General features: G+C 40.3%; 2 protein-coding genes and 1 pseudogene across 15 annotated transcripts; 1 reads left to right on the top strand and 2 right to left on the bottom strand.

The window, feature by feature from the left end:
* Positions 1–24,252: 24,252 nt before the first annotated feature.
* PHLDA1 (pleckstrin homology like domain family A member 1) lies at positions 24,253–30,708 on the bottom strand. Its single transcript, XM_008004060.3, has 2 exons — positions 29,343–30,708; positions 24,253–28,933 (listed from the first exon to the last, which is right to left on the bottom strand). The coding sequence occupies exon 1, from the start codon at positions 30,602–30,604 to the stop codon at positions 29,369–29,371; it is 1,236 nt and encodes a 411-aa protein (XP_008002251.3). The 5' UTR covers positions 30,605–30,708; the 3' UTR covers positions 24,253–28,933; positions 29,343–29,368.
* A 13,371-nt stretch (positions 30,709–44,079) lies between these two features.
* Positions 44,080–81,898, bottom strand: NAP1L1 (nucleosome assembly protein 1 like 1). 14 transcript variants are annotated; one of them, XR_012094540.1, is made up of 16 exons: positions 81,780–81,896; positions 70,893–70,929; positions 65,622–65,707; positions 64,081–64,183; positions 56,808–56,949; positions 56,471–56,551; positions 52,582–52,710; positions 51,553–51,624; positions 50,274–50,413; positions 49,705–49,850; positions 49,591–49,610; positions 46,980–47,102; positions 46,246–46,275; positions 45,690–46,015; positions 44,887–44,958; positions 44,080–44,203 (listed from the first exon to the last, which is right to left on the bottom strand). XR_012094540.1 is itself a non-coding variant. In XM_008004064.3 (16 exons), exons 1-15 carry the CDS (start codon positions 81,844–81,846, stop codon positions 44,923–44,925), a joined length of 1,263 nt encoding a protein of 420 aa, XP_008002255.1. In that variant the 5' UTR covers positions 81,847–81,898; the 3' UTR covers positions 44,080–44,203; positions 44,887–44,922. The 14 variants fall into 14 exon arrangements, 11 of the variants coding, with proteins under 11 accessions (XP_008002255.1, XP_072877059.1, XP_072877058.1 ...); XR_012094541.1 differs by lacking the exon at positions 81,780–81,896 and adding an exon at positions 81,407–81,616; XR_012094542.1 differs by lacking the exon at positions 81,780–81,896 and adding an exon at positions 81,407–81,550 and having other exon boundaries at positions 52,582–52,707.
* LOC103238755 (density-regulated protein pseudogene) lies at positions 54,105–54,607 on the top strand (annotated as a pseudogene).
* Positions 81,899–144,179: the final 62,281 nt, after the last annotated feature.

The following is a 144,179-nucleotide window of genomic DNA, read 5'->3' on the forward strand; positions in this document are numbered from 1 at the left end:
AGAAGATCAATGAAGTCAGGGGTCAGCAAATGTTTTCTGTAAAGGGCCAGACAGTAAATATATTAGGTTTTATAGGTCTAAAGAATTTTAGGCTTTGCAGTCTCTGTCACCAGGACCAGTTATATAATTTGTAAGGCCCAATGCAAAATAAAAATGCAGAGTCCCCTTTTTAGAAATGATTAATATCTGCAAGATAGTTGCAGCTGAGCATTAAACCAAGCAGGAGATCATTCTAAAGGCTGGGGCTTTCTATGACCATACAGGTCTCACACCTGTGAAGCCAGCCCAGTCTATTACAACTGTTTGCCCCTGGCATTGTAGTGCAGAAGAATCCATAGACAAGCAAATGAATGGGCAGGGGGCAACAGGATTTGGTTCAGGGCTGTTGTCTGCCAACCCCAGAAGTAGACCATCTTTTAGCATGTCAGCATGCTCATAACATTCACAAAGTTTATGAAATGCTAACATAAAAAATAGAAAATAGGCCAGGCGTGGTGTCTCGTGTCTGTAATCCCAGGACTTAGGGAGGCTGAGGCGGGTAGATCACTTGAGGTCAGGCGTTTAAGACCAGCCTGGCCAACATGGCGAAACCCCAGAGACCACCCTGGCCAACATGATGAAACCCATCACTACTAAAAAATACAAAAATTAGCCGGGGTGGGGTGGTATGCACCTGTAATCCCAGCTACTTGGGAGGCTGAAGCAGGAGAATTGCTTGAACCCAGGAGGTGAAGGTTGCAGTGAGCCAAGATTGTGCCACTGCACTCCAGCCTAGGCAATAGAGCTAGACTGCATCAAAAAAAAAAAAAAGAAAGAAAAAAAAAAGAAAAAGAAAGAAAAGAAAAGAAAAAAAAAGGAAAGGAAAGGAAAGAAAGAAAATAAAAAATAATAACAATAAAATTGTTTATTATTTACTGAATAAATAAAAATTCATACAGGAGTTAATTTAGCTAGGTAAATCTTCAAATGAATTTTATTTATACTGATATTTTTACCAAATGCAAGAGAATGAAAAAGTTGCATTGCATGGAGAAAGAAACAGGGATGCTTAGATACCAAAAGGACATCGTGGTTCAGGATTTCTCTGATGCAAGCCTTGTTCTGGGTTTATCTCCCTCAGTTCAAACTCTTCAAAGAAATATATAATCTGTTCTTTCTACAAGATTATTCAAAAAGTAAAGACAGTTTTTGTGTTTGACTCAGAAATCAGATTATGGCAATAAGGAATTTTCTATCAGAGTAATCTAAGAATGATTTAGAATTCAATTGAAATTGGGAAAAAAAATAGCAACTTCCAACCAGCAATATCTAATCAGCTTTTTCCCTGATATAACATTCCAGCTATAACACTGTATGTTCTACTGTGTCTGACATGGTATTGCTGTCTCCTACCAAAAGGCCTTAGCTGCTCTCTCCACTAATAAAATTAAACCATTAAAAAAAAAAAAAAATCCAAGATAGTATATTTAAATGTAATAACATTTATGAAAAGCAACTAGCTCAGACACATAGCAGGTGTGCAAAAAATGTTTGCTTTACTCTCTTTAATGATAAAACCATACAAAACAGGAATTAAAAGAAAGACATTATCAGTTTATCAGAGGAAGAAAAAAATGCTTCCTGGCATTTTTTCCAGTCTTAATTGTTCTGGTGCCCATGGCCACGACTGTTTTAGAAAAACATATGCTGCACAGCTGCAAATGCAAACCTGATTACCTCTAAATTAACAACATGTAGGAGGCAACACTTGCAGCTGTGAGAGAGAACCCCGGTGCAACACAATCTCCCTAACATTTGTAACTATTTATTTTATTGTAAATGACTTTAAATAATCAAAAATCCCTAAAAAGAGATGAAACACAAAAAAAGCAATAAAACTCACCATTGCCACTTCTTTGTTCTTGACCAGCCACTTGGGGTCATTATCATCTGAGGCCAAGTTGTTTTTCTTTGTTGATCCTCTGGCACTAAAGACATGGTATCTATCAGCAGCTGCAAGAATCACAAAGGAGAGACTGCAGAGTCTCTCCTTCAGCAGCCAGGGAGCTGGCATTTCCAGCCTATACACCTCACATCAAACACGGGAAGTTGGAGAAGAGAAATCACAGCTGGGTATCTCTGCTTAAGTTTCCTTTTTGAGAGCCAACTAACACGCCATGTAATGAGAGGTCAGAAATCAGTCTGGGGGTGTGGGGGGTCATTTCCTCAAGAAGTAGCATTTCTTTCAACATGCACCAAAAGGAAGAAAAAGAAAGAAGGTTGTAGGTGACTTAGGGTCTGAACCATTTTTGGTTTGGCCTGAATGAAGACTAACACCTGAGTTGTGAAGAACAATTAGTAAATTCATCAATCAGAATTTTGCTGAGCTCAGCTGGGCATGGTGGTTCACACCTGTAATCCCAGCACTTTGGGAGGCCAAGGCAGGTGGATCACAAGGTCAAGAATTCAAGACCAGTCTGGCCAATATGGTGAAACCCCGTCTCTACTAAAAATACAAAAATTAGCTGGGCGTGGTGGCAGGCACCTGTAGTCCCAGCTACTCAGGAGGTTGAGGCAGGAGAATCGCTTGAACTTGGGAGGCAGAGGTTGCAGAGAGCCAAGATCACGCCACTGCACTCCAGCCTGGGTGACAGAGCAGGACTCCGTCTCAAAAAAAAAAAAAAAAAAAAAAAGAATTTTGCTGAGCTAATGTTCAGTGAATCTCATGTATCAATGGTGTCCTCCATACCATGTAAGAATCTTCAAGAGACCCAAAAAACTACAGACATACACCGAATAACAGACATTTTGGTCAATGACAGAAAGATGATAATACCATGTTTTTATTATAGCTTTTTGTTTGTTTGTTTAGAGACACCAGTATATACCATTGTGTTCCAATTGCCTGTACTATTCAGTGCAGTCACATGCTGTACAGGTTTGTAGCCTGGGAGCAATAGGCTATACCATCTAGCCTAAGTGTGTAGTAGGCCATGCCATCTAGGTTTGTGTGAGTACATTCTGTGATGTTTGCATGATGAAATCTCCCAATGGAGCATTTCTCAGAACATATCTCCATCATTAAGTGATGCATAACTCTCTATATAAAGGCTCTATGCTTGACCTAGAAGCTTTAACTCTATTGTTGTTGAGGAGGTAGGACATATTCTTACAAAACCATGGAGGACTGAGTACTAACTGATTTGGTAAAGATTCTAAGTGCTATGGAATTGGAAGATAGAGGAGAGTAGCGGGCAAGTTATGACTGTAAGTAAATTCCTTAACCTCTCTGAGTTCAGATTCCTCATCCATAAGATGAGTATTATGATGTGCACCTCATAGATTGTTGTGAAGATTACATGGGATTATGGAAGTGACTGGCACATAGTAGGCCTGCAAATTTTAGCTGACTCTGAATCTGAAGCAAATGTCTGGAGAATCCAGCAGGGGAAAACATGAGTCTGTGAACATGGCATTTTTATTTGGCAGCAAGGAGACTGGGCCAATAGGAGCAAAGGATTTGTGTTGGCCTGTACCATGAGGTCCAAGGGCAGCAGCAGTTGTACAGCCAGGTATAGTGATAGACTGTTGATCATGAAGGCAGGAGAACTTACTGCTGGTGTGTGACTTAATAAGGCAGAGGCTGCCAGCTTTTCTTCAAACATCATGGTCTCGTCGTGTACCTGGGCATGGGTGGATCACGTGCTGAGACTTCCTTGCAGTTAAGCATGGTCATGTGATTGTGAACCAGGCAACAAACATGGGTAGAAATAATGTGTTCCAGCCAGGCACAGTGGCTCACGCCTGTAATCCCAGCAATCTGGGAGTCCGAGGTGGGCAGATCACCTGAGGTCAGGAGTTTGAGACCAGCCTGGCCAATATGGTGAGACCCCCGTCTCTACTAAAAATACAAAATTAGCTGGTGTTGGTGGTGCACGCCTGTAATCCCAGCTACTCAGGAAGCTGAGGCAGGAGAATTGCTTGAACCCAAGAGACAGAGGTTGCAGTGAGCCAGGATCACACCATTGTACTCCAGCCTGGGCAAAAAGAGTGAGCCTCCATCTCAAAAGAAAAAAAAAAAAGAAAGAGAAAGAAAGAAAAGAAAAGAAATAATGTGTTCTGCTTCAGGACTAAGCCCATAATAGCCTCTTCTACAGGTTCTCCTTCCCTCTTTTCCTCTTCCAGCTGACATAGACAGAACTTCCAGCAGGACCTCGAATGTTAACATGTTACAGATGCCAGAACCTCTGTCTACCTAAGACCCTCAGTGACTTTGTGAATCAGAGTCTCACCTCCAACCTGGAAGCATCCTGGACTGTTACATGAACAGGAAATAAACTTCATTGTGCTGCTACTTGTAGTAGTCTTATTATTACTGTGATGTAACATAACAATTCTAGCTGATGGTGCCAGGGATCTGCATGACGGAAGCAGTGCTTTAACAAAATGGCGTACCTGGGATTAAAGAAGGAATAATAAAATCACTGGCATTTATCAAGTACCTATTGAATGTTTTAAATAATAATAACTTACATAATTCTTACTATGTGCCAGCAACTGTTGCATGCACTTTATGAATATTAACTTATGTTCTCCGAACTCTATTAGGTGGGTGCTATCGTTGTTCACATTTCACAGATGGGTAAAGAGAGGTATAAAGTGTTGAAATAACTTGCCCAGGATCACATAGCTATATATATAAAACCTCGTTTGGTTCTTCCAACAACTAACAACTCTATGAAGTAGAAGTTACCATCCCTATTCTGAAGATGAGAAAACCAAGACTAAGAAGCCTTGAGTACACTTAAGGACATACCGCAAAGAAGTTGTAGTCACTGTGCTTGGATCCCAGGAACTCCAGAGCCTGTGTCCTCTCACCCTGCCACGCTCCCTCAGGGTCTGCAGGTCAGGAGTTCAACCTGGAGGCTTCTTGGGAACTAAAGAGGCAGAGGGAAAATGTTATTTACCCTTTATTGGCAGAGCTAATTATTCAGTGGGTTAATCTACCTCCCCATCTTTCATTAGATTTATTGCCGCTTTCCAGTAGAATAAATAATAGGCTTGAATTTCACCAATCTGTGAGAACATCTTACGTTTCCTGGGGGGATTCAAGGCTTTTTTTCAGCGTTATCCTATGAGAGTGGCTCAAACCTAGACAGGGGGCCTCTGAAGGCATCGAATTAATAGAGAGATGGGTTCATTAACAAATCTTTTAGAAGCTACTTTATAATAAATTGCCTTTTCTTCTATTTTAAAGAAAATCAGCAGCAATAACACAGAAAGACACTGCAGGCAGGCCCCCAACAGCTGTCCTTTGTTGAGGGTAGAAGAGCGGTTACTGGGTGCAGCTGGCAGGCTTGTCTTCTGTTCTGGCCTTGTCTCCACACCTGTGCCTCCTCCCCGGCAGCTGTCACTCTCCACCTGGTCCCCGCCTCTGGTCCCATCCAAATCAGGATACATTTAAATAAGTAATTTTCAGCCACACTGTTTGATTATACAGTAACATGAACGCATTTTAATCCATTACTTCAACAGTATTTGTATTTTAAGGCTTTTATCTGTGTCTGATTTGGGGGCAAAATCCATAATTCCCTATTAACTGAGATTTATGTTGTCCCCTGACAGGTAGAGAGCTAACTATCTGAAAAGCCTGTACTAGACCCGTCAAATCACATTGATTGATTGATTGATTGATTTGCTGGTAATTTCATTCAGAGCAGAGATTGTATCTTACTCAAGTTTTATCATAGACCTTATCAAAGTTCCTGGCAAGGAAATATGCAATAAATGTTTATCAAAGGAAATTAATAAAAGAGTGAGTGATGATGAACTAGAACGACACAACAGTGGTTTTCTGCCCCTCAAATACTCTCTCACACACACATGCACACACACACAAGTATGTGCACATACAGGCATTACACACACATACATATCACACACAACACACACATGAACACACAAGTGCATACACACACACAGATACCATACACATCACACCATTGACATACAAGTGCATGCATATACAGCCACCACACATACACACATACACATCACAAATACACAAGTCCATATATACAGGCACCACGCATACACATCACAAACATACAAGTGCATACATACAGGCACCACACATACACATGCACACACATGTGAACACACATACAAGTACATGCATACACACAGACACTACATTTACATACACATCACACAGACATCACACACATACCATAAATGTATGATACACACAGACGCCATATACATCACATACACATATACAGAACACACACATCACCAAGACACACATATGCCCACACACAAGTGCATGCAAACACAGACATCACACACACATGCATATCACCCACACATATACACACATGCACACACCACACACACGTAGTTTTCTAAGGACTGGCTCAGGAATAGCTGCAAGGGACCCCTGCTTGGAATAGGAGGTAACAAACAATGCTAGCCCTTGTCACAAAATTCCTTCAGAATAGGAATCCTCCACTCTCCTCCCCTTCATGGGCAGGAGTACCGCAGGGCTCCGTCCTACATCTCCCCGAACAACAGGTCAGTCCAACCCTCCTGTTGCTCAAGACACTCAGGTATATATTTTGTGCTTCTACAGCACGTAAATTCCTTCCAGTCAGTACGGAGTGTTTTGCTAGCCCTTACTCTGTCATTCTCAGTTAAATACTGTTACCTCTTCTCTTATCTTCACCTCTGGTAATGGAGTCTCTAACAAGATGTTATGAAAAATCACTGTGTAATTAACAGAGGCATTATGATATCCTTGACCATAAATCTAGCGATGTACCAGGTAAATAAAAGTAGAATGGCAACAGCTGATATATTTTAAGACTTTACTATGCCAGTACGCTACCCTCACTTCCTTGTTTAATCCTCCCAACAATTCATTAAGGTATGTGTTATTATTGTTGTTCTTTTTTATAGATGAGTCTTGGAGACATTAAATTGCCCACACTCACACAATGGGCAAGCTGGAACTAAAATTCATAAAACCTGACAACAAAGTAAATGTTCTTACTACCAGTATACCAGCTATTCTGAATATACCAGTTATCTAGTACAGCGGAGACAATATCGGCTTGGAGTCCAAAGACCATGGTTTAAATCCTGATTTTGCCACAGGCTATTTTGGGCAAGTTCCTTAACCTCTTTATTTCCTCATCTATAAAGTTCAGATAACAATAATTAATTTATAGGTTTATTGTAGGAATTACAAGAGGTAACACATGAGCTGGGTGTAGTGGCATGCACCTATAGTCAGCTTCTTGGGAGGCTGAGGGGGGAAGATCACTTGAGCCCAGGAGTTCAAGTCAAGCCTGGGTAACCCAGCAACACCCTGTCTCTTAAAACAAAACAAAACAAAAAAAGAGATTCAAGCACTTTGGGAGGCTGAGGTGGGCAGATCACTTGAGGTTGGGAGTCCGAGTCCAGCCTGGTCAACATGGCAAAACCCCATCTCTACTAAAAATACAAAAAATTAGCCAGGCATTGTGGCATATTCCTATAATCCCAGCTGCTTGGGAGGCTGAGGCACAAGAATCACTTGAATCTGGGAGGTGGAGATTGCAGTGAGCCAAAATTGTGCCATTGCATTCCAGCCTGGGTAACAGAGTGAGGCTCTGTCTCAAAAACAAAAAAAAAAAGAAAAAAAAAACCAAGAGGTAACATACACAAAGCATCTTATTACCATAGTGTTTGACACCTGGAAGGGGGTAGTTACAGTTAAAGCCTCCTTCATTTTTCCCACCCCACTGTTTGTAGCTCTCATCCATTGACCAGATGTGAGAGAAAAATGTATTCAGTTCTCTGTGTCCCCAAAATACTAGATCACCTCAACCTGTTGACCAGGTTGAACCATTTTAAAACAAAAGCAATATTTCTATCTCACAGGAAACACAGGGCAGATAGTCTTCACCAGACACTGCAGGAAAACAGGGATAGAGAGGTGGTATTTGTCCTGCACAGACCTACCCCTCCTTACTGGTTGGTGACGCCTCATCTAGAGAATTTCATGCAGCCAGTCACTTTTCTTCTCAGTTAGATTTGAGGCACTCTTCATGAGAATCATCAAAGCTACTAATTCCTCCAGTTATTGGCACATGATGTGTTGAAAGCTAATGATTCTTGACTTCTTACAGATATGGTCGAGAACAGCAAATGTTTCCTTTCTGCTTATTAAGAGCGCAGAAATTTTGGATAAATGTAAAGCGGCATAAGAAAGTTGTATCTATACAGAAGCAGAGTCAAGAATGATTGTATCATATGGTAAAATAATTAAAACAGTTGATACCTATACATGGGTTTCAATTACCTGAGTGTTTACTTAAAAGCAGGTTTTTCGTCTAGCTGATAGAGCTAACTGTCCCAATTATTAATATTCATTTAGAATTTAGACACAGTCAGGATTAACACCTGCTGAAATATGATATTGTATCTTGGCTCAAGAATAGATTGCTTGTGAAATATAATGACTGGATTTCAGGTAAGCAAATGCAAACAGAAATGTTGGTCTATTCAAACTTCCTTTCCCTGGCTTGAGATTTGTTAATTTAATTGATATAAAGCAATACTCTGTTGTATTAAAAATCATGTTTTTATAAAAAACAAGATAGTTTTATAATAGAAGTAGAGACCATAAAATGTGTTTATGCACAGTGTTTAAACCAATACCCAACATACAGTAAGCAGTCACTAGCCAGAAGCTATTTACAATACTTGCAGAAGTACTAGAAATGATAATAGTTGTATCTATCACTTATGTGCCAGGCACTAAATATATTTATTTATATACATTTATAATTTCAAAACAAGGCCTATCCACAGATCAAGATTATCATTACCATTTTACAAATGAGCAAACAGGTTCAATAAAATATTAAGTCCACTAAGCAGTAGAGCTGAGACGTGGAGTCTAGGACTAATTCCACAGCTCGCCCAGGCCTTGCTCTGCAACACCAGGCTGTGCTGAACAGGATTAACTGGTCAATGAGCAAGGTTGTCTCAGGACCTTACCCACCGGAAACCCACCCTGTTTGGACATCGAAGGAGACCCAGTACCCTGGCCATCTTGGCCTCTCCATCCCCTTTCCTCGCGTCCCTGCCACCTCCCTTCTTTTCCACCCTGGGAAAATCGGGCTGAGAGATGGAGAACGCTGGGGCTGAGGAGAGGGGGCTTGGAGGCTGGAGGTGGGTTCGGACATGGCTCTGGGTAAAAGCACATGTGTGTTTCTTGGTTAAAGTTAGAATGCTCTGGCAGAAGGGGTGCTGTGAGTTGCCAAAAGCCAGGAGGGCATTTTCCTCTTTGCTGAGCGGCTGATGCGAGTAGACAGATCCCTATTCTTTGAAGCTGGTCTGCTTTGTTTACAATTATGCCCTAGTCATTAGCCAACGGGGACTTTGGGAGTAGCTTGTTCTGGGAATACTTCCTGTCAGGTTTTTCCCAGCCTGTCTTTGGAATGCCTCTTCAATCCACTTCATGACTCCAGGGGTGGTCCAATGTGCCCAAAGGGACTCTGCCTTTGTGCTTAAAAGGATTCCCAGCACTCAACTTCAAAAATAGCTTGGGGCTTACTAAAACCTCATTGAAAGAGTCCCTGCTTTTGCTTAAAAACACAAGTCTGGCCTGGTCTCTACAAGTGACTCATAAAGAATTATTTTGCTACTTGCTTTTTAAATTATATGTCACTGTCAGGTACTAATCTGTATGCTTATTTTGGAAACCCTGAGAAATGGCTACTAGAGTTCCTCTGTCTGTGTGAGGAACCTTCAAGCTTCCAAGGAGAAACAGCAACGGGACTTTGGTTTTGACAGTCAGACACCCAGGAGACTGGGCTTAGCACTCCTGAGCTAAGAGGAGACTCAAGGCTGCCCTGCTTTCCTGAAAGAGCAGAGGAGGAGGAAAGAAAGAAGACACACTGGTTATCAGGAACCACCCTGAGGGAAAGGCAGCCAAGGACAGGGCCTGTAGGGGGATCCAAACTGATGGACACTTGTGAATAAATATCACACACGATGGAGCCTCAAATGGCACCTGGCCCAGGCCCAGGGAAGCCTTTCTAAATTCCTCAGGGGATGACACTGTAAACTGGAAAAGCCAGACTCACCTACGATGGAGGCCACAGCAGCAGCCACGGTTGATAGTAGCTTGTTACATTAAGGGTTAACACCAGGTATTCAATGAGCTGCCTAGACCCTGTGGGTAAGGAGATGAGGAGATAACACTGAGAGGGTGGGGAGATCCAACGAAATACTATTGTCACTGTTGCCCAAGCCACAGTGATTTCCATGGTCAAGGGCTGGGATCTGGGACATTCCAATTTCTTACTATGCTGTCAGTGAGGACTAGGTCAGCTCCTTTTCCCTTCCTGCCACCTGTGCTTACCCCTACTGAGCTCCCCACGAGGCCTCCATCTTTTCTCAGTCGTGAGTCTGACTCTCCACTGAACTCCATTTTCATCTCCAAGTTCATTCCTTTGCTGGTGATGTGACATCACATGCTCCAACTGTACTTGCCACCAGGGAGATTGGAGCTGCCCCATTCCTGGAGTCCTAGTGCTCTTAAGCCCCAGGCATTCCATGAGAGAAGCCTCCTTCTGCGAAGTCCCATGAGCACCGCATGCTGGGTGGTCAGATGTGCACCAAGAACTGATTGTGTGAAGTGGTGTGGGCGGGGGAGGCACAGACCCTGGGCAGGAATCAAACATAAAGGTTCTATCCACATAACAGGCAGATTGTCCAGATGTCCCATGCAAGGGCCTCGAAGAGATGAGGTTGCAGGCAGACCAAGGAGAAGGCGGAGGAGGGGAGGGGAGGAAGTACTGAAACAGAGCTCTTAGAAAGATGCTCGCTGCTAGGCAACAACCATCACCTCCTCTAGAAGGCATGGACAGAACCAAGTAAAAGTGTAAGAGCTTTGCCATTACCCTTCCAGGCGATTTGCTTTTAGTGTCTTTGTAACACTTGGAGTTCGCATCTTACTCAAAATCTCTCCCGTGTCTGCTTCCCTGGCGAAGTCTGTCTTGCTTTTTGCATCTGTGCCCCCTCTATAACTCCTACATCCCTTAGGAACCTGGTCTTCCTGGGAAAGTGTCTTTCACACATACCCCCACCTCCGCCTGCCATCTCACCCACTGCACACACTCAAAAATTCCCCAGCCCCCCAAACAGTGGGTAAGACGAATCCCTTAGGACAAAAAGGTGCCTCACCTACCTGAAGAGCAACCTGGATTCTGCAGACTGAGGGAGGCAGCTCTGTTTCAGGGCTCTGCAGTCCCTGAAGTAAGATGAGATGCAAAGCTGGGAGGAGAAGGGTCAGGGTCAGCTGCCCCTTCCACACTCCCACGCTGAGCCTCAGCATCTCTGCTGCCTGAGTGGTAGCCCTATCTGAATGCCTAGGGCCTGGGTCCTTGAGGATTAGGCCCAAACCCAATAATCACCAAGGAGCTGCAGAAAGCCGACTTGGTGAGTCTCCTGGTGATATCATTGCAGCCAGAGAGCACACACAGGGTGCAAGCAGTCAGATGAGACAGCCAGGACAGGAGGGGCTTCAGCACTTCCACAACACCACAAAGACCCTCACATGCTCATTTTGGCAGGGCACAGTGGCTCACACATGTAATCCCAACACTTTGGGTGGCTGAGGTGGAGGATCACTTGAGCCCAGGAGTTTGAGACCAGCCTGGGCAACATAGTGAGACCCCATCTTTACAAAATATAAAGTTAAAAACATTCTCTGGGAATGGTGGCATGCTCCTGTAGTTCCAGCTACTTGAGAGGCTAAGGTGGGAGAATCGTTTGAGCCCAGGAGTTTGAGGCTGCAGTGAGCTATGATCGCGCCACTGCACCACTCCAGCATGAGCAACTGAGTGAGATCTTGTCTAATAACAAAGCAAAACAAAAAGCTCATTTTTTAATTGTTTTGTTTTTTGTTTTAAATAGAGATGAGTTGCCCATGCTGGCCTTGAACTCTTGAGTGTGAGTGATCCTCCTGCCTTGGCCTCTCAAAGTGCTAGGATTACAGATGTGAGCCACCACATCCAGCCAGAAAGTTCTTTTTAAAAGGGGAGAAACAACAGTTCCAGAAGGGGCTTTGATAAATTATTTTATTTTTAAAAAATCAGATTAAAGCAAGGAACGTCAAGAGCTGGGTGAAAGCGAGCTGGATGAAGAGCTTGCGTGTCCATCCCCTTGCTGAAATGTGGTAAGCCTGCCCTCATCCCATCAGTTGGACAACTCTCCACTGAGCCTACCCATTCTCCATGATTCTTGCTTTTCCTCAGCTAAGGCCCTGGGTGCAGGCCTAGCACTGTGGGGGGCCTCTGGGATGATGACATGTTCTCATTAATTCCTCAGGAAGCAGTGTTTGCAGTTGGGAGACATGACTTCCATCCCGCTCCTTATAAAGTCATATGTTTTTCTTGAATAAATGCTAAATCAAACTAGTCTTTCTGTTTTTTCCCCTCAATTCATAACCTCATCATTCCACAAATAAAATGATGCCTTCAAAGCCTACAGACTGCTTTGCAGGGTGGTCTAGGAGAGATGCTGCCTGAGCTGGCCTGTGGCTCCAAACTCATCGCTGGAAAATCACAGCTGCCCTCTCCCCAGCCACTCTCTTCTCATGAGGAAAGGTAAGTCCCGCTGCCCTTCGTCTCCCCCAGGCCTGCTTACATTAAAGGGTTGGGAGTCAGCCTCCTGCTGTGAAAGGAATAGGGGTTCTGGAGTATCTCAGATCCGTATCAAATCACAGCTTTGCCGCATAATTGCCCTCTGATCTTGGGAACTTTCTCAACTTCTGTAAGCTTCTGTTTTCTTATCAGTAAAAGGGAGATAACAATACCTATCTCGAGGCACTGTTATGATAAAAGACCTGTCATAAAATAAATGCTTAGAAAATGGGAACTATTATTGTTCAAGTTTTATTGTATTTCCTCAATCGTTATTCTCTCCATTTACATAATTGTTTACCTAATTGAAGTAAAACACCGCTCATTATAGTGTGCAGGTAATAGAGGATTTGGCTTAAATAAATTTTCTGCCTAAATTAAGTCTTTTAGAACCACCGATTTTCACTTTCAGGTCATGCTGTAGAAAATAATTCTAGATCAAGTTAGAATATGTTCCAACCTTAGCAAGCAACCATGTACTTTCATTATTTAGCATCCTTCATTATTCTAAGTAGTTCTTATTATATAAGTGGGTTGAAGGCACACTGTGTGTCAAAAGAACCAAAACCAAAATAAAATCTTATAAAATAGCAGATCTTATAGTTTCCTTCTTTTTCCTAAAGGAAGGAAGGGGAAGATCACAGGTAAAACCAGATGCTTTTGTAAATTGATGAAGATGTTTGCTGCATGTGGCTCCAAGAGACTGAAATTAAAAGGGCAGGCTGGGTGCAGTGGCTCACGCCTGTAATCCCAGCACTTTGGGTGGCCGAGGCAGGTGGATCACAAGGTCAGTAGTTCAAGACCAGCCTGGCCAATATGGTAAAACCCCATCTCTACTAAAAATATTAAAAAAATTAGCCGGGTGTGGTGGCAAGCGCCTGTAATCCCAGTTACTTGGGAGGCTGAAGCAGAGAATTGCTTGAACCCGGGAGGTGGAGGTTGCAGTGAGCCGAGATTGCGCCATTGCACTCCAGCCTGGGTGACAGAACGAGACTCCGTCTCAAAACAAAACAAAACAAAACAAACAAAACAAAAACAAAAACAAAAACAAAAAAACAAAAAGAAAGAAAAAGAAATTAAAAGGGCAGGGTGAGGTGTCTTATGTCTGTAATCTCAGCACTTTGGATAGCCGAAGCAAGATGATTACTTGAGTCCAAGAGTTTGAGACCAGCCTAGGCAACATAGACCTCATCTCTACAAAACATTTAAACAATTAGCTGGGCATGTTAGTACATGCCTGTTATCCCAGCTACTAGGGAGGCTGAGGCAGGAGAATCACTTGAGCCCAGGAAGTTAAGGTTGCAGTGAGCCATGTTCGTGCCACTGTACCCCAGTAAGAACCTGAAGAAAGAAGAAAGAAAGAGAGAGAGAGAGAGAAAGAAAAAGAAAGAAAGAAAGAAAGAAAGAAAAGAAAGAAAGAAAGAAAGAAAGAAAGAAAGAAAGAAAGAAAAGAAAGAAAGAAAGAGAAAGAAAGAAAGAAAGAAAGAAAGAAAGAAAGAAAGAAAGAAAGAAAGAAAGAAAGAAAGAAAGAAAGAAAGAAAGAAAGAGAAAGAAGAAGAAGGAAGGAGGGAGGGAGGGAGGGAAGGAAGGAAGGAGGGAGGGAGGAAGGAAGGAAGGAAGGAAGGAAGGAAGGAAGGAAGGAAGGAAGGAAGGAAGGGTGGGTCATGAAATGCAGATGCTCTTTAGAGACAGTGGAGACAAGCATTTTCTAGATGTTTTGCCTGAATGGAGACAAGCAAAAGCTTCCCAGAAGGGAAAGAGGTCTTTAGTGCTGTCTCTAAACTCACTAGATGAACTGAAGAGACTGTTTTTTGATTTATGGGGAAAAGTTACTATTGTAAACCCATTCCTTTCTCATCTCTCCCAATGCAGAGAGAGATTACAAAAACAAAACAAACAAAAAAACAAAAAATCCTCTCTTATTTGGGTATAAAGTAGATACTAAGCATTAAGTACTAAAAAAGAAAGTGCTAGAATGGGTTAATAGCATATTTATTGCTCACCTATACTATACAAAGTGCTCTCACATCTCATTATTTATTTTAATCCTCACACTAGCTCTATGAGACAGGATTTATTATTCCTATTTTACAGGTAAGAAAACTAAGATTCAAAAATGTTAGGTGACTTGTGCAAAGTTACACAGCTTATGAGAGTCCGCGCTAAGATTCACATCCAGGTCCTTCAAATTCAAAGTCGTAGTCTTTCCAAAGAAAGGCAAATGAGTACAGAAATAACTAATTAGTAAACTATTACAATTGAAATGGGGCAAGTGAAGAATATCTTTACTCTAAAGACAAAGAAACTAAAGTCCAGAGATGCAAAATCATGTGCTTAGGGTCACACAACTTGTTAACGGCAAAGCCAAGTTTAGAATCTAGGACTCTTTTTACTACTCTTTGTTGACCCTTGAGGAATCTCCGGGGACAGTGTAAAAGCATGCTCCTCTTGTTCAGCATGAATGAAAAGACTGGGTTTCTTCTCCTGTTTTCTTGACTTGGATCTTGTGATAGAGTCTGTGACTGGTGCTGGACATGAGTCTCTAAGGGAGCTAACTTCTGTAAAACCAGCAAGCACCACTGATGGTGTCTTTGGCTTTATTGTTCCAGTTTCTGCTAAGAACCTTCGATCTTTCTTATATCTTTACCATGTCAATATGACTCTGATAGGAAGGCACTGAAAGCAACTACTATTTCTGTTTTGAAATTTAGTTTTGTTCTATTTAAATTGTTCAGATGTAATGAAGGACCAACTGAAAATCATTACAACCGTAACATATTAGAAAGGAACATGTAAACCTTAGTAAGAATTATAAGAATACCTAAAACAGCCGGGCGTGGTAGCTCATGCCTGTAATCCCAGCACTTTGGGAGGCCGAGGTGAGCAGATCACGAGGTCAGGAGATCGAGACCATCCTGGCTAACATGGCGAAACCCCGTCTATACTAAAAATACAAAAAATAAATAAATAAATAACCAGGCGTGGTGGCGGGCACCTGGAGTCCCAGCTACTCGGGAGGCTGAGGCAGGAGAATGGCGTGAACCCGGGAGGCAGAGCTTGCAGTGAGCGGAGATCGCGCCACTGCACTCCATCCTTGGCAACTGAGCAAGACTCCGTCTCGAAAAAAAATAAAATAAGAAAGAATACCTAAAGTAGTCTACATTAATGTCTTTAAGAGCATTCCCATCTCTGAGAGAGGTCTGCATCGTATTTTAGTGCTAGCACACAGCCACAGTTTGCATAGCTTTTAAGCAGAAAGGCAGTGGAGTTAAATGCCCAGATAACAATTCTCATCCTGCCGTTTGTTTGGCAAGTTTCTTCAGTTCCCTAATCCTCAATTTCTTATCTATTAAGTAGAGGCTAATAAGAACTATAATAGAGGCTGCTAGTTTCCTTTCCAATAACCATTCTCCCCTCCTTCTTTGCTAACTGAACCCTAATTTTATTTGGGATGGCAATTTGTCCAGTACATTTCTAGCCCTCCTTTGCAAACTCTGGATAGCAAATGAGGTGTTAAGTGGAAGTCTCCATATTGGGATTCCAAAATTTTTCTAGGCTGAATGTGGTGGCTCAAACCTGTAAAAAAAAAACCTCCCAGCACTATGGGAGGCCAAGTTGAGAGAATCACTTAAGTCCACGAGTTCAAGACAAGTCTGGGCAACATAGGGAGACCTTGTCTCTAAAAATAATTTAAAAATTAGTTGAGTGTGGTGGTGAGTGCCTGTGATCCCAGCTACTCAGGAGGCTGAGGAAGGGGGATCACCTGAGCCCAGGAGGTTGAGGCTGCCGTGAGCTGCTGTTTCCCTAATTTTCTTTCTTCCTGTCTAGAACTCGAATATGGTAGCTGAAACTCCAGCAGCCTTCTTGAATCATGAGGCGAGAAGTCCTGTACCAAGGGTGGTAGAAGAGAAAAGAAAGAAGGAACCCAGATCTGTGACAAACTGAAGTCACCGTACCTGCCCTGGGCCACCCACATCTAGATTTCTTTTACGTAAAAAAGAAGTAAATCTTTATCTTAATACACTTATTTTGATTTATCTGTAACAACAAGGTTTTTTGGGGTTTTTGTTTGTTTGTTTGTTTGTTTTTGAGACAGAGTCTCACTCTCATTGCCCAGGCTAGAGTGCAATGGCGTGATCTCGGCTCACTGCAGTCTCTGCCTCCTGGGTTCAAGCAATTCTCCTGCCTCAGCTGCCCGAGTAGCTGGGATTACGGGCACACGCCACCACGCCCAGCTAATGTTTTGTATTTTTAGTAGAGAAGGGGTTTCACCGTGTTGGTCAGGCTGGGCTTGAACTCCTCACTTCAGGTGATCTGCCTGCCTTGGCCTCCCAAAGTGCTGGGATTACAGGCATGAGCCACTGCTCCTGGCCCTCCCTGTGGTCCTATTTTACACAGTCATTTGGTTCAGCTGAATATCATTTTTTAAAGCCACATTGAAATCAAAGTGTTTTCCCAGGCTCTTAGAGTGCCCGGGTCAAGAATGCTGACAATCTGCTGTCAGAGAGAGAGGCTGTCCGCGTTACCCCCTATCAGCCCTCCCAGTCATCACTTGCATAAGAACCAGCAGGCAATCCGCTGCCTTGTGACAAGCACTGTGACTCCGGGAGGGAGCCAAGTGCTATGAATGAAACCCCGTAAAAGGTCACTTTATATAAGAGGAAATGTTGGCGTCACCCAGAGCACATACACAATTTTGAATTAAAAGCCGGTTTGCTGGATGCAGAAGTACATCTACTTATTAGAGATCCCACTCTTTTTTCTCCCCATCCTTTCATTAAAAGTTATTACAAGTTCTGAAATCTTTTCCAAGTTAAATCCTTAAGTAAAAGAAGCACACAAGAAAACATTGTGTGGTTTGAAGTTCTTAATATCTTAGGTAGGTCAAAAACTGTTATTTATGGTTTAATTTGGAGCTATGTGAATTGCATTCACCTAGTTCCCCAGGAGGGCATCAACAAATGTTATCACCCCATGTATTAGGATCTCACCAGTGCCCGTAGATCCACTACCCTCAACAAACCTTTTTCAGAAAATATTTCTCCCAACACCTACACAGGCTACAAAAGCTAGGCAGCTACCTCCTCAAGTAACTGTATAAACATTCAAATCACTTCAACATTTTTCAACTCCACAGATAATTTCAGTACCTGAGGGTGACTAGCAACAGGAAACATTCCATGAATATTTTAGGAGTCATAAGATAAAATCAATTCCAAATGGCTTTTTTAAAAGAATATATTCTAATAATCACATTTTAAAATAAGTCCATTTCAAAATATACTTCTGGAGGAGAAGGAGGAAGAAGAGGAAAAAAAACAAAAGAAAAAAGAAAAAAGAAAATGTGTGTGTCTGTATATATGTACCCACACACACATACACATACTCTGGTTTCTGCTGTGAATGTGCCTATTTCCTGAAGTTTTGTTAATCCATGTGGATTCTATTTGAAAAGGCTAAAACGTGATTAACTTTGGGTTTTGTTTTTTTTTTCCCCCGAGACAAGGTCTCACTCTGTTTTCTAGGCTGGAGTGTAGTGGTGCAATCAGAGCTCCCTGCATCCTCAAACTCCTGGACTCAGGCGGTCCTCCTGCCTCAGCCTCCCAGGTAGCTGGGACCATAGGTATGTGCCATCACATCGGACTATGTTTTTTATATTTTGTAGAGACGGGTTCTCACTTTGTTGCCCAGGCTGGTCTTGAACTCCTGACCTCAAGTGATCCTCCTGCCTCTGTCTCCCAAAGGGCTGATATTACAGGCATGCGCCATTGAGCCTGGCCATGATTCCGTTTTTAAAACTATAGAATTAAACAGTTTACTTTCAATCTCATTTATACTAATTTTCAATCTCATTTCAATCTAATGTTTCTGGGGAAAAGATGTGATGAATCTTTTCATCTAAATGCTGAAAAGACTATAAATGATGTCCGAATGCTTTGAGGGATTATTTGCAAGAATAACAACACCTTGGATTTATGTAAACTGTCTTTCAGGCTTTACAAAGCAGTGGTACAGTATTGAAAGAGCATTAATTAAGAATCATGGAAACTGGAATTGGGTTCTAATCATGTCTTTAACTGCCTGTGTGACCTTGGGTGGCTAACTGACACCTCCTCACTTCATTTTTTTTCACTGTAAAATGGGGAAGAATGGATGCTACATCATCTAAACTTCCAAAATGCCATGATCAACTCTGATTTCAAACTCAGTATTTCTGCAGGTAGGAGAGAGATGATTGCCTAACATTTTTTAGAACACAAACTCAAACCAGGGTCCACCAGCTGTTAAGACAGCCATGAAGCTCAGGTCTTCCAGCAGCTACCTGGCACTACTTACAGGCATCAGGGATTTCGTTTGAACCTCTGGCAATAATTACAATTATTCCGTAGTGAGCCAGCACATCGTGGCAAGGATTACATGCTTTCTCACGCCTGCAAATGCAACCCATATACAAATGCAATCCACCTGAGGAGTCTCCTTTTCTGTCAGAAACTAAAAAAGTAAGTCACTGAATTGTTCTCCCACTGAGACCAGAGTCATCCCCTCCAGCGGTGGTGTTGAAATGTAGCAACAGGAAATTACAAAGGGACCTGGCACTGTCACAGACCACTACTTTGTCATAGGTGTTCGGGCAGGACAGGCCTCACCCTCAAAGCAGGGCACTCAAAGCTCTAAGGAAGCCACTCTGCCCAGGGCTGCTTCAAACTCTTAGAGATCAGGTTCCGCACCAAAAAACTGACAAGCCCGCCTTCACATGCCATGAAAAGTTACCAGCGAGAAGAGTAAAAACAGTAATTATAATACACACACACAATGTATATATTTGAGGGTTCCTTGGAAGGATCATTAAAGGCAGGTGTTTACCAACTACAGCCAACCAACTGCAGCCAAGCTTTGTAGAAACGAACATTTCTTTAACAACTAAAAACCAAAAAAAAAAAAAAAAAAAAAAATGAGGGAATATGCCTAAAATTGCTACAAGTTTGGCTTCTTTGGCTGTGATTAGTCACAAAGCTGGTCTGCAGTTTTGAGGTCGTGAGTCAGCCCTGACGGGGTAAGCCACACTACTGGTTAGAATTTGCTACGGCAAAGTTCAAAATACTTGCAAAATAAGTCAGCTGTATGAACTATCAGCTTCTGGAGAAAGCCAGTTGAGGATAGTAACATAATTAAAACTTTGAAACTCCCCAAGGGTCATTTCCTGTTTCTTTCTCTCCCATACTTGAATACTCATTTATCAGTTGCTTTGGAAGCACAGGATGTCTGGTCTTAAAAGACGGCAGTATGTGTTTGCTCACTCCATTATAAACGACTTTGGCAGGCCTTAAGAGTATACAACATAACCGCGTTGACTATTTTTTCAAGTTTTCATTTCCGGAGCCTAACTAAATATCAAATGCTTCAGGTGAATGCTCTGGCAAAAAGCAAGCCATTCTCACATCGACTGTATCTCCGAAGCAGCTAATTCTGACTCTGTGTCTAGGAGTAACAAAGTGGACCTCTTTATCCTCAGGTCCTTCAAGATAAAATCAGAATCTGAACAATCCTCAAACCAATTGGATTTGCCCACAGCAACAGTCTATCCCATATCATCTAAATTTCCAGTGTTCTGGCCCCCACTGCTGCCATCTTTGATAAACAGACTTACTTTGTAGGCAAGTAAGGCTAGAGCTCTGGAACACTCGCACCATGACATCTGATTATGGCCTTTCTATGTAGCTGATAAGGGCTTCCCACCAGGTCTTTGAGAGAAAAGCAAGTAAGAATATTTTGCTGAATAGATTCATATGGTCAATGAGTTCATTATTCACGTTTTCCTCCGTCAATAAGTTGACATGATTCCTTCCACTTTACCATAAATATAAATTTGGGTCAAATTCTATAAAAAACTAGAAATTACTTGATACTATTTTTTTAGTTACAGTAACATCCTGTTTCCTTTTCTTTTTAAAATTTTTATTTCTCTTTTTTGGAATGGTTTGCATTTTTTAATACCCCTTTGTCAGAATCTTAAAAAAGAAAATTAGAGATGGGGTTCTTGCTATGCTGCCCACGCTGGTCTTGAACTCCTGGCCTCAAATGATCCTCTTGCCTTGGCCTCCCAAAGTGCTGGGATTACAGTCATGAGCCACCATGCCCAGTCCATCCTATTTCTTAAAACCAGATTATTTGGATTGAAATATACATATGTATATGAACATATAATATCTAATTCCTCTTAAAATGCAATCCAGATAATAATGTTTGCAATTTTCATGATGCTTTACTGTAAGTCAAGTGGCTAAGTGGTGCCTCTGGGACTTGAACTCATGCAGATTTTACTGCCACTTCATAGTATCTTCATAATAGCTTCTCTTAGGCAGGGCTATTATTCCCACTTACAAATGAGCAGACTAAGGCTCATAGAGATTTAATGAGCTGCTAATGTCAGAAGACTAAGTCAGAACTAGAATCCCAGTTCATGCTTTTTATTCAATATAATGTATGCATGATGATGTTTATTGCAGCTGTATTGTTAACAGCATAACAACAGAAAATCACCAGATGGCAACAGGCAAATAAGTGAAATAATACACCAACTAAATGGCATATTATGCTGTCATTAACATTATGACTTTAAACAATAATAATAAGGATGATAGTTACCACTTATTGAATGCTTACTTTGTGACAGGAACAGCCACAGTCCTTTATGTGAACTAACTAATTTTGGTTTCACAACTCCATGAGACAGGTACTATCATTTTCTGCATTACACATGCTGAAAACGGAGGCTAAAATAAATTAAATTACTTGCCCAAAGCAACTCAGCTAATAAGAATGAGACTATCTGATTCCAAAGCAGGGTTTCTCAACCTTGGTATGGTTGACATTTTGGGCGGGGTAATTCTTTGTTGTAGGTGGGGCTCTCCTGTGCATAGTAGGATATTTAGCAGCATCCTTGGCCTCTGCTCACCACTTGTGATAACCAAAAATCACTCCAAACGTTGCTAAATGTCTTCTGAGGGGCAAAATTGCTCTAGGTTGAGAGCCACTACCCTAAAGCCTATGCTTCACCATTATGCTGTTTATTCCCCTCCCAACACCACCAGCCTTCCTATAGAACCTGGTGGTGGGAACATACATATATTCACATACAGAAACAGACATGGTCATAGACAGGATTCCCTGAGATACAGGTTCTGAGACTCTGAGATTTGATGGCAGGAGGTTGGGGGAGAGCGAGTGTTCCCACCCCAAGGAGTGTTTTTGGGAACCTCACCTGTGAGGAAGCAAGGGAAACAGAACTGAGCAGAGTGAGAGTTGGACTACAATGCACACTGGTTGTGATAGGCCTCTGCCAATTCCACAGGCAGCTCTGCAGCTGGGATGATCCTTTACAGTTGGCCTGACCTTCATCCACTCCCCATAGACCCATCACTGGATGTGGGCTACCCCCAAGGAGGGGGTATGTTCTAGGACAAGGTGGGTCCCCAGGGAAAGGACTTGCTGCGAACATGATAGTCACCAACACTTCCACATATGGTGACTGAATGCCCTCTCTGTCCTGAAGTGGCAATCTGGGCAAAGCACCACAGCTACATATATGACTTTTTTGATAGACTAATTTGTAAGTAACTTAAAATACATGAGCATGTGGACCAAGACTGGACAGTAATAAGCATATGAAAATTGTCATTAAAATGGTAGTGTTTGCAGGCATGGTGGCTGATGCCTGTAATCCTGGGACTTTGGGAGGTTGAGGTGGGAGGATGCTTGAGCCCAGGAGTTCCAGGCTGCAGTGAGCTATGATCACACCACTGAACTCCAGTCTGGGCAATAGAGCAAGATCATGTCTCTAAATAATAATAAAAATTGGCCAGGTGTGGTGGTTCACACTTGTAAAACCAGCACTTTGGGAGGCTGAGGCAGGCGGATCACCTGAGATCAGGAGTTCAAGATCAGCCTGGCCAATATGGTGAAACCCCGTCTCTACTAAAAATATAAAAATTAGCCAGGCATAGTGGTGCATGCCTGTAATTCCAACTACGCAGGAGGCTGAGGCAGGAGAACAGCTTGAACCCGGGAGGCGGAGGTTGCAGTAAGTCGAGATTGTGCCACTGCATCTCAGAGTCTGGGCTACAGAGAGAAACTCCATTTCCAAAGAAACAATAATAATAATAATAATAACACAATTTTAAATAGTATCTCTATAATGTATTTTTCCCTTTTTTCAAAGTTGAATACAAGGATGTGGTCAACCATACTGTTCTTACGGTTGAAAAAGAAGTGCTGAGCCCAGGCATGGTGGCTCACACCTGTAATCCCAGCACTTTGGGATGCCAAGGCAGCTGGATCACTTGTGGTCAGGAGTTCAAGACCAGATTGGGCGACATGGTGAAACCCTGTCTCTACTATAAATACAAAAATTAGCCATTGTGGTGGCACACGCCTGTAATCCCAGCTACTCAGGAGGCTGATGTGGGAGAATTGAACCCTAGAGGTGGAGACTGCAGTGAGCCAAGATGGCGCTACTGTATTCCAGCCTGGGCAACAAAGCAAGACTCTGTTTTAAATAAATAAGTAAATAAGTGCTGAGATCTCAGAAAATATAATGCCTAGCTTCAGAATACCATATATTATATATTCATATGGCTATAATGATTCCCCGTTTATCTGCCCTAATACAAGGAGCTTCCTTTCACAGTGATGGCAGGCACTGCTCTAAGTACTTTTATGTATCCTATTAAATCTCCTCAACACCCTAAAATAAGTACCTTTATAAACTTCATTTTACAGAAAAGGAAATTGAGTTTCCAAGAGTTTAAGTAATTCAAGATCTACACAGCTAATAATTGTGAAACTGGGACTTGAACCGGTGTACTATGACTCTCAAATCCTGGCTCTTACCAATCCTGGCCTACCACCTACTATATATATTGATTTTGCACAGTGTCCCTGAAGTCCCCTTAGCATGACAGTAATTTGTCTTCTCACATTTTTTCTTTAAAAATACAAACAAACAAAAAAACTACAGTAGTAAAGCTGCCCGTGCAAGACTATGCTAAGGGATTAAAAAAAAAAATACTTCAAGTTTCCTAATTTAAAGTCTTTTGAGATTTAAAGGCCTTTAGATGCCAGTGGAGATTGTAAGAATAAAGTTATGCTGTTTTTCTTTAAAGAATCAAGTCCTTCTGCTTTCAACACAAAATAGGAAGGTTTATGAATACCTGTTTGAAGGATGACTCAGAGACAAAGCTTTACCCTCCCAAGAGACATAAGAGAACTAGACTACCTCTGGGACTCAAGAGGGAATTGCTGTTGAGCTGATTCACTAGGGACTGTTTCTGGTCCTCTGGGAAACTATGGAAAATTCCACTAAGGTTCATTAGCATTCTGAAAGCTAATTTTTTCACCAACAGACCTGAGTGAATTTTCATATTCCAAATTCCCAGTGAATTTTTTAAAAATTGAATTCCCAACCTCAAAAATCGTCTTTTTTTTCCCCTCAGAATGCCCAAGCAATTCAGAATCTGTTTCACAGGAACACACAGTGCATGTGCCAGTTGAACAAGGCCTTCAAAAGGTCCACAGGTCAGTTGTCTCAATAGATACTTTATTTGAAATGGAATGCATTTTGAAAATATGAAAAATAAATCACATCTCCCCAAAATCATCTAAGAGACATATTTACACAAGTTCTGACCATGCTAAAAAATTCACGAATGTGATGGTGTATAAAGCATTTGGTACATGATGACACTTGCTTTCCAGAAGCTGGCATTTGTATACTATAAAACGTTAAGAAGAAGGCTGACCTTGGAATGTGACACAAAATAGTTTTATGTTTCTTCTCAATATACAGTGACCTGGAAGGACTACCTGTTGTTAAAACCTGCTTCCCCACTGCTCAGCCTGCCATCAGCTGACCAGCTGCAGAGCAGTGGAGAGTAGGTCTCACCAGCTTTTGTGCAGATCCTTCTAACCCAGAGTCCTTCTGCTTCCTTCATTGGACAATCTTGCCCTTTCTAAGAAAACCCTGTTAGATCCTGTACTCCATTTAGCAAATGCCCTGCCAGCAAAGTCACAGATCACTTTTTTACCCAATCTTAGGTAAATCTGGATTATCTGCCCAACCGTGCAAGTCAAAAAGCCACCCTTGAAAACTGTGTCAAGAATTGAGGAAACAGGTTTTAAGAACCTATCCAACATGTAATTCCATAACTAATACATCTTGTGTTGTTTTAGGCAAATAGGTGTATCTCTTGAATCACTGATGGATTCAATACCAAGATCTATAATTTTCACATTTAAAATTTATTCTGTTGAGGACATTTTATTGCTAAAGCAAAAGCCAATTAGTTTGACACACAAAAAAAGAAAACAAATGCTCACAGTCCTATCTTCATAGGATTCTGAGCTATAAAATTGCTCCAGGTTCGAGTCTTAGACCACTCTTCTAAGCCTGCTACTGAATATAATATTAACACAGGAGCCAAGCTAAAACCACATGACTTTTCCCCTAGGGACAGAAAACAAGGGATGTGTTTGAACTCATACACTTGCAGCAAACTTTACTGTCAGATTTAAAATTAGGGCTTTCTCTTAAAGAGCTTCTTTAAGAGAAATACAGAGTGTTTGGTATATGAGAGAAAATAATAGTTAAAACAAGACTTTCAACTTAATCCAGACTTCCTAACAGTGTTTACATGTGAGGGAAACTCCTTTAAGTAACGTGTGTTTTTTATTTTTACCATCATTGGAGACAAAAACACAAAACCATAAACATTTGAAGTGAAATTATAAAGATGGTTTGATTTCTACATGATTAGAGAATCCCAGCTTGCTCAATGAGGAAAATGTTCATTTTAAAAGGGCCCCTTATAGACGTTTACTCTGACGTCAGCACTCCCCATAGAGCATACACAGATCTAAATGGATTTCCACTCAGAAAGTCTGTTTAAGAAATTTTGTCATGATGTTTAGCCTGTCCCAGAATTCGTTGTTCTCAGGGAATGACATGAGAGCAAATAAAAGGAACACTCAGCGAGGCAAGAGACAGCATCTCCCAGATGCTGGGGAGTTACACATTTTGTCCTTCCTTCCTTTGTCCCAACAGACAGTTACTGAGCTCACTGTGTATGAGGCTTGGTGCCAACACAAGTTCAAGGATAAAAAGTTCAGTTTCCAGATGGAACATTACTCCTAATTTTCCAACTTTTTACATTTTATGTTTATTTAAGGAGTGGGTCCTCTATTGGATCTGCCCTTTCGGTCATCTTTTCCTTGGGTTGAAAAATGCATTTTTTACCTTTTTCCATGAAGTTGATTTGTCAGGCTTCAAAATACCTTAGGTGGTTTGTATCATTTTCTTACAGGTAGATAGAGCCACTGAGACATTAAATGATGTACATTTATATTTTGTTTTGGTTAGACTTACTGAGCGTGTTTGATTTTTTGCTCTGGAAAAATTACTAATAATAATTTCAAAGGTGTCAAAACAATAAAAGCCATTCTACTTCTCTCTGATTTCTTAGATTTCACATTAAATGCTAAGAGGGGTTCAGAATAGAAAGTGATAAAGGTCAACATAAATATCACAAAAGACTAAGGAACAAGGGCTATGGAAAGTCAAGAAACCATTATTCTGGGGCAGGGCATGGTGGCTCCCGCCTGTAATCCTAGCACTTTGGGAGGCCAAGGCAGGTGGATCACCTGAGGTCAGGAGTTCGAGACCAGCCTGACCAATATGGTGAAACCCCGTCTCTACTAAAAATACAAAAATTAGCCGGACATAGTGGCATGCGCCTGTAGTCCCAGCTATTCAGAAGGCTGAGACAGGAGAATTGCTTGAACCCAGGAGGCAGAGGCTGCAGTGAGCCGAGATCGTGTCACTGCACTCTAGCCTGCGCGACAGAGTGAGACTCCATCTCAAAAAAAAAAAAAAGAAAAGAAAAGAAACCATGATTCTGGTGGCCCTATTAAGAACCATGGCCACCATGGGGGGAAAAAAACGAAATCCAGCCACCAAGAGGGAGCCTGGGCATATTTTTGTAAGCAATGAAATTACCTAGCCCCATATGTAAGCTAACAACATACAAATGCCTTTTTTAAAACGTACACCAATCTTAATTTGTAAAGTATTTGGTATGGATTTTTTAATTTTTAGTACAAGAATTTAAAAGAAAAATCCTCCATTGGGAAAAAAATTGTGGTTCATTTGGAGTTATTATGATTTGCATGCATTAAAAGTATAGTACTATGAGGCACTCCTCAAAAAGTACAGCCGTACTTCTAAGGAAGCTGAACCAAACTTGATTTAAGAAATCTTTAGATCCGGCTCTCATTTCATATACATATATACACACATATACATATATATTCATATATATGCATATATGTGTACATACATGTTCTCATATATGTATATGTACATGCATATTCATATATGTATATACATATATACATATGAAATTAGTTTTTAAGTGTTGGCAGCATATTTTCACAACTGCAACCTAAATAACCACTGGAAATGGGGGTCCACTTAAGTTTTGTTTGCCATTTGCTTAATAGGGGAAAACTATTTAATTTTCCCTGCAACTTTTTGGATAAGAGTTATGATCTCAAAATGTCATTTAACTATTGCACTAAAAAGTACTTTGACCTTGGAACTCCTTTCTAGATGGAAGGAGAATAAAGACATCTGTAGCATGTAATTCTATTTTTATTTCTTGACTACATAACCTAGCAGTGGTCTGATACTGACCGTTTCAATTTAAATGCTGGAAAAATACTGACCAATATCTTTCTGTGAAAAAGATAATGGAAAACAGAAACCAGTTAGTAAAGCCATGCAGATAGGAAGTGATTTTCAGCCCCAAGAGGACTTTGTATCATCTATGGCTCCATTTAAACTTAAGTAGCATCTGCCCTGGTGGATTTTGAACATCCTTTTGATTTAACACAGAAGAAGGTTTGTTCTACCTTTAAAAGCACATCCTCTTTTTCCCCCCCCCAGACTCCTCAACAAGTGGCTTCTAAGACAAGACTGGGGTTGTTTTCTTACTGAAAATCCTGTGTTTATCCAGTCTTTTCCTTTTCAATTTCTGATTTAGCTAACCTAACAACAAAACAGAATCCTCAAATTTCTCACAGAGCAATGAAAAGCAAAACAGTTGGTTTCTCTGATCAACATCATTTTCAGTATGAAAACAAAAAGTTATGACGCCTAGACCTTTGAAATATTTACAAATTGTACTTTAAACAATGAGATTTTTCAGTGTGCTTCTAAAACAAAGTAAAGGGATCAGAAAATGTGGTTCAAGTGTGCAAACCTCTCGGAGAAAGGTCCTGCAGCCTGGACAGGAGCACAAATATTCTCTTACACAAGTTAAATATACTATTTTCCTCCACAACATTTTTGAAATGAAACAGCAAATGCATTTATACTCATAAATCAGTCAAAAGACCTCTTCTCCTTGTTAAGCCCTTTACACACAGATGATAAGAGGTTTTCCTACAGTAGTTGTGGCCCTACCACATATTCAAGATACAATCATCCTACCATCATCAGTTAGGTTATGTTTTAAATATTTTGAAATCAGGTATCCCTACTACTGATTTCCTTTTAGCAACTATCTTGAGCATTAGATATTCATAATTACACCATTTTGAACTTTTAGCTTTTTTAAACTTCTAGACAAACTATATGTCTAAGCAAAAACAAAAACAAAAATCCTCAAAAAAAGTAGTATCGGAGTTTTAATTTCAACCACTTGGCATAACAATGAAAGTGTCATACCTTCTGAAAGTACTCCAGGAATAATGACTAGATTCTTAATGTTTTCCCCTCCACCGCCCTTTTTTATTTTCCAAGACTAGGACTTACTATGGAATAGGTTTTTGAAAATAAAGTTTCCTTTTTGGAAAATGGCCTACATTCAGAAATGTCTTAGAACAAGCATTTAAAAAAACAAAACTAATAAATAATCATAAATCAAAATACATTAGAATAAAATTACAGTACATCATCGCTCCTAGAAAATTCACCATACTAGACGATCCTTTCAACGGTTCATAAATAAAAGTCTTCTTGACTCGAAATCGTTTCCTGCATCGTGATGAAAAGTATGCAGAAAACTAAGACGAATCACAAGTTTTCAGTAGGGTGATGTCCAAACTACTTGATGTGGTGCGGGGCGGAGAGACTGTTTTGCTTTTGATCCAAGTGAAGACAATAGAAATGTGCTCGTCCCACTTCCTCAAGTCCTCAAAACCTGGAAAGAAATGACACCGAGTGAAGTAGGTGGCTAGGAACCCTCCCAGACCAGTTCTGTTCGGGCCAGTCCGGCTGACAAAGCGGGCTCAGAAAGGCACCGCGGTGTTTCCCTCAAGTGCCCAAACACACAGTCAAGTGGGGCTGGGGGGCGCACCACCGGACAAGCACGGTCGTGATGGGCGCGGGCGCGGTCTGCGAGGCCCCCTGCCTGGCCTGGGTCTCCCCAGCCTTCCCTCTCTGCCCAGGCCCTCCTGGCTCCAGTTTGTTTCTGTTCCTTCCATCGCCCCAGAAACTCGGAATGAGTTCTGATTTCTCCATACAGGAGCCGAACCTGTGAGCGAGCTTCCTACTCCTCCCAACACACTCCCGAGACCCACTCCTCTGGAGCGCGAGTGCCGGGACCTTACCTTGTCTGGCCCGGGAGCTGCCCCCTTCAGGCAGAGTTGGAGGTGCTGCGGAGAAGCCGGTGTCCGTGCGGCTGCGAGTGCGGCTGTGGGTGTGGGTGTGGTATTTGGTGCGGGTGCGGGTGCGGGTGAGGGTGTGGGTGCGAGTGCGGATGAGAGTGTGGATGTGGATGTGGATGTGGATGCGGATACGGGTGGAGCTGCTGGGGCTGAGGCTTGGGTTGGGGCTGAGGCTGGGGTTGTGATTGGGGCTGGGGTTGCGGCTGAGGCTGAGGCTGAGGCTGGGATTGGGGTTGGGGTTGGGGCTGGAGCTGCGGCTGCGGCTGCGGCTGCGGCTGCGAGGGGGGCTGCTGCTGGACCAGGTGCTGCTGCTTCTGCCGTGTGGACTTGACCGCCAGGATGGCCTGACGATTCTTGTACTGCACCATCTGCAGCGTGATCTCGGCGTTCCAGCCCTGGTCTTGCGGGCACCGAAAGTCGATTTCCTTGCCCTCTGCCATCACCACAGTGAAGTACATGTACTTGCCCTTGCGCTCTACACAGTCCACGGTCTTCATGTTGGAGAAGTGCAGTTCCTTGAGCTTGACCGGCGGCTCGAGGCTGGCGACAGCGGGGCCACTGGGTAGGGACGGCTCGGCCGGCCCCTGCCCGGGCTGTTGCTGCTGCTGCTGCTGCTGCTGCTGCTGTTGCTGCTGCTGGTGTTGCAGCTGCTTGGGGGGGATGAGCAGCAGCCCCTCCTCGGTGAGGATGCAGCACTTTTTCTTCCAGAGCTGCAACAACCCGTCGCTGCGCTTCTCCAGCACGCCCTCCTTCAGCGCTTTGCAGCCGCTGCTCTCCAGCATCCTCCCAGCATAAGAGGGGCAGCCGCTTGGCTCGGCCTCTCCGTTTCCAGCCGCGCGGGCCGGGGGCAGCAGCAGCAGCCGCGCGCCGTCCTCGCCCCAGCGGCTCCCACGGCCGCCTGCCCGGAGCGCGCAGAGGAGGCTAACACGCAGAAGGCAGAGCGGCGGCGGCGGCTGTGGGTCCCGGCAGAGGGACAGCCGCGTCCTGATGCGCCACAAGGTCCCGGAGCCGCGAGCTGCCGGGCCTCTGCCGTCCTCTTGCGAGCGCTCACTGAAGGGCACTGGCCGGGCCCCCTCGCGGCGCTTTTGAATGGGCCATCTTCCCCACCCCCGAGTGACACCCAGCGGAAAAGGCGGCTCCTGGCGCCCGCACCACGGGGGAAAGCCCAGCTCCGAAAGGCGCTCGGCAGCCGGCGCACGCCTCATTAACTTGGGGCCTTTCCAAAGCCGGCTGCGTCCACGCCCCCCGCGTCCCTCGCTCCGCCTCTCGCCGCCCACTTGCTTCCGTGCCTGTTCCCCTGGAAGGCGACCCGGACCCGAGCCCCGGAAACTCCTCTCCTCCACCCAGGGCGATCGCCCAAGGAGTCCTGGCTGCCTGACGACTAAAGCCGACGCTCACAGGGCGCTGCGAAGCCATCCCCCGCGTCCCGCCTCTCCCCGGCCCACGGGGCTTTCTGTTAACAGCCTCAGAAAGTGAGGACAGGGGCGCGGAGGCGGGGGCAGCCTCCAGGCTGTGCTGTCTCTCCGTTCTTGGGAATTAGCCCTGGGGATTCGCAGAACCAGCGTCGTAGCCTGCGTGAGCCGGGAGGCCGGGGCCGCGTCCCGCGAGTCCCGCGAGTGTGCCTCCCCCGGACGCCTAGGTAAACAAGTGAGCGCACAGAGGCCGAGAGGACATCGTGTCTTCCCAGGCATATTCGCTCACGGTCACTAAGTAGCTCTTCTTGGAAAGAGGGCGATTGTTAAAGCAATGGTGCGACTGTCGGGTTTGCCACGGGTGGAGAAAGGCTGACCCACGTCAGGTCGCATTTCGCCTGCCTTTTCTCTACCCCGACCGGAGGCGCTAACCCGTCTTCGGCTTTCTTCTTGACCCGTCCTTACGGTGTTCATCGTCTCTTAAACAGTAACTCTACAAACCGGGGTAATATCCGGTACTGAGATCCCACACTGCAAGGCACAGTTCTAAACGCCTGGTCGACCTCGGGGGTCCCTCTTTCCAAGCGCCTAGCCAGATGTTGGTTTTGGAATCTCATTTATCTGTGACCTGGGGAATGCAATACCCCCAGCTCCCTCCTAGTCCTTACATTTAAACAATGCCTATAGAAGCCGCTTCCTGGGAATTAAAGCATAACGGAGACCTAGCCTCCCGGTAGGGAAATTCATCCGTTTAGTAAACAGCCCCAACTACGTGCGGACCCTCACGAAGAATTAAACCAGGGCTGGACAAGTCAGAGTGGGCCAAGGTAAGAGGAAGGGCTGCTACTGTGCCCACATTGGAACAGATAGATTAGCTCATCTGCTAGTTGTGTGGCAAGAGCAAAGAATTCAAGAGGGGAAGAGAAAGTGAGAGGAGCTTAGACAGCTAAGCAAGAGTCGAATCCTTTGTGTGTCATGGTAAGAAATTCGAACTTAATACCAACGTAATCAGAACAAAGGATAACTTTTATACACGAGGGCGTCCTGAATCTTCATCTAAGAAACATGGTCTGATCAAACGGGACAATCCAGCCAGCAATCCTGAATCCCACTAAATTATGCTTGGCCAGCTTTCTAGCCTTCACATTGTTAACTGATTAGCCATCTTTCCAGGAGAAAGGCAATTATTAAAATTATGTGGATTTCTAGTAAAATTATGTCTCAAAGATTTACAATTATGTATACCAATAACAAAAAAACTACAAACATGCTTTCTGCCCCCTGCCTTTGTAGGACAAGTGAGCATTCCAGAGAATTTCTACATGACCAGCTGTTCATTCTTTTAAGAGGATGACATTCTTCAGCTCATCTGGAAAGGATACTTCCTTTAAGTCTGTTATTCACAGTCTCCAAGGGCAGGTGTAGTTGGAAAAGACATTTCATATGGAAAAACAAACTTGATAGGGTAAAAAAAAATGAGATGTAATCTGGAGACCCAAATCATTTTCTAAGGAGAAACCCAAATGTATTTGGTGTTATCTAACCTTCTGCAGCTTATCAGTCTGAAACAAATGCGTTCTAGTCTCATTTGAAAATGTCTGAACAGCCACCACAATTTTCAAAATCACCCATTTAATTATAACTGGAGACTTTAAAGCCCAGAATTTCCAGTTACATATTTCACAATGATGTAGTGATTTTGTGAGCAGCTCAGTGGTTAAGTCTACAACGTCTGACTATGGGGCATTATTGAAAATAACAGTAGTGTAAGGATCCTGGAGACTGGTGACAACTGTGCTCTTGTTATTTCAACAGTCATCACCAACAGTTGGTGACTTAACAAATTAAGAGCATAGTTGCCATATGCTAATATTTGGCAAATATGTCAAAATGGCCATATTTGCCAATTTTTTAAGACAATAAATTCACAGAAAATGCATTACAGAACTTAAAAAAAAAAAAAAAAAAAAGCTTTGGGCCAGGCATGGTGGCACATACCTGTAATACACACACTAGAAGACTGAGGCAAGAGGATCCCTTGAGCCCAGAAGTTTGAAACCAACCTGGGCTACATGGCAAGGCCTCCCTCTACAAAAGTAAACAAAAATTAGCCAGGTGTGGTGGTATGCGCCTGTAGTCCCAGCTACTTGGGAGGCTGAGGTGGAGGACTGTTTGAGCCCAGAAGTTCAAGGTTGCAGGAACTAGGATCGCACCACTATAACAAGCCTGGGCGACAGCAAGACCCTGTTTAAAAAAAAAAAAAATTCAGCTGTGTATGCAATGAAAACCTACAAGTCACTTAAAAGTTACTGAAGTTTAGAAAACTAGTCAACAAAATCATTGCTTTGGTAAACAAATTCGAAATGGCTAATTCAAAGTACATTTTACAGTTGGCAATATCAAGTTGTCTATCAGCAACATTGGACAGTTCATTTTCTTCTCTTGGATAAAGTTTATCACTTGGCTTCAAGGACATCACTCTGGTATCTCCTCTACGAGGTTCTTTCTCTTCTCTCCAACCTTTTAATCTTGGGATGCCCCAAGTCTTAGTCTTTGGCTCTCTTCTTTATCTACACTCATTCCCTTGTTGATATCCAGTCTCATCACTTTTAATAACATCCATATGCCAGAGTCCCAAATTTATACCCCCAACTGCTTACTGCTGAAGAATAAACCACTGAAGTTAAAAAATAATAAACATACCAGGCAGGGGAACACTTACTAGTAAAGCCATTTACTGAGTAGTTCACTAGAGGCTTAAGTCTGAGGGGATTTTAGGTCATAGGAAAAAAACAAAACAAAACTGAAAAACAACACTCTGGATAGGTCAGAGGAGTCTATAATTGATACACAATAGGTTATAACAAATTCCTACATGGAACTGCTCCAGTTTATAGGTTAGAATTAACTACAGTGAAAAACAGCCCTCGCTTTTTATATATTCTAGGCCAGTGAGTGCTACTATAAGTTGAAAATTCTCCATTTACACTTCTCTACAGTACTGCCTGTGTAATCTAAGATAAAACGTGTGAATGAGCTCCCAAACTATCTTCCTCACCCTAACCTATTCTACCTGCAGCCCCCTTTCTCGGTTGACAGCAATCCTCTGTACAGATGCTCAAATTAAAAACCCTAAATCAGTACTGCCCTTACACCAGGCCAGGAAAGGCCCCTACCAAGGCCCTGAGCTTTAGGATTGAGCGCTTTAGAGTCAAAATGACATGTCATCTAGAGGGCATACTCATTCTGCACTACACTCTAGGTACTCAGGACCCCAAATACCCTGCCCAGAATAGCCCCGGCTGTTCCAGGAAATGCATTACATCATCATTGCATGCACTGATGTGTTAGGGGGATGGGACGGTTTGAATATACTTGTTATGGCATCCAAGTAAATATGCAGGAGGCCCCTTGCCATACAGTTCAGAGCCGGGGTGGGAAGAAAAGGAAGGTGGGACATGGGCTGAGGGTCAGCTCTATCCCCAAGTTATGTTCTGGCATAAATACAAACCTGGCTTCCCAGTTCTAATGAAAGTTTGTCAAGACAGGTACATTGGGCATATTTTCATTAAACAGAACTTTTAAATATTTAAACATATGGTATCTCCATTGTACTCTTGCCCCAGGCCTTCAAGGGCATAGAAGCATGCCTGCCTTCTGATTTTTTTCTTTCCCAATATTCGATCTACACATTTAGTCAGGAAATCCCACTGGTTATGCCTTCAACTACATCTGGATTCTACTTCCTTAATTACCACCCTGATCCAAATCACCATCATATCCCCCCGCTGGATTACAATGGCCTCCTAACTTGTCTCCCTGATTCTATCCTTATTATCTATTTTCAGCATAGCACCCAGGGTCATCACTTTCTTCAAGTCTTGGCTCAACAGGCCTATCCTGATCACTCTCAAATGGTAGCCACCCAATTCCCCTTAATTTTTCCCATAGCATATATTCTAACATGCTACTCAATAATTTATTGTACCTATTGCTTATTTCTGTTCCCCTTCCTACTAGAATAGTATGCAAGCTATTCAAGAGGGCAAGGACCATTATTTCTGATGTGTCCCAATCACCTAGAAAAAGTACTGATACAAAGTAGATGCTCAACATAGGTAGAAATCTTGACTTGAGTCAGAAGTCCATGCCCATCATTAAAAGAATATCAATTTTTTCAAATGCTTCTGACAGATTTTTCATGATGCATCCTAAAATTTGAAATGTAAGGACTTGAAATGTGCCCTACAAATATATCTGCTATAATTTTTAAATGGATAACTACATGCTAGGCCTCTCTGAATCTTAAATGCTTTCATAGTCCAGACATCATCTAAAATAAATCCCACAAATCTTTTCCCAAGCAACATGCAATTTAATATTGTGAGAAGTGTTTATATAAACTAGCATCCTACTGTTTTCTAGTAAGAGTATTTAGAAGCACGAGAAACACAGTAATGGAACTGAGTTGATAAGTTTCTTACTTGGCAGTTACATAGTCAAACACTTGATTAAAAGTCCATTAATCAATACTAGCTTAAAGACATGTAACAGAACTTGGAAAGTTATGAAGTGTTTAATTCATAATGATTACAAAATTCTGATATGTAAACTAATTTGCAATATACAGTAGAAACTCCTGACAATGATCATTATTAAAGATTTGGATAGTTCAAAAGTCAAACATCTTTCAAAAAATAGTTAAAACCCAGTAAATTATGAACATGTCACATTGCTCTCATCAGTGTATAAAAGATAACCAAGGCTGGGCGTAGTGGCTCACGCCTGCAATCCCAGCACTTTGGGAGGCTGAGGCAGGCAGATTGCCTGAGGTCAGATGTTCGAGACAAGTCTGGCCAACATAGTGAAACCCCGTCTCTGCTAAAAATGCAAAAAAATGTGCCTGTAATCCCAGCTACTCGGGAGGCTGAGGCAAGGGAATTGCTTGAAACAGGGAGGTGAAGGTTACAGTGAGCCGAGATCGTGCCACTGCACTCCAGCCTGGGCAACAGAGCGAGACTCTGTCTCAAAATAAATAATCAAATAATCCCACATTCAGAGTGCAGTTTAGACTTCTTGGCCTTATTTAATCTTTGAAGTACTATTCAGAAGAAATATTCTAGATTCTAGTTTTTAGAAGTCCTTGAGTTGAAAAGGTTAAACATTAACACGGAACTATCCAGACTTCTTCGGTGGGTGTCCAGAGCTGCCTTCCTTTTCGCCTTACTAGTTGATGAACGGATGCCTCCTAGTGATCAATCTGTGTAACAGCTTAAAGTGCTTTATAAGAGTGCTTTGTGCTGTTTTTTTTTTTAACCGTAGTACAACCTACTTGTGGATCCAAGCACTGTCCATCAGCTGTCTCCATCCTTTCTGTTCTGCCAGCAGCCTAATTCAGTTCTCATTTCTCATCTAAGCTTTTGGGTGGCCCAACCACCTGATCCATACTCTCATACACACGGTCTTCAGTTTTACTCCTAAAGTATGACAGAAAACTTCTATTCACCTCCCATTGTATATAACATTCCAATTCCTTACCCTTGCATGGCAAGTCCTCCACAGAATGGGTCCTGCTTGCCTTATTTTGAGTCTCTTTCGGCTCAACCTTGAGTGAGTGCCATGCATATATCTACTTGTCCTCACTGCCTCCAATTTGCTTTCCCGAATCCTCTGTAACCTTTCATTCTTCAAAGCCCAGTTCACCTCCTACCTCTTAGATTTCCTCTGGCTGAGTTAATTCCTTTCTAATCACTTCAAACTCTGATGAGTAGTTACGATTTTCACTTTTTTTTTTTGAGACGGAGTCTCGCTCTGTCGCCCAGGCTGGAGTGCAGTGCTACCATCTTGGCTCACTGCAAGCTCCGCCTCCCGGGTTCACGCCATTCTCCGGCCTCAGCCAGAGTAGCTAGGACTACAGGTACCCACCACCACACCCAGCTAATTTTTTTGTATTTTTACAAAAATTACAAAACGGGGTTTCACCGTGTTAGCCAGGATGGTCTTGATCTCCTAACCTTGTGATCCACCCGCCTCGGCCTCCCAAAGCACATGTCTACTTCCCTAAGTATCTAAGATCCTGGATGAGTGTTTTTACCAATGTACCTAATGGAGAGCTGATTGACAGCACTTATGAGGGGAAATGACTAATGTTTTGTCTGGAAATGTTATTATTCAAAACGGGCAAGCAGGCTATCTTATTGAATATTATTAACAAGTAACCAGGGAGTCTGATGATTTGTAAACTTGTTATGGTAATATTAGCTTTGAAATGACAAATGAAAATATGGAACTGGATGAAGTGGAGCAGAGAGGAAGGTAATCCAATGAAGGAGGCTGAGACCCAGTATTACATTGTCACAAAACTGCAATCACTCAAAAGTGTTGATATTCTGGCTGGTCTTTGGGGTGACAAGATACCCCAGTAACTAACAGTAGAAGCATTGCTCTGGCTGAATAGCAATCCTCTGTCCCCTCTTAAGAGCCCAAGAACACCTATCACCTTTCCTAAGTCTGTTTCTACTCTGAAACTAGGTAAATGCACCCGTTGTTTGCAACTCAAATATCTAACTGACAGTCACTTGGGCAAATACTTTCATTTAAGGAATTAGATTCCAAGGATATTTCCCTCTTTTGCTATCATTTTTCCATTGCCACAGAACACACAGCCTGAGGTCATAGGCTGTTCAATTTGATCACTATTATCTCTAAGAAAAAAATACATATATATCCAGTAATGGGCAAATACCTTTCTTAGGTGATAGAGAACATATAGCAGTGAGTGTAGACACTTCTCCCAAAAAATATGAGAATAAAGAAAAAAGGTGGTAGTGGTGTTACCTTAGAAGAGGAACTCAGGCTTCAGAGAGGGTAGGTTTCATTACAGACAAGGTAATCTAAGAGTAAAAGCGATAAAAGAATTCTGTGGGGTAGCCAGACTCAGAAAGGTGGAATAATACTTTTACAAAAGATAAAACCCAGGAAACGTTTATGGCAAGCTTGTACGTTGCCACTAAACCTACCAGAAAAAGCAAATCCCATTAGAAACCCCTATCACAATTTATAACTATCTGATTTAAGTAAATCGCTGTTGAGTAACAATGAACACCCCTTAAACAGGTCAGAAACCAGAAAACACATAATAGTTTTTATTTCTAATGAGATTTCATTTACTATTAAGGCATTGTCTCAACCTCATTTGTGTATGCATGGTTCTGAGAAAGGTTATCATGCAAAATGAAATAAAAAGGCTTGGGTAAAGTAGGACTCCAATCATAATTAATCCTTTTAGGCCGTATTTAAAGAAAATTACTTTTCTCAGCCCTGTTCACTTATTTCTGAAATGCAGTCATTTGCCTTATGTTCCAGGATATCCTTGATCAAATAATCCTTTTCTAAATCAACTTATTTCAACATATGTGGCCAATGTGGCTGTCATCCTAACCTCTCCTGGCATTCACACCCAGCTCTCCTTTATTTACTACCCTACTTTTGGCACTGTGAGCATAAACCATAGGTTCTTCTTTTTACAGGAGAGGTTGGATGCCAGTAGCCTTTAGCCTCCTTCAGCCCATCTTGTACCTTAAACCTGGACAAGATGTATAGAGCCCCAGCAGTCACTTGATAATAAACCAACTTGCAACAAAAATAATGAAAGTCAGTCTGAGAACCATGAAGCTCCCATCTCAGTCCCAGAGTCTATGTCTAAGCCTAACAGAAAAACCTACATAAGCCACATTGTATTGGGGTTGTGTTATACAACATTATAATAAATACAAACTCTTCAGGGCAGGGGAGAGAAAAAGGAAAAAATATCTGAATGTTTAAATGTAGATTAACTCGGGTCTCTAAAATATTTCATATTCTGAAAGCTCTAGCCTAAAGAACATGCTTATTTAACCACTAGTTGTGTGACAGACATATCTACAAGGCAGTGCAAAGTGTAGGCCCATCCAAATGCTGGCTCCAACACAAATCAATTGTGTCCTTGTTAAAGTTACTTAACTTCTATCCTTACGCATAAAAAGGGAATATCCTCAATCAAGTATGATTAAGGAATTATTTTTATTATCTTAATGTTAAATGAACATTTAGTTCTCCCAAAATTGCTGATTAATGCTGTCAACTGAAATCTCACTAGTTTAAACTATACATGGAATAGCAATGAAGTTTATTTTCTCAAAACCTCTCAGTCTAGTTATATTATACCCAACTTTTGTAAACACATGTATACTTAATGGTCACCTTATACATACCACTTGAGGTTCCTTTACCAATCAAGCTTGACATTTTTGTCTGAGTGAGTTCACTATGTATCTGGAAATCTCAATTGTCCAGCTGTAATTCAAGTAAAAGATTCCAAAATGATGGGAAAAAGTTTGTTTTTTCCCCTAAAGGAGGCATACAATATGTAATTTATTACAATATGCAATAAGTTTTGGAGGTTTTGTTATGCAGTACTAGGTAATTGCAACTATTGATATGCCTTCCCCTGAACAGCTGACTCTTGAATATCAAACTTGAACTAAGAGGGTCCACTTACACACAGGTTTACTTCTGTCTCTACCACCCCTCAGACAGCAAGACTCCCCTCCTCAGCTACTCATGAAGGCAATGAGGATTGAGACCTTTATAATCCAGTTCCACCTGAGAGTAAATACACACACACACACACACACACACACACACACACACACACACAGATACAGATTCTGTTGCCCAGGCTGGAGTGCAGTGGCACCATCTCAGCTCACTGCAACCTCCACCTCCCAAGTTCAGTCAATTCTTGTGCCTCAACCTCCCAAGTATCTCAGAATACAGGCGCGCACCACCACGTACAGCTAAGTTTTGTATTTTCAGTAGAGACAGGGTTTCGTCATGTTGGTCAGGCTGGTCTCGAACTCCTAACCTCAAGTGACTGGCACGCCTCAGCCTCCCTAAGTGTTGGGATTACAGGCATGAGCCACCGCACCTGGCCATGATAACATATTTTCGATTCCTTAACATTTTCTCTAGCTAACTTTTTACAGTATATAATACACATAACATACAAAGTGTGTGTTAAATGTCTTATTGGTAAGGTTTCCACAGTAGGCTATCAATCAAGTTTTTGGGGAAACAGTTTATACACAGATTCAATTGAGGGAAGCTGGGGCCCCTAGTCCCTGCATTATTAAAGGGCCAACTGTATACACAATCCAGCTTTGTTTCATTGGTTTTCTCAATCTGCACGAATGTAACAACTACAAAAGACCTTAGGAGACTGAACTACTGAGAACCAATCATTTGACTTGCTACACAGTCCCATACGGGATTATGGTTGGTACATCGAATAGGTCTAGATAAATCCTAACAGACCTACACATACAAAACTTTACTGTACACTTACCATGTTCCAAGTCCAGTGCTGGAAATTAGGAAACTCATTAATGAGCAAGTATTTCTAGAGTACATTTTGAACTGGTATGGAACAGTTCAGACTTACAGAAACAGAGTAGGTATGAATGAAAAGGAGATTCTATGCTGAACTAGTAAAACACATGCACAAAAAAGTCCAGTGGCAGAAGTAAAAGGTAGCCAAGCAGAGCTGAAACAGTACAAATGCAGGTTAAATATGCTGGGCTGTTGATCTCCAAATTGCTGTCGAACTTCTGGCACTCACATGTTTATCACACGTTCCCAGTTCCTTCTTTTCGGCTTTAAATTTAAAACATGTAAGAAACTGGCTGGGCGTGGTGGCTCACGCTTATAATCAAAGCACTTTGAGAGGCTGAGGTGGGAAGATCACAGGAGGTCAGGAGTTCGAGACCAGCCTGGCCAAAGTGGTGAAACCCCATCTCTACTAAAAATACAAGAATCAGCTGGGCTCAGTGGCGCACGCCTGTAATCCCAACTACTTGGGAGGCTTGAACCCGGGAGGCAGTGGCTGCAGTGAGCCGAGATCATGCCACTGCACTGCAGCCTGGGCAACAGAGCGAGACTCTATCTCAAAAATAAAAATAAATAAAACATGTAAGAAACTAAAAAGCAATGCTTTTATTTTATGCAATATTTTATCCTGAGTTTCAAAATAATAAAACTCAATTTGTTCTAGGATCCACAAAACTTAAAATGCCCAATTTCCCATACAAAAATTAAACAACCAGACTGACTTATTTCCCCTCAGCAATCTATTATTTCTAAATACCCCATTTATTCTTTTATTCAGACTGTTGAGGATGATGTGGTCAGGCCTCAATATACCCACTGTAAGTCAAAAATATCGTAAGTCGAAGATGCGTTTAATATAAAGTCTTAAGTCAAACCATTATAAGTCAGGGACTGTCTGTACTAAGATTTTAGTGAATAGCTTAATTTTTGTAAACTGGAAAACCTGACAATATGAGGTCAAAAGGAAGAAACACAAGATACAAAGCACACTTAATTTTTGAAAATGTAATACATCAATCAAAATTTCTTATGAATAAACACTTGAGTAAAATAATACTTGATCCTTGAGTAAAATAATATCATATACCAACAAGGATGTTTCCATTTATGTAAAGTCATGTAAGTGATCCTCGATCAGTCCAAGAACTTTTTTATCCAGGTTATATTTTAATATCTGGAGTTTTAATCTAGCATACAAAAATCAGCAGTATACATCTATTAAGTTAATTGCAGTATTATTTCACCATCACCATTTACATTTACTTTTCAGGTATCAGAGACTTAGTGCTTTAAGTAGCAAATTACCTAAATTATGAACACTATTTCCAAAAACAAAATTGAGCTCATAATTACCAAGTGTATATGTACAGTGCAGAAGATTAAAAAAAAACTGATTTGGCATATATTTCTCTTTTCTAAAGCTCCTATGAAGAACTTACGCTCTTCTGCACTATCAATCTATTCTGTACATTTAAAATAACATTTGTTTTGATTTAAAGTCAAAAATATAAAGGCTTAAATTTTTATAAGACTAACCCATGAAAAAGGACGCAAATTTTAAACCAATCCCTGAAACCAAAGCATTCAACTATCTGAATATTAGTTCAATGTTTCTACATAGCACGATAAGATTTTCACAGTTACTCAAAGTTTTGTCTTTATTTTTAATAATGGGAATGGCCTACAATTACAATAAACAGTTAATTCAGTTATCTTAGGGTCCTTACCATATTATTAACCTATTCACACAACAAAAATATTTCTATGAAAGTTAATATATCCTTTCATGTTTAAGTGTGCTAAAACAGAAATAGAGGTAGAATCCCATTTTTATTAAGTACCACTCTATTAGCCAATTCCACACAATTAAAGTATTTTTGCAACCTAAAATAGTGATGCTAATACTGCTTCAGTGAGCTAGATTTACTAATTTAAGAATCCTAAGAAATTATATATGTGGCTTTCAGACATCCATGTTAAACTATCAACTAATCAATTAGTGGAATATGTAGAACACTTACCATATTTGAGTGACCATAAAGCAAACAACGCTAAAATTTTTTCTAATCAGTGTTCTTTGTTAAGTGACTATATGATACTTCACCATTTCTAACAGGAAAAAAAATGAGACTTACTTGGCAGTCTGCATGGGCTGCTGGAAACTAGAGTGTAAAGACAAATCTTCAAGTGTCTCAAAAATGTTTGTAGATAACTCAGAATAGTAACTCAGAATATAATCTATCGGGAACTATGTAATTCCATTTTAGTCTTCAAATAATAAACTCCACTTAGCAGGGATTGTGAGATTGCTCTTAAAATTATGGATTTACAGAACACAGTGGCCTCAGCACAAAATAGCTCACTCTAGACATCACTACTCTCCACTCTTCAAAAAAAAGTATATATATTCATTAAAAAAAAAAAACACCCAAAATATCACCAGTACATTTTATAAAATTAAATCCAAATTTTATTAAGGATTTCAAGTTACATACTTCAAATTTCTAGAATGGAATGGAATCATTTTGGAACTGGAAAAATGGCATAAACACTGACATCCCTTAAGAAAATTCTTCTGCAAACCACATCCCCATTATGTAACAAGACTAGGTATTATCTACACCTTCACTTTGGCAATAGCTATTTCCTAAAGAATGAAAAAGATGATTTTGCTACTTCAGTTCATTAAAAATGGGATTCTATCTTTAAAGTTCAGAAAAAGCTGCATTTCGATGAACTATAGGTAAAAAAAAAAAAAAAAAGCACATAGTGTCTAATCAAAGCACAGGAAATCATTTTGAAAATAAAGAGAAAAAAGCTATTACAATTGGTTAAGGATTTCCAGTAGTAAGTTAAAATCTCAGGAGAGGAATGCATAGCACTACAAACAATGTGTTCACATTCTAAGACCTTAACACTAACATCTCAAAAAGGAAGTCTTCACTACCTCTAAAAATGAATTCAATGTAATTTTATTAAGAGCAGGAAATCTAGACCTTCTTCTAATGACAATCCAATAATCCACCCTCGCTGTCATCAAAAGTTCAACCCCCAAATTAACAGTAATTAGCCTGAGGTATTATAAATGTGGCTCTACAGTCTGAAATTTAATGGCATCTTTTGTCAAAAATAGTCTTATTTCCACTTTAAGTCTCATGACAATACTATAGTGCTATCCCTGTAGTATTTACTACAATACAGTCATCAAAAATATCTGAAAAGAAATCTTGGACCTTGTGAAATAGTGCATCCATCCACTTCTATAAAAATAGGAGCCACACAAAGATCTAAAAGAGTGCTGACTGCCCAGATCCAGAACAGAGGTACTTAACCTTTGTTTTCCAGTTTAGTTATCAAAGCGTGGTGTGAACAAAATGCTGAGTGTCACACTGGCGTTACAAATAGGCCCAAAATTTTGAGCTTTTAACAAGATTGAGAAACATTATATGAGATTTAACTCAATACACCTTAACACATCCATGAGGTAGTTAGGTAAACAGTACTACCCATTTTAATACACAGTAAACAGAAGCATGGGTTTAAGTGACATATTCATACTTTAAGCAGTAAGAATTAGAAGAAACCACAGAAGCTTGGGGCCTTCTCTCTAGCTCTAACCCAAAGAAAATGAATTAAAAAAAAAAAAAAAAAAGCATCAAATCACTTAAGATTTTCTTTTTTCTTTTTTTACACTTGCTTATTAGTATAGTATCTCATGCCAAAGCTGTTACCCTTTTCTTCAATAATGTGGTAAAAACTGAGTATAACCCTTAATTCAAGGAAGGTCTCTGCTTCTACCTGAATCGTTACAAAATTAAGACATTATCTTGTAAGAACTAAAATTGTATTTGAAATTTTTATTTTAGGCTGCAAAAACAGAAACAAGCAAACAAACAACAAATAACTTGAAAATAGGCTTGTCAAATGATGTAAATTCATCCTTTCCAGGGAAGCAGAAGGTAGACCCTACCACAAAGAAAAGATGCTCAGTTAATGGAGGTTAAATTTAAAAGTACAGGTAAATTCAGGCTAACTTCTGAAAATCCCGTTTTATTCACCTCACTGTGGTACCAGTAACTACACTGAGTCAGGTTACTTTACAGTTAACTATGTCACCTAAAACACAATAATCCACTAACAATCTAATACAGTTATTGGGTGTGGTCATACTGGAAATTCTTAACCATATCGTTGTCTTGCCAATTTTTTTTTAACAATACATTATCTTAGTATAAGTCACTGCATTTCTGTAACAAAGTAATGAAAGGCACAGCTAATCCAAGCGGACTTAACCCTATTCAACAACCAGCTGAAAAAATACTTTGGTTCTTCAAGGAAAAAATCATGGGGAAAAAAAAAAAAGAAAAAAAAAGGTATTTCCTTTAACAGTTGTTAATTTTCATAGCTGTACTCCAAGAGCTACATAAAAATATTCCAGAAGAACCAAATTATGTAGCAATGAATGAACATGCGTGACAGAATTTGTGCATTCAACATATCTGGCAGAAAAACTAGCTAAAATGCTCGGTAGAACAAATTGGTCTTTAAAATATCAGTTTCCTGTCCTTTAAAAAAAAATTACCTAGTCTACCAAGAAAATACAAAAACATAAGGCTGTAAGTAAATAAGAGTTGTGTTTAGGCTATTACAGTGCAGGTTATCCTCAAGGCCACATACATCCTGCTTCACTGCTGCTTGCACTCTGCTGGGTTTTGATCCTTCTGTTAAAGGAAAACAAGAAGTCAATCTATCTTCTTCTACCTGCTTCAGTGAATTTCTCAATAGTAATTACTACCTTAATTATAACAGTAGCTCACTGTTGTCAAAAGAAATGGTATAGGACAATGATGGTAAATTATTTTATTAGCAAGTCACTGAAATGCTAAAATCAAGCTCAAACTTTACAGTGTAGAATTAACTCCATAAAATGACACACACTAAACCATAATCTTAAAAAATAAAGTTACCAAGCAATTTATGTTAGTTATATTACCAATCAGCTTTGCTTTTGCTAATCCTAATATAACAAATTTTAAGGAATAATAGACTAGGACTCTCAGTAACTGAGTAAGAGTAGTTGGAAGGATCTAACAAACTGCACTGCTCCCCAGTTCCCGAACACACCTACCACCAGATCTTTTAAAAACCTTTGTTTATTTTCTAATGCTTAAGAACTGTTATAATTTATCCCATTAAAACAGAATCCTAGGGTTCACTGTACCTGAAACTATAAAAAGTACAAAGTCCAAACAAAAAACAACGTTTCTTAGAAAAAGGTCCACTGAAATTATGTGTACTGTTCAAAATGCCAGTGGGACTGAAAAAAGAAAGTATCCAGTCAATAGGCTTTACTTATTAAAGACTTTAACGGAAAGAAACTTGATATTCAGAAACACCAACTCTTACTTTAGCTGTCTTAAATTTAATAGAAAGCAGCACTAATTTTGCTCACCTTTGGGTCATAGTCTGGATCATTTTCCTCATCTCCTTCTTCTTCCCCTTCCTATATTAAAGTTCAAAATGCATCCATGAAGTATGTACATAGTAGGTAAATTGGCTCATAATGTAGGGAAAATTTAATACAAGTTACTCTACGGGTCAACAGATTTTCATGATTACAGAGTTTGACGATAATACAATTTAATCTGAAAGCTTCTAATATGAAAAATTTCCCAACACAACTTGAGACATCCAGACAGCTTTTATTGAAAATAGTTACTGCAGCCAACGTTGGAAAAGTTTACTGCAGCTTTTGACTTCTTCAAAGAGCTGATAACCCTGCAGCAGAACAAAATTATTTGAAATAAAAAAATGTTGCTGAGTTTTGCAATTTATTTATTGAAACCTTATACATACATTGTTTGGCTGTAGAATTCTAAAATCATGTTTTCCAAAATGTTTTTATCCCAAATCACAGAATGATTATAGCAAAGGAATACATAAGTCATTCAATTTGCTTCTCAATGTGTTAACCACAGAGAATTATTTGCTCATTTGGTAAACATTACCTCATCCGCTTCTTCACCTTCTTCATCATACTGAAAAGGAAAAACAGCGTAAGTGTTGAGTGAATGTAACACACATTTCAGAGTAGCATTAGTAACACTCATCACTGTAAAACTAGTGTCTTAAAAGAGAAAACCTACTTTCCTATCAAGAGGCTGATTATAAATTAACACATAGTGGTTGCAATAATCACTCAGCTTACTGCCAATTTATAATAAAGAACAGAGTACAATCATGTGGATAAAATGGGTGATCAGACAAGTATTACTGTAAATATTACTCACCAACACTTAAGTGTGGAATGCACTGTACGAAAAGGACCTAAAGCCTACTCTAACAATTGCCGTTTAGCAATAAACATATCCAAAACATCTATATGCAGCCTAATCTTAACCTAATCATCACTCAATACTACCTTGAATAGAAATTCTATGCCTCCCAGTAAATGTTTTCTTGTGCACTAAGAAAAGTCCTAGTTCTGTGAAGTCAAGGCAAGGGCATAATAGATCTATAGCACTAACCAAACATAAAAAGCAGAGAATTAAAAGCTAAATGAATCCAAAAATCCTAAGGAGACATACTTAAAACCCAGAAAAGCTATATCCAGAACATCAGTAATTAGCCTAATTTTGAATTATATTATGTCCTGTTTCTTAAAAACTAAACTCATCTATTACCAATTCTGACCACTATACCCTCACCCAATTATTTCTTTGCAGGATTCAAATTCACTTACATCATCATCATCATCTTCAATAGCTTCTCCGGTAAAATATAACACTGATCTCGGGATTATACGCTCACGTAAAAAGTGACCAATTTCGAAGTCTGCAGCAAGAATAGCTTCAGCATCATCATCCTATTTTTAAAGGAAAACAAAAGCAGAAAATTTAGGAATAACTGTGTTACTTAACGTGGCAATGTAAGACTCTTAGAGGCTGGGTGTTATGGCTCACACTGGTAGTCCCAACACTTCAGGAGGCCAAAGTAGGAGGATCACTTGAGCCCAGAAGTTTGAAAGCAGCCTAGGCAACACAGTGAGATCCCCGTGTCGCTACAAAAAATAAACAATTAGCTGGGCAGGGTAGCACATGCCTGTAGTCTCAGCTACTTGAGAGGCTGAGGTGGGAGGATTGCTGGAGCCCAGCAGCTTGAGGCCGAAATGAGCTGTGATTGCACCACTGCACTCTAGCCTGGGCAACCGAAAACAAACAAACAAAAAAAAACAACAAAAAAAACCTCTTCAGTTTAAATTACATGATGAAGGGAAGAAATGCTCCACTTTACTTTTTGCTTTCCATGATTTTTCTCACACCATGTTAACAATTTGTCATTTTTAAATTTCCTTAATAACTTTTCCAAGTTTTTAACAAAGAGAAAATAAGCTAGCAGGCCAGTATGCATACTAAGAAATTGTGAAGAATAAAAATTAGAACTGTTTACTTAGTTTTTGCTGGTTTAAACAGAAATACACAAAAGCAATTGTTACATATGTCTGCAATTTTCCTTTGCCCCTAGCACTTTGCTTTTTTAGAGACAGAGTCTCGCTATGTTGCCCAGGCTGGTCTCATGTGATCCTTACACCTCCGCCACCAGAGCTGCTGGGACTACAGGTGCCTGAAGCTGTACCTGGCTTAGGATTTCTATTTAATGGCAAAGCACAGGGTAAAAGTGGGTCTGACATTATTTACAATTAAAATAACTCCACTTTGGCAGGGCGTGGTGGCTAGCGCCTGTAATCCTAGCACTTTGGGAGGCCAAGGCAGGCAGATTACCTGAGGTCAGGAGTTCAAGACCAGCCTGACCAACATAGTGAAACCCCATCTCTACTAAAAATACAAAAAATTAGCAGGTTCAGTGGCGCGCGCCTGTAATCCCAGCTACTCGGGAGGCTGAGACAGGAGAACTGCCTGAACCCAGGAGACAGAGGTTCCGGTGAGTGGAGATTGCGCCACTGCACTCCAGCCTGGATGACAGAGCAACATTTCATCTCAATAATAATAATAATAATAATAAAATAAATAATCCCACTTTAAGTTCTATGATACTAAACAATGAGCACGCCCTCTGTGAATTCCATGAATGTCTGAGTCAACAACATAATCTAATAAATAAAAAAGTCCAAAAAGGGGGTGGGGAGGAATTCAAACCACAGGTGGAGGTTTTCTATCCTTAACTAGACTGTTTTGTCATCAATATTTAGTAACAACAAAAACAAAAAAATAGAACTTGAATACAAACTCCAACACATCCACTGATATGAAAATAGTGTGATGCTCTATCTTACTAAAGTAGTTTTTCTCACCTGAAACTCAACACTGCTTTATGTTCTCTTTTTTTGTCCTATAAGCCAAGCCAGAAATACTTACTTTTGCCTTTTACAGATTTGTTCTAAGCCTTAGCCAAGAGTATTCCAATTCAAAAGTATCAGTTAAGGTTAATTTCTAATTCCACATATGGACAAACTATTTAAACTATCTCACTTAATTTAAATTCAAAAACATGCCCAAAAGAAAACCAAATTCAAAACATACCTGCCATACCTTGCGTGTATAGACTTTCTTTAAGGTTGTTCCTCAGTTCAGGCTATATGGCAGGAACATTTCATGGTTCTCTGCCATATGCCACATATATGAACATACATAGTCACAATATGAAATCATATTTACATTGGGGTAACAAATTCAGGAATGCATTCTAACCATAATGTAGTTAGGAATATAACAGTATAAATGACTTAATACATTCTGGTTTTACTAAGGAAGACAATAGTTTTGAAAAGCTAAATCTCGGCCGGGCACGCTGACTCAAGCCTGTAGTCCCAGCACTTTGGGAGGCCGAGACGGGCGGATCACGAGGTCAGGAGATCGAGACCATCCTGGCTAACACAGTGAAACCCCGTCTCTACTGAAAAATACAAAAAACTAGCCGGGCGAGGTGGCGGGCGCCTATAGTCCCAGCTACTTGGGAGACAGAGGCAGGAGAATAGTGTAAACTCAGGAGGCGGAGCTTGCAGTGAGCTGAGATCCGGCCACTGCACTCCAGAGCCTGGGCGACAGAGCAAGACTACGTCTCAAAAAAAAAAAAAAAAAAAAGAAAAGTTAAATCTCTCACAGCTTTGTAAGTTTTAAAAGAAAAGAAAACCTTAAGCTTTTTATCTCAGTGTTTCTCAGTAGAGGCACTGATACCATTCTGAATGGAATTATTTTTCAGATCCAAAATGTCTGCCCCATGCATTGTAGGCCTCAGAACTCAATGTAACAACCATCCCACTCTCCACTTGAAATTCGGTGCTTTAATTTCAAATATAGTTAACAATTCAATAAATAAGTAACAATTCAACTTACCAGATCTCCACTCTCAGGAACTGCAAAATTCAGAAAAGAAATTACAATGAATAAGAAGCTAAACAACGCTTATTATAAAATAACCACTAATACTCAAGCTAAAACATTATTTACCTTCAGGAGGGGCAAAAAAATTAAAGAAAGAGTCATTGGAAACTGTTTTAGTCACAGTACGAACTGTCCCACGTCCCTTGTGTTTCTGCTTCTTCTTAATGGTTTTCAAAGTGACATTCTTTCCTTTTTTCCAATCTATCTGGCACCTTGCAAAACAAAGAAGAAAAATCTATTACAATTGACAATCTTTCAACTGCTGAACTTCTAGAAGTAAATGTTCTATTTAGATTTCAAATTTTAGAAGGGTGAATTGCTTCAAATGTTTTCTATAGCTGTATAAAGGGAAAAATTTTATTTCTAATCAAATATTTAAAATAAACATATTTACAACTAGCATAAACACACAGTACAATTTAAAGAAGCATTCCTTTGCAGAAATATATGTGAGACAGTCATGGGCCCAAGGAGAATTACAGGAAAATTGATAAGCACTTTTCAGAAAACATATTACCAAAATGTTCAGAGACAGACTATGTACGTATATGAAACTTAAAATAACCGAGTATACAAATCAAGTATAACAAAAACAGAAAAAAAACATTTTGTTAAGGTAGTAAAATTAAACTCACCCTGTACAACCCATAATTTCTGGTCCATCAAAAGAAAAGGGATCAGAATCATCTGGTTCTGACCTCATCCTATATGTCTTTGTCAGCACTTCATTTGTAAAATATTCATTGGGTTCAAAGTGAAATTCTAAGACAAAACTCTGAGGAGAGGAAGCATAAAAACCAGTTAAATACCTACCTCATACATTTCAATACTTTAGTAAATATAGCTTAATCTGTGTTTTTTTATAAACATGTATAATATTCTAAATGGTAATTTTTTTCCTACTCTGAAATACAATCTTTTTCTTTTTGAGACCGAGTCTTGCATTGTTGCCCAGGCCGGAGTGCAGTGGCACAATTTCAGCTCACTGCAATCTGTGCCTTCTAGATTCAAGTAATTCTTGTGCCCCATCCTCCCAATTATCTGGGATTACAGGTGTGTGCCACCACACCCAGTTAATTTTTGTATTTTTAGTATAGACAGGGTTTCACCAGGTTGGACAGGCTGGTCTTGAACTCCTGACCTCAAGTGATCCACCCGCCTTGGCCTCCCAAAGTGCTGGGATTACAGGCGTGAGCCACCGCGCCCAGCCCTGAAATATTTAAGAATGGGACAGACTGTCAGATAAGCCCCAAATTATGCTAAAATCAAAAAAATTATGTTAAAATCAAAATGAGGTACAAATTGAACTGAATAAAGCTTAGTTTCAATTTACAACTACTAAATAATTAACATGTTTACACAACAGGCTAGGCACACCTGAATAAAGTGACCATGTTGTCTCCCTTACTCCCCAACTACCGGAGGAATCAGGCTTTTAAATAGCATACTAAACGTGAACTTAACACAGAAAAAGCCCAACCTTAAGCATCTACAGCCTATATTCTTAGTAGTTTTGCCCACAGTTGACATTAACACTGGTGGTTTGGTGGACAGGTTGTTCGCTGATCTTTCCTTATTAAGGTGTGGGTGTCCTTTAACATCAGTTTCATGTAATTCCCAAGTTCATTAATGTAGAAAAAGTACTTATTCACGTTCCCTTGGCATTATTTTTATCCACTTATCCAAGAACAAGGATTGTCTGTGTTTCAAACACAGTTTATGTTCAGAAGGAGGAAAAGGAAAAAATACTGCCTCACAATTAGCACATCCAAATATTTATTCACTACAACCAAGAGCACCAACCTTACCCTTGAATGTTATCTTTTTAAAAGTTTCTATTTATCTACCTGTAAGTTTCTATTTATCTACCTGTAAGCATGCTACAAAATTATAAATATTTCAAAGTTCTCTTACCATAGGCTGGCCAGCATCTGAGAACTTCACTTTAATATCTTTCAAGTGTTTCAGAATAGGTTCATCATGTTCCTTCAAATTAAAAAATAATAATAAAAATGAGTAACATGGCATTTGAGGATTGTCTTCTATTACTACACAGACACTAGCTGACTGAGACATAATATATTTTAAAGTAGTTTTGTACAGCAATTACGAACCTTAAGACTTACTCTCCAGGTTATGGCTTACACACTAAAGCTAATTTATACTGTAGTTCTACTGCCACTGGTAGAGAAAAAGTGTCCAAATAGACAACTAAATCATTATATAGGCTGAAAAATTCAAAATCAAGTCTAAATAAGGCATATCTGCTTTAAAAATGTTTCCTGATTATAACTGCTGCCTTTTCCAGCTGCTTGTCCCCTTCCTCCTGGTCGTTCCTTTTCCACTTTGCTAAAGTAGAATTGTAATTAAGTAGTAATTATGTGGAAATCATTTCTTTTTCTCCATGTAACTTCCAACGACGACAAGACAGGGCAACACGTACTACTACAATGTAGACGGTAGGGGTAGGGGCTCGCTCAAGAAATGCTTGAAGCAAAGTTTCCCAAAGGTGACAACTATTATGGTTTGCCAGATAATGTAACCACTGTGAATGAGTTTAACATCTTTATAGCATTCTTTTAAAATGCAAATTTCTCCTGGAAAAGTTAAGGGAATTGTATAATTGCAGCTGTAAAAATAACTTTCCCATCATACTTCCATACTAAGTATGTAAAGACAGAAGGCACAGGGTAATGAGAAAATACCAGTCGATAATGAGCAATTATCAATGGGACCATTTCATCATCTCATTTTTTAAAATAAACTGTAATTTATTTAATTACATTAATCAAAGCTATAATTTCCCTTCTACAGACATTAACTGTTTAAAAAGTAAGCAATCATTCTAGAAAGATCAACACTGAAGAGAACAGTCATCACAGCCATTTAAACTTCAAAAGTTTACCCTTCAAAGTAAACTGGCACGTTTATGAATAAAATTACCTGAACCATATCACTGAGCAAGTCAACATTCTTAAAAACAGTTAACCAAAATTCAGGAATTCCTTTGGGGTCTTCTTTTTCTTCATCCTTTTTCTCATCTTCGATCTTGGCCTTTTCTTTCAACTCCTCCTTGATAAGTGACAGCAAACATTATGTAATACATAGATTAGACCTCTTGATAAAGTAACAAAGGTAAAAAAACCAAAATGCAGAGTCACCAGATATTACCTTCAAAGTTCTAGTCTATCTGTGTAAACACTGCCGTTGTCCATAACAAACCTTAATTAATCCCATCAAAATTACTGCTACCACACCCCTCCAAAGAGAGCCACTAAAGTGATCAAGATCTGTAGGAAAAACCATTTTAGTTAAAAAAAAAAAAAAAAATTTTTTTAAACTAATTAAAAATGAAGACTTAAGCATAGTAAACAAGAAAAGCAACAGAAATACTAACTTGGTCCAATGCCTCACCCCATGGTGTTATTAATCAAAACATTATATTCTCTTTACCAAACAACATAAAATAGCAATGCTAGAGAGTTGGATCACTTAACACAGCACTGAATGTGTGTCACAGCTCTGCCATTATTCATTGTGGGCAGGTCACTTAGAAGCCTCCATGTCTTCACTTGAAAATGGCAACAATCCTCAGCCTATCATGAAGTTCAAAAAAAAAGTATATAATGAATCTACAAACTAAAAACTGTTAGCCGGGCATGGTGGCTCACACCTGTAATCCCAGCACTCTGGGAGGCTGAGGCGTGTGGATCACTTAACATTAGGAGTTGGAGACCAGTCTGGCCAACATGGCCAAACCCCACCTCTACTAAAAGTACAAAAAATTAGTCAGGCATGGTGGCGCATGCCTGTCATCCAGTTACTGGGAGGAGGAGGCAGGAGAACTGCTTGAACCCAGGAGGTAGAGGTTACAATGAGCCAAGACTGCACTCCAGCCTGGGCACCAGCCGGGCAACAGAGTGAGACTCAAAAAAACTACAAAAATAGGCTGGGCACAGTGGCTCAATGGTTCAAGCCCATAATCCCAACAGTTTGGGAGGCTAAGGTGCAAAGTTGCTTGAAGCTAGGAGTCCAAAACCAGCCTGGGCGAGAAGACTCTGCCTCCACAAAAAAATGTAGAGATTAAGCTGGGCATGGTAGCTTCAGATAGTCCTAGCAACTTGGGAGGCTGAGATGGGAGAATAGCTTGGGCCCAGAAGTGAGCTGCAGTGAGCCAAGATCATGCCAGTGCACTCCAGCCTGGGCAACACAGCAAGTCCCTGTCTCTTAAACAAAAAAAACTATAAAATGTAAGGAAATAATGACTTTCTGAGTACAGATGGTGGTGCCAGCTTGAATAATAGCTGATCTGTATTATCATTCTTACAAAAAGGAAAAATATTTCCTAGGTATAGAAATACAACTGATGCTCTAGGGCAGCCCTGACTGGGGAGACAGTTGCATTTGTCAGTTCAGCTGCATTTGTCGGTTCAGCTGGCAATAGCAGCGGGAGTGGAGTGGGCGGGGCCTGTGAGACCACCTGAGTTTGTGAAATGGCTGCTGACATTTCTGAATCCAGCGGGGCTGATTGCAAAGGAGACCCAAGGAACAGTGCCAAGTTAGATGCCGATTACCCACTTCGAGTATTTTATTGTGGAGTTTGTTCATTACCAACAGAGTACTATGAATATATGCCTGATGTTGCTAAATGTAGACAATGATTAGAGAAGAATTTTCCAAATGAATTTGCAAAACTTACTGTAGAAAATTCACCCAAACAAGAAGCTGGAATTAGTCAGGGTCAAGGAACAGCAGGGGAAGAAGAGGAGAAGAAAAAACAGAAGAGAGGTGGAAGGGGTCAAATAAAACAAAAAACAAAGATCATACCACAAAACATTACTATAGCCAAAATTCCCAAAGCAAAGAAATATGTGACAAGTGTGTGTGGCCTTGTAACTTTTGAAATTGATCTTAAAACACACAAAGATTTATTGCTTAAAAATTCTCCTGTGGGCGGAGCTTGCAGTGAGCTGAGATCCGGCCACTGCACTCCAGCCTGGGCAACAGAGCGAGACTCCGTCTCAAAAAAAAAAAAAAAAAAATTCTCCTGTGGTGCCTCAGTAACAGGGGAGGATGAAATTATCATTCAAGGAGACTTTACAGATGACACAACTGATGTCATTCAGGAAAAATGGCCAAAAGTACATGATGACAGCATCGAAGATCTTGGAGAAGTGAATTTGAAAATTTCTCTGTAGTTAATGGCCTGAACTTAGAGTTGATATGGCCAAAGGAAGAGAGGCCTTTATAAACATATATATATATTTTCTACAGTAAAACTGTAGACTGCCCTCCCTCATCCTTGGCATTTTCACTGTTGTGTACAAGGCTGCTTGTTTTTATTGCCAAAGTCAAATAAACAGGGGAGACTATCATGTTCATGCATGAATACAATTTAGTCAAATAAAAAATTTTGGTCATTTGGTACTGACTTTTTTTTTTTTTTGAGACGGAGTCTCGCACTGTTGCCTGGGCCATAGTGCAGTGGCGTGATCTTGGCTCACTGCAACCTCTGCCTCCCGGGTTCAAGTGATTCTTCTGCCTCAGCCTCCTGAGTAGGTGGGATTACAGGCGCCTGCCTCCACGCCCAGCTAATAATTTGTATTTTTAGTAGAGACAGGGTTTCACTGTGTTCACCAGGCTGGTCTCAAACTCCTGACCTCGTGATTGGCCCCCTCGGCCTCCCAAAGTGCTGGGATTACAGGCATGAGCCACTGTGCCTAGCCTTTCTCTTTCTCTTTTTATTTTTTGAAAAACCCAGCAGACTTTTTGTGGGGAGCATTTTTGTTGATTATTTTATTGACCTAAAGCTGAGTGATTTTTAAAAAGAAATTGAATTTGGCTCCCTCACCAATAATATGTCTCCTTGCTTCTTTGATGTGATAGTTTTGAGATGGGTGAGAATCTAATAGATTTGTGGCAGAATCTGCTTCGTTGTTATGAAGTCCACCCTATGGGCACAATAACATATTGTTGGTAGGAGGTGTTCGAGCTATTCTGGAGATTATTTGGTAAAGTATACTAAAAGCCTTAAAACCATGTATGTACACTGTTTGAACCAATAAGCTACTTCTTTGACATTAGAAGACATTAGAGGAGACAATAAGCCTTGCAATAAAACTTATGGATGAAAGTATTCTTCACAATACGATTTATAATAACAAATTGCAAATGTTATAAATGAACAATTGGAAAACGATTAAGGAACTGATGGTGCACACTGTGTGGTATGTTTATGTTTAAAGATATGGTTTGCATATATGTTTAAAGAACCATATTTTCTAAGATTATTTGGAAACATGTTTGGTAATGCCAAGTGGGGGCACACATCTTAGACATTTATCATCATCATTCTGAGTGGAAGGCCATTCAGAGATGCTAGAGGTTCTTATTCTGGCCATAAATTACATGAGTAAAATTCTGCTAACCAATTAAAAATAATGTACACCCATGCTCAATCTATAGTCCTGGAAATAGCAATTGAAATATGTCTTCTCACAAGAGAAAATGACAGTTTTAATGATGCATTAGATGAATTTAAACTTTAAGTCAGGTGCTGCAAATTGGAAAGAAGACTTGTAGTTTTAATGCTGTGGACACTTTTAAGAAACTTAGAATCCATGAAACCACAGCTTATTGCCATGCAAATTACAATCTTGAATGACTGTTTTTTTAATATAAAGTATTAGAAAAATGTAAGATGTAAAATTAAAAAATGAAAAAAATACAACTAGTTATATAATACTGTACTCCATCATTAAATGCTAACATTTCTGACAAGTCCTAAGATTTTACCATCTATAAAACATACTAAAATAAAGTTGGTACTAACCGAAATCTCATCTTCTTCATCTGGTTTCCATTCACATTCTTCTTCCGTAGGTTCATAAATTGCATTAATAATCTCAAATCGCTAAAATGATTAAAAAAAAAAAAAAGGCTATATAAAATCACTGGCATCCAAGGTAAAACCAGTGGTTTCTCACTAAGAAGTCTTATAAATTTAACAAATGCATACCACAACTTTAACTATTATTGATAGTTCCTCCAAGTGCCTCTAATAACAATTTCAATGAGAGTTCTAAAGACCAACCTCTTCCAAGTCTGCTTATATTTCCAGACTTCATCTTCTAGAATGTTAAATTAAACAAAGTAGGAGAAAGCATTACCTTATCAAACAGAGGCTGATAGAGAACAGCATACTTCCTTTCAAGATCGTGAACTTCCTCATAGAATTTGGCTTCTATCTGTGCACACTTAACTTGCAGGTTTTTGAGAGCATTCACTCGTCTTTTAACTACCCTAGGCAGGCTGAAAGGTTAGAAATCAGTTACATAGCATCACACTAAAACAGAAGTCACACTTCTTTTGTCATACTGAAACTGAAGCATTGGAGTTAGTGAATGATAGGTTTTTTATCTGAAGCAAAAGGTAGAGTCAAAGTAAATAAAAATCAAATAGATATAAACATACTGACCCACTGGCTATATTTCAAAAGTAGAAATGTAACTAGGTAAATTGATAAAATGTAAATCATATTGTCAACCCTAAATCTTTACCCAGGTTAAGTGCTGGACTTGTCATTGCTGAAGTCATGGACTAATCATTTTAATTCTGAGAATAATGATTACTTAGATTTTTCTTTTACATATATCTCACCTATACTAGTTATTAGGAAAAAGAGGGGAGCATATGTATATCAGGAAAAAGGACAAGATTTCACACACCATTATTTTATTTTAGTCTCCATATTTAACTAGGAATTAGTAATCACATTATTAAATAAGAGTGTAACATACTATAAAGAGCAGACATGTATTTTTAAAATAACAGCTTTAGGCCAGGTGCTATGGCTCACACCTGTAGTCCCAGCACCTTGGGAAGCCAAGGCGGGTGGACTGTTTGAGCCCAAAAGTTCAAGACCAGCCTGGGCAACACGGCAAAACCCTGTCTCTACAAAAAATACAAAAATTAGCTGGGTGTGGTGGTGCATGCCTGTGGTCCCAGCTACTTGGAAGGCTAAGATGAGAGGATCACCTGAGCCTGGGATGTTGAGGCCGAATTGAACAAGATTGCACCACCACTGCACTCCAGCCTGGCTGACAGAATGAGACCTGTCTCAAAAATAAATAACAGCTTTGATGAGATAAAATACATACACCATACAATGCACTGTGAAGCACTATTTTAATTTTTATTTTAGGTCAACCTAAAATATATGTGTATACCCTATATATATGTATACCCTAAAATATGGGTATATGTGAAGGTTTGCTGTACAGATTATTTTATCACCCAGGTATTAAGCCCAGTACCCAATACTTAATTTTCTGCTCCTCTCCCTCCTCCCACACTCCACCCTCAAGTAACCCCAGTGTCTATTGTTTCCTTCTTTGTGTTCATGAGTTCTCATCATTTAGCTCCTACTTATAGGTAAGAATGTGTGGTATTTGGTTCTCTGTTCATGTGTTAGTTTGCTAAGGATAATAGCCTCTAGCTCCATCCATGTTCTCACAAAAGACATGATCTCATTCTTTGTATGGCTGCACAGTATTATGTGATGTATACATTTTCTGTATCAGATCTGTCATTGATGAGCATTTAGGTTGATTCCATGTCTGCTACTGTGAATGGGGGCACTGATTTTTAACAGGTTATACACACGAGGTTTTGAGTCTCCTAAAGAATGATTAAACCTCTCTAATAATAAATGTTCACACTTAAAATGTATCTAACTTCAGGGAATGTATGCAATAGATACAAAATCCAGGTTAAAATTTCCTGCCACAAACTTTTGTGAATCAAATAATTTACTTAGTCAGTCACTAGTTTATTTAATATTATTAGAAATAAAAAACAAACCCTTGAAGATATCAACTTTCTATTTCTGTTAATTTTAAGTAAAAAGCACTACTCTGCCAAGGTGGTGAACCAGCATGGGCTTCTGGCTTTTCTTGCTCCCCCAAAAAGCTAATCCCAGAAACTTTAGAACAAGAATGAAGCAACTACTGAGGCACACACACACCATAAGCAATTTCAGGTAAGACTGGAGGTTGTGTTTAACTGGTACAGGGTGACCGACAACTTCGGGACAGAATGGCCACAGTAGGTAGCCATGCGGACAGGCTGGAAGATAGCAATTCCGCAAGAAAACTTTTTAAGTTCTGCTCCTGCCTTGCAACAATCATTGTCCGTCATCTTCACCCTTCACAAGAGCCGAATGCCAGGGTTGATGAAAGCTGCACTGGTTCAAAGCCCTCAAACATGTATTTGCTCCAATCTAGGAATAATGAATTGACAACCAAAGAAGACTAGTCCCCCACCCCTGCAAAGCACACCATAAAAATTGCCTGGACTGGCAGCAAACTTTCAGTCTAAGGCAACTAGTGCTGCACTACTTAGGCTCACCCTGTGCCCTTCTCCTTGTCACAAACCTTCATTTCTTCCCAAATATTCATTATTAGGGTAACTGGTATTGCCTAATGTGCCAGAGCTTGAAGAATAACTAGACACTTCAAGGGTACAATTTCTATGAAAGAGTGAAATGATTATCATCTGAAGCAGCATAATTAGAGAATTTAAACAAGAATGCAAAGATACTTAGAGATGAGGAAGATTAACAACATGCAACAAGACCAAGAAATCTAAAACAGAGAGGGAATGTTAAGTATGAAAAATACAATAACTAAAATAGGCAACAAATAAGAGAAACAGGATAGATTCAACTGAAGATAAAGTCCATGATGTTGAAAAGTTCTACCAGAAGGCAGCATGAAAGACAGATGGAAAATAGAAAAGCTCTGAGATACGGATGACAAAAGTAGCAACAGCTGACAAACAGGGAAGGGGTACAAAATCTTAACATATGAGAATGATACATTTCTCAGAATTAAAGCAATATAAAAATCCTTACTCTGCTTCCTAGACATGTTAATGAGATTTATGAATATCAAAGACAAGAAAATTCTAAAGGTATCCAATGAAAAAGAATAACCTACAAAGAAAAAGGAATCAGACTAACAACAGGCATTAAAAGAAACGCTGAAATAAAGAAAAAATAAATTGTAGTTTTTAAGAACTCTGAATTTACTACTTCATAGCCAAACTATTATTCAGATATAAAAGCAAGACAAAAATTGTATCAGGTACCAGGCTTCAGGTTTGCCACAGATACTCACTATATATTACTAAAAGCAACTTTTGAGGAAATTAAAAAAAAATCCAGCAGATTCTATGTAAGGTATGGGTGCAGTCAAATATCTTGGTAAATTTCTTGCCTTGAAGAGAAAAATAGAGGGCCAGAGAAAGCACGTTTATAAACAATATAAATATTGGTAAATTTAAGATATCAATAGGGGTAAATAAACTTAGATACTAGGTTATAAGCCACTACCATAGTAACAAAAATCAATGCATTAACTTTGGAACCAGCAGAAGACGACTTGATTTATCCAATGGGAAGCCGAAAAGAAGAAAGACCCAAAGTAAAATAAATTAAAAAAGAGAAAGATGGCAGCAATAAATCCAAAAACAATATAACTTTTAAGAAATGCAAAGTCAGCCTTACTAATAATAAAGAAGCAGACATTGAGGCCGAATGTGGTGGCTCATGCCTGTAATCCCAGCACTCTGGGAAGCCCAGGTGGCTGAATCGCTTTAACTCAAGTTTGAGACCAGCTTGGCAACATGGTGAAACCCCATCTCTACAAAAATAAAAAAATTAGCCAGGCATGGTGGTGCGTGCCTATAGTCCCAGCTACTTGGGAGGCTGAGGCAGGTGAATCGCTTGAGCCCAAGGCTAAGGCTGCAGTGAGCTGTCATTGTGCTATGGCACTCCAGCCTGGAGACAAAGCGAGACACTATATCCAAAAAATAAAAGAAGCAAACATTGATCTAGAGGAAGAAACAAAGATGAAAAGATGAAAAAAGACATACTAGGTTAAAAGTCTTAAAAAAAAAAAAAAAAAAAAAAGAGGCTCTGGGTGATGGCTTATGCCTGTATTCCCAGGACTTTGGAAGACCAAACTGAATCCAAGAGTTCGAGACCAGTCTGGGCAACACAGGGAGACCCCATCTCTACAAAAATAATAGCCAGGCACGATGGTATGTACCTGTGGGTCCCAGCTACTTGTGAGGTTGGGGTGGGAGGATCACAGTGAGCCATGAGTGTGCCACTGCACTCCAGTGTGGATCACTGAGTGAGGCCTTGTCATAAAAGCTGGGGGTCGTTATCGTAATATCAGACAAATAAAAATTATGGCCCCCCCCAAAAATTATAAAATACAAAGGAAGACACATATCAGTAAAATGAAACAAGAGAAGAAATGTTCATCACAAATATTATACACCTAATATGGCTTCAAAATATTTCAGTCTACAAATGACAGAAAAAACTGTCAGGTCAAACAGACAACCAATAAGCAGAAATAAAGAGAAGCTGTGAACAATACAATAAGCTTGAGCTATTAATTTCAGCATACAGATCTTCACACTCAACATTTACAAAAGTAAGAGTATTAAGGCCATAAAAAACACAAATTTAAAAATAAAATCAAATGAATTAAGCATTCAATTTAAAAAACTGGAAAGAGAGAGTACCATAAAGCAAACCTAAAAAAAGAAATAATATTAATGCCAGAAATCAGACAGCCACAATAACGAAAGACAGTATGGAAAAAAGGAAAACCAAAAGCAAAATTAATATTCTAAAAAATTAATAAGATCAAGACAACTAGCAGAATTAAGATGCAAAATATAGAATATGAAAACCAGATTTTTAAAACTATTGTCAACTATGTACTAATCAATTTTAAACCTAAATGTGTACATGTTTAAAATATGAAACTCCAAAACTGATGAGAGAACTTGAATAAATTATATGTCAAACCAAAAAAAAAAAAAAAAAATTCTCCAAAACTCCCCAGGACCTCTACTTCCCAAACTCCAAAGGTACAAACTAAATTTTTAGAAGAGTTCTACCCTAAGAACAGCTAATTCCTATCTTATACAAGTTGTTTCAGGAAATAGGAAAAATAAAAAAAAAGCAGCCATTCATTAGATTAGGCAATTGAAATTTGACTCCAAAAACCAGTTAAGTATTACCACTTCCTGAAAGTTTCTTTATGCACATACCTACATGCATGCACACAACACAAGCTCATTTCACTAACAAGTAAGAACTGTAAAATTCAATTACTCAACAATGTATCAATAACACATCATGATTCAATTTACTACAGGAATGCAAGGCTAGTTTGATATCCAAAATAAGTATTTCCAAAACATGTATGTACTATTTACTTAATATATTGAAGGAAAAAGTTCAATAGAGCATCTTAATTGATAGAAAAAAACAAAGGTCAGATTAAAAAACAGTAAATAGGCCTGAATTTAATAGAGATTTTATATTCATTCCCAATATGAACAGAAATAAGACAAAGATGTCCTTTTTTAATACTAATGTTTAACACAGTAGTGAAAGTCCTGGTAATGTTGTAAAGAAAAATACGTGGTATAATGTAATGTGGAAGAACAGAGCTAAAACTGCCATTATTTGCAGATAAAACCTTGTGACTAAGGGGGCAAAACAGAACACATTACTACAATAAATTTAGCAAAGTTACCGGATACAAGGGCAACTTAAAAAAAAAAAAACAACAGCAATTCTCTGTAAATCAAGAACAGCCAAACAGAAAATACAATTTAAAAAAATGCTATTCACAACAGCCACACAAAATATATAGAAATTAACTTAACCAACAGACTCTATGAAGATAACTTTGAAACTAAAGACACAGAATGTGACCTGAATAATTAGAAGTATGTGGATGAGACAATATTAAAAGATATAATTCTGTAAATCTATAAATGCAATATAATTCCTATCAGAGTTTTAATATTTTTTTTTGCTTGTTGACAACCCTGATAAACATAACTGTCAAAAATGTGGATGACTGTGTTTAGGGGAGAAGTGTGAAAGGATGCAACCTGCCCTGCCAAATACTAAGACAACTATAAAGTCATAGTAATTAAGTGTTACAATGACAAGAGACAAAGACCAACAAAACAGAAGAGTGCTGCTCAAAGACAAACACAGGTGTTTACAACTTGATATGCAATGAAGGTAAGTGGTACACCTAAATGGGGGAAGAATGGATTGATTAGTGAATAGTGAAAAAAAAAAACTAGCTCATGTCACTGGAGGAAGACCCAAAATAAACAAATAAATAAACCTTGCTCATTAAAAAATGAGGCAGGAAAAAAAGGAACTGGAAGTTTACATACACCAAATAGAAAGGTAGACTCTAGAGGGATTTAAGACCTAAATGTAAAAGGTAAAACTATTCAACAGGAAACGTAGCAGAATCCAGGAGTGACTTCTTAAACAGTTTCAAAAGCACAAGCCCTAGGGCAAAATATTTTACTAAAATAAAACTTAACTGTTTACCAGCGGACTCCATGGCTAAATTAGTAGAAATGACACATTATTTAGAATGTCTAAAAACTGATAAGGGCATAATATTTGGAATACAAAGACTTTTGCAAAGCATTAAAAAAAAAAAAAATTGCAAACCCAACAGGAAAATGGAAAAAGGGTACCAATGGGCAACCAAAAAGGTTCAAGCATGATGAAGAAAAGCTAAAAACTCATTTGAAATCATAAAACACAAATAAGACAAAATGAGTCTGTACCTCTCAGACTGATTTAAAAATATAAACAAAAACACTACGAAGCTGGATGGTGCCAATTGCTGGCAGACAGAAGATGAATCCATCTTCTTGCACTGGGTACAGTATTTCTGGAAATCATGCTAGAAGCATAATGCTTAAAGGCTTGCATACTCCATGTAAGTGGCACTCCCACTGCTGAGTACACATCTCAAAGAAATTATCACACAGTTCCTTTACAGGCTATGTAATTGAATTTGTGTTGATAAAGGAGTCCATTGTAGGAAAAGCAGATAATAAAACACAGCGAACACACACCACACAGAACTAGGCAACATTCAGAAGCTACTAACTATAATTAACATATAGATAGCAACCTGAATGGATCTTAAAATCACAAAAAAGTTTTTTTAACGTGTAAGCTGCATAAGATATTCATGCTATTAGTAATGATTTATGTCACCAGTGAAATAAGAAATCTGTATTTCTTCTAATTCTGTGCATTTCTAACATACCTCTAAACAAATGTCTGAAATGCTTAAGATCAGTATACTTCCTATAAACTTGAACCACAATAAACTTTAAAAGACCAATGTAAACAGGTGGTACTAAGCACAATTTTAAACTCCCAATAATCCTATACTGGATACTAACAGACAACAGGTTTCTACTACTGCATACCTAAATCCTAGATGGTCTTAAAAACAGATACGCCTGCAACGTTGATTGATTATAGAAAGATAAATAAGGACCATGGAAAAGGAGAACTTGTACCTTTCAATGTATCCTGTTGGTGTTTCTACCAGACCATCAAGTCTTTCTTGAAGGGCTGCAAGAATCTGAGGATTTTGCATCATCTGAACAGTTAGCTGACGTGCTTTAAAAAAAAAAAAGGGCATCGAAAGAAGGATTTTATGAAAATGTATTATGCTTTTTTAATAGGACAATCCAATCTCATGAAGTTTTCCTAACTGGCCCATAAATTGCTGGTGTATCTAATGAGTAGAGACGGGCAGGGCAAGCTAAAGAGAATACACTCTAGGAAAACCCAATGTTCAGGAATAATTCAGATTCCTAATCTATCCCTAGTCAAGGCATTTCTCAAGGTCATTGCCACAACTACTATGAACAATATCCTTCCTCTTCCTGGTATCTTGTGTTTCACCCACCTTGCATTTTAGGAAGCTTAAAGCTTCATTCAGATGCCTATCTATGACTCTTGACAGTCCTTTGAATGCAGACAACACGTATCAGAAAAACTGCAAATATATTGACAGTTTTAGGCCCAGGAGAAAGGTGAAGTGAGTGATTTGAATGTTTATGTTTGATGCTTGTGTAATGTATTTCTATGTGTATGAATAAAGTTAATAGTTGAGACAGTCAACAGTTGCAACTGAAGCCAAACAAAATGTGGTTATAAATGGCTTTTTAAAAACATAATCCAAATATACACCAGATTTTTACAAAACAAATTACGCTACTAATCTTCTCTTCATCATCAATACAGTTATTACACAAAGTGCCATAAACTTAATTTTCCCAATTATGTTTTTGGAGGTCAATTTACTTCTGATAATAATTCAATTATTGGATGATGTACAGCCAGGATAACCAATATAGATTTTTAAATATCAATATTGGTCAATGAGGATACAGTTCTGTATCTGTTAAGAAAATGTTACAAAATGAAAGCTGAAGCTATTAATACAAGTTCTGAAGTCTTTTCACAATTAACTTCCATCTGGCTTAAAAATGAAAAGATGAGTCATCAGGTACCTTAATATTCTTGGCCCAGATCTACAGGACATACCCTAAGCAGTACAAGCCCCCACCACCACTCCTTTTAAAAAGTATCTGCTAAAATAAATTGTGAATATTACCTACATTTAATAAATGGCTTTTCTGCTTGAAGGAGTGGATTTTTAAGAAGACACACACTACATGTTCTCTACAAAATTAAACACTAAACATACTGTTATAAGCACCACATCACAACCTGTAACATTTTAAAATTCAGACAGAACTCATGGGCAGCTGTTTGACACAGGTACACCAAGTCGCTCCAACAGTGCAGGATGCAAACAATGACTTTTGAGTCACTGTATCTATACCTAACCTCTCCTTTCTCTCTCTCGAACAAATACACACACACACACACACACACACACACACACACACACAGTTTCTAGAGGTATGGACCAGTAGATAAAATGGGACAATGAGAAGGGTCCAAAAAAACAGACTAGTACTTATAACTACCCTCTAGTAGACATGTGCCAGCAATCATTGGCTCCTGAAGTAATTTAAAGTAATACCTTTGATTTTTGTTTCTTCACCAGTTTCCTCTTCTTCTACTTCTTCAACATCATCCAAATCTTGATCAAGTTCAGACTGTTCTTTGCTATAATATCATAGTATCACACCAAGGTTCAAATGTACCAATTACCAAAAAAAATTACAGAAAAACTTAAAATTCATTTTCAAAATTAGTATCTCTTTCAAAGACATGAAATAGGAAATTCAAAAGGTAATTCCATTTTCTAACTTCAGATGTAAACAAGTACAAACTGGAAGTGTTTAAACTTTCATTAAAAGCATCTGGTCAAATGTGAAGTTTATACTTTTCAAGCTTTATGAAATTGATTTTGTAGGTTTTTGGGGAATGTGATGTCAACAAGCATGTGCATTCAACCCAGTATCTACTGATTTTACTTTTTCTTTTTAGTAACAACATCCTCATTTTATATGAGATGGCAACACACCAACCTAAAAGTCTACATTTCCTAGCCTACCTTCAGCTAGACTATTTTGGCAGCAAGATAGAAAAACAGAAGTGCTGTATTTCTTTGAGGAAGTATCCTTAACAGGAAAGCAGACAGCTGGGAAGCCTTTATCTTAATCCCTTCTCCCCCTCCCACTTAGAATATTAATGTGGTGGCTCGAGCTCCAGCAGCCACACTGGACCAGGAGGCATCCTAGGGAATGAAAGCCACCAGCTAAAGAAAAAGGAGTAAGGAAAAACAGAAGAATCCTGGATCCCTTATGGCTGTGGAGCAACTATACCAGCCTATACTATCTTTGGACTTTCCTTTTCTTTACTTCATAGTGGAGGTTAAGAAAGAATAAAGTGAAGACTTCAGAGTCTAGCTCTTGTTTAGAACAAAGCCAAGATGACAGCACCATTCAAAGAGAAAGTTAAAAAGCAGTAAGATAGCATCCTTCTCATTTCGTCTTAAAAAAAAAATCACCAAAAGTCAAATTTTCGAAAATGAGATTATATCTAGCATTAGAAAGGAAAATAAGGATTCCAAAGTCAATATAAAAGGTCATCGTACAATTCCTGTGTGAATTTTTTTTTTAACATTTGGATGAGAAATATAGTTGCTTTTGTGCTTAAACAGCATTTGAAAAATTAGTTTTCCATAGGGACAAATGATGACTTAATTTTCATACAACTACAGAAAAAAATCAACTGTACTCTGCCAGCATAATTTAAGTTCCTGTCAACTGAGGGAAAGAATTCAGTCTTCAGAAATGATACATATTATTTCTGAAAGTTTTTTTTTTTCTTTTTTGAGACAGAGTCTCGCTCCACCCAGGCTGGACGGAGCACAGTGGCACAATCTCGGCTCACCGCAACCTCTGTCCCCCAAGCTCAAGCAATTCTTGTGCCTCAACTTCCTGAATAGCTGGGACTACAGGAGTGCGCCACTGCACATGGCTAATTTTCGTATTTTTAGTAGAGACACGGTTACACCATGTTGGCTGGGCTGGCCTCAGGTGATCCTCCCACGTCGACCTTCCAAAATCCTGGGATTACAGGCATGAGCTACCACGCCCAGCCTATTTCTGGAAGAACTTTGAGTTAGTATAAACTTTAAGTGTTTCATAAGTACGCACACTTAAGGGCCACTGGTTACAGATAATTGGAGCAACTCCTCCTCTAGTGTCTTTAATCATTTATTGAACATCTATATGCAAAGGCTTTAAAACAGCTGTCCACAAACTATGTCCATGTGGCCAAATCCAGCCCACCCTACTATTGTAGATAAAATTTTATTGGAACACAGATGTACTACATGTATGTATTATTTGCTTTCACACTACATCAGCAGAGTTGAGTACAGTCATCCCTCAGATTCTATGGTAGACTGGTTCCAGGAAACTTCCCTACCAAAATCCTGGGATGTTCAAGTCCCTTATATAAAATGGCACAGTAACTGCAACTAACCTACGCACATCCTCCTGCATACTTTAAATCACCTCTAGATTACTTATAATAATACTATATACAATGTAAACATTATGTAAATAGTTGTATTATGCTGGGCCAGATGAAGTGGCTCATGCCTACAATCCCAACATTCTGGGAGCCAAAGCAAGAGGATCACTGGAGGCCAGGAGTTCAAGACCAGCCTGAACAACACAGTGAGAATTCTCTATTAAAAACAAAACAAACAATAGTTGTTATGTTCTACTGTTTATTTGCATTTATTATTGTGCTATTATATTTTATTGTTTTTTACCCTAATATTTTATATCTGCAGTTGGTTGAATTCATAGATGCAAACTGAACCCACAGACACAGAGGGCCAACTGCAGTTAAGAGAATCATGCGGCCCAAAATGCTGAAAATGTTTACCACCAAGTCTTTTACAGAAGAAGGTTTACTGACTCTGGTTTTCAAGAACAAGAATCCCTTCTGACTTCCACCCTCCCAGGACTAACAAGCATCCAAAATTAAATAATAAGGAAGAGGGAAATCAAGTTGTCACAACCAATTTGCTCTTTTTAAAGTTTAAAATGAGAATTTCAAAGTTAAGATGGCAGATACCACAAACTCATCTGATCTTAATCTCTAAAATCTACACTAAAATTATGATAAAGGGTTTTTTTGTTTTGTTTTGTTAGCAGACTAACACTGAAATCAAAGAAACAAGGGCAGCAACATTTTGGAAGCTGGAAACCAGACAGGTGACAATTTCATTGAGAGAACTGAAATCTAAGATTAGCAGTGGGGAAAGCTGAGAAGCAGTCCAATCACAGTCTTCAAAAGGATAAGAACTGGTGGTACCAGGTACATTTCTAGAACTAGGGCAAGGGGTGGGGCAGGAGAGAAGGTGGCTAAAACAAGAAAGTAAAAACTGATAAGCAGTTAAATCATTACATCTTCTCTTCTACACTAGCAGACATATTCAGTTTCCTCTCGGAAAGGGTAAAATTCAGAACTTGGACTGGAAGACAACAGACACAGTTAACAGTATCAAAGATATAGGACTATGCACACATTAGAATGCTAAATGTAGAGCCTCCTCTACATTTAGAGAAACACCAGAGGCCAGATCTTTACCCAGACACTGTTCAATGATTAATCTGACTAGTCCAGAGGAAAAAAAAAAAAAACCATTCTAACACTGGGGTTTCTAACAAATGCCCACTCTGGTGACCCTACACTGAAATCCCAAATTAACGAGCCTCCCCCTTCAACACTCAAATTTTCCAATCAATTTTCTTTTTTAATCATCTCTGAATTGTCTCTGCACCCCACCCAACCCAATCTTAATGAGCAGCCAACCAAGTATTGATTTATATTTTAGGAAAGCGTCTTAGATTGAGACCAAAAAAGAAAGAAAATGTAAGAGCAAATGGACTATAAAGATGGAAGAAATATCAAGACAAACGAGATTATCATCAGTGAAACAAGGACAGGATGCTATTTTAAAAAACAAAACAACAACAAAAAAAACCAGGAAGAATAAAGCAGGTCTTGGAAACTAAAACAACAGAAATCTTAAAACTCAACACGAGCTGAAAGTCTTCAGTTCTGCCCAGAAAGAAGAGCAAAGAGACAAAGATGGAAAATAGGACAAAAGATCATGAGAAGACCAATCCAACACACAACACCTAATAGTAGCTCCAGAAAGAGAAAAAATAAATGAAGCAATCACAAAGTTAAATCAAGAATGTCCCTGAAACTAAAAGCCCCTGAATTGCTGCACTGAAAGGGTCCACCACTGAACATGTAATGTTAAAAGAAAAACAATAATGTGAAAATTTCAGAACTCTGAAGCCATAGTAGCTTCCAGAAAGAAATGTATATAAACTGTAACTGTATCTATTTCTTAATTATCACACACAAATAGTTAATTACAATGACTCTGAACTTCAACACAGCAACACTGGAAGCAAGGTGACAATGGAGCAATGCCTTCAAAATTCTGAAGAAAAATGATTCCCATCTTACTATCCTACACCCAAACTATCCGGCATAAAGGTAGAATAGTCATTTTGTGTCATGACATGTCTTAAAATAATTTACCTCCCTTGTACTATTCCAAGAAGGTACTAACACACCAAGAAAGCAATGGGAGATTTGGCAAACAAACCCAAGAGGAGAAACAAGGTGAAAACTCAGGAAGATAGTAAAATAGATCCAATGACAGCCATGTCACCAAGGTTAAGCAATCCAAATTAGAAGTGTGACACAGGAGACGATCATTTTGAGAACTACTATCACTAAAAATGCTGTTTCCACTCTTCTGGTTTGTTTAATGTTGAAGACAGAATGCATAAGAATGGCCCAAATTCTTATTTGTACTTCTATGTGTTGATCTTGTACTGAAGTTTCCACCCTCCCACTATCATTCGCTGATGCCTACAACAGCTATGGAAAATCATTTAGCAACCCCTCACTCCCAAGTGCTCTATTTTAACACGGGCTACTGTAAAATTACACACAACAAATCCTGTGCACCTCATCCCATTCTTCCTGACCCTGTTTCTGTAAAACATCCATCCACATTAGAATTCTGCCACATGCCAAACTGATTAAACCTATGCTTCCCAGGACACATGACCTTGCCCAATACTTCTCCATAAGTCTTTATAAAGCCTCAGAAAACTTGAGGCCAGACTATGACTCAGATAGTCTTTTTTCCTTGTTATCCTATCTTAGAGCCTTCAATTAACAGTGGCAAAGTGGCAATGTTGCTTTACACAGCTAATTTGGTGATCACTATTCAGATTTTCAAAATTAAACACTGGTTGAGAATTTATAGGTGGTAAAGCTCTAAAGAAAGCAAAGAAAGGAATTAGCAAAAGCCTGGATAGCACTTATATGTCTGCAAGGGAAAGGTGCAAATGAGAAGGGGCACACAAGGCTTCTGATAGTAATGTTCTATTTTTAACTTGTCTTAATATTCCTTAAGCTCTACATATAAATACATTTTATACATATTTTGGGTGTTTGGTACATTACAATGCAAGCAGTAAAATCTTTGGGAAATATATACAATAAAAATGAATTCTGCAAGTATTTATAATCCATTATCATGCTCTGCACTTTCTTAAAAACAGTGACAAATGGTTCAGTATATATGATGGTTTTGAATATATGATCATAAATATACTAATGATCATATATTCTATATTTTATCTTGAATACACTGCACTAGCCTTTTGTAAAAGTAGGTAGTAAGCATTAGTAACTACATTTTCATAATATATAATTCATGCTACTTGCTGTTAAGAACAGAGTACAAAGTGATGCCAAATCTCGGAAAAAGAACCAACTCTCTGCCACTTACTTGTCAATGTCTGCCATGTTGTAAGAACTCCAAATATCTATGGAGAGAAACATCAATGTTAAAAAAAAGTATATGATTTATTTAAAAAAAAAAAAAAAAAGAAACCAAAACCCTTTAAACCAATACCATGCTGAAAACTATCCCAAGAAATGTCTATTTCCTTTAAAATACCATCAGTGTTAAGAAGAAAAACTCACGGAACATGCAAATTCTTCCTTAATAGTACTAAAAGTAATTTTTCAAAAGATATTATTTAAAACAAGAAAAGTTACCACTAAGCTTTTAGAATCTGTTGTATATAGACTATGATAATAGCACCATTGGTTAAAAAAAAAAAAAACCTAACATTTGCTAGACTCATAGGAAAGGAACAGTACAAAAGGATCTTCATTCAAATTCTTTCAACAACCAAGAAAGGTCAATTTCTGCTTAAATTTTTAGATTACTTAGCATCTTAAACAAATCCATTTTGTATTTAGCAATATTCATTTTTATGTAATTCATGTTTAAGAAAACCAAAACCTGACAGCTACTGTACTCACTATGCCCCCTAGATCTCTTTTTAAAGAAGATTTAATCCTTGGATCAAATAGCCATTTAGACTATTTCAAAAGCTGTGGGTCCCAATCTTAATGTCAGGTAAGCCTTCCCTATCTCTTCAAATGTACATGTACCTCATGTTAGATAACTGGCAACCACCAACCTCCAGCTTCCCCTAGATATGCTGGGGACATTGTCAAGACTTGTGGTTACCAGACCTGAGTAAGTTTACTGTTAAGACTGACCAGAGGGCATCCTAAGTTCCTTCTCACTAAAAGATTAGTATGAACCTGGAGAATACTGCTTTTAGAAAAATCTTAAAAGTAGATGTGCTATATTCAGGCAGCAAACAATGGTAGAATGCCACAGGTAATCTACAAATTACAAAAAAAACTAAACCAAGTTTTGATAGAATCCACATTAAAATCAAGTTTATCTTCTTAGCCAGGCACAGTGACACGAGCCTGCAGTCCCAGCAGCCCAAGAGGCAAGATCATTTGAGCACAGGAGCTCAAGGCCTGCCTGGGAAACACAGCAAGACCCTATCTCTAAAAAAGTGGTAATAAATAAATAGAATCAAGCTATCTGGTAAAAAAAAATCTTAGTACATATTTAATCCACAAAATCCTGTATGTGTTTACTTTCATAGCAACGTATTATGCCTATGAACAAAGAGTTGCAAATGGAAAAGATCCTGATTTTAGCAATTAAGTGCTAATATTTGGGGGAAACGGTATTACTGACCTAGTACTTATACTTCAGAGTAATTACAAAGAGAATTTTTCTTCCTAATGTATTTAACTCTGTAAATATTCTGTATTTGTTGTAAATAATTCCTAATAGTACTGATGAATTTTTCTAGTGATACTGGGTAATGAGTCAGCATTTACAAAGTGTTTAGCAATTATGAATACTAATCAAAAATAAGAAAAATACTGAATCTCTGACATCAAAGAAATGCAAGTAGGATTCCAGTTTGTCTATCACATCATCAATAATTTCCTTTTAATACCGAGAAACTTGTGCACATGCATCCTTATTTCTGGCTATTGTTCTTTCTGGAGAGCATTCTGACAATAGGAATATCAAAAGTCTTGAACATGTCCATCTCAGCCAGGCACCGTGGCTCACACCTGCAATCCCAGCACTTTGGGAGACCAAGGTAGAAGGACCGCTTGAGGACAGGAGTTCAAGCCAAGCCTTGGCAACACAATGAGACGCTGTCTCTTAAAAAATAAAAATTAAAAAAACAAAATATGTCCATCACCAGATTTATTCACTTACGAGATCTACCATGAAAAAATTACAAAGAATCTAATGCCTTTGCTTTCCATGTTCACCTAGAAGGTTCTTCCACAGCTCTGAACAAGTCTTGCACATCCTTTGGCTCTCAGTTCAAAGTTTCACTCCCCAGAGGTGCTTTCTCCAACCTGCAGATTCTGGTTAAGTAAGATTTCTTGGTTGTACACACACTCCTGTAAAGCTTTCTTTCCACCATAAGATGTCTCAGTCTGTAATTATAAATTAGGGTGACCTATGGTCTGTCTCTCCCAACTGACAAGATTCATGATTACAAGAATTAAATCTGATCTTGCCAATCACAGTGTTGTCTTCTTTGGGGTAGCACACAAAGCTTATTATAAACTTAGTACTATATATAGTATTATAGTACTATAATGTGCATAAATGGAATGCTTTGCAGTCACAAATGAAACATATCTGAGTTGATATGAAGGAATACCAAAGCAAGGTAGAGAATGTATGCCAAAATCCCATTTGGATATGGGGGGGAAAAAAAAAAATATATATATATATATATATATAAAATCTCCACTCACATATGCACATGCTTTAAATATAAATAAAACCTTTTTAAAAACATACACCAAAAACCTAACCAGAGTAACCTAACGAGAAAGAAGGGACTGGGGGTAATGAGAACTAATTTCCCATTCACTATTATGGTCATGTGCGGATTATATGTTCTGAGAAATGTGTCTTTAAGTGATTTTATTGTTGTTCAAACATCAGAGTATACTTACACAAACCGAGATGGTATAGCCTACTACACACCTAGGCTATGATACAGACTATTGCTCCCAGGCTACAAACCTATACGGCATGTGACTGTACTGAACACAGTAGGCAACTTTAATGTAATGGCTAAGTATTTATGTGGTGCATGACTGCATTTGGTTTTCCAATACACAGATTTATATAATAATTTCCAATACACAAATGTATTCTGAAATTTTCTGGGTTTAATATATAGTGTCTAGTAAACCCAGCAATTGTCAAAAATAGAAACAAAACCCAAAACTTCCAAATTTAATTTTTTATAACATTTTAATGTGCTCACAGAAGAATGGCTACACTGTTAACCTCAATGTCCATTTGCAGCATTATATTTATAGTTTAAATTCTTAAAATGAAACTTTATCTTTAGTAAAGAGGATCCAAGACAGAACATTTAAAGAACATTAACAGGAGGCATTTACTCCTCCAGAGAAGGCTGCTCTAACCTGCCCATTCTGGCTACGTTGTATTTCTTGGTTGTAAGATAGACCTAATTTTCTAGTCAGTTGTAGTCAGATCATTTGGGCTGACATCAACTTTGTAGCAATCCACAAACTAAGGCAAACAACTTCTGGCTCTATTTCATCATCTATATAAAGTAGAAAAATATCTGAGGGAGTAGGACCCAAAAATCTGCAGTCTAAACAAAAAACTCAGCTTCTGAGAGGTGGTTCTCAGGCAGACCACATTGACAAACACAAGTTTAGGTTAATACCTGTGTTAATTTTTTTCTGTAGTTGACATTAAATAAAATCAGTGAGAATCTTATTTGTTAGACATTAAATTGCATTCCAAGATCTCTGTGAAAAACTTTCATTCCTGAAAGCAACAAACTAGATTATGCAGATCAATTCTACCAATGAAAAATAAGGCTGGACGCAGTGGCTCATACCTGTAATCCTAGCACTTTGAAAGGCCAAGGCAGGCGAATTGCCTGAGCTTAGGAGTTCAAGACCAGTCTGGGCAACATGGTGAAACCCAGTCTCTACTGAAACACAAAAAATTAGCCAGGCATGATTGCGCACACCTGTAGTCCCAGCTACTTGGGAGGCTGAGGCAGGAGAATTGCTTGAACCCAGGAGGAGGAGGCTTCAGTGAGCCGAGATCACACCACTGCACCCCAGCCTGGGTGAGAGCGAGACCCTGTCTCAAATAAAAAAAAAAAAGAAAGAAAGAAAGAAAGAAAAATAATTAAAAGTAGAGACTTTTTTAACAAAAACATTTTTTAAAAAAATCTTAAAAGCACCGAAATACTAACAAGATAGTAAGGAATTACCAGTCCAAAACGGAAGGCAAAACAGGAAGCAGAAGGAAGGCACTTGCACACTAAGGTCAACTGCCAATTATCAGCAATGTGAACTTTGGTTTTAACCAAAGTTAAAATTCTGGGCCTGTCCAAGATGGGTATCTTTATGGCAACTCTCCCAAATTAAGCAGGAACCCCAAAATGCTATATCCTCAAGAATAAATTCATTCTAATGGACAAACAGCCCCAATTTACCTCATCTGTATTGCCCTCCAAACCCCAACCTATGTACTTAAAATGACCTGTCCCTGGTATATTTAGACACCTGCACATCCAAATATAAATGAAAGCTTCCTTCTAGACCTTAAAAAATTCATACAAGTAATTTTCACAACCAACAGGAGAAACAGAAAATAAAACAGAAATCAATCCTACACAAAGACTTAAATACTGTCATACAGACTACAAACAAATATATACCTATAGGCATAGTAAGCCTGGCTGTCTTTGATCTAAGTTTGAAAATACACTGTCTGCAAGGAAGTCATCTATTAAAGGTGATGTAACAAATTTGTAAAACTAGAAGTTCCAGAAATAAAAATAACTGGAATCAAACTAAATGGGCTGGCTTAAGAGTAAGATAAACAGCTGAAGAATTAGTGACCTGAAATGAAGCTTAGAAGAAAACTTTCAAAATATGGTAGAGCCACAGAATCTGAAAGACTGAAAATACTGAAAAGAAAAGACATTTTAGGATCCAAAAAAGCCTAATAAAGACTTCATACAAGTTCCAAGAGCAGGAGGATGGGATATTTGAAGACGTTAATATGCAAGAATTTTCCATTTCCTTAAGTGATGAAAGACACTAATCCACAGATTCAGGTAGCCCTACAAATCAAAACCATAAAATAAAGAACCCATATATATATATATATATATATATATATATGGTTTATTTATCCAGCTCAGGATATATCGGTAAAAAGGCAAGATAGCAAAAACAAATTCATCTCAAAAGCACACACAGAAAAGGTAGATTAACTTCAAAGCCACAAAAAGACTGACAGCTGTCTTCTCTTCAATAAGACACCAAAAGACAACAGAATCCTCTATATGTTGAAAATAACTAAGGCTCTTAATATCCCCAACCCGGTGGCTCAAGCCTGTAATCCCAGCACTTTGGGAGGCCGAGACGGGCGGATCACGAGGTCAGGAGTTCGAGACCATCCCGGCTAACACGGTGAAACCCCATCTCTACTAAAAAAATACAAAAAACTAGCCGGGCGAGGTGGCAGGCGCCTGTAGTCCCGGCTACTTGGGAGGCTGAGGCAGGAGAATGGCGTAAAAACCTGGGAGGCAGAGCTTGCAGTGAGCTGAGATCCGGCCACTGCACTCCACCCTGGGCGATACAACGAGACTCCGTCTCAAAAAAAAAAAAAAAGAAAAAGAAAAAAAGAATACTATCCCCAACCAAAACATCTTTTAAGAACAAAGGTGAGGCCGTGTGCAGTAGCTCACATCTACAGTCTCAGCACTTTGGAAGGCTGGGTCAGGAGGATCGCTTGAGGCCAGGAGTTCAAGGCCAGCCTGGGCAATATAGATCTTCTCTACAAAAAATTTAAATGCCTGTTGTAGTCCTAGCTACTTGGAAGACTGAGGCAGGAAGATCACTTGAACCCAGGAGTTTGAGGTTACACTGAGCTATGATCATGCCGCTGCACTTCAACATATCTCCTTAAAAAAAAAAAGTAAAAGACAGTTTCAGAATAAAACACTAACCAAGGTAGCATGTATTGTCAGGAAAAAATAGACTTCAAGGAAAAACACTGAGATAAAAAGGTCACTTTATAATAAAAGGTTCATACATATATGGTGTATATAAGATCTCAAAAGACATAACTGACCCTAAAAACATGCCTGAAGGATTTTTTTTTTTTTGGAGACAAGGCCTTGCTCTGTTGCCTAGGCGTGATACAGCTCACTGCAGCCTTGACCTCACAGGCTCAAGTGATCCTCTCTCTCTCTCACCTCAGCCTCCTGAGTAGCTGGGACTACAGGTATGCATGCACCACCACACTCAACTAATTTTTAAAAATTTTTTTGTAAAGACAGAGTGTCTCACTATGTTGCCTAGACTGGTCTGGAAATCCTGTGCTCCCGCCTTGGCCTCCCAAAGTGCTGTGATTACAGGTGTGAGCCACCACGCCTGGCCTCCTGAAAGCAAATCTTCCTTCCTAAACTGAACCAAAAACAAAGAAAATATTCCACCGAAGCGGGGAGGCAACTGACTGAACTAGATACATAGAGCTGACATAAGGCTAAGAAACCATTACCCAACTGCAGTCACGTAACATTTTAGTCAACCCAGGACTGCATATACAACGGTGGTCCCATAAGATTATAATGGAGCTGATTCATATAAAAGTATGGCACTTACAATTATGTACAGTACATAATACTTGATAAGGGCAATAAATGACTTATTGGTTTATGTATTTACTATGCTTTTGATGGTTAGAGTACACTCTAACTTATTTTTTTAAAAGTTAAAACTGCCTATGGTATTCAACACAGCAACATGCTATACAGGTTTGTAGCCTAGGAACAACAAACAGGCTATACCATATAGCCTAGGTGTGTAGTAGACTGTACCATCTAGGTTTGTGTAAATACATTCTACGACATTCACAAAAGGATGAAACGACCTAATGATGCATTTCTCCAGAACATATCCCCATTATTAACCATGCATGACTGCATATGTAAACAAATTGTATGTTAGAAGACTTAATGACCATAACTGCTATACAGCTTTTCCCTAGAGCACAGTGAGATACAAGGTGGAGTGCTTCTGAATTCCATGCTGCTATGGTTTGAGTATCTGTCCCCTCTAAAACTCATATTGAAATTTAATCCCCTATGTGGCAGCACTGAGAGGTGGGGGTCTTTAAGAAGTGATTAAATCATGAGGGTTCCGCCCTCACAAATGAATTAATCCATTAGTAGATTAACGTATTTCTTTATAAATTACACAGTTTCCCACCAGGGGAACTGGAGATCCGAGCTACCCAGTTAGCACACTCAGCCCCCTCCCCATATGATACCCTGCACTGCCTTGGGAACCTTCAGAGTCCCCACAAGTAAGGTGCTCACCACATGGGGCCCCTTGATCTTGGATTTCTCAGCCTCTATAACTTCAAGAAATAAATTATTTATTCATGCTGATTTACAGTAGAACACTGTAAGTCAACATTCTTTCAAAACCAGTACAAAAATCATCTCATCATAAGTTATCATTGCTCACGTACATAACCATGGACGGGTTATTTAACCACTCTATACCTATTTCCTTGTTAAAATGTTGATGCTACCTATCTCTAAGTGCATTAAATGAGCTAATACACAGAATTTAAAACAATGCCTGAATAAAGTGTTGCCTACCACATTATTTACCCCTGTTATGCCCTTCTGTACCCTCTTCAGGAAGTAATTCCAAGACCAAAATTATAACTCTAGACAAGTGTGGTGGCTCACACCTGTAAACTCAGCACTTTGGGAGGCCAAGACAAGATCACTTGAGGCATTTAAGACCAGTCAGGGCAACACAGCAAAAGCCTGTCTCCACAAGGAAAAAATATATATAACCCTGTTTCCCAATAAAAATCAAAATGTACAAAACTTCTGAATAAGTAAAAATGTATACAAATATGCAGGAAGTAAAAGGCAGAGTTGGTAACCAAAGGTATAGAAGCCAATTTCTATGGCAAGCCCAGTAATGTACTCTAATGTTCTGCAGTCATTGAGCTAAACAACTTACATATGGATAGGTGTAAAGTAACAAGTCTCCTTCTAACCCCCATACTGCCCAAAAACTTATTTAGATGAAACCAGTTTGAAACGGAACTTAAAATCATCAATTGTAACAGGTTCCTTTGTGCAAACGTTGTATTACCCTATGCCCCCTTTACCTTTTTCTTCCTTCACAGCTCTCATCACAATTTGACATTTCACATCTAAGCAACCAATTTGCCTCTTTTGCTCATAAGATACATGTCCATACAGGTGCCAGATAGTTACCCAAAGAATAAACTGAGAACACAAGTAATTACAGGTTTGATTAAACTTGAAGATCTGAATACATTGATCATTAATATTTTGATATTGATGAGGTTTCATTCTAATCCTTCATTTCAAATTTACAACCAAGAAGTAAACAAATAAAATACTGTATTTTGACATCTTCAGACCTTTTAAGTCCAACAGATACTGCTTCTGTAGCCCCTTCTACAAAAAGACCCTTAGTTTTTAACATATTTTCAGCAACTTAGAATCAACTCAGTTACCAGGAGCCAACAGGAGCAAGCTGAATAAAAAGAGATGGCACTTTGGATTACATTCGTCATGGTACAGGTATTCTTTTCAAAAATCTCATTAAAGACCAAGTGCAGTAATTTACCATATTCGGTATTAGCTTTATAATTCTGCAAATCAATGGGCCTAATATGAAAATAGGTACTTTCTAGCAGATAAAATTTAGAAAAATATTCAAATCGGTATACTGAAAACTTTTAAATTTCTATTTATTAACATAATGTTGACTTGGAAGGAGAATCTATAAGTCAGGTTTTATGATAGAAGATGTCCAAGTCCACCTACTAGGGTTTAGTTCCACATATTCTCCAAAGGATAGTATTCTTAGAACTAAACTATAGATTTAAGCCATTTATTTAAAGTTGGGCAATTCGAACAAGCTTGAAACACAAGAGTGCCTTGAAAATAACTGTAAATGTCATTTATTTCCCTTTGATTTTTAAATGGTAACCCATACGTAAAAGGTTTTTCCCTTATTCAATCACAGGTCATGTGTATTACTTCCAAAGTAAATATTAATTTAAGTGAGTTAATTCCATTAACTCCAAAGTGAGTATTAATTTAAGCTGACCAAAAAAAGAGGACCCAGATACCCGTTTCCAAAGATGTTTTGAATCCACCTATTTTCAAAAGGCCAAATTTCATTTTACAGCTCTTCTGAAACCAGGGAAGCAGTGTAAATTTTTAATTGCAGTAGTGAGATACCTTAAAATGTTAGCAGTAATATTTTTAAAATGTAGTTGTTTCAGAACTGATCGGTGACCGTCTAAAATAGGGGCTCCTTGAGGACATCCTGTGCCTGGTTCTTTTTGTACTCTCAAAGTCTAGCCTTCCAAGATAGGACCTCAGTCCCAGCCTCCCTACACTGCCATCCCCGAGATCTTTAGGGGACTGGGGTTCATTGACAAGGGTGCAGGCTACAAACTTGGCTAAGTTTATATTAATACCTCATTCCATCCCACCTCCCATCTTAAAAAGGCAACAGTTAAGTATCTTATTCTAGTGATTTCAATAAACGAACTAATTTATAAGTAAGCCAAGAACAATTAAAGTCACAAAGGGCCAAACTTTTTATTTTCATCTAAGAACCGTTTGCAGGGGTGGTCCGATCTTTTGGCTTCCCTGTGCCACATTAGAACTGTCTTGGGCCACACGTAAAATACATTAACTAGTTGATGAGCTTTTTCAAAATAATAATAATAATAATAAAGCTTATGAATTTGTGTTGGGCCACATTTAAAGCCGTCCTGGGCCGCGGGTTGGAAAAGCTTGGTTTAGGGGTTTAGATCGATTAGGGTCAATACTCCCCAAATAAAAAATCCTGATCAAGACACCCATCTAACTGTACCTGGGAAACACAACAACAACCTTTTGCTAATAACAGTTAACATAAGCGCTATATACGCGTTAACTTTTTAAAATACTAGCAGTGGAGGCCCTTCCTCATCATCAGCTAACATCCACAATCTCCGGTACCAATAAAAAGATTAAGACCAAAGAGAAGCAGGGAGGAGTTTGAAACCCAGGGACAGGGCTTACTAGCTTACTCTCCCTTTTCACGTTCCACCGTCTCTACAACTTTCAAAGTAAGGATAGCCCGAGGGCAAGGGTCTCCAACCAGGCCCAGCCGGTGGCCACGAAGCCCATTACCACGTGTGGAGGGAAGCCGCCGGGGGGTTTCCCCTCCCCGCGCGGCCGCCCCCAATGGGCGGAGAGCCCGGGAGCGTCGCAGTCTCCCCCGCCCCCTCCCCGCCTCGGGGCCTCGTCCCTCCACAGCCCCTCCCTCCCGTCGGAATTCGCAGCCTCCGCCGTTCTTTCATCTCCCAGCGGCCTCCCTCCTGGTATTATTTTTGAGGGAAAAGCAGGGGGGTGTCGAAAAGGCGACCGGCTCTGCACTCGGCCCGGCCCGTACGCCGGGGGCCTCCCGGTCCCCGCGGCGCAGTCGACTCTCAGGGCACCCGGGCGTCACCGCGGCCTCGCTCCGGTCCACGCGGAGAAGACGGTGGAGCTCAGAGAACCTCACGCCGCCAGGCCGCGCCAACCCCTACGTCGCCTCAGCCGTCCCAGATAAAAGCGCTGGTCGGCCCTAGGGCCCCTCTCAGGCTCCGGGGTCTGGACTCCGCGGTCCTGTCTGACCTCACAGGACGACCCTGGAGGCCCTGGGCGGCCAGCGGCCCCGACTCCCCGCTCCCAGTCCCTCTATCCCTCCAGCCCTCCCATCTGCGCAGGCCGCCCAGCGAAAACTACGTTCCCCCTTCCCTTCCAGGCCCCCATCCGTTACCGGCGGCTAGTATGGGGAGCCAGGCGGCCGGAGCTGCGCAGGCAGTGACTCAGGGCGGCAGCGGCGGCGGGAGGAGCAGGAGGCGGCGCCGCGAGCAGATGGCGCTAAAAAAGACCCAAGAGCCCGCCGCTCGCGCTCATATACAATTAGCGTCAGCACGTAGGGCCCTCTCGCCGCCCTCCCCCCGGCCTTGTAGTCTCCCAGCAACGCGAGCGAGAGGCGGGTCCAGGCCGGGTTGCCTAGCAACTGAACCGTCCTTCTTCCCCGGCGACCTCCATACCGCAGCCGAGGACTCCTGCAGACCCTAGGACTCCTGCAGCCCCGAGGCCCAGGCGCCGCGCTTGGGCTCCTCTGGTTCCCGCCGGTGTCTAACCTTTTCTGTTAAGCACCCCACCATCTCTTTTCTCCCCGCTGAGCCGGAAAGGAAATCTCAACCCCATCAGTTGTGGGGAAGGCCTGGCCCGCGTGCCCGGCGCCCGGCCCGCTCCGCCCCCTTCGGTGTTGTGCTGGGAATGCTGAGGGCGGGCGCTAGTCGCCTGGTCCCTCTCTCGCCGCAGCCTAGACGGCGGGCGCTCCCTGTCAGGGCCTAATTCCTGCAACTCGCCGGCCCCCGATAACTATTTTCCCTCCCCGCCTAAGAAAAACAGTTTTTTCCTCTAGACCACTTCGGCGGCCTCTTCTGCCTGTTTTGCTTCGGACTATGCTCGCGGGTCTCCGCGCCTTTAGGGGGTGCTCGTCATCCTTAGCCCCCCATCCCCCCGCCACATACTTGTACCTGATGTACAGTCCCTTCAGTTCTTTTGACGGATGAAAATGGCATATTTGTGCATTCTCTGGATGCGTTATAATGAGGACATTCAGTATGTCCGTTGTTTCATCTTTCTGAAAAAGTAAATCGCATTAAATCCTCAGGCTTGTAAAACCTCATAACTAATTTTCAAGTGATGATGAATTGACTAACATTAACTCAAAAAGTTGTTCTCAGAATATGGTCTGAGGGTCCCCAGACCCTTTCAAGAGGAAGGTCAAAACTATTTCCATAGTAATGTCAAGACTGTCTTTTGCATTCTCATTCTCTCACAAGTGTACAGTGGGGTTTTCCGGAGGCTATGTGACATGTGATAAGGAAACAGACTGAAAATAGAAGCAGATAGGAGAATCCAGTCATCTGCGGTTAAACCAGACGTTAAAGAGATTTGCAAAAACTCGATTTGGGGGCAAGAGGGAGTAGTTATTTTTCTTTTTTCTTTTTTCTTCTTTTTTTTTTTTTTGAGAGAGAGTCTCGCTCTGTCGCCCAGGCTGGAGTGCAGTAGCGCGATCACGGCTCGCTGCAAGCTCCGCCTCCCGGGTTCAAGCCATTCTCCTGCCTCAGCCTCCCAAGTGGCTGGGACTACAGGCGCCTGCCACCACTCCCGGCTAATTTTTCGTATTTTTAGTAGAAACAGGGTTTCACCGTGTTAGCCAGGATGGTCTCGATCTCCTGACCTCGTATTCCACCCGCCTCGGCCTCCCAAAGTGCTGAGATTACAGGTGTGAGCCACCGCACCGGGCCTATTTTTCATATAAAAAGTTATTTTTGTTAATATTTGATTGCTTTATTGTTTTTAAATGAAATACTCTCAAAATTTCTCACTTTTAATTTCTGACATAAGTATCAGTATCAATAATGCACATAAAAGTTCTTTGGGGTCCTCAACTTTTAAAGGAGTGTAAAGGAATCCTAAGACTACAAAGTTTGAGAATCTGTTCTCTAAATCTTGCATTTCTTGAAACTTCAAACTGCCTAGAATCCCCTGTTGTAATCCACACATTTAGCAACTGTATCTTCCATTTGAGGGGATACGATGTTTTCCTTGGCGCTCCAGAACCTCATTGAAATTAATTGCCTTTCCCACTCTACACTGAAGATGCCTCTGTTTATTCATTCATTTTAGTTTTTCATATACAATTCCTTTGTTGTTCTCATAGCCTGTTCCTATACACCCTTCTCAACACTGATGTAATGCTAACAAGGAGCGTAATAGCATCAATAATGGATCTTCAGGAAGAACCCACTATACATAAACAATGTAGATCAGTGCTCAGTTTGAACATAAATTTGACACGTTAATTTCAATGAGAACTTCAGGAATGTTGCATTTTAATCAAAGCTTTGCACAATGCAAGGTAATTAGCATATTAAAATGAACTAAATAACTTTCACTTTCTTTCCATAAATCTTTATGGTAGCAGAATTTCTGAGACAAAATTGAGAAGTTAGCTTTTGTGATGGTTTTTGTCCTACACCAGAGAGCCTCACCAATTTTTGCCACTTCACCCATGAAGGCTCTTGATTTTTTAGGTTTCACCACCACCCCCTGCCAACCCCTATAACTTAGGTGTTATCATTACCAGTGGATATGCTCTTTCCCCCTTTTCTCCAGCTTCCTCTTCTTTTTTCAGTGTATGCTAGCCAACCTAAGAAACTAAAACAATAAAAAATTTCTAATAATGCATGCCTTTTTAATATAGTCTTTTGAATTAAAGTCCAGGGAAGGGCAGACATTTATGCATTCATTCAACAAATATTTATGTCAGGCACAACTTTGGACTGTGGAAATACAGCATTTAGTAAGAAAGACAAGGTTCTTGATTTTATTGAAGTTATGGTCTAGTGAGGTGAGGCAAATGATTAGCAATAAAATAACTTTACTAATAAAATATTTTATAGTAATAAAACAATTTCACTTATCAATAATAAATAATTGATAAGTGAAAGCTATAAAGAAAATATAATGAGAAAAGGGATAGAAAGTGACTGACTTGAAGATACCTTTGAGCTTTTTTTGTTTTTTTTAGACGGAGTCTCTTTCTGTTGCCCAGGCTGGAGTGCAGTGGCACCGATCTCGGCTCACTGTAACCTCTGCCTCCAGGTTTCAAGCGATTGTCCTGCCTCAGCCTCCTGATTAGCTGTGACTACAGGCATGCACAACCACGCCCAGCTATTTTTTTTTTTTAATTTTTAGTAGAAATAGGGTTTCACCATGTTGGTCAGGCTAATTTCGAGCTCCTGACCTCAAATGATCCGCCTGCCTCAGCCTCCCAAAGTGCTGAGATTACAGGTGTGAGCCACTGCACCCGGCCACCTTTGAGCTTTTTACATTGGCCCCTCTTATACCCCCAAATCACACAATGTAGTTAACTCATCTAATTTAATTGCAATAAATGGTGACCCTGGTCACTGATCTGGGGCAATGCCAAATTTTCTGTTACGGTTCCTTTTCTCATGCTCTCTTTGGCAGCGTATATACTAAAATAAAGTTTCTTTTTTCTCTATCTCCCATGATTTTCATTTGGTAGATTTTTATAGCATAGTAGCCTAGAGGCTTAGAGGTGTGGCTCTGGAGTCAAACAGCCTGTTTTGTCCCTATTTTTCTACCACTTAATAGCTGTGTAACGTTGGATAAGTCACTTAGCCATCCCAGGCTTCACTTTCCACATCTGTAAAATGAGGAAAATAAGCATGTATTTCTCACAAGACTGTTGTGAAACTTAAAAAAAAAGAAAAAAAATTTTTTTTTTTAAATCAAGAGTGGTCTTGGTGTATTACCCAGGCTGGTCTTGAACTCCTGAACTCAAGAGATCCTCCCACTTCAGCCTCCCAAAGTGCTGGGATTACAGGCCTGAGTCACCTTGCCCAGTTGTGAAACTTTTGGAGACAGAATCTCACTGTGTCACCCAGGCTGAGGTGCAGTGGCGCAATCTTGGTTTACTGCAACCTCTGCCTCCCATATTCAAGAAATTTTTGTGCCTCAGCCTCCCAAGTAGCTGAGACTGCAGGTGTGTGCCACCACATTCCGCTAATTTTTTGTATTTTAGTAGAGACGGGGTTTCACAATGCCCAGGCTGGTCTCAAACTCCTGAGCTCAGACAATCCAACTGCCTCGGCCTCCCAAAGTGCTAGGATTACAGGTGTGAGCCGAGCCACTGTGCCTGGCTTAGCTGTGAAACTTTAAATAACACATTTAAGTTGCTTAACATAATGTCTGACATATATAGTGAATGCTCAATAAAAGGTAACCATTTTTAACCTCTTACCAAAGTTTTGTTTTTATTTTTGTTTTATTTAAAGGTTTAAGGAAGTACCCCGAAGTCTTCTAATAGTATCTGACACTTTTTGTGAAATATTTTATTAAAAGCTATCTAGTCACAACTTATAAAAGACATTTTCCTGAGCTGCAATAATCCACACCAATTACCATAAAAATATTATAGTCAATATTTCTCAATATTGGATAAGAACTATAGAGATCAACAAGAAAGTTGATGACAAAGATGGTATTTCACCTGTGCTTGTGTCTGTATTTCAGCCCCTATCTAGTAGAAAAAAAGCATAGGCCTTAACATCAGACAGGTATAGGCTCCCTCCAACACTTTGTGACCTTGTGAAAGTCCTTACCCACTCTGATCTTCAAGCTTCCCTATCTGAAAAATGCATTAATAATTATAATAAAACCTGTCTCTTTATTAGCATAAAATAAAGAAATGTCTGTAAGTTCCCAGAGCAATGACTTGCCCTTTAAGTACTCAATATTTATTTTCTTCCTTCTGAATTAATCTGTAGGTAAAACATCCAAAGGAACTAATAATAATTATCATCTAAAAACTGCACAAGATACATTTAAATAAGTTACCTTAGTTAGATCTGGATTTTTTAATTTTTTCCTACTTTTCCCCAAATTAATTTATAGCTGCAATGTAATCAAATTCCAAGTGGAAAATTAAGAACAAGATGCCTTAAATTTTTCTCTCTACATCCAAAATAAATAAATAAATAAATAAAGGATTAATAGTTTTTTTGTTTAAAAAAATCTTTTTTTTTCTTTGAGACATAGTTTTGCTCTTGCTGCCCAGGCTGGAGTGCAATGGCACGATCTCGGCTCACTGCAACCTCCACCTCTGGGGTTCAAGCAATTCTCCTGCCTCAGCCTCCCAAATAGCTGGGATTACAGGCATGCGCCACCATGCCTGGCAAATTTTGTATTTTTAGTGGAGACGGGATTTCTCCACGTTGGTCAGGCTAGTCTCAAACTCCTGACCTCAAGTGATCCTCCCTCCTTTGCCTCCCAAAGTGCTGGGATTACAGGAGTGAGCCACGGCACCTGTATTTTGTTTTTTTGTTTTTTTGTTTTTTTTGGAGACAAGGTCTCACTCTGTCACGCAGGCTGGCGTGCAGTGGTACAACTACAGCTTGACCTCCCTGGCTCAAGTAATCCTCCCACTTCAGCCTCCCACGTAGCTGGGACTACAGATGTACACTACCATGCCTGACTATTTTTTTTTTATTTTGGGGCTCTCACTATGTTGCCCAGGCTGGTCCCCAACTCCTGTGCTCAAGCAGTCCTCCCACCTCAGCCTCCCAAAATGTTGGGATTACAGACATGAGCCACTATGCCTGCCTTCTTTAAGAATATTTTTATTTTGCTGTCATTACTTAACTGAACTTTTTATTGAAATGATTATAGATTCACATGAAGTTTTGAGAAATAACTACAGACAGATCCATGAAAACTTTCCCCAGTTTACCATAATGGTAACAATCCACGATCTTATTCAGATTTTCCCAGTTTCACTTGTATCCATTTGTGTGTTTATGGATTTAGTTCTATACAATATTACCATTGTGGGTTTGTGTATCTATCACCAAGAAGATACAGATCAGCTATATCACCCCAAGGATCCTTTATGTTGCCCTTTTATTCATTCATTTATTTTTAAATTTTAGTTCTTTTTTTTCCTGGACAGGATTATTGCAGTGTACGCTGACCTTTTGTTACGGTCAGGGTTTTTTGTTTTTTTGTTTTTTTATATGCCACACAATGTCCTGCATTCCTAGATTTTATTTTGTTTGTCACACATAGACCACTTAGGTAGAAAATATGCCATTGTTAGGCTGGGCGCAGTGGCTCATGCCTGTAATCCCAGCACTTTGGGAGGCCGAGGCAGGGGGCGGGGATCACCTGTGGTCGGGAGTTCGAGACCAGCCTGACCAACATGGAGAAACCCTGTCTCTACTAAAAATACAAAAGTAGCTGGGCGTGGTGGCACATGCCTGTAATCCCAGCTACTTGAGAAGCTGAGGCAGGAGAATTGCTTGAACCTGGGAGGCGGAGATTGCAGTGAGTCAAGATCGCGCCATTGCACGCCAGCCTGGGCAACAACAGCAAAACTCCATCTCAAAAAAAAAAGAAAATATGCCTTTGTTTTGTGCGGGCCTTCAATATTTCTGCCCTAAACCATTTGCAATAGCCTCACAGTTGGTCTCCCTAATACCAATCTGTTATTCCACTTCAATCTACTAAAGTTATTGCTCTAAAATGTAAGTCTAATCAAGTCAGAGAAGGTTCTCTGACTCGTCGAGACAAAGCTGGCTGCAAACCCTTCTGTTTGTGGACAACACTTGTGTATGGGTATTTATGTAGATATGTATTCATTCATTCCTGAGCCCATGTTTCCTTCTCCCACAACACTCACTACACTAGACTGTTAACTGCTGCAGGGCAGTGTTATTGTTTTTTTACATACCCTTGGTTTAAACAGTGACTGGCTGTGAAGGGCTTTCAGTAAATATTCATTTGCTTGAAAAAATGAAATGAAAGGAAAGATTCAAGGAAGAAAGGAAGGGAAGGATGGAGAAAGGAAATAAAGAACCGGTTGAAAACAATCAGGAAGTCACAATATTTTATGTAAATAATCCTTTTTTGAAGTCAATTACATCAATTCTACATTTATCATAGAGTCTCTAGTAGACAAATTTGACAATCTAATCTGCACAAAAGATTTTGGATATAGTTTGACATTGTCTGGGTTTTCATTTGAATATTATTTGGGTATTTGTTAGGATATTATTTTCCCTCATCCATTTGCTGGTAAAAAGAAAGTAAAGAAATGTTGATATATTTTAGATCATAATGAATAAATAAAACAAATTACATGGTATAATTTGGAGACGATCAGAGTCCATTACTGGGACAATTGAGAGTGAAATGTCATATACGCACAACATGGAGTATTATGTAGCAGAACATTGAATGTAATATGGCAATATTGAATCTTTAAAATGTAGCGGTTGCAAAATAAAGCCACAATGAGATACTCTTACACACCTATTACAATTGCTTAAATTTTAAAAAATATAACAGTACAAAATGCTGACAAAGACATAAAACAACAGGAACTCTTAACTCTGCTGGTGGGAATGCAAAATGATTCAATCGTTTCAGAAGACTGTTTGGCAGTTTCTTTAGTGGCTCACGCCTGAAATCCTAGCACTGTGGGAGGCTGAGGTGGGAGTTTTGCTTGAGCTTAGGAGTTTCAGACCAGCCTGGGCAACACAGCAACATCTTGTCTCTACAAAAAATTTAAAAATTAGCCAGGCATGGTGGTGCATGCCGGTAGTCCCAGCTACTCAGGAGACTGAGATGGGATGTTCACTTGAGCCGGGGGGAGGGGGTGTGTGTATGCCGGGGGGTGGAGGTCGAGGCTGCAGTGAGCAGTTGTGCCACTGTTCTACAGCCTGGGTGACAGAGCATGACCCTGTCTCAAAAAAATTTAAAAATAGGCTAGCAGGCACAGTGGCTCACGCCTGTAATCCCAGCACTTTGGGAGGCTAAGGCAGGTAGATCACCTGAGGTCAGGAGTTCCAGATCAGCTTAGCCAACATGGCAAAACCCCATCTCTACTAAAAATAGAAAATTAGCCTGGCGTGGTGACCCGCACCTGTAATCCCAGCTACTCAGGAGGTTGAGAGGCAAGAGAATCACTTGAACTTGGGAGGTGGAAGTCACACTGAGCTGAGATGATGCAATTGCACTCCAGCCTGGGTGACAGAGCGAGACTCCGTCTCAAAACAAAACAAAACAAAACAACAACAACAAAAATGAACAAAAAAATTTTAATAAATAATAAATGAAATAAAGTTGAATATACATTTACTATATGACACAGTAATCTTTCTACTGAGTAGTTATCCAAATGAATTGAAAATTTATGTACACACACAAACACACACACATATACAACTTTATTTCTAATTGGCAAAACCAGGAAACAGCCAAGATCTCCCTCTGCAGGTGAGTGAATAAGCAAACTGGTGCATTCATATGATGGAAATGAAAAGAAAAAAGCTACTGATTCTGAGGTAGGAGGCAGGACTTGGCTCCAGAGGTAGGGCTTGGACATCAGGATGAAGTTGAGGACTAGCTAAAACAAGTCTAAGGTGGAAGCGCCTCTCCATAAGACATGCCCACCAGTGTGCTTGTCAGTTTACCATTGCCATGGCAACACCTGAAAGTTACCACCCCTTTCCATGGCAATGACCTGGAAGTTACCACCCTCATTCTAGAAACTTCTGCATAACCACCTCTTAATTTACATATAATTAAAAGTGGGTATAAATAGGACTGTAGAAGTGCTTCTGTGCTGCTACTGTGGGCACACTGCCTATGGGGTAACTCTGCTCTGGCAGGAGGAGTACATTTGCTGCTGCTGTGCACTGCCACTTCAATAAAAGTTGCTATTTAACACTGCCACTCACCCTTGAATTCTTTCCTGGGCAAAGCCAAGAACCCTCCAGGGCTGAGCCTTAATTCTGGAGCTCACCTGTCCTGCATCAATTCACTCAACAACATGGACGAAACTCAAATGCATTTTTGCTAAGTGAAAGAAGTCAGACTCAAAACTCTATATATTACAATTCCATTTCTACAGCATATGTAAAAGGCAAAACTATGAAGAGAGAAAACATCAGTGATTGCCAAGGGTTGGGTGAGAGGTGCAGAGTTGACTCCAAAGGGGTTGTAGGGGGATTTTTTAAAGATAATGGAATTGTTCTATATTCTATAGGTAGTGCGTATATGACTACATACATTGAGCAAAATCCATTTGCTATATTCAGTTTCTCAGAAAGTCAACCAGATGTTGGGGAAATACTAGGACAAAATGCAGACTGTGACAAATTAATCTAACTGAGTTATAAACATATAATCTCACAAGGGGGTGAGTGAAAAAGGAGTTGACTTTTGAAAACAGTATTTTGACTGGACACTACAAAGCTAAAGGCAAAAAGAGCTACACATAAGCATTGCACTATAGTTGATAAATTTATTTATCAAAGGGATAATAAGCATTAGCAATTTGGAAACTAATTTCCCTGTAACCTAGGATACCTGTATTCGTTTGCTAGGGCTACCATAACAAACTGGGTGGCTTAAGCAATACGATATATTTTCTCATAGTCCTGGAGGATGGAAATCCAAAATCAAGTTGTTGGCAGAGTTGGTCCCTTCTGAGGGCTGTGGAGGAAGGATCTGTTCCAGATCTCTCTCACTGGCTTGTAAATAGCTGTCCTCTCCCTGTGCCTCCCTCTATGTGTGTGTCTGTTTGAATTTTCCTTTTGTATAAGGACATCAGTCAGATTAGGGCCCATCCTAATTACCTCATTTTAACTTGATTATCTCTGTAAAGATGCTATCTCCAAATAAGGTCACATTATGAGGTACTGGGGGTTAGAATTTCAATGTATGAATTTTAGGATAACACAATTCAACTCCTAACACTAGGATCTGGCAAATGACTAAATAATTGTAGATAATGGGAGCCAGGTCTCTTGCTACCAGGGAACAAGTCACAAATAAGCAAGGAGAGAAGGCTAGAATGAACCATGTGGTGCTAGATTAGGGTCAGAGATAGAAGTATGAATGAAGTCATGTTTATAGATAGATAGATGATAGATGGATGATAAATAGATGGACAATAAAGATGTACATATACATAGGCTAATATATTTCCTAGCTTTGCCCACTGAGGAAGCCTAGAGGCAGTGTGATATAGTTTGGATATTTGTCCCTGCTCAAATCTCATGTTGAAATATAATTCCCAGTGTTGGAGGTGGGGCCTGGTAGAAAATGTTTGGGTCATGGGATAGAATCCTTCGTGGCTTGAGGCCGTCCTCACCATAGTGAGTGAGGAATGATTTCTCATGAGATCTGGTTGTTATAAAATGTGGTACCTCCCCCACTCCACTCTGCCAACATTATGCTTCCTGTACGGCCTGCAGAACCATGTGACAATTAAACCTCTTTTCTTTATAAATTACCCAGCCTCAGGTGTTTTTGTTTTTGTTTTGTTTTGTTTTGTTTTTTTTGAGATGGCGTCTCACTCTGTCGCCAAGCTGGAGTGCAGTGACATGATCTCAGCTCACTGCAACCTCCGCCTCTGGGGTTGAAGTGATTCTCCTGCCTCAGCCTCCTGAGTAGCTGGGACTACAGCACACACCACCGTGCCTGGCTAATTTTTGTATGTTTGGATTTTTAGTAGAGATAGGGTTTCACCATGTTGGCCAGGATGATCTTGATCCCTTGACCTCATGATCTGCCTGCTTCGGCCTCCCAAAGTGCTGGTATTACAGGCATGAGACACGGTACCTGGCCAGGTTTTTCTTTATAGCAATACAAGAACAGCTACCATTAACTATCTGTTGAGCATTGTTCTAAATTGCCTGTATGCTTTATCTCATTTAACTCTCATAACAACCCTGTGAAGTAACTACTACAGTAATCCCCCCTTGTCTGCGGGGGAAATCGTCCAAGACCTTCAGTGAATGCCTAAAACCAATGAATAGTACTGAACCCTATACATACTGTTTTTTCCTATGTGTACATACCTCTGATAAATTAATTTATACATTAGAGTAAGGGATTAACGATAATAACAGCCTGGCACGGTGGCTCACACCTGTAATCCCAGCACTTTGAGAGACCAAGGTGGGAGGATCACAAGGTCAGGAGTTTGAGATCAGCCTGACCAACATGATGAAACCCCGTCTCAACTAAAAATACAAAAATCAGCCAGTCGTGTTGGTGCGCACCTATAATCCCAGCTACTCAGGAGTCTGCAGCAGGAGAATGGCTTGAACCCAGGAGGCAGAGGTTGCAATGAGCCGAGACAGCACCACTGCACTCCAGCCTGGGCGACAGAGCGAGACTGTCTAAAAAACAAACAAACAAACAAAAAAAAAAACTATGCATTACTTATAGTAAATGGCTAAATGTCACTTGCTTCAGGGGATCCCATGCTGAAGTCTTTATACAGCCTCAAAACTTTCGGCACAACATGTTTTCTATTCATGTTTTCAACCTCATACATTTAATGCCTTCTCCATCTTAACTAAGCAGTTATGCATTGTGATAAACTTTTGTAGTTTGAGGTGCGACAGCAAAACAAACACAAATTCTTTTTTCCTTCTTCAGAATTTCACATTTAGATTCATTCTTACTATAACAAACATTTTTTTAACATACGATTCTTTTACTCATTAATCTGAAAACTTTCACCTTTTCATTTTACAACTTCTCTTTGGCATATCTGAATTGCATCACTATTCTTGCACTTTGGGGCCATATTTAAGTCAAATAGGGATACTAGAACAAAAGCACTGCAATACCGCAACAATCTACTACAATTAAGCTACAGCCTAGTGGGGAGGGCAGGCTCCACAGTGGGGATATGCTGGACAAAGGGATGATTTACATCTTGGGTGGGACAGGGTGGGGAAGCATGAGATTTCATCATCCTATTCAGAATGATGCACAATTTAAAATTTATGAGTTGTTTCTTTCTGGAATTTTCTTTTCTTTTTTTTCTTTTTTTTGAGACTGAGTCTCGCTCTGTTGCCTAGGTGCAGTCGTGGCTCACTGCAACTTCAGCCTCCTGGGTTCAAGCTATTCTCCTGCCTCAGCCTCCTTAGTAGCTGGGATTACAGGCGCGTGCCAACCATGCTGGCTAATTTTGTATTTTTAGTAGAGACAGGGTTTCACCACATTGGTCAGGCTGGTCTTGAGCTCCTGACCTCGTGATCTGCCCGCCTTGGACTCCCAAAGTGCTAGGATTATAGGCCTGAGCCACCACACCCAGCCAGGAATTTTCTATCTAGTATTTTCCGACTGCAGTTGACCACAAGTAACTGAGATCACAGATAAAGGGAGACTACTGTATTGTTCTATTTTATAGATGAGGCAACTGAGGTACAGAGAGGTTGAGTAACTTACACAAAGTTGCAATCAGTTTAGTAATTGCCGGATCCAGGGTTCAATGACATCAGGGAATTCCAGTTTTCTTTTCTGTGTTCTTTGATACAGGGTGTCACCCAGGGGTGTCACCCAGGGTGGTCACCCAGGGTGGAGGGCAGTGGTGAAATCTCAGCTCACTGCAACCTCTGCCTCCTGAGTTCATGCGATTCTCCTGCCTCAGCCTCCCCAGTAGCTGGAAAACAGGCACCCACCACCATGCCTGGCTAATTTTGTATTTTTAGTAGAGATGGGGTTTCACCATATTGGCCAGTCTGGTCCTCAAACTCCTGACCTCAGGTGATCTACCCGCCTTGGCCTCCCAAAGTGTTGGGATTACAGGCGTGAGCCACCGCGCCTGGCTAAATTCCAGCTTTCACAGAAAAGATGCTATTTGTACTTTAATTAATTTATTAATTCAACAGATGGTCTAGTATGGCCTAGATCGGTGATTACAGACGCAAATACCTATAGGGGCCATTCCAGAAACGTATCGTGTGAAGTCAGCCAAGTGTAAGACAGTGGGGAGCAATAAGAATTATGAATAACAGGAGACCACAGGCTTTGTTTAAAGAGGGAAGCTGGGCAGGGCACAGTGGTGGACGCCTGTAATCCCAGCTATGATCTCACCACTGTACTCTAGCCTGAGAGAGCAAGACCCTGGCTCTAAAAAAATAATAAATGAATAAATAAATAAATAAATAAAGGGGGCAGCTACCAACCTCAGTTGTTGTTACATGGGGACAGTATTCTCACATTTTCCAATTTTTCAAGAGATACTGGAAAAATATATTTTTATATGAAATCTTCCAATTTGGGAGAAAGAGTGTAGAATGTCCAGCAGTTAGAAATTTGACTGTATGGTTCAAGAAAATTACTTGTGGGGCAAGCACAGATTCAGAAATCTTTAGTGTGCATGCAGAAAGGAGAGCTATTCATGGAAAAGGTGTAAATTAAGAAGAAAAATAAGAGGGCTGGGTGCGGTGGTTCAAGCCTATAATCCTAGCACTTTGGGAGGCTGAGGCAGACGGATCACCTGAGGTTGGGAGTTCAAGACCAGCCTGGCCAACATGGTGAAACCCCGTCTCTACTAAAAATACAGAAAAATTAGCCAAGTGTGTGGCAGGTGCCTGTAGTCTCAGCTACTCAGAGACTGAGGCAGGAGCATCACTTGTGGAGGTTGCAGTGAGCTGAGATCACACCACTGCACTCCAGCCTGGGCTACAGAGCAAGACTTTGTCTCAGAAGCAAACAAGCAAAAAGAAGTGTTTTAATTCCATTTTTCCAACTTCAGTGGTATTTTATTACCATTATAATTATTATGTTATCTCTTCAGGTGTTCTTTTTTGGTATTGTTTGCTCTTAGGATGTTTTGAAACTTCTGAGATAGTTAACAAATTTCATCAGAATCACCAATAACAAAAACTATAATTTTTATGGAAAAGCAATAATTAGGTTCATAATTATATACAAAGCAGAATTCTTCATATCTACAAGGTAAAACTTGGTTCACATATCAAAAATGATTTAGGTGGCATGTGCCTATAGTCCCAGCCTCTCAGGAGGTTGAGGCATGAGGATCCCTTAAGCCCAAGAGTTAAAAGAGCAGCCACGGCAACATAGTCAGACCTCATCTCAAATAATAATAATTTATAGCTTAGCTCAGACACAATTTGTTTTTCTTTTTTCTTTTCTTTTTTTTTTTTTTTTTTTTGATACCAAGCCTCACTGTCACCCAGGCTGGAGTGCAGTGGCACAATCTCGGCTCACTGCAACCTCCGCCTCCTGGGTTCAAGCATTTCTCCTGCCTCAGCTTCCCAAGTAGCTGGGATTATAGGCACCTGCCACCATGCCCAGCTAGTTTTTGTATTTTTACTAGAGATGGGGTTTCACCATGTTGGCCAGGCTGGTCTTGGACCTCAGGTGATCCACCCGCCTCAGCCTCCCAAAGTGCTGGGATTACAGGTGTGAGCCACTGCCTCAGCCTTGTTTTTCTTTTTTTGAGCAGAGTCTCACTCTGTAACCTAGGCTTCAGTGCAATGGCATGATCAGGGCTCACTGCATCCTGGACCCCCAGGATCAAGCGATCCTTCCACCTCAGCCTCCCAAGTAGCTGGGACTACAGGCTTGAGCCACCAAGCCTGGCTAATATTTTAAATTTTTTGTAGAGATAGATTTTGCCATGTTGCCCAGGCTAGTCTCAAACTCCCAGCCTCAAGCGACCCTTACATGTCAGCTTCCCAAAATGATGGGATTGTTGGCATGAGCCACCTCACCTGGTTCAGACACAGTTTTACAATGAGTGTAGGATAGTTTCATGAGCAAAGAAGGTGAAGGATTCTATCTACTTGTTGGGTTCCAGGAAACTGGTAAATAAAACCTATTTTTCCTGCCTGAGTTTGAAACCAATTGGAGAAGAGATTCAGGGGACAGACATATGGAAATCAAAATATCACCTTTCTTATAGGTAAGAAAGGTTGGAGAACTTGTCTTTGTATCTGCAGTGAGCTTCACCTCTGACTAACAAAGCCCTCCTGGGTAGGCACATGCCTCTCCCTCCCCTACAGCAAATCAGAATGCAGACCTGGACAGGCAAGTTTGAAGAAAAGGAAATCCAAGAAGGGACTGGGCTTTCTTGCCCATTTATTCCCCCAAACTCCCCAAGCAGATACATCATTCCTTCTGCCCTAGGGATAAAGCCCAGTCAGTCCGGGAAGGAGAATACCCCTTGGCAGAGACTATTATTTACCCACCAAAATTCATTCTCTTCTCCTTCCTGGGCACATGGCTGCCTTCCTGCAATACGGTCCCCAGTCTTCTGAACATTGAGCTGTGGCTGTATTACTAAGCTCTTGCCAACAGAGCATGAGTAAAAATGATGTGTATGCTCCTAAGCTTGGGTTTTAACAGTTGATAATGCCTTCTCCATGTCCTCACTGCTTTTCCCACTATATAGCCTGGCTTTGTGGCTAACAGTCTTCAAAAATGCCGATGAGGACATGCCCCAGGGAGTGATGTAATCCCAGCACTTTAGGAGATCGAGGAGGGAGGATTACCTGAGCTCAGGAGTCCAAGACCAGCCTGGGCAACATGATGAGACCCCATGTATTTTTTAAAACAAGAAAAGGAAAAAGAATTTTTAAAAAAGAAAAATATATATATATTCAATCAGGTTGTGTAATAATAAATGGTTCCTTTGCTATTGGCTGATGTTTTTGATCCTGTCTTCCTGTACTCCTGTCTGTGACATCTCAATCTGCAGAAGGAATGGAATAATGAAGACTAGTCCTCCATGAAAATGAAATGTTACTTTAGATTTGCCAAAAGATTCCAACTTTCTGAAATTCTCCCCTCCACTAATGGTCTACTGTGATAGGCTATTCCATTTCTGATGGGTCTGAGACCTGCCCCTCACCCCACCGCCATTCAAATTCGAAACCACCGTCCAAGCCTCTGTGGTTTCTTATAACAAATGTTGTCCTAAGAAACAATCAGACCCATTGAGGAGTTGCTGACAAATGTCTTGCTGGTCATTACTCCCAAACTTGAAGAGTTGTACTCTGTAGGTAGTTTGCAACATTTTTTTTTTTTTCTGAGACAGGGTTTTGCTCCTGTTGCCCAGACTGGAGTGCAGTGGCACAATCTCAGCTCACTGTAACCTCCGCCTCCTAGGTTCAGGCGATTCTCCTGCCTCAGCCTCTTGAGTAGCTGAGACTACAGGTGTGTACCACCATGCCTGGCTAATTTTGTATTTTTAGTAGAGATGGGGTTTCACCATGTCGGCCAGGTTGGTCTCGAACTCCTGACCTCAGGTGATTCGCCCACCTCAGCCTCCCAAAGTGCTGGGATTACCATGCACGCCTGGCCATTTTTTTTTTTTTTTTTTTTTTTTTTTTGAGATGGAGTTTTGCTCTTGTTGCCCAGGCTAGAGTGCAATGGAGTGATCTTGACTCACTGCAACCTCCATCTCCAGGGTTCAAGTGATTCTCCTGCCTCAGCCTCCCAAATAGCTGGGATTACAGACATGCACCATCATGCCCAATGCTGTGTTTTAGTAGAGACAGGGTTTCACCATGTTGGTCAGGCTGGTCTCGAACTCCTGACTTCAGGTGATTCACCCACCTTGGCCTCCCAAAGTGCTGGGATTACAGGCATGAGCCACCGTATCTAGCCAAGTTTGCAACATTTTAACAGAGCCCTTAAGCAGATCTAAAAGGCACCTCAATTTATTCACCACCTTGGGATATGCATTTTTTTTACTTGACTCATCCGGCAGTCCATCAGGATGACATAGTTTTCATAGTTTTCTGCTGCTCTTTCTTGTTAGGTGGCACTCGGAACGTCAATCAGGTACTTATTTTAGTTTTTTTTTTCTCTTTTTTCTGAGATAGAGTCTTGCTCTGTTGTCCAGGCTAGAGTGCAATGGCGAGATCTCAGCTATTGCAACCTCTGCCTCCCAGGTTCAAGCAGTTCTGCCTCAGCATCCCAAATAGCTGGGATTACAGGTGCGCACCACCACGCCTGGCTAATTTTTGTAATTTTAGTAGAGATGGGGTTTCACCATGTTGGCCAGGCTCATCTCAAACTGGCTGGTCTTGAACTGGCTGGCTCCTCACCTCGTGATCCAACTACCTCAGCCTCCCAAAGTGCTGGGATTACAGGCGTAAAGCAACTGCTCCCAGCCTTGTTTAAGTTTTGATAAAAGGGTTTGATTATATCCCCAAGCACTCTTGCTGCCTGTACTTCTGATTGAATGAAAATCCTGTTTGGATCAAAAGATAAGTCTGGATATTTTTCTTTCCTAGTAGAACAAATTTGCTCCCTACTATGTGGTATCTAAAACATGCTCTCTCCTTAGCTATCAACATAAAATTTCTTCATTCCCCATACTGACCAGAAAAATTTAGTTAAGAATTGACTGAGAGATACCACTCACATAATGCTTATTTAAGGACTTGAGATTGGAAAAAAACTGATTTATCATTATGGTTATTATTGATTCTTTCAAATTCCTCTAGTTTTGTTTCCATATTGCTGGCGAATAATACTTGAGCATTTACTTATTGTTAGGAGGATAACACAAATTATCTCGTTAATTCATACATTTATGATTAGGGATTAGTGTCACAGTTGACAGACATGGAAACAGGCTCAGAGGGAGTGAGTCAATTGCCCATATCACACAGCTTCTAAATGGTACAGCCAGGATGCAAACCCAGATTTTTCTGACTCAAAGCTTAAGCAATTAAACACTAAATGGTCTTGGTTAACTGCTATCAACGCACCTGGGCCACATAATTTGTTATCTGCGACAACATTCTTATTAGTTAAATGTAACAAACTTTTACAGAGGGTCTATAAAATAATTCATTTGAATAGCCATTTGGTTGTCCTGCGAAACCACAGATGTGGTCATTTCTGTTACTCAATGTCTTTGAGTTTAGTTCAAGAAAAACTGTCTCTACGCACATGCTGTTTTTAGTTAGAAGAAAAGTTACATAAACCAATATGTTTTTCCTTAATCCTTAACTGCCTAGAAACCTTGCCAAATTCATTGTTCAGCTATCGCAATGAACTTATCTCGGGCGCTTAGTGATATCATTTGTTTACTCAACATACGATTATTGTATTTATGAGGTCTATTTTATGCCAGGAGTATAAACACTCTGGGGATATAGAATATGGTGAAACATAACAGAAATCTCCTCAGGTAGCCCACAGTCTAACAGGGGAGAGAAAAAGTACATAAATAACAACAGAAATGATTGATCATAATGTGACAAGAGCCACAAATGGTAAATAAATGTTAGCATGATCTGTGCAGGCAATAGGCTTGGTTTAATGAACTGGTTAATAAAAAGAACCTCTGGAAGCAAACTTTGTGATTCAGTCAGCAATTCTATTATATGCTTATATCTCATTGTATATAATTTCATAGTAAGTGTATTAGAAAAAATTAAAATAAATAAGAGGCATAAATATCCCTTTTTCTTATAAAGGAGCACCTAATAAGTATTCTTGCTCTCATTTTTTTTTCAGTATGACTATAGTTTTAAAAATTCATCTCTTAAATATGTAAAGTAGTTTTGCTATAATAAAAATGAAAATTGAGTTAAAAAGATGTCTTTTCTTTTGGCATCTACATTATTAATTTGGAAAAGATAAAGACTAATAGAGTCTTAACCTGTGTAGAAGTTAAGATTGACAAGCAAAGATTTGTGAAATAATTAATTCTTACATCAGAAAGTTATACTCAAAAGATGATGAAGATAAACCAGCAGTTCCTGCCTTTGAAAGCTTTAGTCCATTGTCATCATTAAAAGCTGATATAAAAAAATACCATCAGGGACTAAGAATTTGTTGAAATTAATTTTAAGACTTTCTTTTCTGGCCAGGCATGGTGGCTCGCACCTGTAATCCCAGCACTTTGGGAGGCTGAGGCCAGTGCATCACTTGAGGCCAGGAGTTTGAGACCAGCCTACCCAACATGGTGAAACGAAAAATAAAAAATTAGCTGGGCATGGTGGCGCATGCCTGTGGTCCCAGCTACTCAGGAGGTTGAGGCAGGAGAATCGTTTGAACCCAGGAGGCAGAGGTTGCTGTGAGCCGACATTACACCATTGGAACCATTGTACTCCAGCCTGGGCGACAGAGTGAGACTCTAACTCAAAAAAAAAAAAAAAAAAAAGACTTTATTTTCCCATAGGTCCCCTGAAATGGGGTAAATGTGAATTAATTTTCATATGGGTCAGTCAGTAATCAGCAGATACAGGTGTCAGCACATTAACAACAAGAATAGGAAACTGGTCACAAAGATGACTCCATCTCCTTCACAACACTGTCTTCGCTGCCCCTGCCTTGCTGTGTTCTACAGAATTTGAGAAGCTGAGGGTGCTAATTTACCTTTGCTGGTACTTTCCCCCTGTGCTTCCTTTATGTTCAAAGTGGAGAAGGGAAGAGGCTATAAAAATAGAAATGACTCTGAGGTGTGGCCTCCAAGGACTGACTGGTTTTTTATACAGATGAGGTCTTGCTCTGTCACCCAGGCTGGCATGCAGTGGTGCAATCATAGCTCACTGTAGCCTGGACCTTCCAGGCTCAAGCGATCCTCCCGCCTCAGCCTTCTGAGTAGCTGGAATTACAGGTGCATGTCATCACACCTGGCCAGGACTGACTCTTAAGAAGGATCAACCCTTCCACCCAGTAACCAGGACTCCCTTGCCAGTCCTTCACTGCCAGATCCATCTGCCTGAATGCCACCAGAAATGCATTTGATGCTGGGTGCAGTGGCTCTTGCCTATAATCTCAATACTCTGGGAGGCTGACGTGGGAGGATTGCTTGAGGTCACGAGTTCAATATCAACCTGGGCAACATAGCGAGATCCCATCTCTACAAAAAATTTTAAAAATAAAATTTAGCTGGGCATAGTGGCACATGCTTGTAGCTCCAGCTACTCAGGAGGCTGAGGCGAGAATATTGCTTGAGCTTAGGAGTTCAAGGCTATAGTGGGCTGTGATTGTGTCGCTGCACTGTGCTACAGAGTGAGACCCTGTCTCAAAAAGGAAAAAAAAAAAAGAAATGCATTTGATTTCTGAGGTATCCTCTTTAAAAATAAAAGCATCTCAGCTGGGCACAGTGCCTGATGCCTGTAATCCCAGCACTTTGGAAGGCCAAGGCAGGTAGATCACCTGAGGTCAGGACTCAAGACCAGCCTGACCAACATGGTGAAACCCCATCTCTACTAAAAAAAAAAAATACAAAAAATTAGCCAGGCATGGTGGCGGGTGCCTGGAATCCCAGCTACTCCGGAGGTTGAGGCAAGAGAATCACTTGAACCCAGAAGGCGGAGGTTGCAGTGAGCCGAGATCGTGCCATTGCACTCCAGCCTGGGTGACAGAGTGAGACTCCATCTCTAAATACATACATACATACATCCATACATATATACATACATACATACATCTCTGGAAAGTTTCTTCCTAGCACCTGAGATTAGCTACACTGAGGAAATGGGGATTTTGATAAGTAGAGGTTGGAGAATAGGACATTGAGAGCATGGAACACTTTGGTGGGTAGAACCGGCCAGGGCAAGAGGCAGAGGGAGTGCCCAGGTCCACAGGTGTGCCCTGTACCTTAGAGAGAGTCTCTCAAAGAGTAGGGAAGGAGTACAGAAGGAAGACAAATGACAACACAAACCAAAACATATGCTTAATATGTTTAAACAGCTGCTTATATAAAGCATTTAGAATAGCACCTAGACCCAAATAAGTATTTACTAATCATTGGTCCTAGGGCTAGTAAGTTGCCACAACAGGGAGAGAAAGTTCTATTCTTTCTCTTTCTTCTCCCTCCTTTCTTATCACGTGGTCTGCTATTTCCAAGACTCAAAGATATTACTTGCCACCGGGGGTGGGAGGCAGAGTTGTCATGGGGGTTGGTGGTAGAGTGGTAGGAGATCACACCTGTACTCCCAGCTACTCTGGAGGCTGAGGTAGGAGGACTACTTGAGCCCTGGAGGTTGATGCTGCAGTTAACTGTGATAGCACCACTGCATTCCAGACTGGGTGACAGAGCAAGACCTTGCTTCAATAAAATAAAATAAAATAAAATAAAATAAAATAAAATAAAATAAAATAAAAAATATGACTTGCACAATTTGTGGTATAGTTTAATTCCATGTTAGGTAAAACGGCTTTAATGAGCTGGCCCTGGAACCCAAATAATACTCATTCTATTGTTTTGATGGAAAAAGTGACTAGCACACATTAGGCTCTCAATAAATCTTTGTTTAAAGAAAAACGTGTTTAGCATTCTAAACAACCAATGTATACTTGGGAATGGATCCTATTTATAGTTTGAGTGCTCCTTATATATTGAAGGCATTTTTATTTAGCTCTTCAGAATTGAACAAGGAAGGTTTGTGAGCCCTTGCAAGTGATAATTGTGTTAAAAGTTTGTGATTTTATCTGACTTAATACGTTCTATTGAAAGTTAAAGAATTGGACACCCTCACCTTGGACAGGCTGGAGAAAAATACCCCTTGTATAAAAACTGAATTAGACGGACGTTTAGAGGCCTCACTGGGGTCCTGGAGCTGAATCTGGGAGCAGACTTGGAGACCTGAACGAGCTCAATGTTTCAATGGAGGAAAATGAAAAGTACCTATGGGTTTTGTTGTTACTACTTTTGAGCAAGCAGAGAAGAGAGGGGGTAAGTAGGAAAGTATAAGCTGAGCAATAAGACTTGACTTTAAACTATAAAAAGGCCCTAACACCTTTTTATGATCCACTTAGGCAGAAAACAGGTGGTGTCGTGAAGACTTATGGTAATGAACAGGTTGAGCATGGTACGTGAGGTACAAATGACCAATACCTAGAGAGCCAGGGACAATTAAAAATCTCACTGGGCATGCCAGGCATGGTGGCTCATACCTGCAATCCCAGAACTTTGGGGGGCCAAGGCAGGCAGATCATGAGGTCAGGAGTTCGAGACCAGCCTAACCAACATGGTAAAACGCTGTCTCTACTAAAAATACAAAAATTAGCCAGGCGTGGTGGCCCACGCCTATAATCCCAGCCACTCAGGAGTCTGAGGCAGGAGAATCACTTGATCACTTGAATCTGGGAGGCAGAGGTTGCAGTTAGCTGAGATTGCACCACACTGCACTCCAGTCTGGGCGACAGAGGGAGACTCCATCTCAAAAAAAAAAAAAAGATCTCACTGGGCATGGTGGCTTGTGCCTATAATCCCAGCACTTTGGGAGGCCAAAGCTGGCAGTTCACTTGAGGACTTGAGGCCAGGAGCTTAAGTTCAGCCTGGGCAACATGGCAAAACCCCATCTCTAAAAAAAAAAAAAAAAAAAAAAAAAAACACAAAAGAGTTAATCAGGTGTGGTGGCATGTACATATAGTCCCTGCAGTCCCAGCTACCTGGGAGACCAAGGTGGGAGGATCACTCAAGACTGGGAGGTTGAGTGTGCAGTGAGCTGTGTTTGTGCTGCTACACTCAGCCTGGGCAACACAGTGAGACCCTGTCTTAAAAGAAAAGAAAGGAATGAAGGGAAAGAAGGGAAAGGAAGGGGAAGGAAGGAAGGAAGGGAGGGAGGGAGGGAGGGAGGGAAGGAGGGAGGGAGGGAAGAAACAGAGAAAGAAAGAGAGAGAGGAGACAAAGAAAGAAAGAAAGAAAGAAAGAGAGAGAGAGAGAAAGAAAAAGAAAGAGATAGAAAAGAAAGAAAGAGAGAGACAGAGAAAAGGAAAGGAGAAAAGAAGAGAGAGAGAGAGAGGAGACAGAAAGAAAGAAAGAAAGAAAGAAAGAAAGAAAGAAAGAAAGAAAGAAAGAAAGAAAGAAAGAAAGAGAGAGAGAGAGAGAAAGAAAGAAAGAAAGAAAAAGAAAGAGAAAGAAAAGAAAGAGAGAGAGAGAAAGATAAAAGGAAAGGAGAAAAGAAAAGAGAGAGAGAAAGAGAAATTTCATAGACGGAACATGTTCTTGGCTTTGTAATTGGTCACTGAGCCAAGATCATCAGAATGTGGTGAAAGTTGAACATCAGAAACAAAGGTAAAATCAATCTCATCTAAGAAAAATTCAGGAATTCTTATAATCTAATAATCACTAATTGATTAAACTGGAGGAGAGTTAGATGCCTGGGAAGGTTAACCAGTGAGTGCTTTTTTTTTTGAGACAGAGTCTCACTCTGTCACCCAACCTGGAGTGCCGTGGCAGGATCTTGGTTCACTGCAGCCTTCGCCTCCCAGGTTCCAGTGATTCTCCCGCCTCAGCCTCCCAGGTAGCTGAGATTACAGGCACACAGCACCACACCCGGGTAATTTTTCACCATGACAATGTTTCGCCATGTTGGCCAGGCTGGTCTCAAACTCCTGACCTCAGGTGATCCACCCGCCTCGGCCTCCCAAAGTGCTGGGATTACAGGTGTGAGCCACCGCGCCTGGCTGAGTGCTTCTGTAATCTAAAATTAAGTCAAAGAAATGTGTTTTCAAGAATACTAGAAGCAAAAGTATGGTACCAACTGTTAAAAACATTTTATTTATTTATTATTCTTTTATTTATTTATTTATTTATTATTTATTCTTTCCTATTTTCAAGATAGCCAAAACTCTTTCATTAATCTGTGTTCTTGCTTTGCTTGCTTTGAAGCAAAAAGATTTCCAGCCATTATTTTCAAAGCACAGTCTGAATTAGTCACTGCTTTTCTCACAAGGTCAATTAATAACTTCTCACAGCATACCTATGGAGTGTTCACATTAAAGTAACTCCTGGCTGGCACAGTGGCTCATGCCTGTAATTACAGCACTTTGGGAAGCTGAGGTGGGCAGATCACTTGAGCCCAGGAGTTCGAGACCAGCCTGGGCAACATAGGGAGATCCCATCTCTACAAAAACCATCTGGAAATGGTGATATGCACCTGTAGCCCCAGCTACTTGGGAGGTTGAGATAGGAGGATCACTCAAATCTGAGAAGTGGAGGTTACAATGAACTGAGATCGCACCACTGCACTTCAGCCTGGGTGATAGAGCAAGACTTTGTTTCAAAAAAAAAAAAAAAAAAAAAAAAAAAGTCATGTACTTCCTGTGCCATTTGAGCATTGTCTACCAGAACCACTTCTCAATAGTTTCTCCTCTGTCTTCTTGAGAGGTGAGTCTATCCGATCATTCCCATTGCACTTATTTGCACATTTGGTTTTGGCTCATGTCTTTGTTTTTCTCATCACCAACTCCCCCAGCCCCTACCTCCCAAGCTGGTTAAAAGAAAACGCCCTCAAAATGTGTAAATTCTGCAAAGAGTAACCAACTATGGCAAAAAACATCCAAGGAGCCTTAGACTTGGATGACAGACTGTTAACAGTGATTATACATTGGCATCACCTCAATGATAAAATTTACTGCTTACAACTGGTGTTTAATGTTTCTCTGTCTCTGAAATAATTCCTTCCTTATGCTTAGCCCAATAATTCAAGTCCTGCTCCTGCCAGAATTAGGGTTTTGTTCTCCTCTCTTCCTGGCTAAAAAATCATTTTATTTAATGCTAACAAGATTCCACATAAGAAAGAAAAAAGAAATGATGCAATGCAAAGAACGAACAATTTGGAAACTTGGTTGCCATGAATTGTAGGTTCCCACGAAACACAATTGAACAACTCTTTTTTTTTTTTTTTTTTTTTTTGAGATGGAGTCTTGCCCTGTCACCCAGGCTGGAATGTAGCGGCACAATCGTGGCTCACTGCAACCTCCACCTCCTGGGTTCAAGGGGTTCTCCTGCCTTGGCCTCCTGCATAGCTGGGACTATGGGTGCCCGTCGCCACGCCAGGCTAATTTTTGTATTTTTAGTAGAGACGGGGTTTCACCACATTGGGCAGGCTGGTCTCGAACTTCTGACCTCAGGTGATCCACCCGCCTCAATCTCCCAAAGTGCTGGGATTACAGGTATGAGCCACCGCGTCTGGCCCAGACAACTCTTTAATAAGGGCACCAGCACTTAGACCAAGAATGAGAGACTTGCATATCTAAATGGGAGCAGCTATATCCAGCAGTGAAAACATTACCACCTAAAACGGTTTTCAGTCAGAGAATCAACACTTCGCAATTTATGTTCCCCCAAAAATTCATCATGGCTACAAAGAGTTTTTTTCCTTCAGATTCTGAATGGAACCAAAGAGAAATGATGACTTTGCCCACAAAATAAAAGCCCAAGGCACCACTAAACCATTTGTGTTGGTGGTTACGAGTTTGGTTCATGACACAGTTGATTCAACTGCAGCAATTTCCTTCAACCCTAAAGAGAGCAGAAATGAAGAGATCAATCATGCCCTAGGCTAGTGTGCTAGCCACAGGACTCTAAAAATAAATGTGTCCCTGTGGACAGCCTTAGAAATGTTATCTGCTGAAAAGGATACATTAGCCTGTGTGTTTTTCCAAAGTCATTACGGAGTGACTAGGGCAATTCATGTATCTCAAAACTGAACTATTTGTATTTTGAGACCTCAGCGATATTTTGCTTTAGTATTTTTTCTTAGAAGGGAGGGATAAGGGCATGAGGTGGTGGCTCACTTTTGTAATCCCAACACTTTGGGAGGCTGAGACCGGAGGATCACTTGAGTGCAGGAGTTCAATACCAGTCTGAGCAATAGAAGGAGACTCCGTCCCCGCAAAAAAATTTTCAACATAGCCAGGTGTGGTGCATACCTGTAATCCTAGCTACTCAGAAGACTAAGGTTGTGGGGAATCCCTTGAGCCTGGGAGTTCAAGGTTACAATGAGCTATGATAGGAACAGAATAAGATACTGTCTTTAAAACAATAAAATAAAATAAAAGAAAGGAGGGACAGGAAGCATCCTGTTTCAGAGTTTCCCAAAGCATGCATGCTTATCAGCTGTATGCAAGAGGATGAGTATTACATTCCTGGAAGTAGGGCAGGGAGGGCCTCAGGCTAAACTTGCAGAGTCTGTCCTTCAAACTTACTTGATAAGCAGACTTCAGTTCTTAAAAGGATCTGGGAAGAGCAGGAAATGGGAGTTGACCACCAGAGACACAAAGAAAAGCCATTTAAATATCACATGGGGGCTGGGCACAGTGGCTCATACCTGTAGTCCCAGCAGTTTGGGAGGCAGAGGTGAGAAGATCACTTGAGCCCTGACCTCAAGTGATCCGCCTGCCTTGGCCTCCCAAAGTGCTGGGATTACAGGTGTGAGCCAATGCGTCTGGCCTTAATATTCTAATTTCAGGTTTATTATCTCTTTTTGTGCTCCACACATTAAATGTCAGTAAATGTTTTAAAAAGTGATTAAAAAAAATAAATACAAGTGGCCAACAAATAAAGGAAAGCATATCTAACCTCACTAATGACAGTCAAACACACGTGAAAAATGAAGACACCAATATTCACCTAAAAAAAATGTTTTATTAGCTGAGCATGGTGGTGCATGCCTATAGTCCCAGCTACCTGGGAAGGCTGAGGTGGGAGGATTTCAGATGCACAGGAGTTCCAGGTTACAGTGCACTATGATCGCACCATTGCACTCCAGTCTGGGTAACAGAGCAAGCCATTTCACATACACACACGCACACACAAAAGTGTTTCATATAACAATGCCCACTGTTAAAATGGATGTGGGCAAACACTTCTACCCTCCTAGTGGGAGTGTAAATAGGCACAACCTTGTGGAGGATAAGGTGTAGTGCTATTAAAAACTTGAAAACTGTATTCTTTGACCCCCTCTGGAGTCTTTATTTTATTTTATTTTATTTTTATTATACTTTAAGTTCTAGGGTACATGTGCACAACGTGCAGGTTTGTTACATATGCATACATGTACCATGTTGGTGTGCTGCACCCATTAACTCGTCATTTACATTAGGTATATCTCCTAATTCTATCCGTCCCCCCTTCCCCCACCCTCCAACAGGCCCTGCTGTGTGATGTTCCCCACCCTGTGTCCAAGTGATCTCATTGTTCAATTCCCACCTGTGAGTGAGAACATGCGGTGTTTGGTTTTCTTTACTTGCGATAGTTTGCTCAGAATGATTGTTTCCAGCTTCATCCATGTCCCTACAAAGGACATGAACTCATCTTTTTTTATGGCTGCATAGTATTCCACGGTGTATATGTGCCACATTTTCTTAATCCAATCTATCACTGATGGACATTTGAGTTGGTTCCAAGTCTTTGATATTGTGAACAGTGCTGCAATAAACATACGTGTGCATGTGTCTTCATAGCAGCATGATTTATAATCCTTTGGATATATACACAGTAATGGGATGGCTGGGTCAAATGGTATTTCTAGTTCTAGATCCTTGAGGAATTGCCACACTGTCTTCCACAATGGTTGAACTACTTTACAGTTCCACCAACAGTGTAAAAGTGTTCCTATTTCTCCACATCCTCTCCAGCACCTTCTGTTTCCTGACTTTTTAATGATCGCCATTCTAACTGGTGTGAGATGGTATCTCATTGTGGTTTTGATTTGCATTTCTCTGATGGCCAGTGACGATGAGCATTTTTTTATGTGTCTGTTGCCTGCACAAATGTCTTGTTTTGCAAAGTGTTTGTTCATATCCTTTGCCCACTTTTTGATGGAGTTCTTGATTTTTTTCTTGTAAATTTGTTTAAGTTCTTTGTAGATTCTGGATATTAACCCTTTGTCAGATGGCTAGATTGTAAAAATTTTCTCCCATTCTATAGGTTGCCTGTTCACTCTGATGGTAGTTTCTTTTGCTGTGCAGAAGCTCTTTAGTTTAAGTTCTTAGTTAAGTTGAAAGTTTAAGAACTTCCAACACTATGTTGAATAGGAGTGGTGAGAGAGGGCATCCCTGTCTTGTGCCAGTTTTCAAAGGGAATGCTTCCAGTTTGCCCATTGAGTATGATATTGGCTGTGGGTTTGTCATAAATAGCTCTTATTATTTTAAGATACGTCCCATCAATACCTAGGTTATTGAGAGTTTTTAGCATGAAAGGCTGTTGAATTTTGTTGAACGCCTTTTCTGTATCTATTGAGATAATCATGTGGTTTTTGTCTTTGGTTCTGTTTATATGATGGATTACTTTTATTGATTTGCATAGGTTGAACCAGCCTTGCATCCCAGGAATGAAGCCAACTTGATCGTGTTGGGTAAGCTTTTTGATGTGCTGCTGGATTCAGTTTGCCAGTATTTTACTGAGGATTTTTGCATCGATGTTCATCAGGGATATTGGTCTAAAATTCTCTCTTTGTGTGTGTGTGTCTCTGCCAGGCTTTGGTATCAGGATGATGCTGGCCTCCAAAAATGAGTTAGGGAGGAGTCCCTCTTTTTCCATTGATTGGAATAATTTCAGAAGGAATGGTACCAGCTCCTCTTTGTATCTCTGGTAGAATTCAGCTGTGAATCCGTCTGATCCTGTCTTTTTTTGGTTGGTAGGCTATTAATTATTGCCTCAATTTCAGAGCCTGTTATTTGTCTATTAAGGGATTCTACTTCTTCCTGGTTTAGTCTTGGGAGGGTGTACGTGTCCAGGAATTTATCCATTTCTTCTATATTTTCTAGTTTATTTGTGTAGAGGTGTTTATAATATTCTCTGATGGTAGTTTGTATTTCTGTGGGATTGGTGGTGATATCCCCTTTATCATTTTTTATTGTGTCTATTTGATTCTTGTCTCTTTTCTTCTTTATCAGTCTTGCTAGTGGTCTATCAATTTTGTTGATCTTTTCAAAAAATCAGCTCCTGGATTCATTGATTTTTTGAAGGGTTTTTTGTGTCTCTATCTCCTTCAGTTCTGCTCTGATCTTAGTTACTTCTCGCCTTCTGCTACCTTTTGAATGTGTTTGTTCTTGCTTCTCTAGTTCTTTTAATTGTGATGTGATGTTAGAGTGTCAATTTTAGATCATTCCTGCTTTCTCTTGTGGGCATTTAGTGCTGTAAATTTCCCTCTACACACTTCTTTAAATGTGTCCCAGAGATTCTGGTATGTTGTGTCTTTGTTCTCATTAGTTTCAAGAACATCTTTATTTCTGCCTTCATTTCATTACGTACCCAGTAGTCATTCAGGAGCAGATTGTTCAGTTTCCATGTAGTTGAGCGGTTTTGGGTAAGTTTCTTAATCCTGAGTTCTAGGCTGATTGCACTGTGGTCTGAGAGATAGTTTGTTATAATTTCTGTTATTTTACATTTGCTGAGGAATGCTTTACTTTCAACTATGTGGTCAATTTTGGAATAAGTGCAATGTGGTGCTGAGAAGAATGTATATTCTGTTGATTTGGGGTGGAGAGTTCTGTAGATGTCTATTAAGTTTGCTTGGTGCAGAGCTGAGTTCAAGTCCTGGATATCCTTGTTAACTTTCCGTCTCGTTGATCTGGCTAATGTTGACAGTGGGGTGTTAAAGTCTCCCATTATTATTGTGTGGGAGTGTAAGTCTCTTTGTAGGTCTCTAAGGACTTGCTTTATGCATCTGGGAACTCCTGTATTGGGTGCATATATATTTAGGATAGTTAGCTCTTCTTATTGAATTGATCCCTTTACCACTATGTAATGGCATTCTTTGTCTCTTTTGATTTTTGTTGGTTTAAAGTCTGCTTTATCAGAGACTAGGATTGCAACCCCTGCTTTTTTTTTGTTTTCCATTTGCTTGGCAGATCTTCCTCCATCCCTTTATTTTGAGCCTATGTGTGTTTCTGCATATAAGATGGGTCTCTTGAATACAGCACACTGATGAGTCTTGACTCTTTATCCAATTTGCCAGTCTGTGTCTTTTAATTGGAACATTTAGCCCATTTACATTTAAGGTTAATATTGTTATGTATGAATTTGATCCTGTCACTATGATGTTAGCTGGTTATTTTGCTTGTTAGTTGCAGTTTCTTCCTAGCATCGATGGTCTTTACAATTTGGTATGTTTTTGCAGTGGCTGGTACCGGTTGTTCCTTTCCATGTTTAGTGCTTCCTTCAGGAGCTCTTGTAAGGCAGGCCTGGTGATGACAACATCTCTCAGCCTTTGTTTGTCTGTAAAGAATTTTATTTCTCCTTCGCTTATGAAGCTTAGTTTGTCTGGATATTAAATTCTGGGTTGAAACTTCTTTTAAGAATGTTGAATATTGGCCCCCACTCTCTTCTGGCTTGTAGAGTTTCTGCCAAGAGATCCACTGTTAGTCTGATGGGTTTCCGTTTGTGGGTAACCCGACCTTTCTCTCTGGCTGCCCTTAAATTTTTTCCTTCATTTTAACTTTGGTGAATCTGACAATTATGTGTCTTGGAGTTGCTCTTCTCAAGGAGTATCTTTGTGGCGTGTTCTGTATTTCCTGAATTTGAATGTTGGCCTGCCTCACTAGGTTGGGGAAGTTCTCCTGGATAATATCCTGAAGAGTGTTTTCCAACTTGGTTCCCTTCTCCCCATCACTTTCAGGTACACCAATCAGATGTAGATTTGGTCTTTTCACATAGTCCCATATTTCTTGGAGTCTTTGTTCATTTCTTTTTACTCTTTTTTCTCTAAACTTCTCTTCTTGCTTCATTTCATTCATCTGATCTTCAATAACTGATACCTTTTCTTCCACTTGATCAAATCAGCCACTGAAGCTTGTGCATGTGTCACGTAGTTTTTGTGCCATGGTTTTCAGCTTCATCAGGTCATTTAAGGTCTTCTTTATGCTGTTTATTCTAGTTAGCCATTCGTTTAATCTTTTTTCAAGGTTTTTAGCTTCTTTGCAACGGGTTCAAACATCCTCCTTTAGCTAGGAGAAGTTTGTTATTAACGTCTGAAGCCTTCTTCTCTTAACTCGTCAAAGTCATTCTCCATCCAGCTTTGTTCCATTGCTGGTGAGGAGCTGCATTCCTTTGGAGGAGAAGAGGTGCTCCGATCTTTAGAATTTTCAGCTTTTCTGCTCTGGTTTCTCCCCATCTTTGTGGTTTTATCTACCTTCAGTCTTTGATGATGGTGACGAACAGATGGTGTTTTGGTTTGGATGTCCTTTCTGTTTGTTAGTTTTCCTTCTAACAGTCAGGACCCTCAGCTGCAAGTCTGTTGGAGTTTGCTGGAGGTCCAGTCCAAACCCTGTTTGCCTGGGTATCATCAGTGGAGGCTGCAGAACAGCAAATATTACAGAACGGCAAATGTTGCTGCCTGATCCTTCCACTGGAAGCTTCATCTCAGAGGGGCACCTGGCTGTGTGAGGTGTCAGTTGGCCCCTACTGGGAGGGTGCTGGCCCCTGGTGCTTCCCGGGTGAGGCGATGCCCCACCATGCTCTGTGGGCTGCGCCCACTATCCAACAAGCCCCAGTGAGATGAACCCAGTATCTCAATTGGAAATGCAGAAATCACCCATCTTCTGCATTGCTCACGCTGGGAGCTGTACACTGGAGCTGTTCCTATTTGGCCATCTTGGAACCTCCTTTGGAGTCTTTATTTTAAGAAAATAATAGTTGTGCTCAAAACTGTATTAAGGAGGATGTTTACTGTATCATAATTAATGATAATACAAAATAGCCTAAAAGTCCAGAAATAGCAAGATCCTAAAATCAAATATGATAGAACCATGTGATAAAAAGTGACCCACTGTTTAAAATGATTGTGTTGAAAGAGAGAAAAATAAAGTGGTTTCAAATGGAAGAGAAGAAATAAATATTTATAGAATGAATTTTCCCAAAAATAATTGAGCATAGTCACAATGGATTTCAGTCACATTCACACATAGCTCATAAGAGCAGTCCTTACCAGCCTCCCCACAAAATGAAGTCATTCTTGATTTTGCCACTATACGGTGGCCTGAGCCCTTCTCTAACCATCTGTTCTCCCTTCTCATTGAAACTGCCTTTGCAAAATTATGACAGTAAGAGAAGTCTGACATAGTTGACTCTGTCTTGCTCCTGACCTTCAAGCTCTCCTTATTCCTGGGCATAGGCCAAGCTAACTTTAGCAGTAATTTATAGTTTAGTTTGAAAGCAAGGATAATAGTCTCTCCCTAAAATTAACTCTTCTTGCTCAGGGACCAACACCCACCTTAGTTATACTAATGAAAGATCACAAGAATAGGATTATGGGAGGGGCCTGAACTCTGCTAAAAAGTAGGTATAGTTTCCATAATCTGTTACTGCTCAGGATAATCTGTATTGCTCAGGAATCATGTGGCCAGATATCAGGAATCATGTGGCCAGATATCACAAGATTTGTGACTTTCTCTATTGCTCTTACTGATAATATCATTAGTGTAAAACCTAAGATTGGTTTTTGAGATATTTTTCAGACTGATCCCACCCAGACTCTCGATTCAACTGGTCCGGTGGCCCCACCCAGAGTTGGACTCAGTACACAGGGAGTGTTTTCCACATCACTGTGATTTCATCCCCAACCCATCAGCATCATCCATTCCCTAGCCCCCTGCCCACCAAATTGTCCATAAAAACCCTAACCTTTGAGACTTGGAGGTGGGGGAGACTGACTTGAGTGATAACTCCAGTTCTCTTGGATGGGCCAGCCTCTTCTTCTCTACTGCAGTGCCTTGGTCTCAGTGAATTGATTTTCTCTGTGCAATGGGAAGAACTTGTTAGATGATTACACCACATTCCTGCCCACCTGACCCAACAAGAAAGCAGTCCCACTCAGACTGTCCCCGAGATATTTCTGGGGGTCCCAAAGGCAGGTGGGGGCTGTTGACTGTGGTCACAGCACAGTGCCTGCCCATTTGGCCCCTCCTCCTCTGTCTCCCACTTGATGCCATGTGCAGAAGCCTCACCACTGGTCCTCCTGACAGTGTGTGTAGTGAGAAAGCCAAGGTCAGTGTCTGGTGTGGCCTCCACCAATTTGTTACAGGCAGTTAGGCATGAGTGGGGCAGGAGAGGGCTCTCCCTGACTCAAGAGGAATGTCAGGTGATGGTTTGGTAATTATCACATTGCCTCACTAAAAGTGATAAATTTAGCAGCCAGTGCCAGGGAGAGGCCATTTTCTGATGGTCCACACCAGTTGCATTAAGTGTTCATTGAGGCTGGTGCAGTGGTTCACACCTGTAATCCCAACACTTTGGGAGGCCAACACAGGTGGATCACCTGAAGTCAGGAGTTCAAGGCCAACATGAAGAAATTCCATCTCCACCCAAAATACAAAAATTAGCTGGGCATGGTGGTGGGTGTCTGTAATCCCAGCTACTTGAGAAGCCAAGGCAGGAGAATCACTTGAACCTGGGAGGCGGAGGTTGCAGTGAGCCAAGATCGTGCCACTGTACTCCAACCTGGGTGACAGAGTGAGATACCATCTCAAAAATAAATAAATAAATAAATAAATAAATAAATAAAGTGTTAATTGAATGTAGGCGCCAGGGAAAAGCAACTTCTTGTGCCTGTGCATTGAGACAAAATGGCAGAGCATGAGCTTCCGGATGCACACGACTGGAAAAGGGAAGAACGCCTCAGATGGGCATGTGCACAACTTCCTAAACACACTGAGCGTGCTCACCTCCCAAGGGTAAGGAGAGCACTGCTCATGTGGGCAGCCCACCCTAAGGGGAGAATCATGGGAAAGGGGCCCACTTATAAAGTACTAGTTAGGTTAAACACCCCACTTGTTCTTCAAGTTGCCCACTTGGGTCTCTTCCAAGAGTACTCTCCTTTCTTTCCTGTTCTAAAGCCCTTTTAAATAAACTTCCACTCCTGCTTAGAAACTTGCCCATGTCTCTTTTTTCTGCCTTATGTCCCTTAGTCAAATTCTGTCTTCCGAGCAGGCAAGAATTGAGGTGGCTGCAGACTGATAACAGATTTGCCGCCAGTAATGTGGATATTTTCCAGCAGTAACATGTTTGGTGCCCTGAGACTCACATATTTTCCACCCCTAACATATTGTCTTGGCATCCAAGGAGAAAGCAAAGGGCTAGGCCCAGTGTGGTCCTCACTGGTCCTCCTGGTACTAGGGCAGTGGCCTACTAACTCTATGCTTTACTTTGCCACTAAGAACCAAGCAGCTCTGTTTAGGCCAAAATCCCAAAGTTTCAAGAAATGTTAGTTCTATCAGTGTAGGCCCTCAGATCTTGCTGAGAATCTTACCAAATATCATGAAATCACCTTTATCAGCTTGTAGTTTTCTCTCCTTTTATCCCAATGACTCACACACAGTTGAGAACCGACATTAAGCCATCTTTGTTCATTGTCCTTCTGGTCTCTGAGCTAAAAATAAATAAACAAATAAATGCCCCAAACTCTCCAAAAGAAATCTAACCTATTCAGATGCAACTGTCATCCTTTTCTTCCTTCTCATCTCCAAATCTTCCCACTCACCTTCAATATTTTATATTTTATTTATACACACACACACACACACTTTTTTTTTTTTTTGAAACAAGGTCTTGCTATGTTGCCCAGGCTGGTCTTGAACTCTGGAACTCCACTCACCCTTGCCTCCGAAAGTGCTGGGATTACAGGCATGAGCCACTATGCCTGGCCAGCCCTTACATAATTTTAAAGCCAAAATTTTGGCAAATTTTATTCTTATTGTAGCCATCAACAATTTGCTTACAAAGGTATCTCTCCCAATCATGAGTCTAGGAAGAAAATAAGAATTTATAACCAAAAGTTATACTTTCTCCTCCATTCAGTTCCCAGAATCATTACTTCTACTTTAATATATTCAAAAGACCATGATTTTAATCACATCTACTCTGGGATTAACCAAATGGCCTTAACAAACATTTGTCCTTTCAAAATAAAAAAAAATACAATAATTACATATTTTTGCATAAAAATAATATCCATGGTGAGAATATACATTGATGTAACTATTTTGGAGAACAATTTAGCAATATTATCTATGAAAATAAAAAGAGCGGTAACTTCAGAGTTGAAAGTTTCACTGATTTTTATTTTCTTATTTTTGCTTACTTTTTTTTCCTATGTTGAGTAGGTATTGCTTGTGTAACTAAAAATATTGCAAAAATGTTTTTAGAAATATAGAAAAGAAAAAGATATCTATCCAAAACTCCCAGCTAGGGGAGGTTAAAGTCTTTTAAGTTACCATATAAGATTACTTAACTTGTGTGATTAGATTTGCTATTACAAAGTGTTCCTGAACTCACCCTTCACAGTGCTGGAAATCACACTGTGGGAACGTTTTACTCATGCTGGGAACAGCATCAACCTGTTTCCCTTTTAATCTGTGACTTTGTTACAACTGTTTCTTTGAAACTCAAACCAAGTCTCTCTCATCCATAAATCCAGCTTCCAGATCCTCTCTCCTCTGTGCCTTAGCCACCGGCTCACATGTCACTTAGATGATACCACATCCATTGTTAACCATCTTTTTACCTGCCTGCCGTATCTTCCCCTGGATCTGAGCGCTTCTCTTGGACCTGGACTGCACCTCCCATTTCTTTGCATCCTCAGTGAGGAACACAGTATAGCAGATGCTCAAACACTGTTTGAAGATAAAATAATCTCAGTGTTACTAATTTCTGTGTATTAATGCTGCACACCTTATTATAAAAGGTTTTAAGATTCTCCATAGGATAGATTTAAGGTGACTGCATGGAGGGATGAAATAATGCCTATGAATATGATGAAACTGATCAATAATAATAATAAAAATGCTTGACTAGATAGTGGCATTTTAAGCTACTTAAAAGTTAGATGCTAAGCAATTTCCTTCTTAACATTTTTCTGGCAGGATTCATTTCCCTGAACAAGCAGTCATCTCTGAGAATTCCTTTTTCCTCTGTTTAACAAAACTACAATGACTGGAAAATATGCTGATGTTGGAAAGTCAGGATAAATATTTTTACAAAATATTTAAATCTGAAGTCTACAGTGACTTTTTATTTTTAATTTGTGAATTTGTGTGTTTATTATTTATTTACTATCTGTGGCTATTTCCTTATAAGTGATAACATTTTAGGGAGAAATAGTTACAGGTATAAATATTTTGAAAATATTATAGTAATTATTATCATAAACAGACTATTCAAACACCACTTCACTTGATATTATCAAACTGTACTTACTTGTCCTTTTCTTTACAACCTTCCTCCCTCCCTCCTTACTTCCTTCCTTTCCTTCCTTTCTTTCCTTCTTTCCTTCTTTCTTCTCTTTGTTATTGAGACAGGGACTGGCTCTGTTGCCAAGGCTGGAGTGCATTGGCACAATCTTGACTCACTGCAACCTCCACCTCCTGGGCTCGAGTGATCACCCCACCTCAGCCTCCCAAGTAGTTAGGACTACATACACACGCACCACATTCAGCTAATTTTTGTGCTTTTTTGTAGAGTTAGGGTTTTGCCACATTGCCTGGGCTGGTCTCAAACTCCCGAGTTCAAGTGATCTATCCACCTCAGCCTCCCAAAGTGCTGAGATTACAGGTTTGAGTCACTGTGCCTGGCCAATCTTTCATCTTTATCAAATTTTTTTCAACCTGAGGTCTTTTCTCTAAGAGTAAGAAAACTTTTTACTCCTATACATTTTTCCAATACCCCCAGTGTTGTGTACTGTCCAATTTGGACTCTATAATTTTGTTTTTTAGAGATGGGGTCTCACTATGCCAAGAATGAAGTGCAGTGGCTATTCACAAGGGTAGTCAACTACAGCCTTGAACTCCTGGGATCAAGTGATCCTCCCACTTTAGCCTATTGAGTAGCTGGGATTACAGGCATGCACTACTACCTCCAGTTTTTGCCTATTTTTAAAGAGTCATCTTTTTAATTAAAAAAAAAAAAATCACCTTTTAAACATTTCTTGTTCTCATGAAAATTACATAATGCATGAGCACTTTAGAAAAATTAGGAAATACACATAAATTAAGGCTGGGCGCGGTGGCTTATGCCTGTAATCCCAGCACTTTGGGAGGCCAAGGAGGGAGGATCACCTAAGGTCAGGAGTTCAAGAGCAGCCTGGCCAACATGGGGAAACCCCATCTCTACTTAAAACACAAAAATTAGCTGGGCATGGTGGCATGCGCCTGTAATCCTGGCTACTCTGGAGTCTGAGGCAGGAGAATTGCTTGAACGCAGGAGAATCGCTTGAACACAGGAGGCAGAGATTGCGGTGGGCAGAGATTGTGCATTGCACCCCAGCCTGGGTTACAAGAGCAAAAAACTCCATCTCAAAAAAAGGAAGAAAATACACATAAATCAAAATTTTAAATCATGAGATTTCACCATTCAGAAATAGCCAGTATTGACCAGGCGTGCTGGCTCACGTCTGTAATCCCAGCACTTTGGGAGGCTGAGGCGGGCGGATCACGAGGTTAGGAGATCGAGACCATCCTGGCTAACATGGTGAAACCCCGCCTCTACTAAAACTACAAAACCAAAATTAGCCAGGCGTGGTGGTGGGTGCCTGTAGTCCCAGCTACTCGGGAGGTTGAGGCGGGAGAATGGCGTGAACCTGGGAGGCGGAGCTTGCAGTGAGCTGAGATTGCCCCACTAAACTCCTGCATGAGCAGCAGAGTGAGACTCCATCTCAAAAAGAAAAAAATAAAAAATAAATAGCTGTATATTTAGTATTTTGGCGTATAGTCTTCCAAAGTCTTAGATACAGAGATCAATATATATATTTAAACGTATATCAATATATATATTTAAATAAAAATAAGGCCATGCTGTATAGTCTTTGCTAATAACTATTTACAAGACAATATATTCTGAACATCTTTTATGGCCATAGCTATATTTATACAAGATAATTTGTAAGGAATTAATGTAGACATTCAGATAACATACAGAAAAGTTTGTAAAAATACAAAAACAAAAACAAGGAATAGTCAGAAAACTATTCTTTCTAGTTTTGGATCTGCCTTCTTTTAGAGGTGTGACATTGTTTCACTCTGTTCCTCTTTACCCCGTCCATCAAAATGAGAAAATAGTACTGTTCAAATCTACCTCACATATTTGTCATCATTGGAAACACCTTTATAGGTTTCAAGTACTATTCAAAGGCAAGACCTTATGATCGCTAGACAAATTCATAGCCAGAATATGACATCTGCAGGGCCTAAATAATATCTTCTTGAAGATAATAACCTGTGTTCATCATGCATGCCTGCAGTCATGCACTGGAAAAAGACTTATTGAGCATCTCCTATACGTCAATGTGAGCAATCAAAATCAAGTTTCTGTCCTTGTTAATCAAAAGCCAGATGTTAATCATAGTCAATTTTTAAATATTGTATTATTTTTTATTTAGTTTATTATTCCAACTTCTAAAAATCAAGATTTTTCTTTTTTCTTTTTCTTTTTCTTTTTTTTTTTTTTTGAGATGGAGTCTTGCTCTGTCACCCAGGCTGGAGTACAATGGAGATCTTGGCTCACTGCAACCCTGTAACCTCCGCCTCCAGGGTTCAAGCTATTCTCCTGCCTCAGCCTCCTGAGTAGCTGGGATTACAGGCACCCGCCACCACGCCCAGCTATTTTTTTTTGTTATTTTTAGTAGAGATAGGGTTTTACCATGTTGGCCAGGCTGGTTTCGAACTCCTGACCTCAAGTGATCCACCTGCCTTGGCCTCCCAAAGTGCCAGGTGCTAGGATTACAGGTGAGAGCCACTGCGCCTGCCCCCCCCCCCTTTTTTTTTTTTGGGTAGAGAAGGGGGGTCTTGTTATGTTGCTCATGTTGGTCTTGAAATCTTGGCCTCAAGTGATACTCCTGCCTTGGCCTCCCAAAGTACTGGGATTACAGTTGTGAGTCACCACCTGAGACCATGATTTTTAACTGTTTTTCAAATGCATTATGCTTACGAACTATATCTCTATTTTTAAAAATACAATGTAATGATTCTTTTAACTCGGAATTAGTAAGAAAACAAAAAGCTTACTCTGGATCAGGGAAGCTACAAATTTACATGTGTATCTCATTTGATGCTGGCAATAATGATTATAGATTCTGATATTCTCATTTTACATATTGAGGTTTAGAGAAGGTTCAGTATTTACATGTCATACAGGTAATAATACCTAAACCTGGTATTCCCAAACCATCTTCTTACCTCTACTCTTCAGTTTCTGCCCTTTCTTATGTCTACCTACCTGCTTTATTTATTTATTTATTTGAAACAGAGTCTTGCTCTGTCGCCCAGGCTGGAGTGCAGTGGTGCAATCTCAGCTCACTACAACCTTTGCCTCCTGGGCTCAAGCACTTCTCCTGTCTCAGCCTCCCAAGTAGCTGGGTTTACATGCCCGGCTAATTTTTGTATTTTCAGTAGAGATGAGGTTTCACCATGTTGGCCAGGCTGGTCTTGAACTCCTGACCTCAGGTGATCCACCTGCCTAGGCCTCCCAAAGTGTTAGGATTACAAGCATGAACCACGACACCCAACCACCTTTAAAAATTGTAATTTGTGTTAGATGCAGTGGCGGTGTGCCTGTAGTCCCAGCTATTCAGAAGGCTGAGGTGGGAAGATGACTTCAGCCCAGGAATTCAAGACATCAGTGTACTACGATTGTGCCTGTGTATAGCCACTGTACTCCAGCCAGGGCAACATAGTGAGACCCCATGTCAAAAGAAAAAAATTGTAATTTGTTATCAATGTTGGGATGAATGTTGTTGTTTTGTTGTGTTTGTTTAAACAAAGTATTGTGACTATAAATTACAAAAAAAGAGACCATTGAAACAACTCAAATACATAGGAAAACTATCGGTGAAACAAAGCAGTAATGGATGTCAAAGCGAGCTATGTGACCAAAACAGTCCACTGTCTTCAAAGATTCAGCATATAATGGAAGGAAGATTTGGATGACCCATTCACGTTCAGCACTGACTTCTATGTAAATTTCCAATGATTTACATTGGAATTGTAACTTTAGATTCTAATTTTTATTTTCTGAATAAAATTTTGGCTTTAAATTGCATATATTATATGTAGTTTTTTGTTTAAATTATACAGGTTTGTTTCTTGTCTTTAGACTAATGTCCTTTTTTTTAGATTGCACTTTGGAGAACAAAGGATCATATTGCTTCAGCATTCACTCATCAATTAAAGATGTATTATGCCAGACATTTTGCTGGGCAGTAGTATGAGGGAATAGTAATAGAGATGAGAATATAAAGATGAATAAGGCACTGACATTGTTTTCAAGAAGGTGACTATGATAATGCCATTGCTTTCACAGTCTCTGGGAAAGTCTCAGTCTAGGGAGAGACATATAGTTAAATACTGTACTGTGGAAGGAAAAAGATAGAAACTGATCAACTAGGGTTCAAGAAGACTTTTTTTTTTTTGGTTGGAGTTTTACTCTTGTTGCCCAGGCTGGAGTGCAATGGCATGATCCTGGCTCACCGCAACCTCTGCATCCTGGGTTCAAGCAATTCTCCTGCCTCAGCTTCCCAAATAGCTGGGATTACAGGCACTCGCCACCATACCCGGCTAATTTTTGTATTTTTAGTAAAGACAGTGTTTCACCATGTTGGTTAGGCTGCTTCAAACTCCTGACTTCAGGTGATCCGCCCACTTCAGTCTCCCAAAGTGCTGGGATTACAGGCATGAGCCACCGTGCCTGGCCAAGAAGACTTCTTATAGATATTAAGATTTGAGCTAGGTCTTGAAGGATGAGAAATAGCTTATCACTTTGAGAAACAGAAAAGGATTTAGGGCAAAAGAAAAACCAGTGGACACACGACCAAACATCTTATGTTGGCATAAAAGAGGTTGAATAAGATGTACAAAGGAGAGTTATCAGGAGTGAAAATAGAGGATGGGCTGAGACCAGATCACCAAAGACTTTCCTGGAAGGTTTTCAAGTAGAATGTGATGCAATTATATTTGTGAACCAACTTTATTTGGTTCCTGTGCCAACCTGAAATAATTCAAAGCATTAAAATTTAGTTTTAAAGAGTTTATTTAAGCTAAAAGCTGGTAATTGCCATCTGGAAAACACAGACTCAAGAGAAATGGGGTCAGTGTTCTGAAATTAAAAGTTAAGTTTTTGAGGCTGGGTGCAGTGGCTCATGTCTGTAATCCCAGTGCTTTGGGACGCTGAGGCAGGAGGATTGCTTGAGCCCAGGAGTTCAAGACCAGCTTGGGCAACATAGCACGACCCCATCTCTACAAAAAATACGTTTATAAAATTTATTTTTAAATTTTATATATATATAATTTCATTAAGTCATAAATAAGGCAATCTTTTTTAAAACCATTATTGAAAATATGCTTGCCCTAGAGATTAAAAAGTTAAGGAAGGTACTTATACAATAGTAGCAGGCTGAAATTAAAAATAATTCAAAAATTGATATTCTTCTTTCTTAGCCAAATTCTCACCTACAGTAAGTCTAACGTGATTCCTTTTTTGCTTTGTCTGATTCATGTTAATTTCTGTGGTTGGTTTAAATTTTTATAATACAGTAAATTTGGGTCATGAAGGCAGGTTGCCATCTGTTTCCAAGAATAGTTTAATTTTTATTTTTAAACAGTTTTTCTTTCCAACTTTTAGGTTCAAGGGGTACGTGTGCAGATTTGTCCTATGGGCAAATTGTGTGTTGCAGGGGTTTGGAATACAGATGATTTGGTCACCCAAGTAATCAGCATGATACCCAATAGGTAGTTTTTCAGTCTTCACCCTCCTCTCACCCTCCACCCTCAAACAGGCCCCAGGGTCTATTCTTCCCTTCTTTGTGTCCATATGGATTCAATGGTTAGTTCCCAGTTATGGTATGAGAACATGTGGTATTTGGTTTTCTGTTTCCGCTTTAATTTGCTTAAGATAATGGCCTCCAGCTCCATCTATGTTTCTGCAAAGATCATGAGCTCATTTTTTATAGCTGTGTAGTATTCCATGGTGTATATGTCCACCACATTTTCTTTAACCAGTCCACCACTGATGAGCATCTAGGTTGACTTCATGTTTGTGCCATTGTGAATAGTGTGGCAATGAACATACACGTGCATGCGTCTTTATGGTAGAACGATTTATATTCCTTTGGGTATATACCCAGTAGTGGAATTGCTGGGTTGAATAGTAGTACTCTTTTAAGTTCTTTGAGAAATCTCCAGACTGCTTTCCACAGTGGCTGAACTAATTTACATTCCCACCAGCAGCATATAAGCATTCTCTTTTCTCCCTGTAACCTTGCCAATATCTGTTATTTTTTGACTTTTTAATAATGGCCATCAAAAATAGTTTTCAATTTAAAAAAACTAGCAATGTTCATTGTTTTCTTTGAAACATGGGGAACTTTCATTGGATATCTTTCATATTATTGTTTCTTCTCAGTTGAAAAATGCATTTTAGATGCTTCTGATTCTGCCTTTCCAGGTTGGTTGGTGTTGCAATGACTATGCAGATGTCAATGAAAGTGTGGGCGGTCCCCAAGACCTGGAACATGATATGAAGTTATTACTTGTTTTTTGTGTTGTTGTGTGTTTGTTTGTTTGTTTTTGAGAGGGAGTCTCGCTCTGTCACCCAAGCTGGAGTGCAGTGATGCAATCTCGGCTCACTGCAATCTCTGCCTCCCAGGTTCAAGCAATTCTACTGCTTCGGCCTCCCAAGTAGCTGGGACTATAGGCGCCTGCCACCATACCCAGCTAATTTTTGTAGTTTTAGTAGAGACAGGGTTTCACCATGTTAGCCAGGCTGGTCTTGAACTCCTGACCACAGGTGATCCACCGGCCTTGGCTTCCCAAAGTGCTAGAATTACAGGCCTGAGCCACCGCTCCTAGCCACATTACTTGTTTTTGTTGCTTAGCTGTATTGCTTCCCATCTGAAAGGAAAACTCCTATTTCCTCTGTACTTCACTCTCAACACTCAACCCACTTCACTGCTGACATCAAATGTACATTGCTACTGTTGTTGTTGTCATTGTTTTCCCACGCCAACTGATTCTCCAACTGTCTGGACACCAACTAGGTATCCCACAATTCAAATAAATCTTACACTACTCGCTGAGCTTAGCCCAAACTCCTCAGAAGAAGGGCTCAGTCCTACAAGACTGCCCCTACTTCATATGCCAATTCCAAGTCAGCTGTGCTTCTGACTGACCAGCTATTAATTGGAAGTTCCCACAACCCCCACCCCCCTGCCAACTTCAGTTTTAATAATTTGCTAGAACTGGCCGGGCACAGTGGCTCACGCCTGTAATCCCAGCACTTTGAAAAGCCAAGGTGGAGGATCACCTCAGGTCAGGAGTTCGAGAGCAGCCTGGCCAACATGGTGAAACCCCGTCTCTACTAAAAATATAAAAATCAGCCAGGCATAGTGGTGCTTACCTGTAATCCCAGCTACTTGGGAAGCTGAGGCATAAGAATTGCTTGAACCCAGGAAGCAGAGGTTGCAGTGAGCCAAGATCACGCCACTGCACTCCAGACTAGGTAACAGAGTGAGACTCTGTCTAAAAAAAAAAAAAATTGCTACAACAGCTCAAAGAACTCAGGAAAAAGTTTACTTACTGGATTACCAGTTTACCATAAAAGGATACAACTTAGGAACAGCCAGATGGAAGAGACACATAGGGCCACGTAGGGTGGATAGGGTATGCAGTTTCCATTCCCTCTTCAAGCACACCACCCTCCCAACACCTCCCTGCAAGCTCTCTCTGAACCCTGTCATTTTGGGGTTTTACTGAGGCCTCATTCTGTAGGCAGGATTGATTAAGTCATTGGCCATTGGTGGTTAAGTCAATCCTCAATCCCTCTCTCCTACTGGATGTAGGGGTTTGGGGGGCTAAAAGTTCAAACCCTCTAACCACATGGTTAGTCCCCCTGGCAACCAGCCCCCATCCTGAGGCTATCCGGGAGCCCCCAGCTACCAGTCATTCATTAGCATACACAAAGACATTTATCACTTCACTGATCCCCGTGGTTTTAGGATTATGGATTTCTGTATTAGTTCGTTCTTGCATGGCTATAAAGAAATACCTGAGTCTTGGCAATTTATAAAGCAAAGAGATTTAGGCTGGGCTTGGTGGCTCATGTCTATAATCTGAGCACTTTAGGAGGCCGATGTGGGTGGATTGCTGGAGCTCAGGAGTTTGAGATCAGCCTGTGCATCATGGTGAAACCCCATCTCTACCAAAAATACAAAAATTAGATAAGCTTGGTGGCTCACATCTGTAGTCCCAGCTACTCAGGGGGCTGAGGTGTGAGGACTGCTTAAGCCTGGGAGGTTGAGGCTGCAGTAAGCTGTGATCACACTCCTGCATTCCCACCTGGGTGACAGAGTGAGACCCTGTCTCAAAAAAAAAGAAAAGAAAAGAAGAAAAGACAAGACTTTTAATTGGCTCATGATTCCATAGGCTGTATAGGAAGCATGATACTGGCATCTGCTCAGCTTCCAGGGATACCTCAGAAAACTTACAACCATGGTGGAAGGAAAGCAGGAGCAGGCATGTCTTACATGACAGGGGCAGGAGCAAAAGAGAAGGGGGAGGTACCATACACTTTTAAACAACCAAATCTTGTGAGAACTCACTCATTATCTTGAGAACAGCACCAAGCAAATGGTACTAAACCATTCATTCATGAGAAATTTGTCCCATGATCCAATCACCTCCCACCAGGCTCACCTCCAACATTGAGAATTACAATTTGACATGATATTTGGTGGGGACACAGATCCAGAGCATATCAAGCTGTGTGCCAAGGCAATGAAAGGAAAGCGACCAAATATGTATTTTTTCTTATTTTTTTTTTTTAAAAAGTAGAGATGGGGTCTCATTATGTTACCCGGGCTGGTCTCAAACTCCTGGGCTCAAGCAATCAACCTGCTTTGGCCTCCCAGAGTGCTAAAATTACAGGCATGAACCACCACATCCCTCCTATTTCTTTTTATTTTACACCATCCCATACTCATTAGATTACATGAGAAAGTCCAATATGAAAATAGTTAACAGTTTCTCCTCTCTCTTCCCAAGAAAAGTATCAAAACCACATTATTGCACAGGGGAATTCTACCAAATCTTTAAAATGCAGATAATTCCATTTTCATTTAAACTATTCTGGAGCCAGTTTCCTAATTATTTTTATGAAGGGAATATAAAATACATAACCAACAAAGACTACAAAATTTACAAAAGCTAAGGCCAGGTGTGGTGGTTCATGCCTGTTAGCACTTTGAGAGGCTGAGGTGGGAGGATCACTTGAGCTCAGGAGTTTAAGACCAGCCTGGGCAATCTAGGCATACGTTGTTTTACAAAAAAATTTTTTTTTTTTTTTTTTTTTTTTTTTTTGAGATGGAGTCTCGCTCTGTCGCCCAGGCTGGAGTGCAGTGGCCAGATCTCAGCTCACTGCAAGCTCCGCCTCCCGGGTTTACGCCATTCTCCTGCCTCAGCCTCCCAAGTAGCTGGGACTACAGGCGCCCGCCACCTCACCCGGCTAGTTTTTTGTATTTTTTAGTAGAGACGGGGTTTCACGGGGTTAGCCAGGATGGTCTCGATCTCCTGACCTTGTGATTCGCCCGTCTCGGCCTCCCAAAGTGCTGGGATTACAGGCTTGAGCCACCGCGCCCGGCCACAAAAAAATTTTTTTAATTAGCCGGGCACAGTTTTGTGTGCCTGTAATCCCAGCTACTTGGAAGACTGAGGCAGGATGCTCATATGAGCCCAGGAGCTGGAGGTTGCCATGAGCTATGATCATGCTACTCTACTCCATCCTGGACAACAGTGTGAGAGTCTGTCTCAAAAAAACAAAAAAAAGATACAAAGCCATAGACTAGTCTTTTAATTAATATCAATACTAAGTAAATTATTAATAAGCAGAATCCAATGGCAAGTTATGACTATGAAGGTTTTTTTCTCCTATCCATATATGGATGGCTCAACTCTAGAAAAATCTAATAATATTTATTGTCTATCAAATGTTCATCTCCATGGATGCTGAAAAGGAATGTGACAAAATTCAACAACGATCCTAGATAATAAAACAAAGAAACTTTCAATAAAAGAAGTGTTGAGGCCGGGCGCGGTGGCTCAAGCCTGTAATCCCAGCACTTTGGGAGGCCGAGGTGGGTGGATCACAAGGTCAGGAGATCGAGACCATCCTGGCTAACACGGTGAAACCCCATCTCTACTAAAAATACAAAAAAAAAAAAATTAGCGGGGCGTGGTGGCAGGCGCCTGTAGTCCCAGCTACTCGGGAGGCTGAGGCAGGAGAATGGCGTGAACCCAGGAGGCGGAGCTTGCAGTGAGCTGAGATAGTGCCACTGCACTCCAGCCTGGGCGACAGAGCAAGACTCCGCCTCAAAAAAAAAAAAAAAAAAAAAAAAAAAAAGAAGTGTTGACCATAAAGCCAAACTTCATAAAATATTTAAAGAAGCCAATATGAATGACCATGGCTCAGGTTACAGTTTGGTTTTACACACTGGGGCGTGGGGAATGCTTGAGTGAAGACAAGGTGTATTGTGGAAGCCAAGGTTCTTGTTTTGTCGACGTAGCTTCCCGGTAGCAGCCTTAGAGAGAATAGAGGGTACATATCTCTTTTCAGAACATAACGGTCTCAGATTCTCATTTAATCTCTCCTAGATCTGGGAAAGACCTAGAAACAGAAGGAGATTCTTCACAGACACAAACTTCCCCACAAAAGACAGGTTTGCAGGGCTGTTTCAAAGTACGTTAAGAAAATATATTTTGGGGTAAAATATTTTTATTGCCTTCAGAATCTGCTATCTGTTATGTGATGCTATATCAGAATTGGTTGGAATTTGCTATTTTATTGCCAACGCATCTGTTTTATCAGTCTTATGCTCTGCATTTTAACAGTAATGCTGGTCAGTTAAACCCAAACTCCAAAAGAAAAGGGGGTATAATGAGGCATGTCCAACCTCCCTTCCCCTTCATAGCCTGAAATTTAGTTTAGTTTGTTGTTGTTGTTTTGAGACAAGGTCTCATTCTGTCACCCAGGCTAGAGCGCAGTGGTGGTCGTGGCTCACTTCAGCCTTGAACTCCCAGGCTCTAGTGATCTTCCGGCCTCAGCCTCTGGAGTAGCTGGGACTACATGCATGTGCCACCACACCCAGCTAATTTTTAAAATTTTTTGTAGAGATGGAGTCTTGCTCCGTTGTCCAGGCTGGTCTCAAACTCTTGGTCTCAAGCTATCCTCCCACTTTGGCCTCCCAAAGTGTTGGGATTATAGGTGTGAGCTACCCTGCCCAGACAAATATCTAAATTATTTGACAAAAAATTTGATTACTATAAAACCACAAAAATTCTAGAAGATCTGAGGGCAGAATTTGTTTGTAACTTTGGAGAAACAAAAACTTTCCACTAAAAACTTATAGAACATTTAACTATATGATAGGGTAAATTTCCTGAAGACTATAAAATACCAAATTGATTCAAGAAGAACTAGAATCTGACTAGAGCAATAATCCTTAAATAATTGAAAAGGCACTGAGCACTTATGGGGGCCAGCCTACAAGATGCTGTCAAATAAACTTTTGCCTCCTGTAGTCCCCTCTCTGAATCAGGGCTAAATCTGAGCTGGCCCAGTGACCAATAGAATAAGAAAAAAAGTGACAGTGTGTGACTTCCAAGACTGGGTCATTCAAAGACATTGTGTCTTTTATCATGATCTTTTTAACTGCTTACTCTAGGGCAAGCTTGTTCAATCTGCAGCCTATGGGCGCATGTGGCCCAGAAAGGATTTGAATATGGCCAACACAAATTCATAAACTTTCTTAAAACTTCATGAGTTTTTTTGTTGTTGTTGTTGTTTTTAGTCATCGGCTATTATTAGTGCTAGTGTATTTTATGTGTTGCCTAAGACAATTCTTCTTCCAATGTGGCCCAGGGAAGCCAAAAGATGGCTTCCCTGCAGTCTAGAGGAAGCCAGGCACCATGCTGTGAGGACACTTAAGCAGTCCTGTGGAGAGATCCATGAGAAAAGGAACAGAGGTTCCTGGCCAATAGCCAGCACTGACTTGGCAGTCACGTTAGTGAGATATTTTGTTCCACCAGCCCCAATAAAGCTTTCTGATCGCTGTGGCCCCAGCCAATATCTAACTGCAACCTCATGAGAAACTTTAAGCCAGAACCACATAACTGAGCTGCTCCCAACTTCCTGACTCACAGAATCAATGAGATAATGAATGGTTATTGTTGTTTTAGGCCATTGAATTTTGGGATAATTTCTAACACAGCAATAGGTAAATAATAGAGAACTCTATCTCTAAAAAAGGCACTAAACCAATATAGCTTTAATAAACTTCTTTTGGGCCTTCAAGAAATTGACCATATTTATGCTACTTAAACTCTTCTAGGGCAAAAATATATATATATATTTCTAATGCGTTCTGTGAAATAAACGTAACTCTGACATCAAAACCAGACCAGGCATAGTATCCAGACAAATAACCAAATAGGGAGATAGCCAGAAACCCAGAGAGACAAGCAATCAAACATTTAAGCTATCTCAGCTATGACCATAATGTACAGGTATCTTAATTAAAATATTTGTAAAGTTGATCCAGCAGTGTATTAAGATAACAAAACATTATAATTAGAGTTTGATTGAATTAGTTCATCACTCGAAAAATGTATCATTGTAATTCACTACATTAGCCTATCAATAAAGTTTATAATAATCTCAATAGACAGTAAAAAAATCACTTGATAAAATTCAGCAGCAATTACATTGACCACATCTTAGTAAACTAAGATTAGAAATAAACCTGGAAAAGGGTAAAAGCAGAAACTTTCAATAAGTCCAATGCATAATGTAAATCATTCCAAGAATTCCCATTTAAATTAGAAGAAAATCAAATATTGCCTCTAGCAATACTATTATTGAAAAATTGTACTTGAAATTTTAGCCAATTTAATTAACTCAGAAAAAGGGAAATATTAAGATGAAAGAAACAAAACTGACTTTGAGAATATAGAGTTGAAACTACAGAACTAAGTCTATAGGTAAAATTAATCAAGAAAAGCAAATGAGAGAGAGGTTAAGGGAGTTTAATATGGTGTCTCAATAAAAGGTCAATGTACAAAAATTAAAGAAATAATAAATTTGGAAATAACATACAAAAAGTCTAATTTACAACAGCAGAAAAGTATAAAACACTTAGGAATAGAGATGGAATATCGCTCTGTTGCCCTGGTTACAGTGCAATGGCACAAACTTGGCTCATTGCAACCTTCACCTCCCTGGTTCAAGCGATTCTCCTGCCTCAGACTACTGAATAGCTGGGATTACAGGTACTTGCGACCATACCCGGCTAATTTTTATATTTTTAGTAGAGATAGTGTTTCACCATGTTGATCAGATTGGTCTTGAACTCCCAACCTCAAGTGATCCACCCGCCTCAGCCTCCCAAAGTGCTGGGATTACAGGCGTGATCCACTGTGCCCGGCCAATATTTTTATATTATAAAAACATTAATAATAACAGCACACTGATGTTTAAAGGGAAAAATAAATATAACTTAAAAGGTAAAGTCATTTCCATTACCTTTTTCTCCAAATTCCCTAAAACAGTAATTTCTCCCACATGACCAACTTCCTGTTTTGAGCAATGGAACCTTTCTTCAAACAAAAGTTTGTGCAGGATGTCTCTGTGAAATGCTGATGAGTGGCCGGGCTCGGTGGCTCACACCTGTAATCCCAGCCCTTTGGGAGGCCGAGGCAGGTGAATCACCTGAGGTCAGGAGTTTGAGACCAGCCTGGCCAACATGGGGAAACCCCATCTCTACTAAAAATGCAAAAATTAGCTGGGTGTGGTGGCATGCACCTGTAATCCTAGTTACTGGGGAGGCTGAGGCAGGAGAATTGCTTGAACCCACGAGGTGGAGTTTGTAGTGAGCCAAGATCACACCATTGTACTCCAGCCTGGGCGACAGAGAGACTCCATCTCAAAAAAAGAAAAAAAAGAATGCTGATGAGGGAGCAGCTGATCTGGTTGAAGCAGGAAACCTTCCTACCTACCTTACTGCCTTGAAACTCCTACAACTCAGCTAAACGTTTTTGCTAATCCCCACCAGAGAATTCCCCTGGTTCTTTCAACTACTGACACCTGGACTTGTAACAGATTTTCATCCAAGTTTAATTTAGAGGAGAACACACAATAATCCACCATCTGTTAATGTCAAGGTATTGGTATACAGTTGACCCCTGAACAACATGGGTTTGAGTTGCCCAGTTCCACTTAGATGCAGATTTTCTTCCCCACTGCCATCCCTGAGACAGCTAGACCAACCCTTTTTCTTCCTCCTCAGCCTACTCAAGGTGAAAACAACAAAGATGAAGAAGACCTTTATGATGATTCACTTCCATTTAATGAATAGTAAATGTATTTTCTCTTCCTTATGATTTTCTTAATAACATTTTCTCTAGCTTACTTTATTGTAAGATAGCAGTACATAATCCATATAACATACAAAATATGTGTTAACTGTGTGTGTTATCAGTAGGGCTTCTGGTCAACAGTAGGCTATCAGTAGTTAAGTTTTGGGGGAGTTAAAAGTTATGTTTGCTTTTTTTCCTTTTTTTTTTTTTTTTTTTTTGAGATGGAGTCTCATTGTGTTGCCCAGGCTGTAGTGCAGTGGCTTGATCTTGGCTCACTGCAACTTTTGCCTCCTAGGTGCAAGTGATTCTCCCACCTCAGCCTCCCAAGTAGCTGGGGTTACAGGTGTGTGCCACCATGCCTGCTTAATTTTTTTTTTTTTTTTTTTTTTAAAGTAGAGATGGGGTTTCACCATGTTGGGCAAGCTGGTCTGGAACTCCTGGCCTCAAGTAATCAGCCCCTCACGGCCTCCCAAAGTGCTGGGATTACAGGTGTGAGCCACCACACCCGGCTTAAAAATTATATTTGAACTTTTGATTGTGTAAGGGGTTGGTGCCTACACAATCCCCTAGATACTTGATTGTGTACCATGTATCACAAGTATCTACTGTATTTTATAGGTATCAAAGCAACAATGCAATTGATTTATTAATTTATCAAATACTTTGTGTCTTGTATAAACCAGGCTGTTACAAATACAATGGCAAACATAATTGGCAAGATCCCTGCTAATAAATAAATGAATAAACAAATTAGTAGCAACAAATACGGTAAGAAATCACAAGATAATTTCAAATCATAGGCTGGGTACAGTGGAGCATGCCTGTAATGCCAGCACTTTGGGAGACAATGGTGGGAGGGTCACTTGAGCCCAGGAGTTCAAGACCACCCTGGGCAATATAATGAGAACCCCCCCATCTCAACTTTGTATTAAAAAAATTAAAAATAAAATAATAGTAAGTGCAATTAAAGAAATAATATTAGAAATGATATTAGAGGTGCCTATGAAAAAAATGAAATAAAGTAAGCAATTAAAATAGGAAAGCAAGAAAATGACATTTGAAAAAAATAAACCATTAATTTATAAAAACATATATATGGGCAAAGAGCATGAACACACAATAAAGAAGAAATACAAAAGAACAGTATGAAGAGATTCTCCACTTCACCAGGAGCAGGGAAATGCAAACTAAAATATTACAAACTATTGCATGCTTACTTTAGAAGAAGCACAGAACAATTCAGAAGGCTGCTCTTGTTTCTGACACTAATTGCATTCTGACCCAAAACAATAATGGCCACGGTTTGGTTCACCTGGGTAGCACCTGCTACTCATAAAAGGATTTCTATCAATCACCCTTGCTGTCACTGTTTCAGTTTGTGAGGCATGTTGTGACCAGGGTTAGCTCTTTGGACAATCTGTTCCACACAATCACAGCAAATTCAGAGGCACCGGGCAATCAGAGACATGGGCTGAGACTTAATTCTCACTGGTATTCAGGTGAGCTGGGACCTGCCTGTTCAACTCTGCACTCTTTGTTCTTCAAACACAGAACAAGAGTGGTAGGAGAGTAGTTGGCGAAGCTCATTAGGATGTGTTACAAAACCTGAAGTATTGCCCTTTATCTTAAACTGGAAAACGTTATCTGGTCACAAGGCCAGCAATTAATGTCAACCTGCAGAAACAGACAAAAACAAAAACAACAACATAACAACAAACAAAAACCAACAAAAAACAGAGGCAGAGAAACTGATGATCACACCTTCCCGAATTAATATTGTCTACGTGCTCAATTTTTTCAACCAAATTTATCCACTAATTCAAATTGACAATTAAAAGGTAAATCACCATTAGCCATTCTGCTGGTACACTCTGTTTAGTGTAGCACATTGTAATTCAAATACTATCTACAAACCAATGTTTAAAGAAAAAAAGTGATCTTTTATTTATTTATTTTAATGTTTATTTTTTCTTGAGACAGAGTTTCGCTCTGTCACCCAGGCTGGAGTGCAGTGGCGTGATCTCAGCTCACTGCAACCTCCACCTCCCAGGTTCAAGCAATTCTCCTGCTTCAGCTTCCCAAGTAGCAGGGATTAAATTGCACGCTGCCACACCTGGCTAATATTTGGTTATGTTTTAAAGCTCTCTTGAGAAGTGCGGAAACATAGGCCGGGCGCGGTGGCTCAAGCCTGTAATCCCAGCACTTTGGGAGGACGAGACGGGTGGATCATGAGGTCAGGAGATCGAGACCATCTTAGCTAACACAGTGAAACCCCGTCTCTACTACAAAAAAAAAAAAAAAAAAAAAATAGCCGGGCATGGTGGCGGGCGCCTGTAGTCCCAGCTACTCGGGAGGCTGAGGCAGGAGAATGGCGTAAACCTGGGAGGCAGAGCTTGCAGTGAGCTGAGATCTGGCCACTGCACTCCAGCCTGGGCGACAGAGTGAGACTCCGTCTCAAAAAAAAAAAAAAAAAAAGGTGAGGAAACATATACTACTGAATTTTTTTTTTTTTTTTTTTTTTTTTTTTTTAACAGAATGAAGGAAACAGGCTAAATGCATGACAGGATTTTTTTTTTTTTTTTTTTTTTTTTTTTTTGAGACAGAGTCTCGCTCTGTCGCCCAGGCTGGAGTGCAGTGGCTCAATCTCGGCTCACTGCAAGCTCCGCCTCCCGGGTTCCCGCCATTCTCCTGCCTCAGCCTCCCGAGTAGCTGGGACTACAGGCGCCGCCACCTCGCCCGGCTAGTGTTTTGTATTTTTTTTAGTAGAGACGGGGTTTCACCGTGTTAGCCAGGATGGTCTCGATCTCCTGACCTCGCGATCCGCCCGTCTCGGCCTCCCAAAGTGCTGGGATTACAGGCTTGAGCCACCGCGCCCAGCCGCATGACAGGATTCTGTTTCTAGACTCTCCCATGTCCCTGCTCCCTTCTCCCAGAAATTCTTAAACATGCACAGAGGAGATACATACAATGATGTTCACTAAAGCACTATTTGTAATAGTGAAAATGAGATAACTGCCCATCAGAATGGAAAAAAGGTTAATCATATAGATTATTTAGTAGTTTTTCAGAGTTACACAATTAAAAAGGGCTTGCCATGTGCCCTGCGCTGATTTGAGAACCTTATGTATATTCAATCATTTTTTGTTATCAGAGTTAACGAATTCGAAAGTATGAAATGCTTGAAACTGTGCCTAGTCCATAGTAAGCACTTAGAAAATTTCAGCTGGCGGTTTTTACCTTATTTTTAATGCCCTATTTTTTTGTACAATATCATCATTGTAATACCACCTGTATATTATTATCCCCATTGAGAGAAAAGAAAAGTAGGACACAAAGAGGTTAAGCTACTTGCCCAAAGCATTTGCTTTCTTGGGGTTCAAAAGCAGACAATAAGGCTCCAGCCCAGAAGCTTCCTGCAGAAAGCTACAGGCCAGAAGGCAGCACCTCCTCCCAAAGCTCAAGAAAGGTCAAAAAGCTGCAACCCAGAAAGCGCCTGCTCCAAAGTCACGTGGCAAAAAAGCATAAGAGGTGATTATAAAAGTAAATGAAGGTTCTTTCTGGCGTGCTGGCAAAAAAAGAAAGAAAGAAACAAACAACAACAAAGTCATGATGGAAATCCTTGGCTCTGAGATTATCATTATCCTCTCCATGCATACTATCTCTTTACATTCTTCTTCCTTTCTTCAGCTTTCCCATGACCAATGATAAAGCACAGATTTTGGATACTAGTCAAATAAACTGGACTGAAAGTAATAAAGTTGTTTGTGCCATGGTCTCTCAGAAGAATGGAGAAGTGAGGAAAGCACAGTGAAACCTCATTATACAGCATCTTTCTACAGATATGGTGGGATCAATCCCCTCCCCACACGCATAGCACCGCCTGTGATAGCACAGAGCAGAGTTTCCCCCGGCATTCTATGAGAGTTCAGATGGACGTATTTTTCTGAAGGATGTCTAGGCAGTGTGACTTGGCATTCTGCCCAGGGAGTGAGCGGTGTGTGTGTGTGTGTGTGTGTGTGTGTGTGTGTACATGCATTTGAAGAAGTTTCCCCAGATGATCCTGACCTCCCCCGCAATACACTATAGGATCAAGAAGCCATAGCTTTCAAAAAGAGTAAAATCACATTTACAGAAGCATCACACTCCGGGAAAGGAATGCCATTTCTGATTTGCAAAGCTTGCAGGAAGGGAGAGAAGACTTTCATCTGTCATTCCTTCAGATTCTGAGGCAACATAGTGAAACCCCGTCTCCACTAACAAAAAATAGAAAAGTTAGCTGGGCGTGGTGGCGGGCGCCTGTAATCCCAGCTACTCCGGAAGCTGAGGCAGGAGAATTGCTTGAACCCAGGAGGCAGAGGTTGCAGTGAGCTAAGATTGTGCCACTGCACTCCAGCCTGGGAGACAGAGCAAGACTCCGGCCCAAAAAAAAATTAACAAATAAAAATAAAGATGCTGAAAAAAATTGAAGATAAGATACAAAAAAAAAAAAAAATGATTTCCTTTGGTCGGGTAAAGGCCTCTCACTCCTGAATGATTGATGATGATACCTAAAAATGCTTTTCTCTCCTGTGCCCAAAGCCCTGGGCAGTTGAATTCCGGTTTCTCCTCAGGCTGCCCTGTTTTAATAGATAGGAGACACTGTAGAGTGTCCATTTCCCACATGGAGAAATAAAGGCACTTGTATGTATCACCTTTTTTGTCACCATTTGAACCCCTAAAATGCTGTTTGAAAATTTAGTGATGATCAGAATCTTTTCAAGGGAAACCTTACAAAATATGGATGCCCAGGTATCACCCATCTCCCAGGTATGTGTTCAGACGTGGTGAGAATGAAAACCCACAGCCTATGAAGATGGAGTTAGGCTTATTCTTCACTCTTTGTGGGTGTATCATGTCTAGATTGCTCAAGTTTTCAGCATTCTTTGGGGCACTAACCTAAAAATCCCTTGGAAGTTTGGAGAGATTATAAGGTTGAACTCAGTGTAGCTGTCCTGCAAGTTACATACCCCAGAGGGAAATTTATGAAGGTATTAAGTCTATATAACAGCTTCAGAGAAAAAAGAAAGTTGGTCATTTGGTGAACACTCCATTAACAACCATTGTAAACTTCTTACTATATGTTCTAGATTGTAATAGGAACTGGGAAAAATGGAAGAAAACTCTCAGACCATTACTTAAACAAGTACAATTAGAAAATAAGATATTAAAAAATCATCTCAAGTTTCTTCTTGAGTTCTGTATTGCTAAGAGTAGAAATCCACCAGAAGGATTACTTTGTTAAGAAAACAGCGTGGAGGCCAGGCACAGTGGCTTATGCCTGTAATCCCAGCACTTTGGAAGGGCGAGGCGGATGGATCACTTGAGGTCAAAGGTCAGGATTTTGAGACCAGCCTGACCAACATGGTGAAACCCTGTCTCTACTAAACATACAAAAATTAGCTGGGTGTGGTGGTAAGCGCCTGCAGTCACAGCTACTCAGGAGACTGAGGCAGGAGAATCGCTTGAACCTGGGAGGCAGAGAGGTTTCAGTGAGCCAAGATAGTGCCACTACACTTGAGCCTGGGTGACAGAGTGGGACTTTGTCTCAAAAAAAAAAAAAAAAAAAAGGAAAAAAGAAAAGGAAAATACCATGGAATTTTTGATAAACCCATGAGTTACTCTTAATGGGAAAGACTGCAACAGGAGGTCTAAACTACACTGCATATTCAAATATTGGGAAGTTTTGATTTTCTCAGGATCGCCTACAGGATTGGAGGCTTAGGAATCTTGTGATTTAAAGAAGAGTTGAGAAGAAGGTTCCAGGGTGCTGGTATGTATGGCCCTAAAGCAAAATAACTAAAGAGAATTTCAGGAGCAGGAATGGCTGAAGAAATTCAAGAACTGTGGTAGCTAAAATCCGTGTGCTGTGACATCCTGCTCTACAACAGGCCTGTGTGAGTGGTGCTTAGTACCTGATGGAGGGTGAACTGTGTCAGCAATGTTGAGAAGACAGCAGCTGAGTCAGGAACAGGAAAGGAAGGGCTAAGGTTTGAACTTATTTGATGTTAATATTAATATTCACTAGGACCATGAATCCTTTTAAATATTTCTGCTTATATTTTAGAGTGAATGACCTGAATTTTTTAAAAGGTTGCCATTACACTGACACCTAACTTTGTATGTTTCTAATGTGAATTTTTATAATATCAGATTCTAGAATAAAGCATAATATGTCCAGGAGGAGACATAATTGAGGCCATGGACTCTAAACTGAAGCAGACTTGGGTTGAAATTCTGGCTCTTGGCCTTCATTTTCTCATCCATTCACTGTTGTGAGGATGGAATGAGAGGTTCTAAGTTTCAGCACTGAGCACGGCTGGCGCATGGTAAGCACTCAATAATGCGAATCATTATTATGACCTTAAATGGGTTCAGGAGAAATTTCCTTTGATTCAATTCTGAGACATTGGAAGAATTCCTTTGTCAAGATGTTTATACCATCAGAAAGATAATTATTTTTTCTTAAAAATATTGTTTTATATTAAAAACAGATAACTATTGTCAGGGCTTTTCTGATTGCAAGTAACAGAAGCCTCAACTTAAGCTTAAGGGAAAAGGGAATTTATTGATTTTAACAAACTGAAAATACCAGGGGCCTTCAATCTCATTGGATAAATGAGTTTGAAAATGTCAAGAATCCCTCCCTCCTTCTCTCTTTCTCTCTGTTTCTCTTTCTCACTCTTTATCTCTCAGTTCTACCATTTTCTGTTGGACTTTGGCATCAGACTGACCCTCCCCATGTCGTGGTCACTGTCATTGTCAGACTTGGATTGCCCAAACTTGATATTTAGGAGAAAGAGACCTTCTCCCATTGGTTCTCACAAAAGTTTCATAATTGAGTCTCATTGACATTGAATGAGTCATGAACCCATCACTGAACCAACCCATAGGTTAGAATAGTGGGATGCCCTGACTGAGGAGGCCTGGGACACATGCCTATCCTTGGAGCTAAGGGGAGGCGACTTACTCATAACACATGGATGGAGAATGGGAAGGGAGTGGGAATGAAGGTAAAATTTTTTTACCCAAAAAAAATTCGAGTATTATCACAAGAAAAATGAGAAATGGATGCTGTGCAGACAAAAACACAGACATTCACAAAAACCTTGAATGGCACTGGTCTTAGAGGAGAAGGACAACAACATTATGTACCACAAGCACATAATAAATAGGACTTGACAATGGACCAAATCTGTGTTGTAGAAGGCACTTAATAATGACATTTTTAGCCATCTATTTTATTGTAATTAATCTTTTAAAGAGAAGATGCATCAACATACCCTCAGTACATAGCCTATCATATCCACTGTATAATAAATATTGTTTCTAGGTTTCTTAGTATTTCCCGTTTTTTTTTGTTGGTGTTGTTGTTTTGTTTTGCTTTTTGCCTTAGTCCATTTTATGGTGCTATAACAGAATACCACAGACTGGGTAATTTATAAACAATGGAAGTTTATTTGGCTCCTGGTTCTGGAGGCTTGGAAGTCCAAGAACGAGAGGCTACATCTGGTGAGGGCCTTCTTGCTGCGTCATAACACAGTAACAGGTACCACATGGTGACGGAGCATGTGAGAGCAAGCAAGAGAGGGCCAAACTTTTATAACAACCCCCTTTTTATAACCCACGTTTGTAACAGATCCTCTCTTAAAGTAACAAACCCATTCCTGCGATAATGGCATTAATTTATTCATAAAGGCAGCATCCTCATGACCTAATCATCTCTTAAATGTTCCATCTCTCAACACCGATGTATTGGGGATTAAGTTTCTGATATATGAACTTTGGGGGACACGTTCAAAGCTAGCAGTGTCTTACCTTTGTATTTATTTTTACTTATGCTATTCTAGTAGGAAGATTTTTTTGCGTGTCTCTCCATATGAAGGATAAATATTTTTAGAAGCAGCTAAAATAATTTTCTCCCCTTGAAGCACAGATTTCTTTCCTTTTTAACCTCTTTTTGACTTCACTTTTCATATCTCCATGTATTCTCTCAAGACTCATATATTCAACGTGTGGTAAGAAAGATACCACTAAGAAAAGATAAACTGCGTCTAGTTATTATGGCTGACGGATCTATGAAATTATAGACTGTTAAGCACATTAGAGTTGAGGAAGGCCACAGAATGTTGGTGGAATTCAAGACAGGCGCGTATTGGTGTGTTTGGAATGTATACTATTTTATTCTGTGATGGCATAGCTCTCTGTGCATTTGTTAACAATTTCTTTTTTTAAGCTCAGTGGCAAGAAGAGTTTCTTGTTATATGGTCATAAAGTTGAAAATTGTAATATATGCTGCAAGAATGCAATTCCAGTACTGTGGAAAGAATTCCTCTTTCTTTTGACGTTTTCAGGAATCAGAGTTCAAGAAGAACAGAGAAAGGTGAATAAGGAAGCAAACCGAGCCGAGATGATATTTCCTTCAGCTCAAGACTGGCCAGCATCTTTACTTGGAACAAAGAACAGTGCCAGATGACAATCCTACAGAGGAATGTGAAAGAAAATCTCCAGCAGAGGGTGAGATTTGAAATGCAGAGTCAGTGAGCCAACTTCTGATAGTCCAGGCGGCCACGTCAACTACAATGCCTACAGGTGAGGTGGGGCTTCACTAATAATACCTAAGCCATCAAAATCACCTGGAAGAGCATTTAAAAGGTGGCCTCCTGGTTCTATCCCAGATGCATTGAATCCAAATGAGGATGAGGCAATGAGTCTGTGCCAAGCACTGTTCTAGGCACTTTTATTATTCTGGACACTATTATTATCATAGCCCCTATTTTTTAATTAATTCAACCATTGCGTTTGTCAGGTATTGGCCCCTTTTTACAGGTGAGGAAGCTGAGGCTCAGAGATGTTGAGTAACTGGCATCGAGTCACAGAACTGTGACTCCAATCAAAGTCTGCTTTTAGCGCCTTTGTAACCCGTGCACTCTGCCAGAACTGGAAATGAGACAATGGAGACATACTCAAACTTGTAGTTGTGTTATTTTTAAAATAATAAATATTATTATTTAGTACCCAGAAACATGTATTCTTTTTTATGATGCCATTTATTGCACATGTAATCTTTTTAGAAATAAACTTTATTTTTAGAGCAGTTTTAGATTTTCAAAAAATTGTACAGATAGCTAGGTCCCATACATACTGCACCCAACCCCCATTGTTAACATCTAACATTAGTATATTTGTTACCATTAATGAATCAATATTATTTAGAGTCAGCAGAACGTGTGTGCAAGACTCAGGGTCACCTCTTATGGTTTGAGTGGTCTTGGGAAAGAAACACAAGCTGTTGAATCTTAATTTACTCATCTCTAAAATAGAAGTAATAATAATAAAGCTTTTGTCCAGGCATAGTGGCTCACACCTGTAATCCCAGCACTTTGGGAGGCCAAGGCGGACAGATCATCTGAGGTCAGGAGTTTGAGACCTGCCTGTCCAACATGGTAAACCCCGTCTCTACTAAAAATACAACAAATTAACTGGATGTGGTGGCACGCACCTGTAATCCCAGCAACTGGGGAGGAGAATCGCTTGAACCCAGGAGGCAGAGGTTGCAGTGAGCCAAGATCGTGCCGCTGCACTCCAGCCTGGGTGACAGAGAGAGACTCCACCTCAAATAATAATAATAATGATAGTAATAATGATTTCACAGGGATATGTTGGTATATTTGAGGAGAGTCCTATACCCACACTCTTCCCTTGCCTACCTCCTGTAAAGGCTGAAGTAGCTCCATGAGGATTCCTAAATCTGATCAAGAAAAATGTGGCTATCTGCAGGGAAGTGGTTTTATAATACCGAATTCTAACATGAAACGTATTGGCACAATGAGGCACACTGGCCAGACAATAACTGGGAGCACAGAGGAACGATGAGCATGTGCTTCAGCCAGAAACTTTCTTTCTAGAAGAAGCAGCAAGGAAGGAGTGGGGCTGCACATGGCCAGTGTCCTCTTCGAAGCTCATCAATCTGTTAGAGTCACTCCCCTTTCCTAACGAGAGGAGCTGGATGGGGGGCAGAGGCTGGGAGCTCAATGTTAATGGTGATTGGACACCGCTAGTAGTTAGATTTATACTTAGGAATTGACCTACATGGGTGCACTCAAATGAATGTGACCGGTACGAGTATTCACCAGAAAGACACTTGCTCCAAATAACTCCTTCTGCGACAGGTACTGATTTTTATTTTTCATCAAAGACCGCTATATTTGTTTCAGAAATAGTCTAGTTGCTAACAGTGAGCAGGCATTTGTGTAAGGTTGGAAAAAAATGTTTTGAAATGAATCTCTATTATGACTGCAGAAAAGACAATCAGATAACTATGTTCATGGATGGCATTTTACTGACAGTGATTTCCAAAACTGGTTCATCAACAGAGTCACCATTTTGAAAATACAGAGTCCTGGCCAGGTGTAGTGGCACACACCTGTAATCCTAGCACCTTGGGAGGCCGAGGCAGGTGTTCGAAACCAGCCTAATCAACATGTGAAACCCCATCTCTACTAAAAAAAAAAAAAAAAAAAAATTAGCCAGGCATGGTGGCAGGCACCTGTAATCCCAGCTACTCAGTAAGCTGAGGCAGAAGAATCGCTTGAACCTGGGAGGCAGAGGGAGGTTGGAGGTTGCAGTGAGCTGAGATTGCGCCAGTGCACTCCAGCTTGGGCAACAAGAGCGAAACTCTGTCTAAAAAAAGAAGAAAAGAAAAGAAAGAAAATACAGACTCCTATGTTCCACTGGATCAGAACATCCATAAGTGAGGCTGAGGTCGCTAGAGGAATTTTTGAAAAGAGCCTTAGGAACACTGATAATCAGAGTTTGGGACTCATCAGTGCAGACTGCGTAGAGGGACATTTAACACTGAAATTTGATTTTGGGTGAAAAAGTATTTTTTTCCCCTAAAAACCATAGTCCTGAGTTATTAAAATGTACAAAAATATTTTATTTATTTTATAAGCTTTTTTGACTTTGAAAGTCTTTTCAAATGAGTAAAATATTTTAATCTCAGCAAAACTATTATATTCTATACTTTGGCTATTAAATATTAGCAGACAAGTTGCTGGAAAAGTTAAATCTTTAAAAAGTTTGCAATTTGTGCTGCAAATGCTATACCTACGTTTTTATCTTCCTTATTATGTATACACCGATGTTTTTATCCTCCTTCCTGAGAAGGTATACCGTTTGAACAGACAAAAATACAGATATTGCCTAGCCAACATTAAAAATAGGAACATGTCTGAAATTCACATACTCATATGCTTCCGTGCACTTCCTGTACCCACCTACTGCTTTCTCTAGTTTCCATCCCTGGCTGTGGAACCAGCCCATCCGTTTCCTAAAGAGGCTTCTCTGTTGCTACATATTGATGCAGAAACCATTGACGCTGCTTCTGTGTCAGCAATAATGCTCTGTCTTTCCTGTCTCATTCAAGGACCCCAGGATTCTTTTGGGGGTTTGTTAGTCCTCCCCACACTTGGATGGGGGAAGGAGTCAGTACTATTTTGAATGAGGCCCAGTATGAACTCAGCAGATTCATAGAACAGGTCAGAGTGGCAGGTGAATCAAAAGTTGAGTTACAGGCCAGGTGTGGTGGCTCATGCCTGTAATCTCAGTACTTTGGGAGGCTGAGGTGGGAGGATTGCTTGAGTCCAGGAGTTTGAGACCAGCCTGGGCAACATAGTGAAAACTTGTGTCTACAACAACAACCACCACCCCTGCCCCCCCCAAAAAAAAAATAAAAAAATTAGCTGAGCATGGTGGAACTTGCCTATAGTCTTAGCTACTCAGGAGGCTGAGGTGGGAGGATTGCTTGAGCCCAGGAGGTTGAGGCTGCAGTGAGCCATGCTCACACCACTGCAGAGTGAGATCCTGTCTCAAAAAATAAATAAATAAAAGTTGAGTTACAAATTTGTTTATATTGCTTTTTATATTTTATTTTTTGACACGGAGTTTCCCTCTTGTTGCCCAGGCTGGAGTGCAATGGCGCAGTCTTGGCTTGCCTCAACATCCGCCTCCTGGTTTCAAGCGATTCTCCTGCCTCAGAATCCCAAGTAGCTGGGATTACAGGCATGCACCACCATGCCCAGCTAATTGTATATTTTCAGTAGAGATGGGGTTTCTCCATGTTGGTCAGGCTGGTCTCGAACTCGTGACCTCAGGTAATCTGCCCACATCGGCCTCCCAAAGTGCTGGGATTACAGGTGTGAGCCACTGTGTCCGGCCTCTATTGCTTTTTTATTTAAATTTTTTTTAATTCAAAAAGAAAAATCAGCCTTATGTCTGCCAGTTTCTATTCTATTTAGCAGATTTCTCTTTGCTTTGTTCTAAATATACATAATTCCTTTTTCATTTTCATACTCTTCTGAGAAATCTGAATTATTTATTGAGTGCTATATCAGCTAGTTATTGCTGCATAACAAATTTAGCTGGTTAAGACAGCAAGTACTTATTTCACTCATAATTCTGCAGGCTGGTGGTGTAGTTTTTCTCTAGGTTTGCTTTCCTGTTCTTTGCTGGGCTTGGTTATATTGTCTGTGGTCAGCTGGAGATTTGACTAGAAGCCGGATGGTCTAGGATGGCCTTGCTCACACGTCCGGTCATTGGCAGGTTGTTGGTGAGGAGCTGGCTGGCAAGGATACTTCATACTTTCTCCTTTTATCTCTCAGCATGCCAGTTTGGGCTCCTCCACGTGGAGATCTCAAGGTTCTAACCACAGCAAAAGAGAACAAGGCATAATGTGCAAGTCTCTGCTTGTTTTGTATTTGCTAGTCTCACTTTCTAAATCAAGTCACACAGTCAAGCCCAGATGCAAGGTATGGTGAAATAGAATCTACCTCTTAGTGGGAGGAGCTTAAAATTCACATTGTAAAGAGGTATGCTTACAGAGATGGGAAAAAATTGTGGTCATTTTTGCAATCTACCACTAGTACGTAGTTTGTATGAAGCTTAACATTTTAGAAATATAGACAAAGCATCTGCCATTG

This window comes from Chlorocebus sabaeus, chromosome 11 (assembly GCF_047675955.1).
Source record: "Chlorocebus sabaeus isolate Y175 chromosome 11, mChlSab1.0.hap1, whole genome shotgun sequence".
Lineage (NCBI taxonomy): Eukaryota > Metazoa > Chordata > Mammalia > Primates > Cercopithecidae > Chlorocebus > Chlorocebus sabaeus.

What these genes read in the sequence shown, in the direction of transcription:
- NAP1L1 (XM_008004064.3), bottom strand. Translation starts at nt 81,846, where the DNA reads ATGGGGTTGAGATTTCCTTTCCGGCTCAGCGGGGAGAAAAGAGATGGT. An exon ending in TGGGGTGCTTAACAGAAAAG is followed by an intron (nt 70,930 to 81,779) that starts GTTAGACACCGG and finishes TTCTCTCCATAG; the next exon opens with ATATTTGGAGTTCTTACAAC. An exon ending in TGCTCAGTGATATGGTTCAG is followed by an intron (nt 51,625 to 52,581) that starts GTAATTTTATTC and finishes TTTAATTTGAAG; the next exon opens with GAACATGATGAACCTATTCT.
- PHLDA1 (XM_008004060.3), bottom strand. Translation starts at nt 30,604, where the DNA reads ATGAGGCGTGCGCCGGCTGCCGAGCGCCTTTCGGAGCTGGGCTTTCCC.